Here is a 144,179-nt window from a genome sequence, read left to right as displayed (position 1 = left end):
ATACCCAATTTGTAGGCCTAATGCAGCGTAGTTTCCAACAACTACTAAACGAGAGCCGGAAGATCGAAGCTCAGGAAAGGCAACCTGGAGAACACTTTGGAGTGGAACACACCATCTCTCTACACCCCATACCCAATTTGTAGGCCCAATGCAGCGTAGTTTCCAACAACTACTAAACGAGAGCCGGAAGATCGAAGCAATGGAGAGGAAACCTGGGGAACACCTTGGAGTGTAACACACCATCTCTCTACACCCCATACCCAATTTGTAGGCCTAATGCAGCGTAGTTTCCAACAACTACTAAACGAGAGCCGGAAGATCGAAGCAATGGAGAGGAAACCTGGGGAACACCTTGGAGTGTAACACACCATCTCTCTACACCCCATACCCAATTTGTAGGCCTAATGCAACGTAGTTTCCAACAACTACTAAACGAGAGCCGGAAGATCGAAGCAATGGAGAGGAAACCTGGGGAACACCTTGGAGTGTAACACACCATCTCTCTACACCCCATACCCAATTTGTAGGCCTAATGCAGCGTAGTTTCCAACAACTACTAAACGAGAGCATGATGATAGAAGCATTGGCGAGGAAACCTGGGGAACACCTTGGAGTGTAACACACCATCTCTCTACACCCCATACCCAATTTGTAGGCCTAATGCAGCGTAGTTTCCAACAACTACTAAACGAGAGCATGATGATAGAAGCATTGGCGAGGAAACCTGGGGAACACCTTGGAGTGGAACACACCATCTCTCTACAGTGGAACACACCATCTCTCTACACCCCATACCCAATTTGTAGGCCTAATGCAGCGTAGTTTCCAACAACTACTAAACGAGAGCCGGAAGATCGAAGCTCAGGAAAGGCAACCTGGGGAACACCTTGGAGTGGAACACACCATCTCTCTACACCCCATACCCAATTTGTAGGCCTAATTGTCATGATCCCAATGGCAGGGGATCACTAAAGGACAAGCACAGATACAAACAAGCTCTAGGGCGATGGAACATGAGCTGACCGCGACCCTGAACCTAACACACAAATAAAAGTAGCCGGGGAACGTGCCTACGATGATCCTAGACGTCTCGCTCCAGCCGAAGATCTAACTACCCCTATTAGAAGAAACACAGACCTCTCTTGCCTCCAGAGAAATACCCCACAGAAATAGCAGCCCCCCACATAACACACCATCTCTCTACACCCCATACCCAATTTGTAGGCCTAATGCAGCGTAGTTTCCAACAACTACTAAACGAGAGCCGGAAGATCGAAGCAATGGAGAGGAAACCTGGGGAACACCTTGGAGTGTAACACACCATCTCTCTACACCCCATACCCAATTTGTAGGCCTAATGCAGCGTAGTTTCCAACAACTACTAAACGAGAGCCGGAAGATCGAAGCAATGGAGAGGAAACCTGGGGAACACCTTGGAGTGTAACACACCATCTCTCTACACCCCATACCCAATTTGTAGGCCTAATGCAGCGTAGTTTCCAACAACTACTAAACGAGAGCCGGAAGATCGAAGCAATGGAGAGGAAACCTGGGGAACACCTTGGAGTGTAACACACCATCTCTCTACACCCCATACCCAATTTGTAGGCCTAATTGTCATGATCCCAATGGCAGGGGATCACTAAAGGACAAGCACAGATACAAACAAGCTCTAGGGCGATGGAACCTGAGCTGACCGCGACCCTGAACCTAACACACAAATAAAAGTAGCCGGGGAACGTGCCTACGATGATCCTAGACGTCTCGCTCCAGCCGAAGATCTAACTACCCCTATTAGAAGAAACACAGACCTCTCTTGCCTCCAGAGAAATACCCCACAGAAATAGCAGCCCCCCACATATAATGACGGTGAAATGAGAGGAAAGCACATACGCAGTATGAAAACAGTTTCAGCAAAATGAGGCCCGCTAAAGCTAGATAGCAGAGGATACAAAAGTGAACTGCGCGGTCAGCGAAAAACCCTTCAAAAAACCATCCTGAAATTACTTGAACTCATGTGCCAACTCATGGTACATGAGGAGCAATTTCAGCCCACTAGAGCAACCAGCAGCAGAGAATCACATATCTGCAGGCTGGACTAAAAACCAAATAAAGCAAAACACCAAAACAGGAAAATCCAAACTTAGCTTGACCAGAAGGTTCTAGGAGCAGGGAGCAGAGGTAACAAGACACACTGGATACATTGATAACCGGCGAGGAAATGCCAGCAAAGCCAGGTTAAATAGGAAACTCCCATATCCTGATGGAACAGGTGGAACCCAGAGACCCAGGAAAGACAAGTCACCCAGTACCATCAGTAACCACCAGAGGGAGCCCAAAAACAGAACTCACAACAGTACCCCCCCTTGAGGAGGGGTCACCGAACCCTCACGAGAACCACCAGGGCGACCAGGATGAGCCCTATGAAAAGCGCGAACCAAATCATCAGCATGAACATCAGAGGCAACCACCCAAGAATTATCCTCCTGACCATAACCCTTCCACTTGACCAGATACTGGAGTTTCCGTCTGGAAACACGAGAATCCAAGATCTTCTCCACAACATACTCCAATTCTCCCTCCACCAGCACCGGAGCAGGAGGCTCAAGCGAAGGAACAACAGGTACCTCATACTTCCGCAACAACGACCGATGGAACACATTATGAATAGCAAACGATGCCGGGAGATCCAAACGAAACGACACAGGGTTAAGAATTTCCAAGATCCTATAGGGACCGATGAACCGAGGCTTGAACTTAGGAGAAGAGACCTTCATAGGAACAAAACGAGAAGACAACCACACCAAGTCCCCAACAAGAAGTCGAGGACCCACGCGGCGACAGCGATTAGCAAACTGCTGAGCCTTCTCCTGGGACAACTTCAAATTGTCCACCACATGACTCCAAATCCGATGCAACCTATCCACCACCATGTCCACTCCAGGACAATCAGAAGGTTCCACCTGACCAGAGGAAAAACGAGGATGAAACCCCGAATTACAAAAGAAAGGAGAAACCAAGGTAGCAGAACTAGCCCGATTATTAAGGGCAAACTCGGCCAGCGGCAAAAAGGTAACCCAGTCATCCTGATCAGCAGAAACAAAACACCTTAAATAAGTTTCCAAGGTCTGATTAGTTCGTTCAGTCTGGCCATTCGTCTGAGGATGGAATGCAGACGAAAAGGACAAATCAATGCCCATCTTAGCACCGAACGTCCGCCAAAATCTAGACACAAACTGGGATCCCCTGTCAGAAACGATGTTCTCAGGAATCCCATGCAAACGAACCACGTTCTGAAAAAACAGAGGGACCAACTCAGAGGAGGAAGGTAACTTAGGCAAGGGTACCAGATGAACCATCTTAGAAAAGCGATCACACACAACCCAGATGACGGACATTTTTTGAGAGACAGGGAGATCCGAAATTAAGTCCATGGAAATGTACGTCCAAGGCCTCTTCGGGATAGGCAAAGGTGACAACAATCCACTGGCCCGAGAACAGCAAGGCTTAGCCCGAGCACAAACCTCACAAGACTGCACAAAAGAACGCACATCCCTCGACAAGGAAGGCCACCAAAAAGACCTGGCCACCAAGTCTCTAGTACCAAATATTCCAGGATGACCTGCCAACGCAGAAGAATGGACCTCGGAGATGACTCTACTGGTCCAATTATCCGGAACAAACAGTCTCTCAGGCGGACAACGATCAGGTTTACCCGTCTGAAACTCCTGCAAAGCACGTCGCAAGTCTGGGGAGACAGCAGACAAAATCACCCCATCCCTAAGGATACCAGTGGGTTCAGAATTTCCAAGGGAGTCAGGCACAAAACTCCTAGAAAGAGCATCCGCTTTCACATTCTTTGAACCTGGCAGGTATGAAACCACAAAATTGAAACGAGAGAAAAACAGTGACCAACGAGCCTGTCTAGGATTCAGATGCCTGGCAGACTCAAGGTAAATCAAATTTTTGTGATCAGTCAAGACCACCACACGATGTCTAGCACCCTCTAGCCAATGACGCCACTCCTCAAATGCCCACTTCATGGCCAAAAGTTCCCGATTACCAACATCATAATTCCGCTCAGCCGGCGAAAACTTTCTAGAAAAAAACGCGCATGGCTTCATCACTGAGCAATCGGAGCTTCTCTGTGACAAAACCGCCCCCGCTCCAATCTCGGAAGCATCATCATCAACCTGAAAAGGGAGCGAAACATCTGGCTGACGCAACACAGGAGCAGAAGAAAACCGGCGCTTAAGTTCCTGAAAGGCCTCCACAGCCGCAGGAGACCAATCAGCAACATCAGCACCCTTCTTAGTCAAATCCGTCAAAGGCTTAACAACACTAGAAAAATTAGTTATAAAACGACGATAGAAATTAGCAAAGCCCAAGAACTTCTGCAGACTCTTAAGAGATGTAGGCTGCGTCCAGTCACAAATAGCCTGAACCTTGACGGGATCCATCTCAATAGTAGAAGGGGAAAAAATATACCCCAAGAAAGAAATCTTCTGGACTCCAAAGAGACACTTTGAGCCTTTTACAAACAAGGAATTGGCCCGCAGGACCTGAAACACCTTCCTGACCTGCTGAACATGAGACTCCCAGTCATCAGAAAAAACCAAAATATCATCCAAATACACAATCATAAATTTATCCAGATATTCACGGAAAATATCGTGCATAAAGGACTGGAAGACTGAAGGAGCATTAGAAAGTCCGAAAGGCATTACCAAATACTCAAAATGGCCCTCAGGCGTATTAAATGCGGTTTTCCACTCATCACCTTGCTTTATTCGTATAAGATTATACGCACCCCGAAGATCAATCTTAGTGAACCATTTAGCCCCCTTAATGCGAGCAAACAAATCAGTCAACAATGGCAAAGGATACTGATATTTTACGGTAATCTTATTCAAAAGACGATAATCTATACAAGGCCTCAAGGAACCATCTTTTTTGGCCACGAAAAAAAAACCTGCTCCCAAAGGGGACAAAGATGGACGGATATGTCCCTTTTCCAAGGACTCCTTAACATAATCCCGCATAGCAGTATGCTCTGGCACTGACAGATTGAACAAACGACCTTTAGGAAATTTACTGCCTGGAATTAAATTTATAGCACAATCGCAATCCCTGTGAGGAGGAAGCGAACTGAGCTTAGGCTCCTCAAAAACATCCCGATAATCAGACAAAAACACAGGAATCTCAGAAGGAGTAGATGAAGCGATAGAAATTGGAGGTGCATCATCATGAACCCCCTGACAACCCCAGCTTAACACAGACATTGATTTCCAGTCAAGGACTGGATTATGAGTTTGTAACCATGGCAGACCAAGCACTAGGACATCATGCAAATTATACAGTACCAGGAAGCGAATCACCTCCTGATGAACGGGAGTCATACGCATGGTCACTTGTGTCCAGTACTGAGGTTTATTCATAGCCAAAGGTGTAGAGTCAATTCCCTTCAAAGGAATAGGGACTTCCAGAGGCTCCAGACTAAACCCACAGCGATTGGCAAATGACCAATCCATAAGACTCAGGGCAGCGCCTGAATCCACATAGGCATCGACGGAAATGGATGATAATGAACAAATCAGAGTCACAGACAGAATGAACTTAGACTGTAAAGTACTAATGGCAACAGACTTATCAACCTTTTTTGTGCGTTTAGAGCATGCTGATATAACATGAGCTGAATCACCACAATAAAAGCACAACCCTTTTTTCCGCCTATACTTTTGCCGTTCACTTCTGGACTGAATTCTATCACATTGCATTATCTCAGGTGACGGTTCAGACGACACCGCCAAATGATGCACAGGTTTGCGCTCCCGTAAACGCCGATCAATCTGAATAGCCATAGTCATAGACTCATTCAGACCAGTAGGCGCAGGGAACCCCACCATAACATCTTTAATGGCCTCAGAAAGGCCATCTCTGAACTTTGCAGCCAGAGCGCACTCATTCCGCTGAGTAAGCACCGACCACTTCCGAAATTTTTGACAATAAATTTCTGCTTCATCTTGCCCCTGAGAGAGGGCCATCAAAGCTTTTTCAGCCTGAATCTCTTGGTTAGGTTCCTCATAGAGCAAACCCAATGCCAGAAAAAACGCATCTGCATTAAGCAACGCAGGGTCCCCTGGTGCCAATGCAAATGCCCAATCCTGAGGGTCACCCCGCAGGAAAGATATAATAATCTTGACTTGCTGAGCAGGGTCTCCCGAGGAGCGAGATTTCAAAGAAAGAAACAACTTGCAATTGTTCCTAAAATTCAGAAAACGAGATCTATCTCCAGAAAAAAACTCTGGGACAGGAATTCTAGGTTCAGACATAGGAGCATGTACAAAAAAATCCTGTATATTTTGAACCTTAGCGGCAAGATTATTCAGGCTGGAAGCCAAACTCTGGACGTCCATGATAAACAGCTGAGATCAGAGCCATTCAAAGATTAAGAGGAGGAGGAAGTAGCCAGGCTGCAATAAGGCTAGGCAGCAAACTCTGAGGGAAAGAGGGAAAAAAAAAAAAAAAAAATTCCTCAGACTACTTATCCTCCTACTTCAGCCAATACAATTAACACTTTGTGGGCCGGTTATACTGTCATGATCCCAATGGCAGGGGATCACTAAAGGACAAGCACAGATACAAACAAGCTCTAGGGCGATGGAACCTGAGCTGACCGCGACCCTGAACCTAACACACAAATAAAAGTAGCCAGGGAACGTGCCTACGATGATCCTAGACGTCTCGCTCCAGCCGAAGATCTAACTACCCCTATTAGAAGAAACACAGACCTCTCTTGCCTCCAGAGAAATACCCCACAGAAATAGCAGCCCCCCACATATAATGACGGTGAAATGAGAGGAAAGCACATACGCAGTATGAAAACAGTTTCAGCAAAATGAGGCCCGCTAAAGCTAGATAGCAGAGGATACAAAAGTGAACTGCGCGGTCAGCGAAAAACCCTTCAAAAAACCATCCTGAAATTACTTGAACTCATGTGCCAACTCATGGTACATGAGGAGCAATTTCAGCCCACTAGAGCAACCAGCAGCAGAGAATCACATATCTGCAGGCTGGACTAAAAACCAAATAAAGCAAAACACCAAAACAGGAAAATCCAAACTTAGCTTGACCAGAAGGTTCTAGGAGCAGGGAGCAGAGGTAACAAGACACACTGGATACATTGATAACCGGCGAGGAAATGCCAGCAAAGCCAGGTTAAATAGGAAACTCCCATATCCTGATGGAACAGGTGGAACCCAGAGACCCAGGAAAGACAAGTCACCCAGTACCATCAGTAACCACCAGAGGGAGCCCAAAAACAGAACTCACAACACCTAATGCAGCGTAGTTTCCAACAACTACTAAACGAGAGCCGGAAGATCGAAGCAATGGAGAGGAAACCTGGGGAACACCTTGGAGTGTAACACACCATCTCTCTACACCCCATACCCAATTTGTAGGCCTAATGCAGCGTAGTTTCCAACAACTACTAAACGAGAGCCGGAAGATCGAAGCAATGGAGAGGAAACCTGGGGAACACCTTGGAGTGTAACACACCATCTCTCTACACCCCATACCCAATTTGTAGGCCTAATGCAGCGTAGTTTCCAACAACTACTAAACGAGAGCCGGAAGATCGAAGCAATGGAGAGGAAACCTGGGGAACACCTTGGAGTGTAACACACCATCTCTCTACACCCCATACCCAATTTGTAGGCCTAATGCAGCGTAGTTTCCAACAACTACTAAACGAGAGCATGAAGATCGAAGCAATGGAGAGGAAACCTGGGGAACACCTTGGAGTGGAACACACCATCTCTCTACACCCCATACCCAATTTGTAGGCCTAATGCAGCGTAGTTTCCAACAACTACTAAACGAGAGCATGATGATCGAAGCATTGGCGAGGAAACCTGGGGAACACCTTGGAGTGGAACACACCATCTCTCTACAGTGGAACACACCATCTCTCTACACCCCATACCCAATTTGTAGGCCTAATGCAGCGTAGTTTCCAACAACTACTAAGCGAGAGCCGGAAGATCGAAGCTCAGGAAAGGCAACCTGGGGAACACCTTGGAGTGGAACACACCATCTCTCTACACCCCATACCCAATTTGTAGGCCTAATGCAGCGTAGTTTCCAACAACTACTAAACGAGAGCCGGAAGATCGAAGCAATGGAGAGGAAACCTAGGGAACACCTTGGAGTGTAACACACCATCTCTCTACACCCCATACCCAATTTGTAGGCCTAATGCAGCGTAGTTTCCAACAACTACTAAACGAGAGCCGGAAGATCGAAGCAATGGAGAGGAAACCTGGGGAACACCTTGGAGTGTAACACACCATCTCTCTACACCCCATACCCAATTTGTAGGCCTAATGCAGCGTAGTTTCCAACAACTACTAAACGAGAGCATGAAGATCGAAGCAATGGAGAGGAAACCTGGGGAACACCTTGGAGTGGAACACACCATCTCTCTACACCCCGTACCCAATTTGTAGGCCTAATGCAGCGTAGTTTCCAACAACTACTAAACGAGAGCATGATGATCGAAGCATTGGCGAGGAAACCTGGGGAACACCTTGGAGTGGAACACACCATCTCTCTACAGTGGAACACACCATCTCTCTACACCCCATACCCAATTTGTAGGCCTAATGCAGGGTAGTTTCCAACAACTACTAAACGAGAGCCGGAAGATCGAAGCTCAGGAAAGGCAACCTGGGGAACACCTTGGAGTGGAACACACCATCTCTCTACACCCCATACCCAATTTGTAGGCCTAATGCAGCGTAGTTTCCAACAACTACTAAACGAGAGCCGGAAGATCGAAGCAATGGAGAGGAAACCTGGGGAACACCTTGGAGTGTAACACACCATCTCTCTACACCCCATACCCAATTTGTAGGCCTAATGCAGCGTAGTTTCCAACAACTACTAAACGAGAGCATGAAGATCGAAGCAATGGAGAGGAAACCTGGGGAACACCTTGGAGTGGAACACACCATCTCTCTACACCCCATACCCAATTTGTAGGCCTAATGCAGCGTAGTTTCCAACAACTACTAAACGAGAGCATGATGATCGAAGCATTGGCGAGGAAACCTGGGGAACACCTTGGAGTGGAACACACCATCTCTCTACAGTGGAACACACCATCTCTCTACACCCCATACCCAATTTGTAGGCCTAATGCAGCGTAGTTTTCAACAACTACTAAACGAGAGCCGGAAGATCGAAGCTCAGGAAAGGCAACCTGGGGAACACCTTGGAGTGGAACACACCATCTCTCTACACCCCATACCCAATTTGTAGGCCTAATGCAGCGTAGTTTCCAACAACTACTAAACGAGAGCCGGAAGATCGAAGCAATGGAGAGGAAACCTGGGGAACACCTTGGAGTGTAACACACCATCTCTCTACACCCCATACCCAATTTGTAGGCCTAATGCAGCGTAGTTTCCAACAACTACTAAACGAGAGCCGGAAGATCGAAGCAATGGAGAGGAAACCTGGGGAACACCTTGGAGTGTAACACACCATCTCTCTACACCCCATACCCAATTTGTAGGCCTAATGCAGCGTAGTTTCCAACAACTACTAAACGAGAGCATGAAGATCGAAGCAATGGAGAGGAAACCTGGGGAACACCTTGGAGTGGAACACACCATCTCTCTACACCCCATACCCAATTTGTAGGCCTAATGCAGCGTAGTTTCCAACAACTACTAAACGAGAGCATGATGATCGAAGCATTGGCGAGGAAACCTGGGGAACACCTTGGAGTGGAACACACCATCTCTCTACAGTGGAACACACCATCTCTCTACACCCCATACCCAATTTGTAGGCCTAATGCAGCGTAGTTTCCAACAACTACTAAACGAGAGCCGGAAGATCGAAGCAATGGAGAGGAAACCTGGGGAACACCTTGGAGTGGAACACACCATCTCTCTACACCCCATACCCAATTTGTAGGCCTAATGCAGCGTAGTTTCCAACAACTACTAAACGAGAGCATGATGATCGAAGCATTGGCGAGGAAACCTGGGGAACACCTTGCAGTGGAACACACCATCTCTCTACAGTGGAACACACCATCTCTCTACACCCCATACCCAATTTGTAGGCCTAATGCAGCGTAGTTTCCAACAACTACTAAACGAGAGCCGGAAGATCGAAGCTCAGGAAAGGCAACCTGGGGAACACCTTGGAGTGGAACACACCATCTCTCTACACCCCATACCCAATTTGTAGGCCTAATGCAGCGTAGTTTCCAACAACTACTAAACGAGAGCCGGAAGATCGAAGCAATGGAGAGGAAACCTGGGGAACACCTTGGAGTGTAACACACCATCTCTCTACACCCCATACCCAATTTGTAGGCCTAATGCAGCGTAGTTTCCAACAACTACTAAACGAGAGCCGGAAGATCGAAGCAATGGAGAGGAAACCTGGGGAACACCTTGGAGTGTAACACACCATCTCTCTACACCCCATACCCAATTTGTAGGCCTAATGCAGCGTAGTTTCCAACAACTACTAAACGAGAGCCGGAAGATCGAAGCAATGGAGAGGAAACCTGGGGAACACCTTGGAGTGTAACACACCATCTCTCTACACCCCATACCCAATTTGTAGGCCTAATGCAGCGTAGTTTCCAACAACTACTAAATGAGAGCCGGAAGATCGAAGCAATGGAGAGGAAACCTGGGGAACACCTTGGAGTGTAACACACCATCTCTCTACACCCCATACCCAATTTGTAGGCCTAATGCAGCGTAGTTTCCAACAACTACTAAACGAGAGCCGGAAGATCGAAGCAATGGAGAGGAAACCTGGGGAACACCTTGGAGTGTAACACACCATCTCTCTACACCCCATACCCAATTTGTAGGCCTAATGCAGCGTAGTTTCCAACAACTACTAAACGAGAGCATGAAGATCGAAGCAATGGAGAGGAAACCTGGGGAACACCTTGGAGTGGAACACACCATCTCTCTACACCCCATACCCAATTTGTAGGCCTAATGCAGCGTAGTTTCCAACAACTACTAAACGAGAGCATGAAGATCGAAGCAATGGAGAGGAAACCTGGGGAACACCTTGGAGTGGAACACACCATCTCTCTACAGTGGAACACACCATCTCTCTACACCCCATACCCAATTTGTAGGCCTAATGCAGCGTAGTTTCCAACAACTACTAAACGAGAGCCGGAAGATCGAAGCTCAGGAAAGGCAACCTGGGGAACACCTTGGAGTGGAACACACCATCTCTCTACACCCCATACCCAATTTGTAGGCCTAATGCAGCGTAGTGTCCAACAACTACTAAACGACAGCTGGAAGATCGAAGCAATGGAGAGGAAACCTGGGGAACACCTTGGAGTGTAACACACCATCTCTCTACACCCCATACCCAATTTGTAGGCCTAATGCAGCGTAGTTTCCAACAACTACTAAACGAGAGCCGGAAGATCGAAGCAATGGAGAGGAAACCTGGGGAACACCTTGGAGTGTAACACACCATCTCTCTACACCCCATACCCAATTTGTAGGCCTAATGCAGCGTAGTTTCCAACAACTACTAAACGAGAGCCGGAAGATCGAAGCAATGGAGAGGAAACCTGGGGAACACCTTGGAGTGTAAGACACCATCTCTCTACACCCCATACCCAATTTGTAGGCCTAATGCAGCGTAGTTTCCAACAACTACTAAACGAGAGCATGAAGATCGAAGCAATGGAGAGGAAACCTGGGGAACACCTTGGAGTGGAACACACCATCTCTCTACACCCCATACCCAATTTGTAGGCCTAATGCAGCGTAGTTTCCAACAACTACTAAACGAGAGCATGATGATCGAAGCATTGGTGAGGAAACCTGGGGAACACCTTGGAGTGGAACACACCATCTCTCTACAGTGGAATACACCATCTCTCTACACCCCATACCCAATTTGTAGGCCTAATGCAGCGTAGTTTCCAACAACTACTAAACGAGAGCCGGAAGATCGAAGCTCAGGAAAGGCAACCTGGGGAACACCTTGGAGTGGAACACACCATCTCTCTACACCCCATACCCAATTTGTAGGCCTAATGCAGCGTAGTTTCCAACAACTACTAAACGAGAGCCGGAAGATCGAAGCAATGGAGAGGAAACCTGGGGAACACCTTGGAGTGTAACACACCATCTCTCTACACCCCATACCCAATTTGTAGGCCTAATGCAGCGTAGTTTCCAACAACTACTAAACGAGAGCCGGAAGATCGAAGCAATGGAGAGGAAACCTGGGGAACACCTTGGAGTGTAACACACCATCTCTCTACACCCCATACCCAATTTGTAGGCCTAATGCAGCGTAGTTTCCAACAACTACTAAACGAGAGCCGGAAGATCGAAGCAATGGAGAGGAAACCTGGGGAACACCTTGGAGTGTAATACACCATCTCTCTACACCCCATACCCAATTTGTAGGCCTAATGCAGCGTAGTTTCCAACAACTACTAAACGAGAGCATGAAGATCGAAGCAATGGAGAGGAAACCTGGGGAACACCTTGGAGTGGAACACACCATCTCTCTACACCCCATACCCAATTTGTAGGCCTAATGCAGCGTAGTTTCCAACAACTACTAAACGAGAGCATGAAAATCGAAGCAATGGAGAGGAAACCTGGGGAACACCTTGGAGTGGAACACACCATCTCTCTACAGTGGAACACACCATCTCTCTACACCCCATACCCAATTTGTAGGCCTAATGCAGCGTAGTTTCCAACAACTACTAAACGAGAGCCGGAAGATCGAAGCTCAGGAAAGGCAACCTGGGGAACACCTTGGAGTGGAACACACCATCTCTCTACACCCCATACCCAATTTGTAGGCCTAATGCAGCGTAGTTTCCAACAACTACTAAACGAGAGCCGGAAGATCGAAGCAATGGAGAGGAAACTGTTGTGAATTCTGTGGTCACAAGTGGTATTGCAGTCTCTGGGCGTCCTCCCTCAGGTGTTTTGGTGAGCTCGTTGGCTGCCTTGCTATTTAGCTCCACCTGAGTCTGTCTTCCTTGCTCCTTGTCAATGTTCCAGTGTTGGATCTGAGCTACTGCATCTTTCCTTGGGCCTGCTGCTCTGCTAGATAAGTGCTTCTAGTTTGTTTTCTGTTTTTTCTGTCCAGCTTGTTATTATCTTTTGCTGGAAGCTCTGAGAAGCAAAGGGGTGCACCGCCGTGCTGTTAGTTCGGCACGGTGGGTCTTTTTTGCCCCTTTGCGTGGTTTTCGTTTTAGGGTTTTTTGTAGACTGCATAGTTCTCTTTGCTATCCTCGCTCTGTCTAGAATATCGGGCCTCACTTTGCTGAATCTATTTCATTCCTACGTTTGTCTTTTCATCTTGCTAACAGTCATTATATGTGGGGGCTGCCTATTCCTTTGGGGTATTTCTCTGAGGTAAGTCAGGCTTGTATTTCTATCTTCAGGCTAGTCAGCTCCTCAGGCAGTGCCGAGTTGCATAGGTAGTGATAGGCGCAATCCACTGCTGCTTCCAGTTGTGTGAGGATAGATCAGGTACTGCAGTCTACAGAGATTCCACGTCTCAGAGCTCGTCCTATTGTTTTTGGTTATTGCCAGATCTCTGTATGTGCGCTTATTACTGCACGCTGTGTTGCCTGATTGCCAGCCATAACAGTACAAGGAGCCAATTCAATGATTTCCAATAGAGGGAAAACAGAAATCCTGACATCATTTTTTTTTCTTAGCTCTGTCTTCAGTCTTTTTTTTCCCCTAGACATTAGAGTGCTTCAGGACACAGCTGTGGACATGGATATTCAGGCTCTGTGCTCCTCAATGGATAATCTCGTTGTAAATGTACAAAAGATTCAAGATACTATTGATCAGAAATCGATGCTAGAACCAAGAATTCCGATTCCTGATTTGTTTTTTGGTGACAGAACTAAGTTCCTGAGCTTCAGAAATAATTGTAAGCTATTTTTGGCCTTGAAACCTCATTCTTCTGGTAATCCTATTCAACAGGTTTTGATTATTATTTCTTTTTTGCGCGGCGACCCACAGGACTGGGCGTTTTCTCTTGCACCAGGAGATTCTGCATTGAGTAATATTGATGCATTTTTCCAGGCGCTGGGATTGCTTTACGATGAGCCTAATTCAGTGGATCAAGCTGAGAAAAATCTGCTGGCTTTATGCCAGGGTCAGGATGATGTAGAACTATATTGTCAGAAATTTAGAAAATGGTCAGTACTCACTCTGTGGAATGAATCTGCACTAGCGGCTTTGTTCAGAAAGGGTCTCTCTGAAGCTCTTAAGGATGTAATGGTGGGATTTCCTATGCCTGCTGGTTTGAATGAGTCTATGTCCTTGGCCATTCAGATCGGTCGTCGCTTGCGCGAGCGTAAATCTGTGCACCATCAGGCGGTATTGTCTGAGAGTAAGCCTGAGACTATGCAGTGCAACAGGACTATGACTAAAGTAGAACGGCACGAACACAGACGTCTGAACAGACTGTGTTTCTATTGTGGTGATTCTACTCATGCTATTTCTAATTGTCCTAAACGCACTAGGCGGTTCGATAGCTCTGCCGTTATTGGTACTGTACAGTCCAAATTCCTTTTGTCCATTACCTTAATGTGCTCTTTGTCATCATATTCTGTCATGGCGTTTGTGGATTCAGGCGCTGCCCTGAATCTGATGGATTTGGATTATGCTAAACGTTGTGGATTTTTCTTGGAGCCTTTGCGGTGTCCTATTCCGTTGAGAGGAATTGATGCTACACCTCTGGCCAAGAATAAGCCTCAGTACTGGGCCCAGCTGACCATGTGCATGGCTCCTGCACATCAGGAAGTTATTCGCTTTTTGGTACTGCATAATTTGCATGATGTGGTCGTGTTGGGGTTGCCATGGCTACAAACCCATAATCCAGTATTGGATTGGAACTCTATGTCGGTAACCAGCTGGGGTTGTCAGGGAGTACATGGTGATGTTCCATTTTTGTCTATTTCGTCATCCATTCCTTCTGACATCCCAGAGTTCTTGTCGGACTTTCAGGATGTATTTGAAGAGTCCAAGTCTGATGCCCTTCCTCCGCATAGGAATTGTGATTGTGCTATCGATTTGATTCCTGGTAGTAAATTCCCTAAGGGTCGTTTATTTAATTTGTCCGTACCTGAACACACCGCTATGCGCAGTTATGTGAAGGAGTCCCTGGAGAAGGGACATATTCGCCCATCGTCGTCACCATTGGGAGCAGGGTTCTTTTTTGTAGCCAAGAAGGATGGTTCGCTAAGACCGTGTATTGATTACCGCCTTCTTAATAAGATCACTGTTAAGTTTCAGTATCCCTTGCCATTGATTTCTGACTTGTTTGCTCGGATTAAGGGGGCTAGTTGGTTTACTAAGATTGATCTTCGTGGTGCGTATAATCTGGTGAGAATCAGGCAGGGAGATGAATGGAAAACGGCATTTAATACGCCCGAGGGTCATTTTGAGTATCTGGTGATGCCGTTCGGACTTGCCAATGCTCCATCTGTTTTTCAGTCTTTTATGCATGACATTTTTCGTGAGTATCTGGATAAATTCTTGATTGTTTACTTGGATGACATTTTGATCTTCTCAGATGATTGGGAGTCTCATGTAAAGCAAGTCAGAATGGTTTTCCAGGTACTGCGTGCTAATTCCTTGTTTGTGAAGGGATCAAAGTGTCTCTTCGGTGTGCAGAAAGTTTCATTTTTGGGGTTCATCTTTTCCCCTTCTACTATCGAGATGGATCCGGTTAAGGTTCAGGCCATCCAGGATTGGACTCAGCCGACATCTCTAAAAAGTTTGCAGAAATTCCTGGGCTTTGCTAATTTTTATCGTCGCTTCATCTGTAATTTTTCTAGCATTGCCAGACCATTGACCGATTTGACCAAGAAGGGTGCTGATTTGGTTAATTGGTCTTCTGCTGCCGTGGAAGCTTTTCAGGAGTTGAAGCGTCGTTTTTGCTGTGCCCCTGTGTTGTGTCAACCTGATGTTTCTCTTCCGTTCCAGGTCGAGGTTGATGCTTCTGAGATTGGTGCAGGGGCGGTTTTGTCACAGAGAGGTTCTGGTTGCTCAGTGTTCAAACCATGTGCTTTCTTTTCCAGGAAATTTTCTGCTGCTGAGCGTAATTATGATGTGGGCAACCGAGAGTTGCTGGCCATGAAGTGGGCATTCGAGGAGTGGCGTCATTGGCTTGAGGGTGCTAAGCATCGCGTGGTGGTTTTGACTGATCATAAGAACCTTACTTATCTTGAGTCTGCCAAGCGCTTGAATCCTAGACAGGCCCGTTGGTCGTTATTTTTTGCTCGTTTTGATTTTGTGATTTCATACCTTCCGGGCTCTAAAAATGTGAAGGCGGATGCTCTGTCTAGGAGTTTTGTGCCCGACTCTCCGGGGTTATCTGAGCCGGCGAGTATCCTCAAGGAAGGAGTCATTGTGTCTGCCATCTCCCCTGATTTGCGGAGAGTGTTGCAGAAATTTCAGGCTAATAAACCTGATCGTTGTCCGGCCGAGAAACTGTTCGTCCCTGATAGGTGGACTAGTAAAGTTATCTCTGAACTTCATTGTTCGGTGCTGGCCGGTCATCCAGGAATCTTTGGTACCAGGGAGTTGGTTGCTAGATCCTTTTGGTGGCCGTCTCTGTCGCGGGATGTGCGTGCTTTTGTGCAGTCCTGTGGAATTTGTGCTAGGGCTAAGCCCTGCTGTTCACGTGCCAGTGGGTTGCTTTTGCCCTTGCCGGTCCCGAAGAGGCCTTGGACACATATTTCGATGGATTTCATTTCTGACCTTCCCGTTTCTCAAAAGATGTCTGTCATTTGGGTGGTCTGTGATCGCTTTTCTAAAATGGTCCATCTGGTGCCCTTGGTTAAATTGCCTTCCTCCTCTGATTTGGTGCCTTTGTTCTTCCAGCATGTGGTTCGTTTACATGGCATTCCTGAGAATATTGTTTCTGACAGAGGTTCCCAGTTTGTCTCAAGGTTCTGGCGAGCCTTTTGTGGTAGGATGGGCATTGACCTATCTTTTTCCTCGGCCTTCCATCCTCAGACTAATGGCCAGACCGAACGAACCAATCAGACCTTGGAAACATATCTGAGATGTTTTGTTTCCGCTGACCAGGATGATTGGGTGTCATTTTTGCCGTTGGCTGAGTTCGCCCTTAATAATCGGGCCAGCTCGGCTACCTTGGTCTCTCCATTTTTCTGCAATTCTGGGTTCCATCCTCGTTTCTCTTCAGGACAGGTTGAGTCTTCGGACTGTCCTGGTGTGGATTATGTGGTGGACAGGTTGCAGCAGATCTGGACTCAGGTAGTGGACAATTTGACCTTGTCCCAGGAGAAGGCTCAGCTTTTCGCTAATCGCAGACTTCGTGTGGGACCCCGACTTCGTGTTGGGGATCTGGTTTGGTTATCTTCTCGTCATATACCTATGAAGGTTTCCTCTCCTAAATTTAAACCTCGTTTTATTGGTCCGTATAGGATTTCTGAGATTCTCAATCCGGTGTCTTTTCGTCTGACCCTCCCAGACTCCTTTTCCATACATAATGTATTCCATAGGTCGTTGTTGAGGAGATACGTGGCACCTATGGTTCCATCTGTGGAGCCTCCTGCCCCTGTTTTGGTGGAGGGGGAATTGGAGTATATTGTGGAGAAGATTTTGGATTCTCGTGTCTCTAGACGGAAACTCCAGTATCTGGTCAAATGGAAGGGTTATGCTCAGGAAGATAATTCCTGGGTTTTTGCCTCTGATGTCCATGCCCCAGATCTTGTTCGTGCCTTTCATGTGGCTCATCCTGGTCGGCCTGGGGGTTCTGGTGAGGGTTCGGTGACCCCTCCTCAAGGGGGGGGTACTGTTGTGAATTCTGTGGTCACAAGTGGTATTGCAGTCTCTGGGCGTCCTCCCTCAGGTGTTTTGGTGAGCTCGTTGGCTGCCTTGCTATTTAGCTCCACCTGAGTCTGTCTTCCTTGCTCCTTGTCAATGTTCCAGTGTTGGATCTGAGCTACTGCATCTTTCCTTGGGCCTGCTGCTCTGCTAGATAAGTGCTTCTAGTTTGTTTTCTGTTTTTTCTGTCCAGCTTGTTATTATCTTTTGCTGGAAGCTCTGAGAAGCAAAGGGGTGCACCGCCGTGCTGTTAGTTCGGCACGGTGGGTCTTTTTTGCCCCTTTGCGTGGTTTTCGTTTTAGGGTTTTTTGTAGACTGCATAGTTCTCTTTGCTATCCTCGCTCTGTCTAGAATATCGGGCCTCACTTTGCTGAATCTATTTCATTCCTACGTTTGTCTTTTCATCTTGCTAACAGTCATTATATGTGGGGGCTGCCTATTCCTTTGGGGTATTTCTCTGAGGTAAGTCAGGCTTGTATTTCTATCTTCAGGCTAGTCAGCTCCTCAGGCAGTGCCGAGTTGCATAGGTAGTGATAGGCGCAATCCACTGCTGCTTCCAGTTGTGTGAGGATAGATCAGGTACTGCAGTCTACAGAGATTCCACGTCTCAGAGCTCGTCCTATTGTTTTTGGTTATTGCCAGATCTCTGTATGTGCGCTTATTACTGCACGCTGTGTTGCCTGATTGCCAGCCATAACAGGAAACCTGGGGAACACCTTGGAGTGTAACACACCATCTCTCTACACCCCATACCCAATTTGTAGGCCTAATGCAGCGTAGTTTCCAACAACTACTAAACGAGAGCCGGAAGATCGAAGCAATGGAGAGGAAACCTGGGGAACACCTTGGAGTGTAACACACCATCTCTCTACACCCCATACCCAATTTGTAGGCCTAATGCAGCGTAGTTTCCAACAACTACTAAACGAGAGCCGGAAGATCGAAGCAATGGAGAGGAAACCTGGGGAACACCTTGGAGTGTAAGACACCATCTCTCTACACCCCATACCCAATTTGTAGGCCTAATGCAGCGTAGTTTCCAACAACTACTAAACGAGAGCATGAAGATCGAAGCAATGGAGAGGAAACCTGGGGAACACCTTGGAGTGGAACACACCATCTCTCTACACCCCATACCCAATTTGTAGGCCTAATGCAGCGTAGTTTCCAACAACTACTAAACGAGAGCATGATGATCGAAGCATTGGTGAGGAAACCTGGGGAACACCTTGGAGTGGAACACACCATCTCTCTACAGTGGAACACACAATCTCTCTACACCCCATACCCAATTTGTAGGCCTAATGCAGCGTAGTTTCCAACAACTACTAAACGAGAGCCGGAAGATCGAAGCTCAGGAAAGGCAACCTGGGGAACACCTTGGAGTGGAACACACCATCTCTCTACAACCCATACCCAATTTGTAGGCCCAATGCAGCGTAGTTTCCAACAACTACTAAACGAGAGCCGGAAGATCGAAGCTTAGGAAAGGCAACCTGGGGAACACCTTGGAGTGTAACAAACCCTCTCTCTACACCACGGAAGGGCTGATTCTTAGGAAGGAAGGCTGTCGGAAAGAAGCAGAGCGCGTCCGAGGGTGATTATATTCTTATTAGGTATATACTCACCCTCGGACGCGCCCTGCTTCTTTATTTGTAATGAATGTTTATTTGCAATGTGGTTTTGACTTACTCTATTTTTTTGGTAAATAATGATTTTATTATTTTCATTGTTTTGCATCTTCTTGGCAATAATATAAAGAAGACGCGACAGGACAACACTCGGTGGATGCCATATCTGTGTTTAAAATTGAAAAAACCTTTCAGTTAACTACTTGCAGGAGAAAGTTATTGTAGCTGGTGGCCATTTTTAGTACTGTACCAGATTTTTGTTGTATGTGTTTGTTTTTAATGTTAAAATGTCTGCATTTGATATCTCTCCAGTATTTTCTTTTTTATAAGCAAAATACTTATTTTTATATTTTCTGATGTTGGTTCCAGGGGTACACGGGCAGCAGTGGTGTGGTCAGTGGAGGCCTAGTGGAAGGAGTGACCGCAGACAGGCATCGAAGGCCTAAAATAATAACACATGGCTGTAGGCAATTTTAAATTGGTTCCAGGGGTACACGGGCAGCAGTGGTGTGGTCAGTGGAGGCCTAGTGGAAGGAGTGACCGCAGACAGGCATCGAAGGCCTAAAATAATAACACATGACTGTAGGCAATTTTAAATTGGTTCCAGGGGTACACGGGCAGCAGTGGTGTGGTCAGTGGAGGCCTAGTGGAAGGAGTCACCGCAGACAGGCATCGAAGGCCTAAAATAATAACACATGGCTGTAGGCAATTTTAAATTGGTTACAGGGGTACACGGGCAGCAGTGGTGTGGTCAGTGGAGGCCTAGTGGAAGGAGTGACCGCAGACAGGCATCGAAGGCCTAAAATAATAACACATGGCTGTAGCCAATTTTAAATTGGTTACAGGGGTACACGGGCAGCAGTGGTGTGGTCAGTGGAGGCCTAGTGGAAGGAGTGACCACAGACAGGCATCGAAGGCCTAACATAACAAAAATGTCAATACAATGGTATTGTCAGTGGCAGGCATTGAAGGATGTCAGCGCATAGACTAAACATTGGTGGAGCTGTGAGATAATTTTGCAAGTGGTAGAGCACTGTTTGAGCTGGGGTGGGGGGAAACTGTCTTGTGGCCGGCGGTACAGGCCCAGGGCCCCTCATATTACAACGGTGTGTCTGACGTTGGGTGCGCACCACCACCGCCAGAGACACTTTATTGTACTAGGAGGAACCCAGTGGCAGTGCCGTCGACCAAAAGCGGGCTCACCCACCTCTTCAGACAAACTGCACTCTCACGGGTGCTGTCGCCAAGTGTCGATACCACGGCCCCGTGTGGGGAGTTTGGCCATTTAGTGAGGTGTAAACATGTCGTATGCTGGACAATCAGGTGCAGAAAATTACGAGATTGGAAAAGGCATTCAGAATAGTCCACAGGCAAGACCTTTTCATAGGAAAGCTAGGTGTCAGCCGGGCAAGGTGGGGCAAAAGATTTCGAAATCCAGTTGTGGTTCATTTTAATGAAGGTTAGATCATCTACATTTTGGGTAGCCAGACGAGTCCTTTTTTCTGTTAGTATTGAACCTGCAGCACTGAATACTCTTTCTGATAGGACACTAGCTGCCGGGCAAGCAAGCTCCTGCAATGCATATTCTGCCAATTCTGGCCAGGTGTCTAATTTTGATGCCCAGTAATCAAATGGGAATGACGGTTGAGGGAGAACATCGATAAGGGATGAAAAATAGTTTGTAACCATACTGGACAAATGTTGTCTCCTGTCACTTTGAATTGATGCTGCAGTACCTGTCCTGTCTGCGGTCATAGCAAAATCACTCCACAACCTGGTCAGAAAACCCCTCTGGCCAACGCCACTTCTGATTTCTGCCCCTCTAACTCCTCTGGTCTGCTGGCCCCTGCAGCTCGTGTGAGAACGATCACGGGCGCTGTGTGCAGGGAATGCCAGAAGCAAACGGTCAACAAGAGTTGATTGTTTGGTTGCTAATATTAGTTCCAAGTTCTCATGTGGCATTATATTTTGCAATTTGCCTTTATAGCGAGGATCAAGGAGGCAGGCGAACCAGTAATCGTCATCATTCATCATTTTAGTTATGCGTGTGTCCCTTTTGAGGATACGTAAGGCATAATCCGCCATGTGGGCCAAAGTTCCAGTTCTCAAATCTGCGGTTGTGCTTGGTTGAGGGGTAGTTTCAGGCAAATCCACGTCACTTGTGTCCCTCAAAAAACCAGAACCCGGCCTTGCCGCGCCACCAATTTCCAGTGGCCCCGGAAAAGCTTCCTCATTAAAAATATAATCATCCCCATCATCCTCCTCGTCCTCCTCCTCCTCTTCGCCCGCTACCTCGTCCTGTACACTGCCCTGGCCAGACAATGGCTGACTGTCATCAAGGCTTTCCTCTTCCTCAGCTGCAGACGCCTGATCCTTTATGTGCGTCAAACTTTGCATCAGCAGACGCATTAGGGGGATGCTCATGCTTATTATGGCGTTGTCTGCACTAACCAGCCGTGTGCATTCCTCAAAACACTGAAGGACTTGACACATGTCTTGAATCTTCGACCACTGCACACCTGACAACTCCATGTCTGCCATCCTACTGCCTGCCCGTGTATGTGTATCCTCCCACAAAAACATAACAGCCCGCCTCTGTTCACACAGTCTCTGAAGCATGTGCAGTGTTGAGTTCCACCTTGTTGCAACGTCTATGATTAGGCGATGCTGGGGAAGGTTCAAAGAACGCTGATAGGTCTGCATACGGCTGGAGTGTACGGGCGAACGGCGGATATGTGAGCAAAGTCCACGCACTTTGAGGAGCAGGTCGGATAACCCCGGATAACTTTTCAGGAAGCACTGCACCACCAGGTTTAAGGTGTGAGCCAGGCAAGGAATGTGTTTCAGTTGGGAAAGGGAGATGGCAGCCATGAAATTCCTTCCGTTATCACTCACTACCTTGCCTGCCTCAAGATCTACAGTGCCCAGCCACGACTGCGTTTCTTTCTGCAAGAACTCGGACAGAACTTCCGCGGTGTGTCTGTTTTCGCCCACACACTTCATAGCCAATACAGCCTGCTGACGTTTGCCAGTAGCTGCCCCATAATGGGAGACCTGGTGTGCAACAGTGGCAGCTGCGGATGGAGTGGTTGTGCGACTGCGGTCTGTGGACGAGCTCTCGCTTCTGCAGGAGGACGAAGAGGAGGAGGAGGGGGTGCGAACGGCTACAGCCAATTGTTTCCTAGACCGTGGGCTAGGCAGAACTGTCCCAAACTTACTGTCCCCTGTGGACCCTGCATCCACCACATTTACCCAGTGTGCCGTGATGGACACGTAACGTCCCTGGCCATGCCTACTGGTCCATGCATCTGTTGTCAGGTGCACCTTTGTGCTCACAGATTGCCTGAGTGCATGGACGATGCGCTCTTTAAAATGCTGGTGGAGGGCTGGGATGGCTTTTCTGGAAAAAAAGTGTCGACTGGGTAGCTCGTAGCGTGGTACAGCGTAGTCCATCAGGGCTTTGAAAGCTTCGCTTTCAACTAACCGGTAGGGCATCATCTCTAACGAGATTAGTCTAGCTATGTGTGCGTTCAAACCCTGTGTACGCGGATGCGAGGCTAAGTACTTCCTTTTTCTAACCATAGTCTCATGTAGGGTGAGCTGGACTGGAGAGCTGGAGATCGTGGAACTAGCGGGGGTGCCGGTGGACATGGCAGACTGAGAGACGGTGGGAGATGGTATTGTTGCCACCGGTGCCCTAGATGCAGTGTTTCCTACTACGAAACTGGTGATTCCTTGACCCTGACTGCTTTGGCCTGGCAAAGAAACCTGCACAGATACTGCAGGTGGTGCGGAAAATGGTGGCCCTACACTGCCGGAAGGGATGTTGCGTTGCTGACTAGCTTCATTGGCCGAGGGTGCTACAACCTTAAGGGACGTTTGGTAGTTAGTCCAGGCTTGCAAATGCATGGTGGTTAAATGTCTATGCATGCAACTTGTATTGAGACTTTTCAGATTCTGTCCTCTGCTTAAGGTAGTTGAACATTTTTGACAGATGACTTTGCGCTGATCAATTGGATGTTGTTTAAAAAAATGCCAGACTGCACTCTTTCTAGCATCGGATACCTTTTCAGGCATTGCAGACTGAGCTTTAACCGGATGGCCACGCAGTCCTCCAACAGGTTTTGGCTTTGCCACGCGTTTTGGGCAAGATACGGGCCCGGCAGATGGAACCTGTTGCGATGTTGATGCCTGCTGCGGCCCCTCCTCCTCCGCTTCAGAACTGCTGCCGCCTGCACCCTGTTCCCCCAATGGCTGCCAATCGGGGTCAAGAACTGGGTCATCTATTACCTCTTCTTGTAGCTCGTGTGCAACTTCGTCTGTGTCACCGTGTCGGTCGGTGGTATAGCGTTCGTGATGGGGCAACATAGTCTCATCAGGGTCTGATTCTTGATCATTACCCTGCGAGGGCAATGTTGTGGTCTGAGTCAAAGGACCAGCATAGTAGTCTGGCTGTGGCTGTGCATCAGTGCACTCCATGTCAGATTCAACTTGTAATGGGCATGGACTGTTAACTGCTTCACTTTCTAAGCCAGGGACGGTATGTGTAAAGAGCTCCATGGAGTAACCCGTTGTGTCGCCTGCTGCATTCTTCTCTGTTGTTGTTTTTGCTGAAGAGGACAAGGAAGCGACTTGTCCCTGACCGTGAACATCCACTAACGACGCGCTGCTTTGACATTTACCAGTTTCACGAGAGGAGGCAAAAGAGCTAGAGGCTGAGTCAGCAAGATAAGCCAAAACTTGCTCTTGCTGCTCCGACTTTAAAAGCGGTTTTCCTACTCCCAGAAAAGGGAGCGTTCGAGGCCTTGTGTAGCCAGACGACGAACCTGGCTCCACAGCTCCAGACTTAGGTGCAATATTTTTTTTCCCACGACCAGCTGATGCTCCACCACTACCACTACCCTCATTACTAGCTGACAATGAACGCCCCCGGCCACGACCTCTTCCACCATACTTTCTCATTGTTTTAAAAACGTAAACAAACTAACGGTATTTGTTGCTGTCACACAAATTACACGGTGAGCTATAACTTCAGTATGATTTAGCTACCCCTTTACAGGTGAGTGAGACCACAACGAAAATCAGGCACAATGTTACACACTCTGTTGTTGGTGGCAACAAATGAGAGAGATGCCACACACGCAGGACTGTCACTGAAGCACAAATGTAAATATTAATCTCCCACTGATTTGATTTTTTTTTTTTTTTAAGGGAGACTTTAGGAAAAAAAAATAATAGAATAAAATGATTTTTTCAGGAAGAATTTAGAAACCAAATAAAATAAAATGATTTTTTCAGGGAGAATTTAGAAAACAAATAAAACAAAAAAAGGCTTTCTATGGCCCACTGAGTGAGAGATGACGCACACAGGAGTCAGGAGTGGCACACAAGCCCAGAGGCCAATATTTATCTCCCACTGATTGATGTAGTGATTTTTTCAGGTAGATTTTGGAACCCAAATCAAGCTAAAAAAAATAATAGGCTTTCTATGGCCCACAATTGGAGAGAGAGAGAGAGATGGCACACCCAGGAGTCAAGACTGGCACACAAGCAGAAAGGGCAATATTAATCTCCCACGGATTTTTTTTTTTTTTTTTTTTTTCAGGGAGACTTTAGGAAAAAAAAAAATAGAATAAAATGATTTTTTCAGGAAGAATTTAGAAACCAAATAAAATAAAATGATTTTTTCAGGGAGAATTTAGAAAACAAATAAAACAAAAAAAGGCTTTCTATGGCCCACTGAGTGAGAGATGACGCACACAGGAGTCAGGAGTGGCACACAAGCCCAGAGGCCAATATTTATCTCCCACTGATTGATGTAGTGATTTTTTCAGGTAGATTTTGGAACCCAAATCAAGCTAAAAAAAATAATAGGCTTTCTATGGCCCACAATTGGAGAGAGAGAGAGAGATGGCACACCCAGGAGTCAAGACTGGCACACAAGCAGAAAGGGCAATATTAATCTCCCACTGATTTGTTTTTTTTGTTTTTTTTTTCAGGGAGACTTTAGGAAAAAAAAAATAGAATAAAATGATTTTTTCAGGAAGAATTTAGAAACCAAATAAAATAAAATGATTTTTTCAGGGAGAATTTAGAAAACAAATAAAACAAAAAAAGGCTTTCTATGGCCCACTGAGTGAGAGATGATGCACACAGGAGTCAGGAGTGGCACACAAGCCCAGAGGCCAATATTTATCTCCCACTGATTGATGTAGTGATTTTTTCAGGTAGATTTTGGAACCCAAATCAAGCTAAAAAAATAATAGGCTTTCTATGGCCCACAATTGGAGAGAGAGAGAGAGATGGCACACCCAGGAGTCAAGACTGGCACACAAGCAGAAAGGGCAATATTAATCTCCCACTGATTTTTTTTTGTTTGTTTTTTTTTCAGGGAGACTTTAGGAAAAAAAAATAGAATAAAATGATTTTTTCAGGAAGAATTTAGAAACCAAATAAAATAAAATGATTTTTTCAGGGAGAATTTAGAAAACAAATAAAACAAAAAAAGGCTTTCTATGGCCCACTGAGTGAGAGATGACGCACACAGGAGTCAGGAGTGGCACACAAGCCCAGAGGCCAATATTTATCTCCCACTGATTGATGTAGTGATGTTTTCAGGTAGATTTTGGAACCCAAATCAAGCTAAAAAAATAATAGGCTTTCTATGGCCCACAATTGGAGAGAGAGAGAGAGATGGCACACCCAGGAGTCAAGACTGGCACACAAGCAGAAAGGGCAATATTAATCTCCCACTGATTTGTTTTTTTTTTGTTTGTTTTTTCAGGGAGATTTTAGGAAAAAAAATAGAATAAAATGATTTTTTCAGGAAGAATTTAGAAACCAAAGAAAATAAAATGATTTTTTCAGGGAGAATTTAGAAAACAAATAAAACAAAAAAAGGCTTTCTATGGCCCACTGAGTGAGAGATGACGCACACAGGAGTCAGGAGTGGCACACAAGCCCAGAGGCCAATATTTATCTCCCACTTTTTTTTTTTGTTCCAGGGAAAATTTATAAACCCAATAAAAAAAATAATAAATAGGCTTTCTATGGCCCACTATCTGAGAGACAGAGAGAGATGGCACGCTTAGGACTGGCACACAAGCCCAAAGGCCAATATTAATCTCCCTTTTTTTTTTAAGGGAGAATTTATAAAACCAAAAAAAAATAAATAAATAGGCTTTCTATGGCCCACTATTTGTGAGAGAGATGGCACGCTCAGGACTGGCACACAAGCCCAGAGGCCAATATTAATCTCCCACTTTTTTTTTTTTTTTCCAGGGAAAATTTATAAACCCAATAAAAAAAATAAAAAATAAATAGGCTTTCTATGGCCCACTATCTGAGAGAGAGAGATGGCACGCTTAGGACTGGCACACAAGCCCAAAGGCCAATATTAATCTCCCACTGATTGATTTATTGATTTTTTCAGGTAGAATTTAGAACCCAAATAAAGAAAAAAAAAAAAATGGGCTTTCTATGGCCCACTGAGTGAGTGATGATGCACACAGGAGTCAGGAGTGGCACACAAGCCCTGAGGCCAATATTTTTCTCCCACTGATTGATGTAGTGATTTTTTCCGGTAGATTTTAGAACCAAAATCAAGCAATAAAATAAATAGGCTTTCTATGGCCCACTGAGTGAGAGATGGCACGCTCAGGACTGGCACACAAGCCCAGAGGCCAATATTAATCTCCCACTTTTTTTTTTTTTTCCAGGGAAAATTTATAAACCCAATAAAAAAAATAAAAAATAAATAGGCTTTCTATGGCCCACTATCTGAGAGAGAGAGATGGCACGCTTAGGACTGGCACACAAGCCCAAAGGCCAATATTAATCTCCCACTGATTGATTTATTGATTTTTTCAGGTAGAATTTAGAACCCAAATAAAGAAAAAAAAAAAAAATGGGCTTTCTATGGCCCACTGAGTGAGTGATGATGCACACAGGAGTCAGGAGTGGCACACAAGCCCTGAGGCCAATATTTTTCTCCCACTGATTGATGTAGTGATTTTTTCAGGTAGATTTTATAACCCAAATCAAGCAAAAAAATAAATAGGCTTTCTATGGCCCACTGAGTGCGAGATGACACAGACAGGGATGGCACTCTAGCAGAAATGTCAATCTTAATCTCCCACCAAAAAAAAAAAAAAAACAGGGAGTGTCCTTCAATTACTATCTCCCTGCAGTAATCTCAGCCAGGTATGGCAGGCAGCAATAAGGAGTGGACTGATGCACAAATTAAATAAAAAGTGTGTACAAACCAAAAAGATAGCTGTGCAGAAAGGAAGGAACAAGAGGATTTGTGCTTTGAAAAAAGCAGTTGGTTTGCACAGCGGCGTACACACAGCAATGCAGCTATCAGGGAGCCTTCTAGGGCAGCCCAATGAGCTACAGCGCTGAGGGGGAAAAAAAAAAAATGTAGCTTCCACTGTCCCTGCACACCGAAGGTGGTGTTGGGCAGTGGAAATCGCTACAGCACAAGCGGTTTGGGGGTTAATGGACCCTGCCTAACGCTATCCCTGCTTCTGACGAAGCGGCAGCAACCTCTCCCTAAGCTCAGATCAGCAGCAGTAACATGGCGGTCGGCGGGAACGCCCCTTTATAGCCCCTGTGACACCGCAGACAGCAAGCCAATCACTGCAATGCTCTTCTCTAAGATGGTGGGGACCAGGACCTATGTCATCACGCTGCCCACACTCTGCGTTTACCTTCATTGGCTGAGAAATGGCGCTTTTCGCGTCATTGAAACGCGACTTTGGCGCGAAAGTCGCGTACCGCATGGCCGACCCCGCACAGGGGTCGGTCGGATCGGGTTTCATGAAACCCGACTTTGCCAAAAGTCGGCGACTTTTGAAAATGAACGACCCGTTTCGCTCAACCCTATTCATCGGGATGCCATCAATCACAATTAGGAAGACCAGTCGTCCTCCGATGTACTTAGCTTGCCAGCTTTGTGGGCCTGGTCATCTTACTCCTGGGGGTTGGCCCTCTGCCCCAGGGGTTGCTCGTTTAAATTGCAGAATCTTGCGGTGTCCCTCATTGCTGCAGCTGCGACAAATGGGTCAACCGTTCTGGTCGTAGCGGTCTTTGTCTCTCCCTCTGGTCGGTGGGATCCTCTTCTGCCATCGCGACGGGTTGTCATCTAGATTGGAAGCTAGCTGGATCTTCTCCTTTGGGAACTCTTGTAGGGACTGCATGGTTTTGGCTAGTGCAGCTACACTTTTAGTCAGCTCCTGGACCTGGAGACGCAGTTCTGCAGAGGGGGTCATTATCCAGGGTCTGCGCGTCGGCTTCCACGAGGGTCTGTGTAAAGGATGCCGCTTCTTGGTGGTATGTAATTGCTCCGCGCCTAGGGGCCAAGATGCACAGCTGTGTCCTGTGGGTGCTGGACAGAAGTCCCTCAATAAATTTCTCCTTAACAATCTGTCCCCATCCTGCACGCTGTCAGGGTCAACCTGCTTAATGGCCCACAGTGCCTCCTGGAGATTAAGGGCATAGTCCCGTATACTGTCCTGCACCCTTTGTTTACATCCAAAGAATCTCATTTTTATTGCTGCTGCAGTGCGAGTGTCAAAAGTGTTCTTCAGCCCAGCCAAGATTTGTTTGACAGTCTCTTTATCAGTGTTTGGCCAGGACTTTACTTCCCTCTTGGCCGCACCAGTTAACTGACCAATGAGGATGTTGACCTTTTGTACCTCAGACAGGGGGTACACTTTAGACAAACTGCAGAGTCTCTCCTTAAAGTCACTCAGGGTGTGTGACTCCCCTGAATACTGTGGTAACCAGGCCGCTCCCGGTATGTACGGCATTGATAGTGGAATTATGGGGACTGCAGCAGCGGTTGCCAGATCTTGCTGCACTCTGGATGCTGCATCTGCTGCCGGGTTCTGCTGTACTATGGGGGTTGCGGCTGTGCTTGTCACGGTGTTCCTTCCGGTCCTCAAGCCCGGGGCCTCCTTCCTCTCATTCGTACACCGCAGCTCCCTTTCGCACTCTTTTCTAAGGCTCCACCAACGAAGACCCACCTCCTCTGTTTATCTGCACCACACGGCACAGCAATGGTGGCTAAAACTCAGTGTAACAAAGTCTATGGCACACAGCGACCGGCAACGCCGTGGATCATATCCTGTTCGTGACGCCAAGTTGGAGTGCCCGCTTGGACCGTGGGGTACCGGGCCGGTTTTGTTCTTAAAGGGGTGGTCATGGTGGCAGTGACCCAGTCAGTGGCCCTGGGCGTCCAGTAAAAAAGGGATTAACCACTTAACGACCGCCGATACGCCTTTTAACGGCGGCATTTAAGGGTACTTAAACCACAGCGCCGTTAATTAACGGCGCTGTGGAAAAAGTAAATAGTGCCCCCCAGAGTCAGATTTTCTCTGGGGTCTCAGTTGCCGGGGGTAGCCGAGACCCCAGAGAACATGATTCGGGTCGGTTTTTACTGACCTCGCTTTTGCGATCGCCGGTAATTAACCATTTACCGGCAATCGCAAAAAAACCCCGCGATATCCCTTTTAATTTCTTTGTCCTCCGATGTGATCGCACATCAGAGGACAGAGAAAAGGGGTCCCAGATAGCCCCCCGATACTCATTTGTCTCCCCCGGAGCTCCCCGTGGCTCCCGATGGGCGCCGCCATCTTTTTCCGGCAAAAAATGGCGGGCGCATGCGCAGTGTGCCCGCCGGCCGGCACTGGGAGGATCTTTGGGGTCTCGGCTGCTGGAGGTAGCCGAGACCCCAAAGAACATGATCGGGGTCAGTTTTACCGACCCCTGTTTTGCGATCGCTGGTAATTAACTGTTTACCGGCGACCGCAAAAAAAAAAAAAGTGATGTGTAATTCTCTGTCCTCTTATGTGATCGCACATCAGAGGACAGAGAAATAGAGGGATTCGGGGACCCTATTATACTCACCGGTGTCCCTGGGTCCTCCTGCGTCCTCTCCTGGCCGCCGGCGTCTTCTTTGAGAAACAAAATGGCGCGCGCATGCGCAGTGTGCCCGCCATTTGTCGCCATCTGCCGGCCGCCAGGAGAAGAACAGTTGGGGCTAAAATTAGGGTTAGGGTTGGGGCTAAATTTAGGGTTAGGGTTGGGGCTAAATTTAGGGTTAGGGTTAGGGTTGGGGCTAAATTTAGGGTTAGGGTTAGGGTTAGGTTTGGGGCTAAATTTAGGGTTAGGGTTGGGGCTAAATATAGGGTTAGGGTTGGGGCTAAATTTAGGGTTAGGCTTCTTTCACACTTACGTCGGTACGGGGCCGTCGCAATGCGTCGACCCGACATACCGACGCAAGTTGTGAAAATTATGCACAACGTGGGCAGCGGATGTAGTTTTTCAACGCATCCGCTGCCCAATCTATGTCCTGGGGAGTAGGGGGCGGAGTTATGGCCACGCATACACGATCGGAAATGGCGGACGCGACTTACAAAAAAACGTTACATTGAATGTTTTTTGTGCCGATGGTCCGCCAAAACACAACTGATCCAATGCACGACGGACGCGACGTGTGGCCATCCGTCGCGATCCATCAGCAATCAAGTCTATGGGCAAAAAATCGCATCCTGCGGGCACATTTGCAGGATCCGTTTTTTGTCCAAAACGACGGATTGCGACGGATGCCAAACGACGCAAGTGTGAAAGTAGCCTTAGGGCTAGGGTTAGGGTTGGGGCTAAAGTTAGGGTTAGGGCTAGGGTTGGGGCTAAAGTTAGGGCTAGGGTTGCGGCTAACATTAGGGTTAGAGTTGGGATTAGGGTTAAGGTTTGGATTAGGGTTGGTATTAGGGTTAGGGTTGGTATTAGGGTTAGGGTTGGTATTAGGGTTAGGTTTGGGATTAGGGTTAGGGTTTGGATTAGGGTTGGTATTAGGGTTAGGGTTGGCATTAGGGTTACGCTTGGGATTAGGGATAGGTTTGGGATTAGAGTTAAGGTTAGGGTTGGGATTAGGGGTGTATTGGGATTAGGGTTAGATTTGAGGTTAGGGTTGAGATTAGGATTAGGGGTGTGTTGGATTTAGGGTTTTGATTAGGGTTATGGTTAGGGTTGACATTAGGGTTGTTTTGGGGTAAAGGTTGTGATTATCGTTAGGGTTAGTGATTAGGATTATGGATCGGGTTGGGATTAGGGTTAGGGGTGTGTTGGGGTTAGGCTTGGAGCTAGAATTGGGGGGTTTCCACTGTTTAGGTACATCAGGGGGTCTCCAAACACGACAGCCAATTTTGCACTCAAAAAATCAAATGGTGCTCCCTCCCTTCTCAGCTCTGCCGTGCGCCCAAACAGTGGGTTACCCCCACATATGGGGCATCAGCATTACCCCCACATATGGGGCATCAGCGTACTCAGGATAAATTGGACAACAACTTTTGGGGTCCAATTTCTCCTGTTACCCTTGTGAAAATAAAAACTTGGGGGCTACAAAATCTTTTTTGTGGAAATAAAATTATTTTTTATTTTCACGACTCTGCATTCTAAACTTCTGTGAAGCACTTGGGCATTCAAAGTTCTCACCACACATCTAGATAAGTTCCTTGGGGGGTCTAGTTTCCAAAATGGGGTCACTTTTGGGGGGTTTCTACTGCTTAGGTACATGAAGGGCTCTGCAAACGCAACATAACGCCCACAGACCATTATATCTAAGTCTGCATTCCAAAACGGCGCTCCTTCCCTTCCGAGCTCTGCCGTTCGCCCAAACAGTGGTTTACCCCCACATATGGGGTACCAGCATACTCAGGACAAATTGGACAACAACTTTTGAGGTCCAATTTCTCTTGTTACCCTTGAGAAAATAAAAACTTGGGGGCTAAAATATCTTTTTTGTGGAAAAAAAATATTTTTTATTTTCACGACTTTGCATTATAAACTTCTGTAAAGCACTTGGGCATTCAAAGTTCTCACCACACATCTAGATAAGTTCCATGGGGGGTCTAGTTTCCAAAATGGGGTCACTTGTGGGGGATTTCTACTGTTTAGGCACATCAGGGGCTCTCCAAACGCGACATGGCGTCCGATCTCAATTCCAGCCAATTCTACATTGAAAAAGTAAAACGGCACTCTTTCTCTTCCAAGCTCTGCGGTGCGACCAAACAGTGGTTTACCCCCATATATGGGGTATCGACGTATTCAGGAGAATTTGCGCAACAACTTTTGTTGTTTAATTTCTCCTGTTACCCTTGTGAAAATAAGAATTTGTGGGCGAAAACATCATTTTTGTGTAAACAAATGCGATTTTTTTATTTTCACGGCTCTACGTTATAAACTTCTGTGAAGCACTTGGGGGTTCAAAGTGCTCACCACACATCTAGATAAGTTCCTTAAGGGGTCTAGTTTCCAAAATGGTGTCACTTGTTGGGGGTTTCCACTGTTTAGGCACATCAGGGGCTCTCTAAACGTGACATGGCGTCCGATCTCAATTCCAGCCAATTCTGCATTGAAAAAGTCAAACGGCGCTCCTTCACTTCCAAGTTCTGCGGTGCGCAAAAAAAGTGGTTTACCCCCACATATGGGGTATTGGCGTGCTCAGGAGAAATTGAATAACAAAATTTATGGTTACATTTCTGTTTTTACACATGTGAAAATAAAAAAAATGGTTCTGAATTAAAATGTTTGCAAAAAAAGTTAAATGTTCATTTTTTTCCTTCCACATTGTTTCAGTTCCTGAATGGTGTCACACTAGGTTATTTTCTATCATATAGACCCCTCAAAATGACTTCAAATGTGATGTGGTCCCTAAAAAATAATGGTGTTGTAAAAATGAGAAATTGCTGGTCAACTTTTAACCATTATAACTCCCTAACAAAAAAAAATTTGTTTCCAAAATTGTGCTGATGTAAAGTAGACATGTGGGAAATGTTATTTATTAACTATTTTTTGTGACATATCTCTCTGATTTAAGGGCATAAAAATACAAAACTTGAAAATTGCAAAATTTTTAAAATTTTCACCATATTTCCGTTTTTTTTCATAAATAATCGCAAGTAATATCGAAGAAATGTTACCACTAACATGAAGTACAACATGTCACGAAAAAACAATCTCAGAATCAGCGGGATCCATTGAAGCGTTCCAGAGTTATAACCTCATAAAGTGACAGTGGTCAGAATTGCAAAAATTGGCTCGGTCATTAAGTACCAAATTGGCTCTGTCACTAAGGGGTTAATGCAAACAGAAATAAAGTATAATGTAGTATATTCGTGACGCCAGCTGTCTTATTCGGCCAGAGGTGGTCAACACTGCTTAAAGGGGTCCTATGGGGCTAATGGTTTGGCAGCTTAGATGGTATAGCTCCCCACAGGTAGAGCTTGGTCCCCTAGGGCTCCCGGTGTAGTTGGTAAGAGGGATGATTAACGGTGGGGTGCAGGACTGAGGATGCAGGAATTAATTGCAGGACACAAGGATAGCAGTTTCCTTTAACTTTAATCTCAGGTTGAAGGTGCAGTCAAGGGTACAGGTAACAGTTGATGGTGGGGTCCGGGCAGCCTGGAAACAGCTTGGGAACCACTTAGCCAGGTGGGTTCGGAGGATTTCCCTCTGCGCTGTATATCTGACCCTTGCTGACTGAAGCTCTGCATGAGTCCTCTCAGTGTCCGTATTCTCAACCTGTATGGCTGACAGCTTAAACCTTTCATGGGCACTGTCCTTTCTCTGGCAGCCCCAGGCTCCTCACCAGGTTACATTGGCTGAGTCTGCAATTCCAACACCACCACAGATCCCGGTGTCCGGTCTCTTGGCGCTTTCCCTTGGGGTGAGCCCACTTGCAGCTCCAGACCCCAGACTCTGTCCTTTGCCTCCTCTCCTCTCATTGTCCCTCACACAGACTCACTAACAGACTGTCTAAGCTCTCCCCCAGACCAGAATTTATAGGGAAGTTCCCCTGAAAACCGGGTTTAGAGCTCCCCCTTCTGGTTTGGAGTCAGGACTGTGTTACATGTCAGTATTACCTGATTAAGGGATCCCTCCTTATCTCCAGGCATGACATCATCTCCCCGTGAGGAATGCAATACCATTGTGGCATCCAGACTCCTGGGGTGCCACAAACACCAGGTAGCCACATAGGTACGACCCTTCTTGGGCAGGCCCAACAGTACTCAGCCTCCAGATGAATCCTGCTCTCAGCTCAGCGCTCTGTCTGCAGATACCGCTCCTGCTCTGCACACTGTCCACAGTGTTCTAATAATCCAGTTAGGCTATGGTCACACGTTGCGTTTTTGCAGCATTTTTTTTCTACACGCAAAACCTGCTCTCTTAGCAGTAAACAAAAGCTGCTTACAAAAAGCAAGTTTTGCTGCCTTTTTCAAGATCCCAAAGTTCAGCTTTTCTTCCACTGTAGGAGCATGAACACAGGTCACAAGTGCAAGACATCTGTGAAGCCATAAAACCATTTTTGGAAAAAGGGCAATACGATCAAATAATTTAATGGAGAAAAAAATTATGCCTGAAAAAATAGTGACTATTCTGAACAAAAAAGTTCACATGAGTTCATGAAAAAATACACAATTACAAATGTAATAGTGGTCAGGAATAGTTTATTTAAGACATGGATAGAGCATTGAGTTTGTAGGATGCTGTTACTTTCACACTTTGGTCGGCCACAGGCATTGTTCAATTTCACACCTTGGTCAGCCAATGTTGAATTTTTTTACACATCACTAATTTAATTGTGCACTAATGCCACCTGCCATGCTAATGTGAGGAGATCAAGACATTATGATTTAAACTTGGGAAAATTACAAAAATAAATGGATTTCAAGCTTTTTTCACTAAAAATGCAGCAAAACTTGATACCTGCAATTTAACTGCATTTTTATTGTGTTTTTGCACTTACTCATTGCTTTCAATGGGTAAAAAAACACCACAAAAACACTGAAAAAACCCTGAAAGAAGTGACATGCTGCAGTTTAAAAAAAACCTGCAATGTGTGTGCATAAGATATTTGAAATCTCATAGATATTGCTGGTACTGTAAAACACAGCTTAAAATTTGCATAAAAATTGCTGCAAAAACGCAACATGTGAACAAAGCCTTATACAGTTGCCATGTATTATTTATTACTATACAAAAGTAAACAAGTACTGCCACATCGACTACACATTACTACCTCATACACCACCATACTGTTACCAAATAATAGGCTAGCACCACATTTGACCATTTTAGAGTGACTGATTAGTACCACCAACCATACTGTTACAGACCACCAGACCAGTATCGCATACTACCACTATATAGCGACTAAATAATACTATCATACAATTGCTGAATAATAACTCCACATTAGGGTCACACATTACCAATGTGTAGTGAGTAAATAATGCCACCATATTGTTACTGAATAGTATTGCCACAGCAGGATCTTATAATACCACCGTATAATCACTACAGTGGATTGCAAATGTATTAACCCCCTTTAGCTTTTTACCTATTTTGTTACATTACAACCTATGTTTAAATATTTTTTGCAATCTGTTTGTGTGATGTGTGATGCCCCAGGGCCTTGGCCGTCACAGTGGTATTGCTTTCTCCACGGGGAGAGTGATGTCACGCTTGGAGGCGATGAAGGATAACTTTCACCAGGTAAATCTTACATACATGTTCATACTCCAGGCCAGAAGGGGGAGCTCTGTACCCGGATTCAGGGTGAACTCCCCTGGATATATTCTGGCTGGAGGGGAGTTAGTGAGCAGTTGGTCCAGAGAGTCCAAGGGAGAAGAGAGTGCCTGACAGCAGACTGGAGCAGTCTGAGGAATAGGGACGTGTCTGGAGCCGTGCTGCCGGAGGTACTGCAGCTCTAGCATTCAAAGGATCAAGAAAGATGAACGGATTGTGGAAAAGATTGCAGGAGGGAGAAGCACAGGAGAATAGCACCAGTGGCACAGAGCTGAGAAGTTGGTACCTCCCTGGCTAGTGCAGATTCCGGGAGCCGGAAGACCGTGGTCGTGCTGAACTCTATAGTGGCATAGCAGAAACCGTCAGGACAGCTGGATTGTACATCACCTGTCCGCATCAATACCCAAGAGACAGAGTGATATCTATAGGGCCTGGGACGTGATAGATGCCCTGTAAAAAGGCCCAGTTCACCTGTCATACGGGTTGTGTCCTAACCTTTATGGGGGACACAGAGGAACTGTGAGGACCTTATTTGAAGCCTTAGGCAGTAAGGGACCACATCACCACCACACTTTGAGGAAGGCTTTGATCTCCACCTGGTGAGAGGACTCTGGAGTCGCCTCCAAGCTGGCCGGACCCTGCCTGTACCTGTTGTCTGGTGCAGCATCAATCTTGTACTCTTGTACTCTGTGAAAATGGTCCGAGTCGATGGGAAGATGGACGGTACAAAATACAAGGATATTCTTAAGCAAAACCTGTTTCAGCCTGCCAGTGATTTGAGACTGGGACAGAGCTTCACACTCCAACAACGACCGAAATCATACTAGTAAAGCAACACTCAAGTGGTTTAAGGGAAAAAGTATAAATGTTTAGGAGTGGCCTAGTCAAAGCCCAGACCTTAATCCAATGGAGAATCTGTGGTCAGACTTGAAGAGGAACCATCTAACTTGAAAGAGCTGGAACAGTTTTGCCTTGAGGAATGGGCAAAAAATCCTCTAGGCATGATGTGGAAAGCTCATAGAGACTTATCCAAAGCACCTTGCATCCGTAATTGCTGCAAAAGGAGAAACCACATAATACTGAGTTTAAGGGGTGAATAGTTATGCACAGTGAAGTTTTCAGTTACTTTGTCCTATTTGATGTTTGCTTCACAAACGTTCACGGTTGTAGGCATGTTCTTTACGTGAAACCCTTGAAAAAACAGTGAAATTCCAGGTTGGATGAGCTAGCAAAACATGAAAAATGCCCTAGGGGGAGGGAAGGGAGGAGGAAATAATTTCGCAAGACACTGTAGAATATGCCTCTACACCAGCTTTACATGATTTCACTGTATACTGACTAAATAATTCTACCGTCTTATTGAATAATACCCTTATAATAGGATCCCATATTACCACCATATAGTGACCGAATAATTAATCTATACTTTTTTTAAAATGTAAAAAACAATACACACAGCTTAACATTACCGCCACAAGGTGGCCATATAGGGGAAGATACTGTACAAGGTCTACGCAGGCGCCGCGCAGGTCATAGTCCTGACTCCTGAATAAAGTACAGGTCTAAGCAGTGTCTCACAGGCTACACCTTATTTAATTGGAGTCCTTTACATTCTCTTTTCTTCTTCTGTGAACACCGACTGCCATGACGGCATGAACCAGCCGCAGTTTGTCTCTGTAGAGTTTACTCTCTAGATATCTTTGCTTACCAGCTTTTTCAGCACCCTCTCCCCCCATTTATTCAGCACAGTAAGTACAACATTTTCATCTTGCTACCTTTTTAACAGTACCATTTTGCCACTTCCCTCAATAGTGTTACTGCCCTAAGTGCCCTTATGATTATTAACCCCCAAAATGCAATAATAAAAACAATAATATAAAATAAATAATGCAAATTAAGTAATAAAATAAATAAATAAAATGTATAATAAAAGCAATAATAACACCAAAAGCAATAGTGCTCCCATCAATACAGTAATAGTGTACCCTAATACTCCCACATGTGTATGTACCCCTTTAATTAATACATCACAATCACAGGGGCTCCCCCACTGCCCCTACATAGTGATAATGCCCTTGGCACAATTAATTTTAATATTTCCACACTGTAACAGTGCCCTGAAAAAAAAAAGAATACTCGAGTAGCCCCATTTTCTCATCAAGATGAGTAGCTCACACTCCATGCCTCCTGCCAGAGGCACTATGTAAGTGCAATAGATTAAGTTACTGTATCCTGGTGGTCTACACAGAGTTTTTTAGCTCCTCATGGGAGCTTTTAATAGTTTAACACCTTCATTCATGCCCCCCGTGTGCTGTCGTACCTAAGCCTGTGATGTGCAATTTTGATTCTGCTGAGGCAAGCTATTTTAAAGGGAATCAGTCAATAGGCTCAACCCTCCTAAACCGTCTATATGGACACGTAGGTCATAAAATGATACCTTGATATTTGCCATCCGATGTCTTATTCCAGAGAAGTCCACTTTTTTCTTAATAAGTAAATGAGCTGCTAAGATCTATGGGCGGGGCATAGATCTCCCTGAGAGTCTGCCTCCAGAGCTTATTTTGAATGAAAGCTGCTTGAGACGTGCAATGACTGACAGTCGGCTCTCCTGATCTACATGTCTCACACTGGTAACACCCACGTTCATTTAACCCCTTTACCCCCAAGGGTGGTTTGCACGTCAATGACCAGGCCAATTTTTACAATTCTGACCACTGTCCCTTTATGAGGTTATAACTCTGGAACGCTTCAACGGATCCTGGTGATTCTGACATTGTTTTCTCGTGATATATGGTACTTCATGATAGTGGTAAAATTTATTTGATAGTACCTGCGTTTATTTGTGAAAAAAACGGAAATTTGGCAAAAATTATGAAAATTTTGCAATTTTCAAACTTTGAATTTATATGCAATTAAATCACAGAGATATATCACACAAAATACTTAATAAGTAACATTTCCCACATGTCTACTTTACATCAGCATAATTTTGGAACCAAATTTTTTTTTTGTTAGGGAGTTATAAGGGTTAAAAGTTGACCAGCAATTTCTCATTTTTACAACACCATTTATTTTTTAGGGACCACATCTCATTTGAAGTCATTTTGAGGGGTCTAAATGATAGAAAATACCCAAGTGTGACACCATTCTAAAAACTGCACCCCTCAAGGTGCTCAAAACCACATTCAAGAAGTTTATTAACCCTTCAGGTGTTTAATAGGATTTTTTGGAATGTTTAAATAAAAATGAACATTTAACTTTTTTTCACAAAAAATTTACTTCAGCTCCAATTTGTTTTATTTTACCAAGGGTAACAGGAGAAAATGGACCCCAAAAGTTGTTGTACAATTTGTCCTGAGTACGCTGATACCCCATATGTGACAGTAAACCACTGTTTGGGCGCATGGGAGAGCTCGGAAGGGAAGGAGCGCCGTTTGACTTTTCAATGCAAAATTGACAGGAATTGAGATGGGACGCCATGTTGCGTTTGGAGAGCCACTGATGTGCCTAAACATTGAAACCCCCCACAAGTGACACCATTTTGGAAAGTAGACCCCCTAAGGAACTTATCTAGAGGTGTGGTGAGCACTTTGACCCACCAAGTGCTTCACAGAAGTTTATAATGCAGAACCGTAAAAATAAAAAATCATATTTTTTCACAAAAATTATATTTTTGCCCCCAATTTTTAATTTTTCCAAGGGTTAGAGAAGAAATTGGACTTCAAAACTTGTTGTACAATTTGTCCTGAGTACGCTGATACCCCATATGTGGGGGTAAACCACTGTTTGGGCACATGGTAGAGCTCGGAAGGGAAGGAGCACCGTTTGACTTTTCATGCCAAAATTGACAGGAATTGAGATGGGACGCCATGTTGCATTTGGAGAGCCACTGATGTGCCTAAACATTGAAACCCCCCCACAAGTGACAACATTTTGGAAAGTAGACCCCCTAAGGAACTTATCTGGATGTGTGGTGAGCACTTTGACCCACCAAGGGCTTCACAGAAGTTTATAATGCAGAGCCATAAAAATAAAACAAAAGTTTTTTCCCACAAAAATTATTTTTTAGCCCCCAGTTTTGTATTTTCCCTAGGGTAACAGGAGAAATTGGACCCCAAAAGTTGTTGTCCAATTTGTCCTGAGTACGCTGATACCCCATATGTGGCGGGTAGTGTTGAGCATTCCGATACCGCAAGTATCGGGTATCGGCCGATATTTGCGGTATCGGAATTCCGATACTGAATTCCGATACTTCCAGCGTATCGGATACCGGAATCGGAAGTTCCCAGAATTCAAACTGAACGCAGCAGCCAATGAGGAATGATTGGAAGTGTGGGCACATCCTGTTTAGCATGGTGGGCATGTAAGTACTGGCAAGGCTGTGATTGGCTGCTGAAATGATGTCACTCTGCACTATAAAAAACGCTGCCGCCATTTTGCGCTCACTCTGCTGTGATTTCAGTTAGGGACAGGACGCTGTGTTCTAACTGAGGGCCAGTTGAGCTAGCTAATTGCTTTATTTTCCTTTCCAAAGGCTAATTTAGCAAAACGCTGTGTGTTCTTCACTGTTCACCTTGCTCTTGCCTTGCAGCGCTGTTTTAACAGCGTTCTGCAAGGTCTCTGTGTGTGTGTGTGTATGTGTGCAGCTCACTCTGTAGTCTGTGTGCAGCCATATACCCGGTTGTATTCAGCTCAGGGGGGGTTCACACTGCCTCACACAGTTGTCCTTTTTTGCTCATAGTGCAGCCTGCTGCACATTTTTTCTCAAATTTCCTATAAGTGTTTTTCCACCCGTCTCCAGCTAAATTGTGGAAAAACACTACATAGGATAACCTAGAGGGGGGTTTTTGGGCCTTGCAGCGCCGTTTACGGCTGTCTGCACGGTCTCTGTGTGAGCGCAGCTCGCCCTGTATTCTGTGTGCAGCCATAGCCGGTTGGATTCAGCTTAGGGTGCGTTACTGCCTCATACCTTGAAAAAATGTTTCCTTTTTTTCAAATAGTGCAGCCTGTTTAAACTTTAAAAAAAAAAATTCCTATTAGTGTTTTTCCACCCGTCTCCAGCTAAATTGTGGAAAAACACTACATAGGCTAACCTAGAGGGGTTTTTTGGGCCTTGCAGCGCCGTTTACGGCTGTCTGCACGGTCTCTGTGTGAGCGCAGCTCGCCCTGTAGTCTGTGTGCAGCCATAGCCGGTTGGATTCAGCTCAGGGTGCGTTACTGCCTCATACCTTGAAAAAAAAATTCATTTTTTTCAAATAGTGCAGCCAGTTTAAAATTTTTAAAAAAAATTTCCTATTAGTGTTTTTCCACCCGTCTCCAGCTAAATTGTGGAAAAACACTACATAGGATAACCTAGAGGGTGTTTATTGGGCCTTGCAGCGCCGTTTACGGCTGTCTGCACGGTCTCTGTGTGAGCGCAGCTCGCCCTGTAGTCTGTGTGCAGCCATAGCCGGTTGGATTCAGCTCAGGGTGCGTTACTGCCTCATACCTTGAAAAAAAATTTCCTTTTTTTCAAATAGTGCAGCCTGTTTAAAATTTAAAAAAAAAAATCCCTATTAGTGTCTTTCCACCCGTCTCCAGCTAAATAGTGGAAAAACACTATATAGGATAACCTAGAGGAGGTTTTTTGGGCCTTGCAGCGCCGTTTACGGCTGTCTGCACGGTCTCCGTGTGATTTAAACTAGCTCTGTAGCCCGATCTGCAAAAAAAAAAAAAGTAAAGTTCACCAAACACAACTTAACACTTGTGTAGGCCACATTTCAAAAATAATAAAGTTTAGTCCACACTTTACAACATTAGTGTTTCTTACACCTGTTAGGAGGAGCATTTCAGGAATAAGCACACTAAGGCCTCAGTACTTTTCTGCTTATCTTTATCTGTCAACCAAGATGAAGAGGGCAGGGAGTAAGGCACGTGGGCGTGGGCGCGGAGCAGAGAGAGGAGCAGGGAGAGGACGTGGTGATTCTGTGCCTGCTGCGGGCGCCGGTGACTCGTCGTCACTCAGTTTCAGCAGGGAACAGTCCTTCATGCGCAGCTTTGTCGGAGAGCGCCGTGCACCGCTGCTGCGTGAAGACCAAATTGAAGCCGTTGTCGGGTGGATGGCAGCTAACGCCTCGGCATCGACTTCAGTTAGTGCCACATCCTCTCAGGCACAGACCACTGGAGAGCAGCCATCTGTCTCTTCACCACCTGCCAAATTGGCCAGGCAGTCAGAGAGCCCAGGACAGGAGCCGTCTCTACTTCTGTTCTCTGAATCTCTTGGCTTGGAAACAGGGGGCCAGCCAAGCAGCATTGGAGAAATGGAAGAAGCAGTGTGCAGTGATGCCCAACAGCTTTGTCTCTCTGACTCTGAAGAGGCGGGTGGGCCAGTGGCTCCGGTGACCACAGCGCAGTACGCATCTGATGATGAAACTCAGGTGCCGCTATCTGGTGCGTACTGTGCTGCCGAGACTACCCAGGAGGAGCAGTTGGTAGCAGAGGGTAGTGGAGATGATGAGGTCCTTGACCCATCGTGGCGTGAGGAACAGGAAGGTGGTGGGAGCAGCTCTGAGGAAGAGATTCCCCTTACGGGCCAAAGAGGGAGAGGGAGGGGGAAGACTGCGGAGCCTGTAGCCTCCACTTTGGCACCCGTTAGGAGCCTGTCTCTTTCCAAAGCCAAAAAGGGCGCTCCCAAGACTTGCAGTGCCTGGTCCTTTTTTGACACAGTTGCAGATGACATTTGTTTTGTCAAATGCAAGCTGTGTCATCAGAAAGTAAAAAGAGGGAAAAATGTCAGCAACCTCAATACCACAAATATGTGGAAACATGTGCGGACCAGGCACGCGGTGGAGTTACAGAAACAGACTGAAGATGTAGGCCAACCAACAGCGGCAGCTACCACCTCTTCAGCTCGTGTTGCCTCTTCCTCCAGCTCACGCACAGCTTCCTCCCAGGATCGCCATGGAAGAACCTCTGGCACTGTTGTCCAGAGACCTAGTGTAATTCCACCCACAGCACCACCTTCCCAGTCATCCTCACACTCCCAGTCTACTCTACAGCCATCGGTAGTACAGGCATGGGAGAAAAGGCGGGCATTCTCGGCCAACCACCCCCGAGCACAGGCTCTGAATGCAGGCATTGCCAAACTGTTGTCCCTGGAAATGCTCTCGTTCAGGCTGGTGGAGACTGACAGCTTCCGTGACTTGATGGCATTGGCAGTCCCACAGTACAAGGTGCCCAGCCGCTTTTACTTCAGCAGGCAAGCTGTCCCTGCCATGCACAGGCATGTTGAGGGAAACATAAAACATGCGCTACTGAACGCCGTCAGTAGCAAGGTCCACCTCACCACCGATGCGTGGACCAGTCAGCATGGACAGGGGCGATACGTTTCCCTCACTGCCCATTGGGTTAATGTTGTTGAGCCAGGTACAGATCGTGCGAGTGGCGCAGGACGTGTCCTGGCCACTCCAAGGATTGCAGGAATCCAGTCTGTACGCATTGACTCCTCCTCTTACACAAGTTCCTCAGAATCAACTCTGCAGGAGCCGTCACAGTCCACCTCCACATGGACCCGTGAACGTTTACCTATGACCGACATGAGCACAGCCGTGGCCAAACGTCAGCAGGCCGTCTTGAAACTTGTTTCATTGGGGAATCGAAGCCACACAGCGCAGGAACTCTGGAATGCCATCAAGCAGGAGAGCGATGTGTGGTTACTGCCAGCGAATCTCCAGCCAGGCATGGTAGTGTGTGACAATGGCCGAAATCTGGTGGCAGCTTTGGCCCTTGGCAACCTCACTCACATCCCATGTCTGGCACATGTGCTCAATTTGGTTGTGCAGAGTTTTCTGAGGGACTATCCGGATCTTGATGCCCTGCTGCACAAGGTCCGCCTAGAGTGTGCTCACTTGCGGCGTTCCAGCTTGGCCAGATCCCACATTGCTGCTCTGCAGCGCCGATTCCGCCTTCAGGAACACCGCATCATATGTGACCTACCTACCCGGTGGAATTCCACGTTACATATGTTGGAGCGGTTGTGTGAGCAGCAGCAAGCAGTTATGGAGTACCAGCTGCATCAGGCGCAAAGAAGTCGCAGTCAGCGCCGATCAGACTTCACAACCACAGAGTGGGCCACTATGAAGGACGTCTGCCAGGTTTTGCGTCCTTTTGATCATTCCACGCGGATGGCAAGTGCAGATGATGCACTAGTCAGCATGACTGTCCCCGTTATCTGCCTGCTTCAGCAAACTTTGCAAGGGTTAAGGGATGATGTTGTGGAAGAGGTGGAGGATGAGGAGTCACCTTTTCCATCAGCTTCTGGAGAGTCAGCGCCACGTGGTTCCTCACAAAGGGGTACGCAGGGGCCAATTTGTGAGGAGGATGAGGAGGAGTCAATGGAGGAGGAAGAGCTCCGTCCAGAGGAGGGAGCGACACAATTGTCCAGTGGTCAGTGTGTACAGCGAGGGTGGGGTGATGACGAGCGGGCAGAGATCATGTCTCAAGCAGGGGACAGCGTTTCTGCGCCAGTTGGCAGTCTGCAGCACATGGTGGATTTCATGCTGCAGTGCCTGAGAAACGACCGCCGCATCGACCACATTCTCAACATGCCTGATTATTGGGTGTTCACCCTCCTCGATCCTCGCTACTGGGACAACGTCCAAAACCTCATCCCAGCGTTGACCCGGGAGCGTAAATTGCGGGAGTACCACGACACACTGGTGAATTCCATCATCTTCTCCTGTCCGACTGAGAGGAGTGCTGCTAGTGCTTTACAAAGCAGCTCAGTGCGTCGAGGCAGTGGGGGAGGCTCTGCCCAAAGAGGGAGCAGAAGCAGTGCCTCTGCCCAAGGCAAGCCCAGTATGGCACAACTCTGGCACACTTTTGTGTGCCCGCCCCAAATGTCTACACCATCACCGGCGGCTCCAGTCAGCAGGAGGCAACGGTTCCGTCAGATGGTGACAGACTACATGGCTTGCCCTCTTACTGTACTCCCAGACGGCTCTTCCCCGTTCAAGTTTTGGGTCTCTAAGCTGGATACATGGCCAGAGCTAAGCCAGTATGCATTGGAGGTGCTGGCTTGCCCTGCGGCTAGTGTCTTATCGGAACGTGTCTTTAGTGCCGCAGGTGGTGTACTAACAGACCGTCGCATGCGACTGTCCTCCGATAACGTTGACCGGCTTACTTTCCTGAAAATGAACCAGGCCTGGATCTCGCAGGAATTTGCCACTCCTCTGCCTGATTAAGTAATTGGGTGTCATCCAGGTCTCCTGCTGTGTTCATCTTTCTACCACCTGAACTGCTATTCCTGGGCTCCAACACCGCCAGTTGCGGCTCAGAAGTGCAGGCTGCACAGTAAAAACATACGACCCAGTGTTATTGGGTTTCAGTAACGTCAGCTGATCCCCAGCTGTGTATCCGGCAACGTGTCATGCGACCGCCACGCTGGCACAACTAAAATGTAAGGGGACCTGTCCCCCCCCCCCCTAGGCTTTTGTTACTGAAAGAGCCACCATGTGCAGCACTAATACTGCACAAGGGAAGGGTCGCTCTGGAAATTATGCTCCTTGCAAACGCTGAACTACACACTCATGTAATGTGTCCCCTCACACCGTCCAACCGTCCAGGAGGTGGGACTTACCTTTGTAATGTGACGCAGCACAGCCGTCATTGCTACCCCCTTGCCACCGTGCGCTGGCTCCTTAGCGTTGTTTGATTCCGTCATGGACCCTGCGCTGTTATGTTATCCCTTGGCCATGCACAGTTTGCGCTGCCCGTCCTCTGAAATCATTTGTTGTCGTCCTGGCTGCGCCTGTGCGTACACGCTGCCCGAAATCCCACCTCGCAGTGTCGTCTAATGTGATCCCACAGTGGGCCTGGTATCCATGGCCATGCGCAGTGCATATACTAGCCTCTCACTCCCCATTCTTCACGCTTCTTCAGACTAGGCGGCGTCAGCTGATCCCTAATAGCAAGCCACCGCCGTGACGCCGCACAGTCTGAAGAAGCAGGAAGGAGGTGAATGAGAGGCGATGATATGCACTGCGCATGCCCATGGATCCCTGGCCCGCAGTGGGACTACATTAGATGACACTGCAAGGATGGATCTCGGGCAGCTTGGACGCACAGGCACTGCCAGCCTGACACCTACATGATGTCAGAAGACGGGCACCGCTAACTGTGCTTGGCCAAGGGATAACATTACAGCGCGGGCTCCGTGACAGAACCAAACAACGTTGAGGAGGTGGCGCACGGCACCAAGGGGGTTGGAATGACGGCTTTGCTGTGTCACATTACAAAGGAAAGTCCCACTTCCGGGACGGTTTGACAGTGTGAGGGGACACATTATATGAGTGTGTACTTCAGCGTTTGCAAGGAGCATAATTTTCGGAGCCACCATTTTCCATGTGCAGTATTACTGCTGTACAAGATGGCTCTTTCAGCAACAAATGCCTGGGGGGGGGGGGGAGTTAAAGGTTCCCTTTCAACTTGCTCCACTGCAGGCTTCGGCCTACACTCTGCTCCTCTTTGATTCCCTGGGTTTCAACACTGTCAGTTGCCACCTGGAAGTGTTGTCTACACAGAAAAAACACTAGGTGATGTGTCAGTGGGGTTCAGCACCGCCAGCTGTTCCCCTGCTGTGTAGTCGGCAACGTGTCCAGCACAAGCCACGCTGGCACAACAGAACAAAAGCTGCCACCAGTGCAGGCTTCGGCCTACACTCTGCTCCTCTCCTCCTCCTGCTGACCCTGGGCTTAAACACCGCTAGTTTTTGCCCGGAAGTGCTAGCTGCACAGAGAAAAACACCAGCCAATGTGTTAGTGGGGTTCAGCACCGCCAGCTGTTCCCCTGCTGTGTAGCCGGCAACGTGACCTGCAAATGCCACGCAGGCACATGAACTGAAATTAAAGGGAACCTGGCCCCACCCCCCCAGGTGTTTCTATGTATAACAGCCACCTAGTACTGCAGTACTGCTGCATTTGTACAAGGTGGCTGATTTTTTATCCTTGCCCACGTACAATTAAACACGTAAAATATGTGTCTCATTACAGACCATTACAATGTCCCTGAGGTGTGACTTTCCTTTTTAATGACATGCACCACCCCCCTTGGTAGCGCTGCCCGTCTTCTGACATCATTGGTTGGCTGCCTGTGCCTGTGCGTCCGCCCTGCCCGACACAACCCCCCTCGTTTCATATATTTTGCCTGCGATGGTGTGATTAATGGGCATGTGCAGTGCATATGTTCGCCTGTTTAACTCATCTCCTTCCGCCTTCTTCAGACTGTGCGGCCTCCTGGCCGTGGTAGGCGATAAGGGATCAGCTGAGGCCGCCCAGTCTGAAGCAGGTGTAAGGACATGTGTGAGCGGCAAACATATTTACTGCACAAGGCCACGAATCCCAGCCACGCAGTGTGATTTTTTGAAAACACACTGCGCTCCTGGGATTCATATCCATTGCTAACCGCAACGGCCAACATGAAATGAGGTGAGAAGACAGGCAGCGCTCACAGCGCATGGCCAAGGGATCACAATAGCGCAGACTCCTGTACAGCTAATAACAACGCTCAGGAATCTGCGCCCAGCACCTAGGTGTAAATTTTGACACCTGTGCTGCGTCTCCTTAAAAAGACAAGTCACGCCTCCACTACTGTTAGACAGTATAATGGGCTAAATAGTGTACGTGTTTTATTCAGCGTGTGCAAGGAGAAAAATTAAGAGAGCAACCTTTTACTTGTGCAGCATTAATGCTGCACAAGGTGTGGCTCTTGTACCTTGCAACACCTGAGGGGGGGTTAAAGGTTACCTTTGAAATTGGTTCAACTAGGCTTCGGCCTACACTCTGCTCCTCTCCTCCTCCTGCTGACCCTGGGCTCTAACACCGCTAGTTTTTGCCCGGAAATGCGAGCTTCACAGAGAAAAACAACAGCCAATGTGTTAGTGGGGTTCAGCACCGCCAGCTGTTCCCCTGCTGTGTAGCCGGCATCGTGTCCAGCACAAGCCACGCTGGCACAACAGAACAAAAGCTGCCACCAGTGCAGGCTTCGGCCTACACTTTGCTCCTCTCCGTCTCCTGCTGACCCTGGGCTCTAACACCGCCAGTTTTTGCCCGGACATGCGAGCTGCACAGAGAAAAACACCAGTCAATGTGTCAGTGGGGTTCAGCAACGCCAGCTGTTCCCCTGCTGTGTAGCTGGCAACGTGTCCTGCAAACGCCACGCAGGCACATGAACTGAAATTGAAGGAAGCCTGCCCCCCACCCCCAGGTGTTTCTATGTATAACAGCCACCTTGTACAGCAGTACTACTGCATTTGTACAAGGTGACTGACTTTTTCTCCTTGCCCACGTTTAATTAAACACGTACTAAATGTGTCTCATTGAGACCATTCCACTGTCCCTGAGGTGTGACTTTCCTTTCTAATGATACGCAGCACCACCCTTGGTAGCGCTGCCCGTCTTCTGACATCATTGGTTAGCTGGCTGCGCTTGTGCGTCTGCTCTGCTCGAAACAACGCCCCTCGGTGTCTTATTTTTTTGGACAGCGAGGGTGTGATTGATGGGCATGTGCAGTGCATATGTTTGCCTGTGTTCACTCATCTCCTTCCGCCTTCTTCAGACTGGGTGGCCTCATGGCCGCGGCATGCGATAAGGGATCAGATGAGGCCGCCCAGTCTGAAGCAGGTGTAAGGACATGTGTGAGCGGCAAACATATTTACTGCACAAGGCCACGAATCCCAGCCACGCAGTGTGATTTTTTTGAAAACACACTGTGGGTCTGGGATTCATGTCCATCGCTAACCGCAACGGCCGACATGAAATGAGGTCAGAAGACAGGAAGCGCTCACAGCGCATGGCCAAGGGATAACAAGAGCGCAGACTCCTGTACAGCAAATAACAACGCTCAGGAAGCTGCGCCCATGCACCAAGGTGTTATTTTCGACACCTGGGCTGCTTTTCTTTAAAAAGACAAGTCACGCCTCCACTACTGTTTTACAGTAGAATGGGCTAAATAGTGTACGTGTTTTATTCAGCGTGTGCAAGGAGAAAAATTAAGAGAGCAACCTTTTACTTGTGCAGCATTAATGCTGCACAAGGTGTGGCTCTTGTACCTTGCAACACCTGAGGGGGGGTTAAAGGTTACCTTTGAAATTGGTTCAACTAGGCTTCGGCCTACACTCTGCTCCTCTCCTCCTCCTGCTGACCCAGGGCTATAACACCGCCAGTTGTAGCCTGGAAGTGCTAGGTGCACAGAGAAAAACACCCGCCAATGTGTTAGTGGGGTTCAGCACCGCCAGCTGTTCCCCTGCTGTGTAGCCGGCATCGTGTCCAGCACAAGCCACGCTGGCACAACTGACCAAAAGCTGCCACCAGTGCAGGCTTCGGCCTACACTCTGCTCCTCTCCTCCTCCTGCTGCCCCTGGGCTCAAACACCGCTAGTTTTTGCCCGGATATGCGAGCTGCACAGAGAAAAAAAACAGCCAATGTGTTTGTGGGGTTCAGCACCGCCAGCTGTTCCCCTGCTGTGTAGCCTGCATCGTGTCCAGCACAAGCCACGCTGGCACAACTGACCAAAAGCTGCCACCAGTGCAGGCTTCGGCCTACACTCTGCTCCTCTCCTCCTCCTGCTGCCCCTGGGCTCAAACACCGCTAGTTTTTGCCCGGATATGCGAGCTGCACAGAGAAAAACAACAGCCAATGTGTTTGTGGGGTTCAGCACCGCCAGCTGTTCCCCTGCTGTGTAGCCGGCAACGTGACCTGCAAACGCCACGCAGGCACATGAACTGAAATTGAAGTGAGCCTGCCCCCCACCCCCAGGTGTTTCTATGTATAACAGCCACCTTGTACAGCAGTAATGCTGCATTTGTACAAGGTGGCTGACTTTTTCTCCTTGCCCACGTGGAACTCAACACGTACAAAATGTGTTTCATTAGAGACCATTACAATGTCCCTGAGGTGTGACTTTCCTTTTTAATGACACGCAGCACCCCCATTGTTAGCGCTGCCCGTCTTCAGACATCATTGGTTGGCTGGCTGTGCCTGTGCGTCCGCCCTGCCCGACACAACGTCCCTCGTTGTCTCATATATTTTGACTGCGAGGGTGTGATTGATGGGCACGAGCAGTGCATATGTTCGCCTGTCTTCACTCCCCTCCTTCCGCCTTCTTCAGACTGTGCGGCCTCATGGCCGTGGCAGGCAATAAGGGATCAGCTGAGGCCGCCCAGTCTGAAGCAGGTGTAAGGACATGTGTGAGCGGTGAACATATTTACTGCACAAGGCCACGAATCCCAGCACCGCAGTGTGACTTTATGGAAAGGCACTGTGGGTCTGGGATTTATGGCCATCGTTAACCGCACCGGCCAACATGAAATGAGGTCATAAGACGGCCTGCACTAACAGGGTATTGCCAAGGGATAACACAAGAGCGCACTCTCCTGTACTGCAAATAACAACGGTAAGGAGTCTGCGCCCAACACCTAGGTGTAAATTTTGACACCTGTGCTGCGTCTTCTTCAAAAGACAAGTCACGCCTCCACTACTGTTTTACAGTAGAATGGGCTAAATAGTGTACGTGTTTTATTCAGCGTGTGCAAGGAGAAAAATTAAGAGAGCAACCTTTTACTTGTGCAGCATTAATGCTGCACAAGGTGTGGCTCTTGTACCTTGCAACAACTGAGGGGGGTTAAAGGTTACCTTTGAAATTGGTTCAACGAGGCTTCGGCCTACACTCTGCTCCTCTCCTCCTCCTGCTGACCCAGGGCTATAACACCGCCAGTTGTAGCCTGGAAGTGCTAGGTGCACAGAGAAAAACACCCGCCAATGTGTTAGTGGGGTTCAGCACCGCCAGCTGTTCCCCAGCTGTGTAGCCGGCATCGTGTCCAGCACAAGCCACGCTGGCACAACTGACCAAAAGCTGCCACCAGTGCAGGCTTCGGCCTACACTCTGCTCCTCTCCTCCTCCTGCTGACCCTGGGCTCTAACACCGCTAGTTTTTGCCCGGAATTGCTAGCTGCACAGAGAAAAACACCAGCCAATGTGTTAGTGGGGTTCAGTACCGCCAGCTGTTCCCCTGCTGTGTAGCCGGCAACGTGACCTGCAAACGCCACGCAGGCACATGAACTGAAATTGAAGTGAGCCTGCCCCCCACCCCCAGGTGTTTCTATGTATAACAGCCACCTTGTACAGCAGTAGTGCTCCATTTGTACAAGGTGGCTGACTTTTTCTCCTTGCCCACGTGGAACTCAACACGTACAAAATGTGTCTCATTACAGACCATTACAATGTCCCTGAGGTGTGACTTTCCTTTTTAATGACACGCAGCACCCCCATTGTTAGCGCTGCCCGTCTTCAGACATCATTGGTTGGCTGGCTGTGCCTGTGCGTCCGCCCTGCCCGACACAACGCCCCTCGTTGTCTCATATATTTTGACTGCGAGGGTGTGATTGATGGGCACGAGCAGTGCATATGTTCGCCTGTCTTCACTCCCCTCCTTCCGCCTTCTTCAGACTGTGCGGCCTCATGGCCGTGGCAGGCAATAAGGGATCAGCTGGGGCCGCCCAGTCTGAAGCAGGTGTAAGGACATGTGTGAGCGGCGAACATATTTACTGCACAAGGCCACGAATCCCAGCACCGCAGTGTGACTTTATGGAAAGGCACTGTGGGTCTGGGATTTATGGCCATCGTTAACCGCAGCGGCCAACATGAAATGAGGTCATAAGACGGGCAGCGCTAACAGGGCATTGCCAAGGGATAACACAAGAGCGCAGACTCCTGTACAGCAAAAAACAACGCTCAGGAAGCTGCGCCAAGCACAAAGGCGTTATTTGGTACACCTATGCTGCGTCTCCTTAAAAATACAAGTCACGCCTCAACTACAGTTTGACTGTAGAATGGGCTAAATTGTGTACGTGTTGCATTCAGCGTGTGCAAGTAGAAAAATTAATAGAGCAACCTTTTACTTGTGCAGCATTAATGCTGCACAAGGTGTGGCTCTTGTACTTTGTAACACCTGAGGGGGGGTTAAAGGTTACCTTTGAAATTGGTTCAACTAGGCTTCGGCCTACACTCTGCTCCTCTCCTCCTCCTGCTGACCCTGGGCTTAAACACCGCTAGTTTTTGCCCGGAAGTGCTAGCTGCACAGAGAAAAACACCAGCCAATGTGTTAGTGGGGTTCAGCACCGCCTGCTGTTCCCCCACTGTGTAGCCGGCAAAGTGTCCTGCAAACGCAACGCAGACACAAAGCTGACTCCAGTGCAGGCTTCGGCCTACACTCTGCTCCCCCTGCTTACCCTTTGCTCCAACACCGCTAGTTGGGGCTGTAGGAAGACAATCTTTGATAGGCAACGCGGGCACCTACAGCTTAGTAACCGGGTTCCAGCACCGTCAGCTGGTCCTCGGTCGTGCCATTGGCTCTTGCACACTGGAGCAACGCATCTGAGTTCCAGCACCGCCAGCTGGTTCTCGGCAGTGTTTTTGTCAAGGGTACTCCCTCGTGCCCAGCCTGGTTCCAGCACCGTCAGCTGTTTCCGGGTACTGTCAAACTCACTGAGACACCTATGCGTTGCCCCGTCGTGTTGCGGTCGAGTTAGCCAACTCCAGGGTGCCTCCAGTTTTGGAGCTTCCTATGTGGGCTGCATGAATTGGTAGTCAAGGCTGGTTCTGTAGTGCCAGTAGGCCCAGCTCCCCCTGTAGGACTGTTGGGGTTCGGTAACTGCGGCTGCCTCGCGGCCTAGCTGTTCTCTCCTCTCCTGTGGGCCTTGGGGTCCACCACCTGGTTCCAGCACCGTCAGCTGGTTCCGGGCCGAGCCTTTGGCTTAGGTGCCTCCTCCTGGGTATCCGAGTTCCGCCAACGCCAGGCGGTCCTTGGTAGTGCTTTTAAGCGCGGGCACCTACAGCTTAGTAACCGGGTTCCAGCACCGTCAGCTGGTCCTCGGTCGTGCCATTGGCTCTTGCACACTGGGGCAACGCATCTGGGTTCCAGCACCGCCAGCTGGTTCTCGGCAGTGTTTTTGTCACAGGTACTCCCTCGTGCCAAACCTGGTTTCAGCACCGTCAGCTGTTTCCGGGTTGTGTCAAGCTCACTGAGACGCCTATGCTTGCCCCGTCGTGGTGCGGTCGGGTTAGCCAACTCCAGGGTGCCTCCAGTTTAGGAGCTTCCTATGTGGGCTGCGTGAACTGGTAGTCAAGGCTGGTTCTGTAGTGCCAGTAGGCCCAGCTCCCCCTGTAGGACTGTTGGGGTTCGGTAACTGCGGCTGCCTCGCGGCCTAGCTGTTCTCTCCTCTCCTGTGGGCCTTGGGGTCCACCACCTGGTTCCAGCACCGTCAGCTGGTTCCGGGCCGAGCCTTTGGCTTAGGTGCCATCTCCTGGGTATCCGAGTTCCGCCAACGTCAGGCGGTCCTTGGTAGTGCTTTTAAGCGTGGGCACCTACAGCTTAGTAACCGGGTTCCAGCACCGTCAGCTGGTCCTCGGTCGTGCCATTGGCTCTTGCACACTGGGGCAACGCATCTGGGTTCCAGCACCGCCAGCTGGTTCTCGGCAGTGTTTTTGTCACAGGTACTCCCTCGTGCCAAACCTGGTTTCAGCACCGTCAGCTGTTTCCGGGTTGTGTCAAGCTCACTGAGACGCCTATGCTTGCCCCGTCGTGGTGCGGTCGGGTTAGCCAACTCCAGGGTGCCTCCAGTTTAGGAGCTTCCTATGTGGGCTGCGTGAACTGGTAGTCAAGGCTGGTTCTGTAGTGCCAGTAGGCCCAGCTCCCCCTGTAGGACTGTTGGGGTTCGGTAACTGTGGCTGCCTTGCGGCCTAGCTGTTCTCTCCTCTCCTGTGGGCCTTGGGGTCCACCACCTGGTTCCAGCACCGTCAGCTGGTTCTCGGCAGTGTCTTTTGCTATTGTACCTTCTGCTCCCCATCCTGGTTCCAGTACCGTCAGCTGGTTCCGGGCAGAGCCTTTGGCTTAGGTGCCTCCTTCTGGGTATCCAAGTTCCACCAACGTCAGGTGGTCCTTGGTAGTGCTTTCAGGCACGGGTACCTCCTGCTTAGTAACCGGGTTCCAGTAACGTCAGCTGGTCCTCGGTAGTTCCATTGGCTCTTGGACCTTCGGCTACCCATCCGGGTTCCAGTACCGTCAGCTGGTTCTCGGCAGTGTCTTTTGCTCTTGTACCTTCTGCTCCCCATCCTGGTTCCAGTACCGTCAGCTGGTTCCGGGCAGAGCCTTTGGCTTAGGTGCCTCCTTCTGGGTATCCGAGTTCCGCCAACGTCAGGCGGTCCTTGGTAGTGCTTTTTAGCACGGGTACCTCCTGCTTAGTAACCGGGTTCCAGTAACGTCAGCTGGTCCTCGGTAGTTCCATAGGCTCTTGAACCTTCGGGTAGCCATCCGAGTTCCAGTTCCATCATCTGGTTCTTGGCATTTTCTCAGCCTTCTTGTACCTTCTGCTACATTTCCAAGTTGAAGACCCTAAAGTCGACGACCCGGAAGACCACCCCGATGACGACGACGACAACCCGGAAGACCACCCCGATGACGACGACGACGACGGCGGAGACGACGACGGCGGAGACGACGACGGCAGAGACGACGACGGCGGAGATGACGACACTGGAGACGACGACATGGAAGACCGAGAAGCAGAAGAACAAGAGGCTGCAGAACAAAGAGCAGAAGAACATTAAGCATAACACTTAATATCAGAGCAAAAGATATTATCTCAATTATATGCAGAAGAAGACTAAGCAGTGTATGGGGGTGAGTCCGTTCCTCCTCGTGGTGCCCCTGGATAAAGCCTGATGCTGCAGACCAAACTGAACGTGGACAAATGTAACTTTTGTGACTGGCAGAACGGAAGGTGTAATCTTCCAACTTTTATAGATAACAACTACGGGAATGCCTGTCACAAATGAGAATATGATGAAGAAGTAGAATAGGAAGAATAATAACAGTTGAATAAAATGAATATGTAGAATAGGAAGAATAATAATAGTTGAATAAAATGAATATGAAGAATGTAATAAAAAAAAAAAAAAGGTAAAGGATGAAGAAGAAGATGAATAAGGTGAAGAAGAAGTTGATGTCAAAGATGCTGATGATGATGAAGATGAAAGTGTGGGAAAAGTTAAAAAAAAAAGAAGGGGAAGGTCGTGGAATAGTGAAACATCAATATCTGACAAAATAAAAAAAAAATTTACATAGTCAATATCTTTGTCACTCCGAACGTCTTTAAAAAAACAAAAAAAACATGCTATTCTATTTGATTGGGCTAAACCTCTATGACTTTAATGTCTCCGCCACCTCCCCAAATACATCCTGCATTATTCTTAGTTGTTTTCCTTCATGTAGAATGAACCTACAAGGAAAGAAAGGGATAATTTTAATTCCGATATTTTGGTCCCATTGACTTGCATTGGGATCGGGTATCGGTATCGGCGATATCCGATATTTTTTGAATATCGGCCGATCCTATCCGATACCGATACTTTCCGATATCGGAAGGTATCGCTCAACACTAGTGGCGGGGGAACCACCATTTGGGCGCATGGGAGGGCTCGGAAGGGAAGGAGCGCCATTTGGAATGCAGACTTAGATGGAATGGTCTGCAGACGTCACATTGCGTTTGCGGAGCCCCTAATGTACCTAAACAGTAGAAAGCCCCCACAAGTGACACCATTTTGGAAAGTAGACCCCCTAAGGAACTCGTCTAGATGTGTTGTAAGAGCTTTGAACCCACAAGTATTTCACTACAGTTTATAACGCAGAGCCGTGCAAATAAAAAATATTTTTTTTTCCACAAAAATTATATTTTAGCCCCCAGTTTTGTATTTTTCCAAGGGTAGCAGGAGAAATTGGACCGTAAATGTTGTTGTCCAATTTGTCCTGAGTATGCTGATACCCGATATGTGGGGAGGAACCACCGTTTGGGCGCATGGGAGGGCTCGGAAGGGAAGGAGCATCATTTGGAATGCAGACTTAGATGGATTGGTCTGCAGGCGTCACATTGCGTTTGCAGAGCCCCTAATGTACCTAAACAGTAGAAACCCCCCCCAAGTGACCCCATATTGGAAACTAGACCCCTCAATGAACTTATCTAGATGTGTTGTGAGAACTTTGAACCCACAAGTATTTCACTACAGTTTATAACGCAGAGCCGTGCAAATAAAAAATATTTTTTTTTCCACAAAAATTATATTTTAGCCCCCAGTTTTGTATTTTTCCAAGGTTAGCAGGAGAAATTGGACCCTAAATGTTGTTGTCCAATTTGTCCTGAGTACGCTGATACCCGATATGTGGGGAGGAACCACCGTTTGGGCGCATGGGAGGGCTCGGAAGGGAAGGAGCATCATTTGGAATGCAGACTTAGATGGATTGGTCTGCAGGCGTCACATTGCGTTTGCAGAGCCCCTAATGTACCTAAACAGTAGAAACCCCCCACAAGTGACCCCATATTGGAAACTAGACCCCTCAATGAACTTATCTAGATGTGTTGTGAGAACTTTGAACCCCCAAGTGTTTCACTACAGTTTATAACGCAGAGCCGTGAAAATAAAAAATCTTTTTGTTTTCCCACAAAAATTATTTTTTAGCCCCCAGTTTTGTATTTTCCCAAGGGTAACAGGAGAAATTGGACCACAAAAGTTGTTGTCCTATTTGTCCTGAGTACGCTGATACCGCATATGTTGGGGTAAACCCCTGTTTGGGCACACGGGAGAGCTCGGAAGGGAAGGAGCACTGTTTTACTTTTTCAACGCAGAATTGGCTGGAATTGAGATCGGACGCCATGTCATGTTTGGAGAGCCCCTGATGTGCCTAAATAGTGGAAACCCCCCAATTATAACTGAAACCCTAATCCAAACACACCCCTAACCCTAATTCCAACGGTAACCCTAACCACACCTCTAACCCTAACACACCCCTAACCCTAATCCCAACCCTATTCCCAACTGTAAATGTAATTTAAACCCTAACCCTAACTTTAGCCGCAACCCTAACTGTAGCCCCAACCCTAACCCTAACCCTAGCCCTAACCCTAGCCCTAACCCTAGCCCTAACCCTAGCCCTAACCATAACCCTAGCCCTAACCCTAACCCTAGCCCTAACCCTAGCCCTAACCCTAGCCCTAGCCCTATTCCCAACTGTAAATGTAATCTAAATCCTAACCCTAACTTTAGCCCCAACCCTAACTGTAGCCCCAACCCTAACTGTAGCCCCAACCCTAACCCTAGCCCTAACCCTAGCCCTAACCCTAACCCTAGCCCTAACCCTAGCCCTAACCCTAATCCTAGCCCTAACTCTAGCCCTAACCCTAACCCTAGCCCTAACCCTAGCCCTAACCCTAATCCTAACCCTAGCCCTAACCCTAGCCCTAACCTTAGCCCTAATGGGAAAATGGAAATAAATACATTTTTTTTATTTTTCCATAACTAAGTGTTAGGACTGGCGGAACGCACCAAGACAGATGATAAAGGTGCGTTCGCAGTCCGGGGTCCACCGTGCAGGTGAGAACCTGCTGCTAGCAATTAGCAGACAATATGGCGGAATACACGCGTGGGTTAAACCTCACCCAGCGTGAAGAAAGCGATCCTGTTAATTCACAGGACCGCAGTACCGCACTAGTGCGCGAGCAAGTGGTCAGCGGACTTAACCCCAGAAGGGATTGGAGCCCGATTAGACCCTTGCTGGCGTAACACCGCAACTGGGTGTGTAGAGAACCTTAAGCAATCTATGTGCACAAGAGTGCGAGCGATGCCGCACTAACGGACGCCACTAACCACCCAGACTCGGGTATGGAAAGCGCAAGGCAGGCGCACGGCGCCGTACTGGCAGGCACAGCTACAGGACGCTGTGATGTGTGTTAGTGCTGTAGGCTAAGTCGGGCGCTAGGTAGCAGCCATACACCTTCCGCGAACAGACATTCAATAGGGTAGGGGTTTCCAAGGACGACTTGCACTCACAACATACACACATAAGCAATTGTAAGAAAATACTAGCGCATGGCCGTGCGGTCATGCGCAGTTAATATAGCAGCAGCACAGGAAGTGGCCACAGCACTTTTGCCCTTCTAGGACCTGCCAAGAGGACCAATGGAATGTGCTGCAGAGACTGAGCACATGACCCTCGATCTCCAACGGGAGACCTTACGCTGGGCATGCTCAGTACATGCAGACAAGGACTTAGTCCCAGAGAAGTCCGCTCGCTGCTGACCAGCACTGACTTTAAAGGCAGAGACTGGAGAAGCAGCACTAACTCTCAGAACAGAGTGAGAATGAGCAAGACGCTGGGACCGACGTCCTTGCTGAGCAGGCTCCACTGCGGCTGGACAAGAATGGGAGACCGCAGCGGAAGTGGCTCGAGATTCCCCCTGTGCAGAAGCGGGAACTCGACCCCTAACATTACCCCCCCTCCTAGGGCCCCCCCCTCCTTGGGCCTCGCTACGTTCGAAGGCAGCAATGAGCTGCGGAGCCCGAATGTGCTCAACAGGCTCCCAGGACCTGTCCTCGGGACCATAACCCTTCCAGTCCACCAAATAAAATTTTTTACCACGCATCACCTTGCACCCCAAAATAGCGTTCACCTCATAATCGTCCGTAGACGAACCTGATGTCCCAGCAGATGACTCGGAAAAGCGGGACATATACACGGGTTTCAAGAGGGACACATGAAAGGTGTCGGTGATACCCAGGCGTGGCGGAAGGGCCAAACGATAGACCACAGGATTAACCTGTTCGAGGACCTTGAATGGACCCAAGTAGCGAGGAGCAAATTTAGTGGACTCAACTCGCAGCCTGATGTTACGGGCGGAGAGCCACACCAAGTCGCCAGGAGCAAAGGTCGGGGCGGGACGCCGATGAGCATCAGCGGAGGACCTCATTCTCTCCTTAGAGGCCCGAATGGCATCCTGAGTGCGGTCCCAAATATCCCGTGCCTCCACAGCCCAGTCTGCCACCCTGGAGTCGGCGGAAGACACGGGCATAGGCACAGGTACCCGTGGATGCTGACCATAGTTGAGGAGGAATGGGGTTTGTCCAGTGGAGTCGGCAACGGCGTTGTTCAGTGCAAACTCTGCCCATGATAGCAAGGATGCCCAGTCATCCTGCCTGGCTGAAACAAAATGCCGCAGGTATGTGACCAAGGTCTGGTTGGCCCTCTCTACCAACCCATTCGTCTCGGGATGATAAGCGGAAGAGAGATTCAACTCAATACTGAGAAGACGACAGAGCTCTCTCCAGAACCGAGACGCAAACTGGGGACCCCGGTCACTGACAATTTTGTCTGGCATACCATGTAGGCGGAAGATATGTTTGATGAACAACGCTGCCAAGGCCCGTGCAGAAGGTAACCGCGGCAGCGGCACCAAATGCACCATTTTTGAGAAATGATCGGTGATGACCCAAATGATGGTACAGCCGCGAGACTTGGGCAAACCCACAACAAAGTCCATCCCGACCATCTCCCAGGGCCTATCTGCCACCGGCAAGGGATAGAGCAAACCAGCTGGCCTTTGACGCGGAGATTTATTTTTGGCGCAGGAGACACACGCCAGAACATAATCCCTGACATCCCGGACCATATGCGGCCACCAGTACGTCCTCGCCAGTAGCTCAGATGTCCTCTTTGTCCCAAAGTGTCCACCCACCCTGGACGAATGAGCCCAAGAGAGAACCTCCGGTCGCAAATTAATGGGCACAAAAGTCTTGCCCGGAGGCACAGACTCTAGCGAAACCGGCGCCACGGTTCTCAGGCTCTCGGAAGGGACAATAAGCCGAGGCTCCTCTTCCTCCTCCTCAGTTGACATAAGGGAGCGAGAGAGAGCGTCAGCACGGATATTCTTCTCCCCGGCGAGATAATGAAGGGAAAAGTGGAACCGGGAGAAGAACAGGGACCATCTGGCCTGGCGAGAATTTAGCCGCTGGGCTGTCTGCAAATAGACCAAATTTTTGTGGTCCGTGTAAACTTGGAAGGGAAACCGCGCACCTTCCAGAAGATGTCTCCACTCCGAAAAGGCCAACTTCATTGCTAGCAACTCCCTGTCCCCGATGGAGTAGTTCCTCTCCGCTGGCGTGAAGGTCTTGGAGAAGAAGAAGCATGGATGCTTCCGACCTTGAGCATCCTTTTGGTAGAGGACTGCTCCAGCACCAACGGACGAGGCATCCACCTCCAGTAGGAATGGCTTATCCACATCGGGACGATGTAAGATGGGAGCGCTAGCAAAGTGGGACTTAATAGAAGTGAAGGCCTTGGAGACCTCTTCCGACCACAATTTGGGATTCGCTCCCTTCTTGGTGAGGGCTACCAAGGGAGCCACCAGAGTTGAGAAGTGGGGAATGAACTGGCGGTAATAGTTTATGAACCCCATAAAGCGCTGCACCGCTTTAAGAGAATGGGGCTCTTGCCAGTCCATCACAGCCTGTAGTTTGGCAGGATCCATAGCCAATCCCTGGGCGGAGATGATATAGCCCAGGAAAGGTAAGGACTCCTGCTCAAACACACACTTCTCCAACTTTGCGTAAAGAGAGTTTGCCCGTAGGAGGTCGAAGACTCTGCCAACATCTCTCCGGTGGGAGTCAATATCTGGAGAAAAGATGAGAATATCATCCAGATAGACTACAACCGAGGTGGAAAGCATATCCCGGAAGATGTCATTGACAAAGTCTTGAAAAACGGCAGGTGCATTACAGAGCCCGAAGGGCATCACCAGATACTCATAGTGCCCATCTCTGGTGTTAAATGCCGTTTTCCACTCGTCCCCCTCACGGATGCGAATCAGATTGTAAGCACCCCGCAGATCTAGTTTCGTAAACACTCTAGCTCCCCGAAGCCTATCGAAAAGCTCAGAAATCAACGGCAAAGGGTACTTGTTCTTCACTGTGATAGCATTAAGACCCCTGTAGTCTATGCATGGACGTAGTTCTCCATTCTTCTTCTGCACGAAGAAGAACCCTGCCCCAGCAGGTGACACTGACTTCCTAATGAACCCTCTTGCCAGATTCTCTTGTATGTACTGAGACATTGCCTCCGTTTCCGGGAGAGATAATGGATAGACTCGACCCCGGGGAGGCTCAGCACCAGGCAAGAGATCGATAGGACAGTCATAGGGGCGATGGGGCGGAAGGGTCTCCGCCGCCTTCTTGGAGAATCCATCTGCATAAGACCAATATTGCTTGGGGAGAGAGGATAGATCTGCGGGTACCTCAGTAGTAGCAACCTGAACGCACTCTCGGTGACACCTACCCCCACATGATTCACCCCATCCCAGAATTCTGCCTGAGGACCACTCGATGTGAGGAGAGTGGTACCGTAGCCAAGGTATCCCCAACAGGACCTCATCAATACCCTCAGGAATGACGAGCAGAGAAATAATCTCCTGATGGGATGGCGACAGGGACAGAGTAATAGGGATGGTCTGATGTGTTATCTGTGCGGGGAGTGTCGACCCATTCACCACTCGTACCGTTACTGGTTGGGATAGCATAACCAGGGGTATTGCGTGACGTTGGGCGAAGGCAGAAGACATAAAATTGCCCTCCGCCCCAGAATCCACGCAGAGGTCTACCGAGTGGGAGGATGAGCCAAAGGTAATTGTCCCCTTAAAGGACAATTTGGAGGCAAACGTCGCAGTGTCTAGTGCACCTCCACCTACTACCACTAGACGCTGACGTTTCCTCGACCGCTGATGACATCTGGTGGCAAGATGTCCTGACTGTTGGCAAACCTGGCAACCCTGGGGTGCACGAGCAGTCTGGGACTTAGATCCCGCTCGTGACACCACCTTAGGTTCCTGGAACTCAGGAGCCTGAACTGGAGATTCCAAAGGTTTGGCGAAGGTGGGAGCCAGCCGAAACCTCTGCCTACACTGGGCTCGCTCTAACCTCCGCTCGTGAAAACGGAGGTCAATGCGAGTAGATACTGCTATTAACTCCTCCAGTGTGGCGGGAATCTCCCTAGTGGCCAGAGCGTCCTTAACGTGGTCAGCCAGCCCCCTCCAAAATATAGGGATAAGGGCTTTATCCATCCACTCCAGCTCAGATGCCAGAGTGCGGAAATGGACGGCAAAAAGGCTGACCAAGGACGAGCCCTGAGTCAGTGCCAACAGTTGGAGCGCCGTATCATGGGTGACACGAGGTCCTAGAAAGACCTGTTTCAGAGTGCTCAGGAATAACGGAGCACTCTGCACCACATGATCGCCACGCTCCCACAGCGGCGTAGCCCACTGCAATGCCCTGTCCGACAATAAGGAAATTATAAAGCCCACCTTAGCCCGCTCTGTAGGGAAACGAGAGGCCAGAAGCTCGAGATGTATTGAGCACTGACTCACGAAACCCCTACAGGACTTACTGTCACCAGAAAATTTCTCTGGTAGCGGGAGGCGAGATAGCGTCGGTACAGGAGCGGCAGTGGACAAGGTAGCTGCAGCCACACTTGCAGCCTGAACAGCGACAGCAGTAACATCCACAGCTGAGGTTGAACGCTCAAGAGCCGCCAACCTTCCCTCCAGCTGCTGGATGTACCGCTGTAAACGCTGATCGTCCGCCATTTTACTAGCCAGACCCTGGCGCTAGTATTATGTTAGGACTGGCGGAACGCACCAAGACAGATGATAAAGGTGCGTTCGCAGTCCGGGGTCCACCGTGCAGGTGAGAACCTGCTGCTAGCAATTAGCAGACAATATCGCGGTATACACGCGTGGGTTAAACCTCACCCAGCGTGAAGAAAGCGATCCTGTTAATTCACAGGACCGCAGTACCGCACTAGTGCGCGAGCAAGTGGTCAGCGGACTTAACCCCAGAAGGGATTGGAGCCCGATTAGACCCTTGCTGGCGTAACACCGCAACTGGGTGTGTAGAGAACCTTAAGCAATCTATGTGCACAAGAGTGCGAGCGATGCCGCACTAACGGACGCCACTAACCACCCAGACTCGGGTATGGAAAGCGCAAGGCAGGCGCACGGCGCCGTACTGGCAGGCACAGCTACAGGACGCTGTGATGTGTGTTAGTGCTGTAGGCTAAGTCGGGCGCTAGGTAGCAGCCATACACCTTCCGCGAACAGACATTCAATAGGGTAGGGGTTTCCAAGGACGACTTGCACTCACAACATACACACATAAGCAATTGTAAGAAAATACTAGCGCATGGCCGTGCGGTCATGCGCAGTTAATATAGCAGCAGCACAGGAAGTGGCCACAGCACTTTTGCCCTTCTAGGACCTGCCAAGAGGACCAATGGAATGTGCTGCAGAGACTGAGCACATGACCCTCGATCTCCAACGGGAGACCTTACGCTGGGCATGCTCAGTACATGCAGACAAGGACTTAGTCCCAGAGAAGTCCGCTCGCTGCTGACCAGCACTGACTTTAAAGGCAGAGACTGGAGAAGCAGCACTAACTCTCAGAACAGAGTGAGAATGAGCAAGACGCTGGGACCGACGTCCTTGCTGAGCAGGCTCCACTGCGGCTGGACAAGAATGGGAGACCGCAGCGGAAGTGGCTCGAGATTCCCCCTGTGCAGAAGCGGGAACTCGACCCCTAACACTAAGGGGGTGATGAAGGGGGTTTGATTTACTTTTATAACGAGTTTTTTAGCGGATTTTTATGATTGGCAGCCGTCACACACTGAAAGACGCTTTTTATTGCAAAAAATATTTTTTGCGTTACCACATTTTGAGAGCTATAATTTTTCCATATTTTGGTCCACAGAGTCATGTGAAGTCTTGTTTTTTGCGGGACGAGTTGACGTTTTTATTGGTAACATTTTCAGGCACGTGACATTTTTTGATCGCTTTTTATTCCGATTTTTGTGAGGAAGAATGACCAAAAACCAGCTATTCATGAATTTCTTTTGGGGGAGGCGTTTATACCGTTCCGCGTTTGGTAAAATTGATAAAGCAATTTTATTCTTCGGGTCAGTACGATTACAGCGACACCTCATTTATATCATTTTTTTATGTTTTGGCGCTTTTATACGATAAAAACTATTTTACAGAAAAAATAATTATTTTTGCATCGCTTTATTCTGAGGACTATAACTTTTTTATTTTTTTGCTGATGATGCTGTATGGTGGCTCGTTTTTTGTGGGACAAGATGACGTTTTCAGCGGTACCATGGTTAGTTATATCTGTCTTTTTGATCGCGTGTTATTCCACTTTTTGTTCGGCGGTATGATAATAAAGCGTTGTTTTTTGCCTCGTTTTTTTTTTTTTTTCTTACGGTGTTTACTGAAGGGGTTAACTAGTGGGCCAGTTTTATAGGTCGGGTTGTTACGGACGCGGCGATACTAAATATGTGCACTTTTATTGTTTTTTTTTTTATTTAGATGAAGAAATGTATTTATGTGAATAATATTTTTTTTTTTCATTATTTAGGAATATTTTTTTTTATTTTTTTTTACACATTTGGAAATTTTTTTTTAAGTTTTTTACTTTGTCCCGGGGGGGACATCACAGATCAGTGATCTGACAGTTTGCACAGCACTCTGTCAGATCACTGATCTGACATGCAGCACTGCAGGCTTCACAGTGCCTGCTCTGAGCAGGCTCTGTGAAGCCACCTCCTTCCCTGCAGGACCTGGATCCGTGGCCATCTTGGATCCGGGCCTGGAGCAGGGAGGGAAGGAGATAAGACCCTTGCAGCAACGCGATCACATCGCGTTGCTGCGGGGGGCTCAGGGAAGCACGCAGGGAGCCCCCTCCCTGCGCGGTGCTTCCCTGTACCGCCGGCACATTGCGATCATCTTTGATCGCGGTGTGCCGGGGGTTAATGTGCCGGGGGCAGTCCGTGACCGCTCCTGGCACATAGTGCCGGATGTCAGCTGCGATAAGCAGCTGACACCCGGCCGCGATCAGCGGCGTTCCCCCCGTGAGCGCTGCCGATCGCTATGACGTACTATCCCGTCCAGGGTCAGATAAGCCCAGGGCACCTCGACGGGATAGTACGTCTAAGGTCACAGAGGGGTTAAAATAAGCTCTGGAGGCAGATTCTCATGGAGATCTATGTCCGGCCCATAGATCTTTACATATTTAGAAAATATGGATTTTTCAGGAATAAGACATCGGATTCCGGATATCAAGGTATCATTTTATTCAACTTTCTGTGAACCACATGCGCATATAGACAGCTTAGCAGGTTTAGGAGGGTTGATCCTACTAACAAATTCATTTTAACACATTGCTGTTACTTGCCATAGAGTGCATATATACTGTAGTGCTATATAGTGGAACAATCACAGTGCCATACAGGGCATCATTTATGTTACTAGTTCAGACAACAATAGTTCAGTGGATGAACTCTATAAGTATAAGAATATGCACTCTATAAAGTGAGAAGGTCTTTGAATTTTGAGCAACAAAGAACAGAATATGGTAACTTTTTGGTTAATTTTAGTAAAATAATAAGCAGACGAGCAGCAAAATGTCATACGTTTCAAAAGAAGAATGTATTATTGAGTTCAATGGGGACTGTAAACATTTGTAGACAGTGATCTCCCCCTAGTGGTGGGAACAGGCAACCAGAATGTTATTATTTAACTTTTACAGTGGAGTGAGGTAGTCTTGTCCAAAGTCTGTAAAAGGCTGGTTTCACATTTGCGGTTTTTTTTTTGCGTTTTTGCGGTAAAAAACGCAAAAAACCGCATGCTTTTTTTCCCTATACTTAACATTAAAAACGCATGCGTTTTTTGCATGCGTTTTGCTGCATTTTGCCACCGCATGCGTCTTTTTTATGCATGCGTTGTGTTGCAGAAATGCAACATGTAGTAATTTTTGCGGCGTTTTGGGTGGTTTCACACTTGCGTTTTTGTCTGCAGCGTTTTTTGCACAAAAAAAGCATGCGTTTTTTTTCCCTATATTTAACATTGAAAAAGCATGCGTTTTTTGTTGTACGCGTTTGGTCGCGTTTTGAAACGCATGCGTTTTTTTGCTGCATGCGTTCTTTTTCAGAAATGCAACTTGTAGTATTTTTGAGAGGCTTTTTTTGACACATAAAAACGCATGCGTTTTCATGCTTTTTTTGTGTGTAAAAAAATACATTGGAGTCAATGGAAACGCATGCGTTTTTAAGCACATGCATTTGTTTGCGTTAAAAACGCATGCGCTTTTATTTAAAAAAAAAACAGAAAACACACTGATATGCCACCCCCCACCATAAATGTGATAAAGGGATCCTAACCCTAACCCTAAAGGGATCATAACCCTATCCCTAACCCTATCCCTAACCCTAACCCTACCCCTAACCGGATCCTAACCCTAACCCTATCCCTAACCCTACCCCTAACCCTAACCCTACCCCTAACCCTAACCCTAAAGGGATCCTAACCCTACCCCTAACCCTAACCCTAACCCTAAAGGGATCCTAACCCTACCCCTAACCATAACCCTAATCCCTTTAGGGTTAGGGTTAGGGTTAGGATCCCTTTAGGCTTAGGGTTATGGGTAGGGTTAGGGTTAGGATCCCTTTAGGGTTAAGGGTAGGGGTAGGGTTAGGGTTAGGATCCCTTTAGGGTTAGGGTTATGGTTATGATCCCTACCCCTAACCCTACCCCTAACCCTAACTATTTCTGTTTATAGTGGGTTTTTTATTTTATTTTGATGATTGGCAGCTGTCACACATTTCTCAGCATGCGTTTAAAAAACACAAACGCATGAAAAAACGCATGTAAACGCGTCAAAACGCTGCATTTTTTCACCACATGCAAAAACGCATGCGTCAAAAAAACACAGCGTTTGCATGCGTTTACATGCGTTTTTTCACCATGCGTTTTTTTTTTAAAACGCATGCGTTTTGAAACGCAAGTGTGAAACCAGCCTTAAAGCATTGTCTGGTCAGGGGTCTGCAATTATTTGGGGGCCCGAGGTCTGCAGTTATTTATGGGATTTGTGCCTGTAATTTCATATCTTTATTTGGGGAGGGACTAAGTTTTATATTAGTTTAATGGTCTATAATCTGGGATCTTCATTCATTTTTTTTGGGTACAATATACAGTTGTGCTCAAAAGTTTACATACCCCGGCAGAATTTTTGCTTTCTTGGCGTTTTTCCAGAGAATTTTAATGATACCACCAAAACTTTTTCTCCACTCATGGTTAGTGGTTGGGTGAAGCCTTTTATTGTCAAACTACTGTGTTTTCTCGTCATTTCTTCATATTGACAACACAAAACATTCAAATGACCCTGATCAAAAGTTCACATACCCTGGTGATTTGGGCCTGATAACATGCACAGAAGTTGACACAAATGGGTTTGAATGGCTACTACCAGTAACATCCTAACATCCTCACCTCTGACCTGTTTGCTTGTAATCAGTGTGTGCAAAAAAGCTGAGTGAGTTTCTGGGATCACGACAGACTCTTGCATCTATCATCCAGCCACTGACATTTCTGGATTGTGAGTCATGGGGAAAGCAAAAGAATTGTCAACGGATCTGCAGGAAAAGGTAGTTGAACTGTATAAAACAGAAAAGGGATACAAAAAGATATCCAAGGAATTGATAATGCCAGTCAGCAGTGTTCACACTGTGATTAACAAATGGAAAATCAGGAGCGCTGTAAAAACAAAACCAGGGTCAGGTAGACCAACAAAATTTTGTACACAACTGCCAGGAATATTGTTCTGGATGCAAAGAAAAACCCACAAATAACATTAGCTGAAATACAGGACTGTCTGAAAACTAGCAGTGTGGCTGTTTCAAGATGCACATAAGGAGGTACTTGAGGAAAAATGGGCTGCATGGTCGAGTCGCCAGAAGAAAGCAATTACTGCGCAAATGCCACAAAGTATCTCACCTACAATATGCAAAACAGCACAGAGACAAGCCTCAAAAAACTTCTGTAACAAGGTAATTTGGAGTGATGAGACCAAAATTGAACTTTCTGGCCACAACCATAACAAGACCTATGTGTTGTGAGTTCTGTTCTGGAGCTCCCTCCTGTGGTTGCTAATGGTATTTTTGCGGGTTCTGCCCTTGGGCTCCCTCTGGTGGTTTCAAGTGGAACTGCTGCTCCGTTGGGTGGCTGTAGCAGCTGCCTTCACTAATCGCCTTGCCTGGGTTTGTTATTTAAACCTGCTCTGGGCTTTAGTCCATGCCTGCTGTCAATGTTCTTGGTTGGATTTGATTCTTCCCTTGGATTTCTCATATGGCCAGTCCTTGTCTGCAAAAGATAAGTTTTGCTAGTTTTGTTTGTCCATTTGTTTGGACTCTATTGCTTTGCATTTTGTCTCTTTTGTCCAGCTTGTCACTATGTCTTATTCAGGCTAGCTGGAAAATCTCTGGGAAAGCAGATTTGCCCCTCCACACCGTGAGTTGGTGTGGAGTTCATTTTTGTAAACTCTGCGTGGATTTTGTAGTTTTTAATACTGACCGCACAGTATCCTTTGCTCTCTGTCTATCTAGTTTAGTTTTGGCCTCCCTTTGCTGAAATCTAATTTCATTTCAGTATTCGTCATTTCCCTCTCCTTTCACAGTCAATATTTGTGGGGGGCTATCTTTCCTTTTGGGGGTTTCTCTGAGGCAAGATAGCTTTCTATTTCCTTCTTTAGGGGTAGTTATATCTTAGTCTGTGACAAAGTGTCTAGGGAGTGTCAGAAACATCCCACGGCTAGTTCTAGTTGTGTTGTTAGGATTAGGGACTGCGGTCAGTAGAGATACCACCTTCTCAGAGCTCGTTCCATGTTGCGTTTTAGCCACCAGGTCATTTCAGTGTGGCCTCTTAACCACCAGGTCATAACACTATGATGAAAGGAACACCATTCCTACTGTAAAGCATGGAGGTGGATCGCTGATGTTTTGGGGATGTGGGAGCTACAAAGGCACAGGAAACTTGGTCAAAGTTGATGGAAAGATGAATGCAGCACGTTATATGCAAATATTGGATGCAAATTTGCAATCATCAGTCCGGAAGCTACGCATGGGACGTACTTGGATGTCCCAACATGACAACGGTCCAAAACACAAGGCCAAGTCGACCTGTCATTGGCTACAGCAGAACAAAGTTTAGGTTCTGGAGTGGTCATCTCCTGACCTCAATATCATTGAGCCACTTTGGGGAGATCTCAAGCGCACAGTTCATACTAGACAGCCCAGGAATTTACAGGAACTGGAGGCTTTTTGCTAAAAAGAGTGGCACCTTTACCATCTGAGAAAATAAAGAACCTCATCTACAACTACCGCAAAAGACTTCAAGCTGCCATTGATGTTAGAGGGGGCAATACACGGGATTAAGAAATGGGGTATGTGAACTTTTGATCAGGGTCATTTGGATGTTTTGTGTTGTCATTACGATTTAAAAAGAGAAAACACAGTAGTTTGACAATAAATGGCTTCACCCAACCACTAACCAAGTGTGGAAAAAAGTTTTGGTGTTATCATTCATATTCTCTGAAAAATGGCCAAGAAAGCAAAAATTCTGCCGGGATATGTAAACTTTTGAGCACAACTGTATATTTTTATACATTATTAGCGATTTTAATATTGTAGGTTGACTTATACATGTATGGAGACAGCCAGCTTCTTTTTTTGCCACTGTTTGTAAAGTCTCAGAGCAACGCAATATAAATCAAACATTGTTTGCTCATAATATAAGAAGATTTAATTGTTCTAGGTAAAAGCAGCTTGGGAGTAGAGTAATTGTTGAGCTGAACTAGACAGACTGGTTAATGATTGACAGTACATAGCTTCTAGTGGATTGTAAACCCCCGCATCCTCATCCCCAACATTCTCATATTTAGAGATCATTTCTAAAAAGATTTTTGAAGAAAATAATGTGTAAAAAAAAAAAGGAATAAACCAGTAATCTAATACAAAAGTACAGTCTATTGACAGCACAGCGCAGGCTGGACAATATTTAAGTCACACCCCAAGGAACACCAAGAAAAGATTATTGAATAGTCCTAGCAAAATTGGAACTGTTGGCAAGAATGCGCCAGTACATTTTTCAAGGCATTCAGCAGAGCACTGGCTAAAGAGCTGCAAGAGTGTTTTTATAGTAAATCACCAGTATCTTAAAGTCTGGAAAACCCCTCTCGCAGGGAGCAGTTTGAAAAGAAAAAAAATCAACTTTGCTCGACCTCCTTGATTCTGGCGCTAAGTCTCCGCCACTCCTCCTAGGGCCTGTTATTGTCTCCAGTGCGGAAATTGTCACAAAAAGTGAGCTCAGCGGCTCTGATCTGCTCATGAAATCAACTTGGGCAGACCAGCTGAGCTCAATCATCGGCTGCAGCGCTGCAGACATTAACAGAAAACAGGAGCAAAAGCGAAGACTCTGAACTGGGGAGGGTAAGTAAAGCTCAATTGTTTTTATTTAGAAATGAACTGTGCCAAGAGAGAGGGTTTTCTGACACTGGAAACCCCTTTTAATTAAATACATGTTGTATGTCATTGTGCCATAATGGGTTAAACTGAATTTCCACCTTTTAATAATGTGCTGTGTTTAGGTCCAAGATTTTGCACTGATACATGTCATAATATTAGTAGTAATGAAACTCGTCACTTGAAAGGGACATGTTGAAAAACAGGGTGAATTTACAGTATATACAGTCCGTGGATCATCAGCTAGTGGACAACGTTTCGGTCTATATGGACCTTCATCAGATAAATGATGTGTTGTTGGAATGGAAGATGAGTAGTCAATACTCATAGGGGATGACACTTTAAATGGACTGAAGGTGGTAAGAAGTATGTATGCACTAGGGTAGGGTGGCTGAAAGCCCATCCATGATTGACTACTCATCTTCCACTTCAATAACACAGCATTTATCTGATGAAGGTCCATACTGACCGAAACGTTGTCCACTAGCTGATGATCCACGGACTGTACATAAATTCACCTTGTTTTGCAACATGTCCCTTTTGAGTGCCGAGTTTCATTGCTACTACTGAGTGAACGCTGGCTGCATGCAAAACGCGCGTCGGGATACTGCTGGCAGAGCCCCACCAAGTCTCCTCTTCACTAAGGATAAGCATTACAACCTATATATCGGTGTCTTGTATTCTTGTATTATCCTATGTAAATTGGATCTTTATTAGATATGGTGACTGGGTGTACAGGTTTAGTATAAATCATATACTGCTTGGCATTTTGGATTGGTCTGCTGGATCTCTGTCTGCTAATCCTCCTTATTCTGACATTTTGTTACACTGTTTGATAATTATTTTGAATGATTTTTTTTCTAATAAATATTCTTGTTTTAATTTCAGTATTTGTTTATAGCTTCTCCAGTTTTTTTCTTTGCTACTGTACGTGTTTGTTATTCGGAGAACTCCACCGCTTGATGTTGCTGTATTATCTTATGGGGGGTCACAAGACTCTAGTCCCTTACTCTGTGATGAATATGTGTTTTTGGGATGTTTTCTTATTATTACTACCGATATGGATTAAAACCCTACTCCGTCACCTCATCTATCCCCTCTGGAGGGCCATTTATGATTTTTCTACATTTCGTGATATATTGCTATATCATTGAGCCTCTGTTTGAAGACTTCCATTGAAGGAGAACTCACCATCTCTCGTGGCAGCCTGTCTTAGTTGTAATGTGAGGAAAAAAATGGATCAAAGAAAAAGAGAAGTTAAAGTGAGGAAGCGCTGTTTTTTTTATTTGCTATTATTTGCTTTTGGTATTTTGTTTAAATACTTTGTTTTTTAAAGTTCTGCCTGTGAAGAAGCATTCATTTTAGGGGAAAATAGATGCACCATATGGCAACGCATGTTTCCCAAAATATACTCCAATAAGGATTACCTGTGCAGCCGTCCAAAAGCCAAACAAGTGGAAATGCCATTAATCTGAAGCTAGGAATTGTTAAATTGATCTTTGTCATATTTGTTTATTTTTTGGAGATTGCTCGTTTGCTCTTTACGTTTATATTTTCTCAATTGGGTCTTTTGCCTTTGTTGGGTTCAGGCCAATCTTTCTTAGACGCTCATAATGCCTACCTGCTCAACATTTGGTGCAAATGGAAGGCAGATTACTCTGACATCAGAATAGGAAATATAGAAGAAATAAACAGTCTCTGGATGGAACTCGAATCGATATTATTTTACACATTTATCATTTTCAAGATTAAAAGTCATCATCTCTTTTGCTTAGTTATAATTCCGAGATATAATTTTTCATGGAAAGAAAATGGAAAAATGTAAATATTCATTTTTTGTATCCCAATGTTCTAAACTTTTGTGATATAATTGTAGTGTAAGCAGAATGACCAGCCTGGGGGTACCTTTCTTGTGCCAGGTCGGGAACTGTCGGGGCTGTCTCCTCAGTTGTCCAGGGGAAAGCTTATAGTATCGGACCAACCGTTTCACTTTTCAGCAGGAGGTGTGTCTCAGGCAGAAAAGCAAAAGCATGCGTGGAAGCACTCAGATTTGGCGGGAACGGACAGCGCGCGGCAGGGGGTGGTGAGTGCTCCGTCCCTCGAGCACCGTAGCAGCGCAGGCCCGCGCTCCAGCATCCCCGCTGCTGCCCATAGAGACTGTGAACAGAGACCTGCAGTGTAACCACTGGCCCCCGCTAAGAAAGCTGCCAAACGCTCTTGGCCCAAGAGTACCGCACGTGCTGCCTGAGAAGGACCTTGTGTCTGACCGTGAACTGAACTCTTACCCCATCCCCATCCCAATGCTTGTTTGTCGGGCCAAATTGGGCTCCGACATTGCTGTGGTCTGTGCCTTACCCTCCACAGCACCTGCTGAACTCCGGGACCCTCAGGAGGCAACAGAGACTCATCGCTGCCGGAAGGACTTAGCACAACGTTGTCCTCAGGGCTACACCGGATTAACCCCGCGCTGACCGTTGTTAGCACCAACTTTTGTTTCGTGGAGTCTGCAGTCTGGAAGTCGTCGGATTGGATAAGTCACACTCTAAGGCTGGAGTCACACTAGTGAGTTTTACGGACGTATGAGTGCAGAAAATACGTCCGTAAAACATGCCTAACAAACGTCCCAATGATTCTCTATGCCCCTGCTCCTATCTGCCGTATTTTACTGATCAGTATTATACGGCTTTCTACAGCCGTAGAAAATCGCAGCATGCTGCGTTTGTCACCGTATTGCGCAAAAAAAACGCCAATGAAAGTCTATGGAAGCCAGAAAAATACGGATTACACACGGATCAGCAGTGTGACTTGCGAGAAATACGCAGCGGTGTTAGAGAGAAAAGCCAGCAATTCAGTGCGGTGTACAGTAAAATCACACTGACAGCTTACAGTAGAATAGGTAGAATAAATGTGTACACATAGAATAGGTATATATATATATATATATATATATATATATATATATGTCAGTAGACACATATATGTATATATATTATTATTTCATACAGCGCGAGATAGCTTTAAAGCCGGTAATTCAATTGCCGGCTTTTGCTATTTCCTTCCTAAACCCGACATGATATGAGACATGGTTTACATACAGTAAACCATCTCATATCACCTTTTTTTTTTGCATATTCCACACTACTAATGTTAGTAGTGTGTATATGCAAAATTTGGCCGTTCTAGCTATTAAATTAAAGGGTTAAATGGAAGAAAAAATTGGCGTGGGCTCCCGCGGAATTTTCTCCGCCAGAGTAGTAAAGCCAGTGACTGAGGGCAGATATTAATAGCCTGGAGAGGGTCCATGGTTATTGCCCCCCCCCGGCTAAAAACACCTGCCCCCAGCCACCCCAGAAAATGCACATCTGGAAGATGCGCCTATTCTGGCACTTGACCACTCTCTTCCCATTCCCGTGTAGCGGTGGGATATGGGGTAATGAAGGGTTAATGCCACCTTGCTATTGTAAGGTGACATTAAGCCAGATTACTAATGGAGAGGCGTCAATTATGACACCTATCCATTATTAATCCAATACTAGCAAAGGGTTAAAAAAAACACAACCACATTATTAAAAATTATTTTAATGAAATAAAAACAAAGGTTGTTGTAATATTTTATTCTACGCTCAATCCAATCACTGAAGACCCTCGATCTGTAACAAAAAAAATAATAAACCAACAATATCCATACCTTCCGCAGATCTGTAACGTCCAACGATGTAAATCCATCTGAAGGGGTTAAAATATTTTGCAGACACGAACTCTGCTAATGCAGCGTTGTTCCTGGCTGCAAAACCCCGGGGAATGAAGGTAAAGTAGGTCAATGACCTATATTTACATTCATTTGCGGTGAGGTGCCCTCTGCTGGTTGTCCCTAGATCGTGGGAACTTTCCTAGAAAGCTCCCAGGCTCGAGGTCATATGAGGACAACCAGCAGAGGGCGCCTCACCGCAAATGAAGGTAAATATAGGTCATTGACCTACTTTACCTTCATTCTCCGGGGTTTGGCAGCAAGGAGCAGCGCTGCATTAGCAGAGCTCCTTGCTGCAAAATATTTTAACCCCTTCAGATGGATTTACATCGTGGAACTTTACAGATCTTCGGAAGGTATGTGTATTGTTGGTTTTCTTTTTTTTTTTTGTTACAGATCGAGGGTCTTCTGTGAGTGGATTGAGCGTAGAATAAAATATTACAACAACCTTTGTGATTTTTTCATTAAAATACTTTTTAATAATGTGTTTGTGTATTTTTTAACCCTTTACTACTATTGGATTAATAATGGATAGGTGTCATAATTGACGCCTCTCCATTATTAATTTGGCTTAATGTCACCTTACAATAGCAAGGTGGCATTAACCCTTCATTATCCCATATCCCACCGCTACACGGGAATGGGAAGAGAGTGGCCAAGTGCCAGAATAGGCGCATCTTCCAGATGTGCCTTTTCTGGGGTGGCTGGGGGCAGATGTTTTTAGCCAGGGGGGCCAATAACCATGGACCCTCTCCAGGCTATTAATATCTGCCCTCAGTCACTGGTTTTACTACTCTGGCGGAGAAAATTGCGCGGGAGCCCACGCCAGTTTTTTCCGCCATTTAACCCTTTAATTTAATAGCTAGAACGACTAAATTTTGCATATACACACTACTAACATTAGTAGTGTGGAATATGCAAAACAAAAAATGGTGATATGAGATGGTTTACTGTATGTAAACCATGTCTCATATCATGTCGGGTTTTAGGAAGGAGATAGCAAAAGCCGGCAATTGAATTACCGGCTTTAAAGCTATCTAGCGCTGTATGAAGTAATAATATATATACATATATGTGTCTACTGACATATATACAGTATATATATATATAGACAGTATATATGTTTTTTTTTTTTTACACATGGATCCCTTGCATTGCCTTTATCGGTTTTGCAAGCCTGCGAGAAAAACACGCAGTACGGATGCCATACGGATTACTTACGGAGGATGCCATGCGCAAAATACGTTGACACACCCTGCCTACGGAGGAGCTACGGACCACTATTTTGGGGACTTTTCAGCGTATTACGGCCGTAATATATGGACCGTATTGTCTTACGCTGAGTGTGACTCCAGCCTAAGAACTGTTACCGTTGTTGTCTCCTGTATTCTCCTATACCACATACCCTTGTTACCTACTACCTGCATCATCCCTGTTTAACTCTTTATCTCCCTGCTTGGAGTATTCCCCTGTTAAGTAAACTTGTTAACCCTTGCTCTGCCTCCTGTCCGTCACTGCATCCTGCTCACAGTAGTACCAAAATGGTCATTACGCTCCTAAATAAACTCCTTGAGAAGTGTAGTTTCTTTATTGGGGTCATTTGTGCAGGTTTCCTCCTGCTTTCGCACCTCAAGGACTGTGCATTGTATCTGCAATCTATTCCAGCAAAAATTGCACTCCAAAAGTCAAAAAGTATTCCTTCCCTTCTGAGCCCTTCAGCATTGTACGGAGAAACCTCACAAAAAATTGTGGCGTCCGTTTTCTCCTTTTACCCCTGTGTTAATTAAAAATGTGGAGTTAAATTTGACATTTTCAAGGAAAAAATAATAATTTTTCATTTTTTCATTCCAAAAAATGGTGTTAATTTATGTGAAGCATCTGAAGGATCAACAAACGTTATGAATATGGAGCGCCCCCAGACACAGGGCCACGAGTTCTCGGTACCGGGCCTCTCTGGTTCGGTTCTGAGGCTGTCACGGTGGCTAGACCCGGTCCGTGACCCTGCTAAGGGGCGTCCAGTAAAGGGATTTGTACAGTCTGTCAATGGTTCGTGACGCCACCTGTGGTGTTCAGGCAGGGTGACCGACGCTGCTGTGGGGTCCACTGGGGTGATGGAATAGCAGCTGGATGGTATAACTTCCCACAGGTGAAGTATATCCCCAGGGTTTCCCAGTAAGGTGGATGGTGATGGTTTGAGGCGCAGTCAACAACGTTCTCCTTTGTGCTGATCTCGTTTACACTGTTCCACAATATTCTTCCCTTCTTGTCTCTCTCTTAGGATACCGCCGCAAGGTGTGCTGGCGCGGCTCCGTAACGTTCTCTTCTGTTAGCTAGGCACCTGCCAGGTTCCCACGCCTGACAGGGACCCCCCTGTGTCTTCTCCCTGCAACACCCCCTGCCACGGGATGTTGCCTGGTTCCAACCCAGTCAGCTTCTGACTAACTTCCTCCCCAGCCCCTAGTTTTACCAGTGTGAGGAGTGGCCCAATAAATAAAGCCTTTTGCTCCCCCTAGTGGCCGGAGTGTGAAGTGTAATGTGTTCTGGTGATACCTGGTCAGGAGAACTCTTTAGTGCCATCGGACGTACCGCTACTCGCCTTGGGGCCATACTGCAACGACCAGGTCTCTGGGGCGCTGCACTCCCCCCCCCCCCCCCCCCCCCCCGGTAAAATCCAGTACTCCTGGACTGGGAAGAAGAACAACAATATAATGCAGTAAAAGACATGCAAAATTTTGAATGCTAAGAACAAGTAAATAGAAAAGGTGCTTCCCTTTATGGGAGGTAAGGACACTTGAACATTACAAACAAAACTAACAGTTAAATATTTTTAAATAACATTTAGACTATAAATAACTCTGTACCCAGCCGGGTATTCTACTAAGTGCAAAATTTTTGAACATTAAACTAACTCTTCCTTTAAGGGCGTATAAGCTGAACCCACTAAAGGCCTACTATCAAGTACTACAACAACTCAGCTTTCTTTTCCGTTCTCACTTCACCAATGCAGGACTGCCTAGCTCCTTGGCTGAGCCTACTGCCATTGTGCCGACCATCTTTCTACATCTCTCAGGAGGACTCTCTCTCTAACCCCTACGGGTTCACTTTAAGCTTTCCTGTCCTCAATCTTTATTAACATTATTAAACTATCTAAATTCTTCAACATTATTAATGTTTCAACCTTTATCAAAGTAGTCATCAAACATTCCCTTTAAGAGGGACCCAAGTCTCTGGTGCAGATTCTCTTTCAGCAAGCAAGTCCTTCTGCATCTTGTCTTCGCAAAGTCTTCCTTGGCTTATTAAACCAGTATGCAAACTATTTACAAGGCAGTTCTGAATCATTCACCGTCCATGATCCGGCAGTCTCTAAACAATGATGAACTTGTGCAAAGGTAGAAAAAGGAGTGGAAGACAATAGGGATCCCGGGTAAACAAAGGGATCCCTAGGAGCTAACCCTGGACGGGTTTAAAGCAACAGTATCAGGAAACAGTTAACTATTTACATTGTTCAGGTTTTCGAGGTTTCTTTCTATAATAGGCTGCAAGGCATCCATCGGTCGAGGACTCTTCCCGACCGCGGAGGTTCCGGTTTCGTGTTCTCGCCTGTTGCAGCGTCATTGTCATGGGTTCGTCGTTCGGGTGCGGCCAAGTCACCCGGTGTCTGGATCCAAATGTCAGCTTTGGTTGCAAGTTCTGTAGCAGCAATGATGCACACAGTAGTGACAGGGGTGGAATTCGTCAAGTCCGGGTTAGTCGCAGTCAGGACAGCAGGTGGCGCCACTACCGGCTCGCATCGGTAAACATTCCGGGCGCACCACCCTTGCGCACTCCGATGGCGGGTATATGTCACCTGATCCCCTGGATACAGCAGTTGATTATCCCATTTATCACGGTGTGGGGTCTTCACGTTGTAGCTAGTAAAGAAGATTTCCGTCGGTAGCCCCGGTTCCTGTATATAGCCCCAACCTCGCTTCGGGTAAAAGGCTACCACAGTTCCCCGCTTTACCGGACTTCCTTTACGGTGTCCTGTCTTTGGTTCTGGTACTTTCGGTGAGTCGCTTTGTTCTGTCTCTTTTCGGTCTTTCCAGTGTAAAATCAGGCATTGTTTATATTGTTCCGAAGTGAGCGCAGCGATGCTGAGGCCCTCTTGTCTGGTCCCGTCTGGCTCTATCCTCGGGTTATCCCATTGGAAGATCACCCCCTCGGAGCTTACGCACAGTGGTGTGCCCATAGTTGTCGGTAGCGGAGGCACCAGCTTCTCTATGGTGCCAGGGGCTATAACCACCAGTTCAGGGGCAGGGAATCGGTCACAGTCAGGACGGGGAGCGGTTGCGGGAGCCGGATCGGTCAGGAGGGCAGGGGCGCTTCCCATACCTCCTTCTGATGTGGTTCCACCGATGCCGATCGGTTCCGTTGATGAGGACACTGGAGTCACCTGCGGCTCGAACTGCGGTTCTCCCGACACGGCTCTCAGTGGTGGTTCCGATCTCCATAGCTTCGCATCGACTGGCTCCACACTCGGGATAGGCTGACTCGGCTCCTCCGCCTGCGACCCCAAGAAGTCCGAGTCCTCCAGCCGCGGCAGATTCGAGTCAGGGGCAGGCTTTGTTTAATTTTGCACCTGTTCCTCAGCCTGTCTCACTCTTCATCTGTGGCTCTGGATGGGCAGTGTGGAGGTTGGATCCGAAATGTCTGTCTGGACCTGGTCAACCTTTATCCTCGCTTGCCTACTCTGGCGCCATGGGGGTGACTCAGTAATGCTCCAGGTACAGCATGCTTTTAATGTGGTCTTGCTTTTAGTTCATTTAGGAGGCCTTTATGGCACAGTGAATATAAAAAACGTAGTGTAGGACTGCCCCAATATGAGATTGCCGTGAAGAGGTGGGGTGGCTCAAAGAATTGATCAATTGTTTGCTAAATGTCTCATTTTGATAATACAGTTAGAAATTAATATGTGCATTTGCACTTTATGTATTGCGTCTTAACCTTAGGCTGCGCTGGCTTCTCCCCTTTTTTGCTCGGTGATGGTGTAAGGCGCAGTCAACAACAAGGACACAAGGTTGCAGTCTCTTTACCTCTTTACTGAAGGCTTCAGGATCCTCAGTCCAGAGCACGTTCAACCAGGCTATCAGAGACTGGCCGGTCCGATGGGCACATCCAGAGTTTCCCTCGCAGATGGAAATCATTGCCTACCACTAGCGCCTGTGTGTTGTAGTCCTACCCTGCTGAGCATTCGGAATAGTCCTCACAACTGCTGTTCTCGTTCGTTCGTTCTCTACAGCTTTCTCTCTGTCTCGTTCTTTGGTTCCAGATGTTGCTAGTTTCTAACGTCCCCCAGATATGTTATGGCTAGGACGCCACCCGTTTGACATTAAGGCTTGGAGGTCTTCCGGGACCCTAGAGACGCCCCGCTCCCAATGTTGCCCCCTATGTCTTCGTAGGTGTAGAAGGTAGACAGCCAACCTATGATTAACTGTCCAGCGGAATTTGAAGTAAGGCCTGAAGTCAGTTACTCCTACTGTGATCCGGCCACCGACTACGCGCCTCAGTAAGATGTTGCCTTCCTCTCTCGGCACGACTTTTACTGGCTCTCCTTTGTGCTGATCTCGTTTACACTGTTCCACAATATTCTTCCCTTCTTGTCTCTCTCTTAGGATACCGCCGCAAGGTGTGCTGGCGCGGCTCCGTAACGTTCTCTTCTGTTAGCTAGGCACCTGCCAGGTTCCCACGCCTGACAGGGACCCCCCTGTGCCTTCTCCCTGCAACACCCCCTGCCACGGGATGTTGCCTGGTTCCAACCCAGTCAGCTTCTGACTAACTTCCTCCCCAACCCCTAGTTTTACCAGTGTGAGGAGTGGCCCAATAAATAAAGCCTTTTACTCCCCCTAGTGGCCGGAGTGTGAAGTGTAATGTGTTCTGGTGATACCTGGTCAGGAGAACTCTTTAGTGCCATCGGACGTACCGCTACTCGCCTTGGGGCCATACTGCAACGACCAGGTCTCTGGGGCGCTGCAAATACATTGAAGGGTGAAGTTTTAAAGCAAGGTCTTCGGTGGGGATTTTGTGACACATCATCCTGTAAAAGACATAACCCATAAAAATATGGCTTGTAAATTTTGTAGAAAAAAAATGCTGCTACACTTTGACCTTCTAACATCCTAGCAAAAAACAAATAAATGAATCAACGGAAAAATGATTATGACAAAATACAGACATTCAGTAAATGTTACTTATTAACTATTTTGGGCAGTGGGATGATGTGTTTTAAGGACATAGAAGTTCAAAGATTAAAAATAAATCAAACTTTTCAAAAATTTTGTCAAATAATATTTTTTTAAATGAATGCAAATCACACTGATCTAAATTTTACCACTAACATAAAGTATAATGTGTCACGGAAAAAATAATCTCAGAATCACCGGAAGATGTAGCAGCTCAAGGGTTATTACCACATAAAGTGTCACATGTCCTACTTAAAAAATCGGGCTCTGTGAGGAAGATAAAAACAGGCTTTTGCAAGAAGGGGTTAAGTGGTGCTGTATTAATCCCTTCACCCCCAGGCCATTTTCTTCCCAAAGCCATAACTTTTTTATTTTTCCATCAAGATGGCCATGCGAGGGCTTGTTTTTTGCAAGATGAGTTGTACTTCTAAACAACACCGTTCATTTTACCATATAATATACTGAAAAACAGGAAGAAAATATCAAACAGAAAAAAAGTGCAATTTCACTATTTTTTTTTAAACTATGTTCACCAAAAGCTAACGCTGACCGGCCATTATGATTCTCCAAGTTCATTGCGAGTTCGCAGATACCAAACATGTCTAGGTTCCTTTTTATTTTAGTGGTGAAAAAAAATTCAAAGTTTGTTTAAAAAAAAATGGCCCCATCTTCCGAGACCCGTAGCATCTTTATTTTTCGTGATCTGCTGCTAAGTGAGGGCTTATTTTTGGCACGCTGAGCTGATATTTTTATTGATACCATTTAGGGATAGATATGATGTTTTGATTGCCTGTTATTGCACTTTATTGCAATGTTACGGGGACCAAAAATTCCGACATTTTGATTTTTTTTCTCGTTACGCCGCTTATCGAAGCAGTTTAAATCATTAAATGTTATTTTATGTGTAATTGATATGTGTAATAGAATAGTGACTTGGCTATACATGCTATGTATGGGGAGGGCTACTTGTCTATATAATGTATGCTGTATGTGGGGGATTGTTACTTAGCTATATATGCTATGTATGGGGGAGGGGGGCTTGGCTATACACTGTATGTTATATGTGGGGGAGGGTTACTTTGCTATATATGCTATGTAAGGCCGAGGTCACACTACCGTAGAATATGGACGAGTGCTATGCGAGAAAACATTGCATAGCACTCGGACCAGTGTTAATCTATGGGGCAGCTCCCATCACCGTTTATTTTCTCGGGCGTATTCAGCATGCATGTACAATCGCAGCATGCAATTAGTGCAGTGTGTGTGCAGCTTACTGTACATGTATTTAATTAATAAAAGATTATTTTTCTAAAAAAAAATGGCTTGAGATCCCACGCAATTTTCGCAACCAGCAGAGGGAAAGCCGATGACTGGGGGCCGATGTTTATAGTCTGGGAAGGGGGTAATACCCACGGAGCTATCCAGGCTATTAGTATCAACTCACAGTTGTATACTTAGCCTTTACTGGCTATTAAAATGGGGGACCCCACAAAGAAATGAAGGGGGTCCCCCTATAATTAATAACCAGCAAAGGCTATGCAGACAGCAGATATTAATAGCCTAGGAAGGGGCCAGGGATACTGCTCCCCAGGCTAAAAACACCAGCTCTCCGCCACCCCAGCAAAGGCGAATCTCTAAGATGTGCCAATTCTGGCACTTATTCTTGCTCTTCCCACTTGCACTGGTGGCAAGCGGGGTGATAGTTGGGGGGGTTGATGTCACCATCAAGTGACATCAAGCCCCGAGGTTAGTAATGGAGAGGCAGCAATAAGACAACCCATTACTAACCCCACAGTAACATTGTAACAAAGACACCCATAAAAAAGTCCTTTAATATTCTTAATTAAACCATACTTACAACCTCGCCTACTCCCCCGATGCCCTCGCAATCTGCAAAAGAGGTAAAAAAAAAAAAACAGCAGTATTCCTCACCTTTCGGCAGAGATGCTTTTCAATCCATTTGTCTCGCAACGGATCCAGCTCTGCTACATCTAGATGGCAGGCTGCAAGATGCAACCATACAGCCTGTCATCCAGCAGAGAAGCTGAGCACCGTGTGCTCAGTGTCTCTCTGTGATCTTCTATTCCCTGTCTGAGGGCACCGCAAGTGTCAGAAGGTTCTCCTGCTCGCGATGCCGTCAGACAGAGAATAGAAGTTCAAGGCCAATTAACTTAAACACAAAAGAAAAAAGACTCGACCAATAATGGTATGCACACCCATAAAATATGTGAAAACATCAAAAAATGTTTAATTACACCTCAAAGAACATGACAAACATATAAAACTATTTAAAAAGGTCTGAATACAGAACCATAAGTCACCACCCCTGAGCACAAATATCATGAAATAACAACACTGCATGGATAAAGTGCTATATATATATACAAGATGTGTCCTGTCTAAACATGTAACGGTCCAATATGACATACATGAATATATAAAGGCCGAAACAAATGCATACGTAAACCTGTAGTCGTACACTGACAGATAATCTAGCAATAAAATTACTGCAATTCAGTGTTTGGTATATAACAATATAAAGTGTTATATCAGCATGCTGTTTAGCCAAGATGATGGTAGTACCAGGATAGGTATATAAATGCGGGCTACAAGCATGTGCCAGAAAGCCTCAAATAGGCATACACTGGTGCTCCCCTTAATTCACATTTCTGACTTCAGTGCGAGCGCCGTGGGAAAATGTCACCTTTCTGACATCTGCAGAGCTGTTGTGTATAATGTCACCAGTGAGCAATGTATTACCTGTAAACTTACATTATGCACTATACCAGGAGTGGGAAATTAATTTATGCACCACATGAGAGACCGTGACTGTTGTCGAGGGCTGAACTATAAGCTGAAATTAATTCTACTCAATATTAATATCAATATATATATAATTATATTATTGATAGTTATATTATTAATTGTATCACTTAATATTGAGCAGAATTAAGTACGCCGACATCCTCCTAAATATTGTTTGAACACAAGTACAGCCCCTTCTGTATATTGTATGAGCCCTCCCTTATCTACTGTAAGAGGCCCCACACAGCCTCCCTATATAGATCATGAGCCCCACACAGCCTCCCTATATAGATCATGAGCCCCACACAGCCTCCCTATATAGATCATGAGCCCCACACAGCCTCCCTATATAGATCATGAGCCCCACACAGCCTCCCTATATAGATCATGAGCCCCACACAGCCTCCCTATATAGATCATGAGCCCCACACAGCCTCCCTAAATACAGTGGGGCGGAAAAAGTCAGCCACCAATTGTGCAAGTTCTCCCACTTAAAAAGATGCGAGAGGCCTGTAATTGGCATCATAGGTAGACCACAACTATGAGAGTCAAAATGAGAAAAAAAAATCCAGAAAATCACATTGTCTGATTTGGCAAGATTTATTTATCAAATTATGGTGGAAAATAATTATTTGGTCATTAACAAAAGTTCATCTCAATAGTTTATTATATATATTTTGTTGGCGATGACAGAGGTCAAACATTTTCTGTAAGTCTTCACAAGGTTGCCACACACTGTTGTTGGTATGTTGGCCCATTCCTCCATGCAGATCTCCTCTAGCGCAGTGATGTTTTGGGCCTGTCGCTGGGCAACACGGACTTTCAACTCCCTCCAAAGGTTTTCTATAGGGTTGAGATCTGGAGACTGGCTAGGCCACTCCAGGACCTTCATATGCTTCTTACAAAGCCACTCCTTCGTTGCCCTGGCGGTGTGCTTTGGATCATTATCATGCCGAAAGACCCATCCACGTTTTATCTTCAATGCCCTTGCTGATGGAAGGAGGTTTGCAAACAAAATCTCATGATACATGGCCCCATTCATTCTTTTATGTACATGGATCAGTCGTCCTGGTCCCTTTGCAGAGAAACAGCCCCAAAGCATGATGTTGCCACCCCCATTCTTCACAGTAGGTATGGTGTTCTTTGGATGCAACTCACCATTCTGTCTCCTCCAAACACGATGAATTTTGTTTCTATCAAACAGTTCTACTTTGGTTTCATCAGACCACATGACATTCTACCACCACTCTTCTGTATAATCCAAATGTTCTCTTACAAACTTCAGACGGGCCTGGACATGTACTGGCTTAAAGGGAACCTGTCACCCCCAAAATCAAAGATGAGCTAAGCCCACCGTCATCAGGGGCTTACCTACAGCATTCTGTAATGCTGTAGATAAGCCCCCGATGTATCCTGAAAGATGAGAAAAAGAGGTTAGATTATACTCACCCAGGGGAGGTCCTGTCCGATGTGCGTCGCGGTGTCGGTGCAGCGGCTCCGATCTTCATAGGATGATGTCCTCTTCATGTCTTCACGCTGCGGCTCCAGCGCAGGCGTAATTTGTCTGCCCGGTTGAGGGCAGAGCAAAGTACTGCAGTGCACAGGCGCTGGGCCTCTCTGACCTTTCCCGGCGCCTGCGCACTGCAGTACTTTTCTCTGCCCTCAACAGGGCAGACAAAGTACGCCTGCGCCTGAGCCGCAACGTGAAGATAAGAAGAGGACGTCATCCTATGAAGATGGGAGGCCCCGGACCGGACCGCCACGCCCATTGGATCGGACTGCCCCCTCCCCCCCCAGGTGAGTATAATCTAACCTCTTTTTCTCATCTTTCAGGATACATTGGTGGCTTATCTACAGCATTCCAGAATGCTGTAGATAAGCCCCTGATTCCCTGATGCCGGTGGGCTTACCTTATATACCATTTTGGGGGTGACAGGTTCCCTTTAAGCAAAGGGACACGTCAGGCACTTTAGGATCTGAGTCCCTGGCGGCGTAGTGTGTTACTGATGGTAGACTTTGTTACGGTGGTCCCAGCTCTATCCCAGTCATTCACTAGGTCGCCCCATGTGGTTCTGGGATTTTTGCTCACAGTTCTTGTGATCATTTTGTCCCCATGGGGTGAGATCTTGAGTGGAACCTCAGATTGAGGGATATTATCAGTGGTCTTGTATGTCTTCCATTTTCTAATTATTGCTCCCACAGTTCATTTCATCACACCAAACTGCTTGCCTATTGCAGATTCAGTCTTCCCAGCCTGGTGCAGGGCTACAATTTTTTTTTCTGGTGTCCTTCAACAGCTTTTTGGTCTTCACCATAGTGGAGTTTGGAGTGTGACTGTTTGAGCTTGTGGACAGGTGTCTTTTATACTGATAACAAGTTCAAACAGGAGCCATTACTACAGGTAATGAATGGAGGACAGAGGAGCCTCTTAAATAAAAAGTTACAGGTCTGTGAGAGCCAGAAATCCTGCATGGTTTTAGGTGACCAAATACTTATTTTCCTCCATAATTTGCAAAATAAATCTTGCTAAATCAGACAAGGTGATTGTTTGGAATTGTTTTCTCAATTTTGTCTCTCATGGTTGTGGTTTACGTATGATGTCAATTACAGGCCTCTCTCATCTTTTTAAGTGGGAGAACTTGCACAATTGGTGGCTGACTAAATACCGTACTTTTTTCCTCACTGTATACTGCATGAGCCCTACACAGCCTCCCTATATACAGCATGAGCCCCACACAGCCTCCCTACATACGGCATGAGCCCCGCACAGCCTCCCTATATACTGCATGAGCCCCGCACAGCCTCCCCATATACATTGTGAGCCCCACACAGCCTCCCCATATATACAGCATGAGCCCGACACAGCCTCGCCATATACTGCACAAGCCCTATACAGCCTCCCAATGTGCTGCACAAGGCCTCCATAGCATCCCCTTGTGCAGAACAATGCCCCCATAGCCTACCATTGTGCAGCACAACACCCCCATAGCCTCCCCGTGCAGCACAACACCCCGATAGCCTCTCCTTTTGCAGCAGAACACCCCCATAGCCTCCCCTTCTGCAGCACTAAAACTCTATAGCCCGCCTTGTGCAGCACAACATCCCCATAGCCTCCCCTTGTACAGCATGACAGCCCCATAGACTCCCCATGCCCACCCAAACATCCTATACACATGAAAAAAATGAACACCACATACTCACCTCGGTCCCGTTCCCCGACGCTCTGCTTCTCTATCTGCCTCCGGTACGCTGACTCTCCACAATACACAGCTGACGCGATAAAATGACGTAATCACGTCAGCTGTTTCACACGCTGATTGGTGGAGGAAGTGGCCCACGAGCCACATTTTGCTCAGGTCTGCACTATGCTATCTACAGAGCTATTATGTATAATTTAATCTGCAGTTCACCAGTGATCACGTTCTTACCTCTTCACTTACACTATATACAATGTTCTATCTACAGAGCTACTGTGTATAATTTTCCCTGGTGATCACTGTATTACCTGAACGCTTACAGTGTGCACTATCTACAGAGCTCTTATGTATAATGTCCCCTCTGAGCAAAGTATTGCCTTTAAACGGACATACTATATACTATCTACAGAGCTCATGCGTATTTTGTCACCGGTGATCACTGTATTACCTCTTTGCTTACACTATATAATGTATAAAAACCCACCCAGAAAATGATAGGGCAAACCAAAATGGGAAAATGGAAAACACCTGGAAAGGAGCAAACCAGTAAGGGAGAATAATAATAATAATAATAATAATAATTTTTATTTATATAGCGCCAACATATTCCGCAGCGCTTTACAAATTATAGAGGGGACTTGCACAGACAATAGACATTACAGCATAATAGACAATACAGAATACAGACAATATGAACAATCAGCAATTTGACAGGGGAGGAAAAGAGCAACAGGTCACCGGACCGAATCCCCAAATCGTGTCTCCTATGTCTTCCCCAGGTGGTAATGTTAGTTTTTCTTAGTGATCAGTGTGGTGGTATTATTGGGTCATCATTGTATATGCTGGTAATATGTGGTCATGGTGTTTTTTGGTAATATTTGTGCCATGTTTGTGATATTATTGGTATATTAGTCTTGATATAGTGAGTTTTATTTAGTTGGAGGATGAAGGTTATATTTAGACACCATGTGGCAGCATTATTTTGTTGTTCTATAGTGATATTGGTTGTCATATTGTGAACCCTGATCATTAACAGAATATTGTATGACTATTTCTTATAACTAATATTAAGAGATTTTAACTACATACAGTATATATATATATATATATATATATATATATATATATAGATATATATATATCTATATATACAGTGGGGCAAAAAAGTATTTAGTCAGTCAGCAATAGTGCAAGTTCCACCACTTAAAAAGATGAGAGGCGTCTGTAATTTACATCATAGGTAGACCTCAACTATGGGAGACAAACTGAGAAAAAAAAATCCAGAAAATCACATTGTCTGTTTTTTTTAACAATTTATTTGCATATTATGGTGGAAAATAAGTATTTGGTCAGAAACAAAATTTCATCTCAATACTTTGTAATATATCCTTTGTTGGCAATGACAGAGGTCAAACGTTTTCTGTAAGTCTTCACAAGGTTGCCACACACTGTTGTTGGTATGTTGGCCCATTCCTCCATGCAGATCTCCTCTAGAGCAGTGATGTTTTTGGCTTTTCGCTTGGCAACACGGACTTTCAACTCCCTCCAAAGGTTTTCTATAGGGTTGAGATCTGGAGACTAGCTAGGCCACTCCACGACCTTGAAATGCTTCTTACGAAGCCACTCCTTCGTTGCCCTGGCGGTGTGCTTTGGATCATTGTCATGTTGAAAGACACAGCCACATTTCATCTTCAATGCCCTTGCTGATGGAAGGAGGTTTGCACTCAAAATCTCACGATACATGGCCCCATTCATTCTTTCATGTACCCGGATCAGTCGTCCTGGCCCCTTTGCAGAGAAACAGCCCCAAAGCATGATGTTTCCACCACCATGCTTTACAGTAAGTATGGTGTTTGATGGATGCAACTCAGTATTCTTTTTCCTCCAAACACGACAAGTTGTGTTTCTACCAAACAGTTCCAGTTTGGTTTCATCAGACCATAGGACATTCTCCCAAAACTCCTCTGGATCATCCAAATGCTCTCTAGCAAACTTCAGACGGGCCCGGACATGCACTGGCTTAAGCAGTGGGACACGTCTGGCACTGCAGGATCTGAGTCCATGGTGGCGTAGTGTGATACTTATGGTAGGCCTTGTTACATTGGTCCCAGCTCTCTGCAGTTCATTCACTAGGTCCCCCCGCGTGGTTCTGGGATTTTTGCTCACCGTTCTTGTGATCATTCTGACCCCACGGGGTGGGATTTTGCGTGGAGCCCCAGATCGAGGGAGATTATCAGTGGTCTTGTATGTCTTCCATTTTCTAATTATTGCTCCCACTGTTGATTTCTTCACTCCAAGCTGGTTGGCTATTGCAGATTCAGTCTTCCCAGCCTGTTGCAGGGCTACAATTTTGTTTCTAGTGTCCTTTGACAGCTCTTTGGTCTTCACCATAGTGGAGTTTGGAGTCAGACTGTTTGAGGGTGTGCACAGGTGTCTTTTTATACTGATAACAAGTTTAAACAGGTGCCATTACTACAGGTAATGAGTGGAGGAAAGAGGAGACTCTTAAAGAAGAAGTTACAGGTCTGTGAGAGCCAGAAATCTTGATTGTTTGTTTCTGACCAAATACTTATTTTCCACCATAATATGCAAATAAATTGTTAAAAAAAACAGACAATGTGATTTTCTGGATTTTTTTTTCTCAGTTTGTCTCCCATAGTTGAGGTCTACCTATGATGTAAATTACAGACGCCTCTCATCTTTTTAAGTGGTGGAACTTGCACTATTGCTGACTGACTAAATACTTTTTTGCCCCACTGTATATATATATATATACATATATATATATTAAGATTGCTCTCACTAAGTGTATTGGGGGACACTCGCTTGGCACGGGATTAACGTAGTCAGGCACGATTTTTCGCTTAAACACAGTCTATACGGTTTATTAAAGTATCATAAACCGGGTTGTGCACAGTTCACATTATACACTTCATCAAACACAATAGGCACCAACTGGTGATATTAACTTGCAGCTTTGTCTTAAACACTTCATTTACGGCTTTGTTTCACGGACACTAAACATGCTGGACCTCTCACTTCGCCCAGTTACCATGGGTGTCCGTACGCCGTACACTTCACCAATGCCCCAAGTCACATACAGCGCATATGACACTGGGTCATGGCCCCTAAACACGCTGAACCTCACTTCGTTCAGTCACCGTGGAAGACCACACAGTTCATAGAACATCACAAGCACCAACAGTCTGTATAGGTACCTGACGGGAGCTCCTGCTCCACCTGCTGACTCCTTGTCAGTCCACTCCTCCGGGAAAGCTGCCTCACAGGGATCACCAACTTGCCTGGGTGGCATATCTTAGTCAGTCCAGACCCACCGGAGGACGGTAGCTTCCCCAACATAGACCACCCAGAACCACAGTCACTGTGCGCTATTCAGGGATCAGGTCCTACTCCCAGAACCTCCCAACACCCCAGCATGTGCTCTACAGGAAGCCTCCTCCCAGGTCTTCAGGAAGCCTCCTCCCAGGTCTTCCAACACAGGTTGCCCAGTGTGCTATTCAGGATTCCTACTCCCAGGAAATCCAACACACTGGCATCTCCTCCTCACATGAACCGCACATGTGACCTGTCCAGGTGCTATTCGGTACCTCGTCCAACACCCCAGGCATATGACCTGTCCAGGTACTATTCAGGACGTCAGTCCAATATCCCAGGCATATGACCTGTCCAGGTGCTATTAAGGACGTCAGTCCAACACCCCAGGCCACTAGCAAGTCCAAAACCCCACCATGTGCTCTTCAGGACTCCTACTCCCAGGAAATCCAAGACAGGTTGTTCAGTGTGCTATTCAGGACTCCTACTCCCAGGAAATCCAACACACCAGCATGTGACCTGTCCAGGTGCTATTCAGGACCTCTGTCCAACACCCCAGGCCACCAGGTCCAAAGCCCCACCACGTGCTCTTCATGACCCCTACTCCCAGGAAATCCAACACAGGTTGTTCAGTGTGCTATTCAGGGATCCGGTCCTACTCCCAGGACCTCCCAACACACAGGCTCTCCAGGACCTTCCACTGGAAGCACACAGGAACATGTGACCCACACCCGGGTCACATTATATACCCTTAACCACTCCCCTGGGTAGGAGTGTGGATGTGTGGCTAGTTTGTCCCACCCATCTCACACAACTAGCCTAGTAAGTCTCCCTTACAACTACACCAAACATATACACACTCTTGAGGGACTACAGGTCCCAGAACAACAACATTGCATCAGACTTACCACGCAGACTCCCTCTGCAACACATATGGGCCACTCACAATTCTGCCAATCACTGTTTCACCACCAATATAACAACAGATATGCCTCCATGCACATCCCAAGGAGCACACACAGCGCCCCCTAGCTGCCACAGGGGTCACTGCATCACTATATATATATATATATCTCATTGGGCCCTTGCAGCTTCAAGTCACTCTTTTGTCTTTGTCCCTGGCATACATAACATTGGTTGTGAGAAATTTTACAGATTTTGCATTCAGGTACAGGAACCTCAAATTATGCCCCTGGACACTGCTCATCATGATGTACATGTTAGAGTGATAAATAATGTAGACTGGTTAAATTTACTGTCAACGTTTTTTGATAATTTCTTTGATTTTTAACATTTTCTCTCATTTTTACAGAAGTCTTCACAACATTTTGATCTTCGGAGGACAACATGAATGGCCAACTCTGCTCCTTGAAATTTCTTATCTTATTATTAGTGATTCTTATATTCATTTACGGGTACATATTCGACTACAAAAACAAAAGAATGATTAACAAATGGATTGAAGATTCAGTAAAATTACAGGAGAGCAAAAACTCTGTGAATAATTTCACTTACCAGGCGTTCAAGCACCCCCTGGCTCCTCCGTACCCATTTCCATACAAGTTCCTCATTAACCAGCCGGACAAGTGCAAGAACCGGAAGCCTTTCCTTGTTATAATGGTGCTTGTACCGTGCCAAGATTTGATGTCTAGACATATAATCCGAGAAACATGGGGAAATGAAAGTATTTATGATGTTGAGGTGGTCAGGATTTTTCTGGTGGGTCTACCTCAGGTTGCTACTGACCGAAACCAGTATTTGTTAAAAGAGGAAAGTGTGAACTTTGGGGACATCGTACAACAAGACTTCATGGACACCTACTATAACTTGACATTAAAAACCTTAATGGGAATGGAGTGGGTGACCAAATTCTGTCCTTCTGCCAGCTATGTCATGAAGATAGACAGTGACATGTTTCTTAATGCAGACTACCTGATTCATAACATTCTTTATCCAGATTTACCCATTCAAACAAATTACTTCACTGGAGCCCTATTTAAGAACTCTGGACCTTATAGGACAACATCTTCTAAGTGGTATGTACCTAAGGAAGTCTATCCAATTAATGCCTACCCACCCTATTGCTCTGGTACTGGATATGTATTTTCAGCTGACCTGGCAAGAAAAATTTACGATGTGGCCCAAGTACTTAGGGTCATCTCCATGGAAGATGCTTTTGTGGGAATATGTTTATTTAGGCTGCACATTTCACCTAGAACATCCTCAAGAGGTGTATTTAACATAAACAAGTTAGATTATGACCACTGCAAATTTAGGAAAGTTGTCACAGTGCACCATTATGGTGGAGAAGAGCTCCAGAAAATATGGACAGACTTTTGGGCTAAGAAATCGCAGAAGTGCTAATAAAATAGAAAATAAAAATAAACTGGAAAAAAGAATCATATTTGTGGAGAACTGTGCATGGTGAAGAGACTCTTTTGGGAAATCTAAAACATCAAATATATATCTATCAGTTCTACAGGATTTATATAAAACTTTATACACTTTTACACTGTATATTTTTATTTATTTAAAAGCTATGGACATTTTTTCACTGATTATTGATATTTTAATTATCTAAATGTAAAGCTAAGCAACTTCGAAAAAATGTATGGTATTAAAAAATATCTACCATTTTGGTGCTGAATATGCTCAATATATAGATTTGGGAGCTCCAGGTCATGTAAGCTCTCTTTGCTCTCACCCTTTCTTTTCTCAGTGTTTGAGATAGCAGAAGGAGAAGGTTGAAGATATAAAAATCAAGTGTGAAGAGTGAAATAGCATTAACCCTGTAAAGGAGGACAGATCACACAGAATGTATATTACAGCTGAGCTGCTGAGGTTAATTCAGAAAACCGCAGGTCAGGGTGTATACGTGGACCAAGCACGCTGGCAACACAAGCTGAAAGGCATATGGAACAGTAAGACTTTGACAAAAGGGTATGCAGGACTGTAGACAAACAAGTGAGGCAGGACTTACTGGAAGCCACAGAAGCAGGAGGGCAGATTAACACGAAAATGGAAGTCTATAGCAGCATACAGATGGAGTTAGCCAAATCCACAGTAGATAGTAGCATAAGGTGAACCAACTCCTATAACAGTTTGTAATGCTTACAGTAAATGATGAGTTAACCAGCAGGTCACAAAAGCAGCAGTAGGCAAAACAACACAGTATATACAATTACATAAAATAAAAAGGATAATCATAAATATATTAAACCTTTCATCAGGTTTGGCCGATATAAGATACCTGTAGATAAGCCCCCTGATCCAAACTGAAAGATAAGAAAAATAAGTTTTATTATACTCACTCGGGAGGCGGTCAGATCCAATGGGTGTCGCAGGTCCAGTGCCTCTCATCTTCTTATGATCGCCGCCATCCTGCTTGATTCATGGCTCTCCGGAATTGTGCTCCTGTGCAGGCATACTTATGTGTTGTGAGTTCTGTTTTTGGGCTCCCTCTGGTGGTTACTGATGGTACTGGGTGATTTGTGTTCTGCTGTCTCTGGTGTCCACCTGTTCTATTAGGATTTGGGAGTTTCCTATTTAACCGGGCTTTCTTGTCATTTCCCCGCCGGCTATCAAGGTTATCAGAGTGTTTTGTTACCTCAGCTTCTGGCTTCAGTAATCTTCAGGACAAGCTAAGTTTTGATTTTCTTGTTCCACGTTTTGCTTTATTTTTGTCTTGTCCAGCTTGCATATAATTGTCTCTTTGCTGCTGGTTGCTTTAGTGGGCTGTAATTGCTCCTCATGTTCCATGAGTTGGAACATGAGTTCAAGTAATTACAGGATGGTTTTTTGAAGGGTTTTTTGCTGACCGCGCAGTTTACTTTTGTATCCTCTGCTATCTAGTTTTAGCGGGCCTCATTTTGCTGAATCTGTTTTCATACTGTGTATGTGCCTTCCTCTCATTTCACCGTCATTATATGTGGGGGGCTGCTATTTCTGTGGGGTATTTCTCTGGAGGCAAGAGAGGTCTGTGTTTCTTCTAATAGGGGAAGTTAGATCTTCGGCTGGTGCGAGACGTCTAGGATTAACGTAGGCACGTTCCCCGGCTATTGTTATTTGTGTGTTCAGGTTTAGGGTCGCGGTCAGCTCAGGTTCCATCACCCTAGAGCTCGTTGGTGCTTGTCCTTTTGTGATTCCCTGCCATTGGAATCAAAACACTTATGTGCCCTGTTGAGGGCAGAGCAAAGTAGTGCAGTGCGTAGGCGCTGGGAAAGGTCAGAGAGGCCCAGCGCAGGAGGGAAGATAAGTACGCCTACACAAGAGCGTGATGCCGGGGAGACTGTGAAGCAAGCAGGAGGGCGGCATTGCAAGAAGATGGGAAGCTCACTTTAATCCTGATGTTGCAGGGTTGGCTCTGGCTTTTATGAAGGGGAAGTTTTTTGGGAAGCAATGGGCAAAATTGTAGTAAACTGCATTTCCCAGGTCTGACAGAGATTATAATGTGGCATTTGCCTTTATTAAAACAAGTTATGCTCACATATCTCCGTATTCGTGATTCATAACAGGGCTGGTCGCTTCCTATAACCATCAACAAGCTTCTTACACTTCTCACCTGGAATTTTGGACCACTCTTCTTTTGAAAACTGATTCAGGTCACTCATATTTGAAGATCCCTTCTCCCAACAGCAATTTTAAGATCTTTCCACAGGCGATCAATGGGATATAGATCCGGACTCATTACTGGCCATTCGACGGCGACGGTTGACAGTGTCTCGGTGGACAAGGATGTTCTATTGGTCACTGCAGATATCCAGACCCTCTATACACGTATTGATCATACCCATCATCTGGATGAGGTCCGCTTCTTCTTGGGGACCTCCGACCTGGACAGCTCTCTCTGTGAACTGATCCTTGAGCTGCTGTGCTTTGTCCTCACCCATAATTTCTTTGTGTTTAAAGATATGTTCTATCTACAGAAGCGTGGCACAGCCATGGGTGCGGCCTGTGCGCCCTCGTATGCTAATCTCTTCCTAGGACAATAGGAAAGATTCCTTTTTGGTGACGAGGGTGCGAAGGCCGCTGACCATGTGCTGTGCTGGCTGAGATATATCGATGATATTTTTTTCAAGTGGAGTGGGACGGCACGGCAGCTTGAGGAATTCATGTTTAAACTTAACTCTAATTCCTATAATATCAGGCTGACTTATCAATACCATCCTACTAGGGTGGACTTTTTGGAAGTCACTCTGGAGCTCGACGACAGTCGATGCGTCCAGACAGACATCTATAGAAAGCCCACCTCCATGAATGCTCTAATTTGCACTGATTCCGCCCATAATCCTTCTACTATTAGAGCTGTCCCGGTCGGACAGTTCCTAAGAATGAGATGGATCTGCTCATCGGATCAAAAGTTTTACACCCAGGCGGCTGACTTACAATCCCGGTGGTTTGAATCACGTGGATACAGCCACAGGAGCATCAGACATGGGTTTGATAGGGCTAGGAGGGTCCAACGCAGTGGCCTATTACATGGAACAAATACTCGTACTAAAAAGGGTAATAACGATACTGTTAGATTTATTAGTACCTATTACCATGAGTGGCAGAACATTGGCCCATACTGAAAACGGAGCCCGCCCTGGGGCCAGCCCTGGGTGATTTTTCAGCTATGACTTCCAGGAGAGCACCCAATATTGGGAACCTTTTGGTGAGGAGTCACTACCTACCTCCGATTAGGAATGTATTTAACACCCGGGGTCCTCTCCTAGGTTGTTTCCAGTGCGGCCGCTGTCTGGCATGTGCAAATGTCCAGCGTAGTTCTATATTTGAGTCATCTGATGACCTTAAACAATTTGAGATCCGACAGCATATTACTTGTGGCACGAGTAATGTTATTTATTATGCCACATGTACTTGCCCTTTGGTATATATAGGCCTTACCTCTAGGGAACTTAGAGTTAGGGTACGTGAACACATTCGTGACATTTGCGCTGCCAGAACCGTGGTCGATTTCTCTGAGTTGAAGACGATCCCACGCCTCTTTCGGATACACCATAATTGTGACGCGAGGTCGCCCAGAATTAAGGGTATAGAAAGTTTACATATGGGGGTAAGGGGAGGGAACAACAAGAAATTGTTGGCACAAAAAGAGGCTAAGTGGATAGTGCAGTTAGAGCCTATGGTACCCAAAGGTACCCAAAGGGTTAAATGAAGCATTAAGCTTCGCACCCTTTTTATAAATGAGTAATTATATTCTATACCTCCCTCCCCCTTGTTCCTTTTCTCTCATCGGGTGTTATGCCCTCCTGTTTACCAGCCTTTTGCGCCTCCTTGATCATGTTTGAATCCATTTTTTAACTGTTCCTTTTTTTATTATATTAGCTATTCTAATTTGGTTTATTGTCACAATCACAGTTTTAATCTCTCCGTGCTTGAACCTTCTTATGTCCATTTGCATACGTCTCCAGCTGTGCCACTTGACCCATTGGAAGAATTTAATATGCCATTGAATTTGGATCCAACCCTTTGCATCAATCGGAAGATTTTGCACTTGCATCTACTTTTGTATTCATTATCATATGCTGTATTTTTACGCAAATAGTGTTGTCTGATATTATGGTATGATTAATTTAATTATTTATTTATATGGGGCTGTCCTGCGGTAACTTCTGAGGGGAGTATTTGGTGGCGCGCATGTGCCCTGTCTATCCAGCGGCTCCTCGTCTGCCGCGGCATCTTCCCAGCCTCTCACACATGCTTTTAACATGCGTGATTGTGCCTGATGCCGGCGGCCGCTGTAGGACCTGCGGAGTGCAGGGCACATGAGCCAAGATACCAATACTATTGGCCGAGACTCATGTGATCGGCATTTGATGAGTCACCAATGGGATAAAAAGGTCCTTGTGTGCAGTAAGAGTTATCCCCTTGAGAAAGCAACAAACAAACAAGCGAAACGTACGTTGGGGGCTCTGTTGGATTCCTCTGGTGCCCTCCACCCCATTCTGGTGATAGCTGCTGGTAAGCACCATTTACAGCTACTTGCTTTGATGATTATATTCTTATTGTAAATTTTCACAATAAAATACTCTTTCTAACCTAAGTACTCCCTTTTCCTCCTAATTTTTCTAGATAGTATATGGAGTTGGTTTCCTTTGCTCTTTTTTGAGGATTTGTTTTGCATAATTTTATGCAAGATATTTAGACAATGTGGGTATCTGGTATCTGTGTCTCATTACTGGCCATTTCAGAACACTCCAGTGCAGTGTTTCCCAAACTCCAGTCCTCACGGACCCCACGGGTCATGTTTTCAGGATTTCCTTAGTATTGCGCAAGTAGTGGAAGTATCATCAAGGCATCAGGAATTGTCTCACCTGTGCAACACTATGGAAATCCTGAAAACATGGCCCGTGGGGTCCGTGGGGACTGGAGTTTGGGAAACACTGCTCCAGTGCTTTGTTTTCAACCATTTCTGGGGGCTTCTTAAAGTATATTTGGGGTCATTGGCCTGCTGGAAGACCCATCATCTAGTACACAAACCCAGCTTTCTGACACTGGGCACTACATTGTGACCCGAAATCTGTTGGTAATCTTTAGAGTTCATGATGCCTTGCACACAGTCAATACAGTACCGGAATACGGCGCTCCTATGGATGGTGCTCAAGTAGGATCGTATCCCATACATATATGTAGATAACTTGACACTCAGATAGTAAATACAGTAATCAGTTTTTATTTAGTGCAGACAATCCAAATCAATCAATGTGTTGGTCATATTGAGTTTCATCAGTAACAGTGTACAACTGAAAAAACAGAGAACAAAAAATACACATCAGATATATATCAAAAATCATAATAAGCACCATGTAACACCCATTGCCATTCTCGCTCCATGCAGGGACACTGATATACTCACAGTCCTAGTTGTGGCAGCGTCCTCATGCTCCTGTGACTCCTTCTGTTATGCATGCTGCCCAGGCTTCCACCGGTGCATCAACTGAGTGCATGCTTCCCTGTTCTTAAAGGGGCAGCGCACTCCTTCAGAGATGCCCCTAGCCAATAGTTGGGATGCATCTTATATAAAAGGCACCCTCCCCAATAGGGAGGTGCCTGAGCAACCCATATAGTTTCATGAATGGTGGTGTGTGTGCAACTGTATGTTGCCAGGTCCTCCACCATTAGTCTATTATAGTTAATTCATTATCAAGTATCGGCCTTGTAGTCTTGTGTAGTTTACTTGTGTACCTGAAGCCCGCTCTGGGAGTACCTGAAAGCTGAAGCCATGTAGGTGGTACCTGAACCGTTTCCAGAGAACTGTGTGTCTGAACAAGAACCAATTCCCAAATTCCACGTTGTCTGGACGGTCTACCAAGTTTCCAAATCCTTCCTGCCAGTGACTTTGCTCCCATGTCCCCAGTGGCGTATCCAGGGGGGAAGCAGCCGGGGCATGTGACCCGGTCGCAGCCGACAGGGGGGCGCCAGCGGGCCACCTGATGATGCGGCGGTCCAAGGAGGCTCCCCATCTGCGGCATTCTGCTGCCCCCACAGTCTGAAATAATCCCGTTCTCTGAGCCGGCTGTCAATTTGACAGCCGGCTCAGAGAAAGTGCTGGGCGCCGTAGTCAAATCCCAAGGTGTACAGCGACGCCGTGGCTGTGCCGCCGCTGCCGCTAGTACCCTTGGCTTGCCTGGCTGTTGTGAATGTGTGATCCCTTCTGACGACCGCTGAGGTGCCGCTGACCGCTGCTGACACTTCCGCATCAGTGAAGCGCCAGCAACGATGACATCACTCTCTCTTCACACACAGGCACAGCAGGGCAGGCGAAGCACAGGCTGCTGCGTTGCGGTGTTGCTGGACGGTGGCAAGTGTGCTCCAGCTCCAGACCGCGGGGACCGACAGGGTAATGGAGCTGAAGACACCTACCGAACTTAGATTAGAATCTGATAATGTTTGATATTTAAGGGGGCTGGTTGGGTTGGGGGGTCGGTCGGCTATATGGAGCCTGCAGCCAGGATAGGTAGGGAGCAGGGGCCAGGGGCAATGGTCGGTAGTAAATTGTGTGTGTATATATAGAGGTGAGAGGTGCTGTGTGTGTGTTGTGCGTGTGTTTATATAGATGAGAGGTGCTGTGTGTGTGTTGTGTGTGCGTGCATGCGTAGCGCTGTGGGTGAATGTGCAGAGATGTAAATGGTTTTGTGTGTGCGTACGGGGAGAAGAGGTGAGGGCAATGATGGGACTGATGGGGAGAGGGCAATAATTGGGATGGAGGGGGAGGAGGAGATGATTGATGTGGTGGAATGGGCAATGATGGAGGTGGCAATGATGGAGGTGGAATGGGCAATGATGGGGGTGGGGGAGGAAATGATGGAGGTGGTGGAATGGGCAATGATGGGGAGAGGCAATGGAGGGGAAGATTGGAATGGGCAAAGATGGTGGTGGGGGAGGAGGAAATCATGGAGGTGGTGGAAAGGGCAATAATGAGGGGGGAAGAAATGATGAAGGTGGTAGAATGGACAAGGATGGTGGTGGTGGAAAGCACACTGATGATATTGGAGGGGGAGAAAATGATGGAGGTGGTCGAATGGTCAAGTATGGTGATGTGGTGATGGCGGCGGAAAGGACAATGATGATGGTGGTGGAAAGGGCCAAGATGGGGATGGTGGGGGAAGAGAAAATGATGGGTATGGTGGAAAAGGCAAAGGAGGAAATGATGGAGGTGGTGGAATGGGCAATGATGGGAGTGCTGGGGAAGGAGGAAATGATGGAGGTTGTGGAAGGGGAGGGGAAGGAATGGGAGGTTGTGGAATGAGAAGGGAGGGGAATAGTGTGATGAGACAGTATGGAGGAGAAAAATGAGTGAGCACAGAATAGAAACTGAGCAGTGGGGGCGTAGCATGAGGGGACAGTGTAAGGGCACAGCCAGGAGCGGACAGTATACCAAGAAGGGGGAGTGTGATGAGAGAGTACAGTATAAATACTGGGCCCTATAGGGGGACACAGTATAAGAGGACAGTGTGAAGAGGGGGCCGGTATGGAAAGGAGAGGTCAGTGTGAAGAGCATGTACCATAAGAGGGACAGTGTGGGGGTCATATTTTGTGCAGACAATATAGTGAGGGGCAATGTTTTATACAGGAGCATTATAATGACACTTGTATCTTTACGGGCATCATGTGGAGATTTTCTGCAAAAGAACGGAGAAGATGGAAGTCTGCAGAGACGGCTGTGGATGAGAAGACTCATCATGGGGTCTTGACAAGATGAAGAAAGGAAGGAGAAGGACTCCAGAGACGACGTCATCTATAAGGTACCTGGATGTAAATGTTATTTGTGATACTGACTAACTCTCATGTTTTTATTTGTTAGGAGCATTAAAGGGGATGTCCAGGTTTGTGATGAGTCTGCAGTCATTCTTTGTGACTACAGACTTCTAAGTTCTCACAGTGCGCACTGCACGCTGTCAGGATTCTCTCGTGCTGGCGATTTACATTCATGCGGTCACGTGCTGACTAAACATGTGTGGCTTCACTCAATGAAAATGAACTGAGCAAGGCCGGGCACGTCTAGTCGGAATGTGGTCGGAAGTATACAAATCACATGCTTGTGCTGACATGACCGTCCACCGGCAAGGGAGAATCCTAAAAGTGTGCGGTGCATGCGTTGTGAGAAATCAGAAGCTGCGATGTCAGGATTCAGCTCTGCAGGTTCCAGTAGTCCCCAGTGTAAACTAGATAAAAATACCTTTATTAATTCATCTTAAAACCTATCAAAAATAATAATAAGTGCACTTAACGTAAACCGTCACCATGACAACAACATATAATAGAAAAGACCAGGGTGATGCCTAGCCCTATACTGCACTACCTGCACCCTACCTACCAGCGGAGGTTGGCACCCTATAATCCTGCGCAGTTGGCGCCCCCGCTCACCGTCGACTCTCCCTCCTACCCCTATTGGGCCCTAATAGGATGGGATGGGAACACATAAACAATCATACAGAAATGCCATAGTATATATGATAGAGAGAAAGGGGGAGTCTATATTACTACCTGCTCTACCCCTACCTATCAGCGGAGGTTGGCACCCTATTATAGTACGACAGTGGCGCCCCCGCTCAACGACGACTGTCCACTAGCCTGTCCCTTATTAGATGTTTAGGGAAATAAGATATTATATTTATAATAAAGTGCTGTAGTGCTTGTAAACCATGTCTAAACACTCCCAAGGGTTAAACATACATGTATGGATCCTCTTAGTGTAACACACATTCATAAACCAGGTACTCCAGACAAAATGTAGTTTGATATACGAAAGATATGAATATCTGGTCTAATGTTCATCCAGATCAGTCTGATGCACTGATTGGACACCAAGATACATAATACAAGAACACTGCCATATAATGTGGGTGTAGGTAGTAAAAGCCTAAATTGAGATTTAAACAGTATATATGTAGTACCAAGGTATTATTGCTATAAATAGATCAGTAGTTTTTGATTTTTCCAGATCTGGTTACAAGAACACTATCATCGGGTGTTATTATCATGTATGGATATGTTGCATATTTAGATTAATATCTTATTCCTATATACATTTGTAAGAATCTTTCCAGTGGAAATAAAGGTGCAACAGTACTTGTGTTTATTTTTGTGGGTAGCTACAGCGTAGGTGCAATGGTATAACCATATCTGTACCATCATCTATGTCCGGAGTATTAATAACGCATGGGAGATGAGATATACAGTGGGGCAAAAAAGTATTTAGTCAGTCAGCAATAGTGCAAGTTCCACCACTTAAAAAGATGAGAGGCGTCTGTAATTTACATCATAGGTAGACCTCAACTATGGGAGACAAACTGAGAAAAAAAAATCCAGAAAATCACATTGTCTGTTTTTTTAACAATTTATTTGCATATTATGGTGGAAAATAAGTATTTGGTCAGAAACAAACAATCAAGATTTCTGGCTCTCACAGACCTGTAACTTCTTCTTTAAGAGGCTCCTCTTTCCTCCACTCATTACCTGTAGTAATGGCACCTGTTTAAACTTGTTATCAGTATAAAAAGACACCTGTGCACACCCTCAAACAGTCTGACTCCAAACTCCACTATGGTGAAGACCAAAGAGCTGTCAAAGGACACCAGAAACAAAATTGTAGCCCTGCACCAGGCTGGGAAGACTGAATCTGCAATAGCCAACCAGCTTGGAGTGAAGAAATCAACAGTGGGAGCAATAATTAGAAAATGGAAGACATACAAGACCACTGATAATCTCCCTCGATCTGGGGCTCCACGCAAAATCCCACCCCGTGGGGTCAGAATGATCACAAGAACGGTGAGCAAAAATCCCAGAACCACGCGGGGGGACCTAGTGAATGAACTGCAGAGAGCTGGGACCAATGTAACAAGGCCTACCATAAGTAACACTCTACGCCACCATGGACTCAGATCCTGCAGTGCCAGACGTGTCCCACTGCTTAAGCCAGAACATGTCCGGGCCCGTCTGAAGTTTGCTAGAGAGCATTTGGATGATCCAGAGGAGTTTTGGGAGAATGTCCTATGGTCTGATGAAACCAAACTGGAACTGTTTGGTAGAAACACAACTTGTCGTGTTTGGAGGAAAAAGAATACTGAGTTGCATCCATCAAACACCATACCTACTGTAAAGCATGGTGGTGGAAACATCATGCTTTGGGGCTGTTTCTCTGCAAAGGGGCCAGGACGACTGATCCGGGTACATGAAAGAATGAATGGGGCCATGTATCGTGAGATTTTGAGTGCAAACCTCCTTCCATCAGCAAGGGCATTGAAGATGAAACGTGGCTGGGTCTTTCAACATGACAATGATCCAAAGCACACCGCCAGGGCAACGAAGGAGTGGCTTCGTAAGAAGCATTTCAAGGTCCTGGAGTGGTCTAGCCAGTCTCCAGATCTCAACCCTATAGAAAACCTTTGGAGGGAGTTGAAAGTCCGTGTTGCCAAGCGAAAAGCCAAAAACATCACTGCTCTAGAGGAGATCTGCATGGAGGAATGGGCCAACATACCAACAACAGTGTGTGGCAACCTTGTGAAGACTTACAGAAAACGTTTGACCTCTGTCATTGCCAACAAAGGATATATTACAAAGTATTGAGATGAAATTTTGTTTCTGACCAAAAACTTATTTTCCACCATAATATGCAAATAAATTGTTAAAAAAACAGATAATGTGATTTTCTGGATTTTTTTTTCTCAGTTTGTCTCCCATAGTTGAGGTCTACCTATGATGTAAATTACAGACGCCTCTCATCTTTTTAAGTGGTGGAACTTGCACTATTGCTGACTGACTAAATACTTTTTTGCCCCACTGTATGCTACTATGTACAGTATGTGCATCAATTTGAACGGTACCTTCTACATTTGTAACAGCTGTGGTACCTGAGCTCTTGGTCCGTAACGCTGTGCGAGCGCTTCCCATATATATAGGGGTTGCGCGGGCACAGTACTTTTAATACATCTATTGATCACTGGGGCTTCTGCGTTTCCCATACTGATGGGGACGCATGCGCAGTCGTTGTAACGCATCTGTATAGCGCTGGGATATCTGCGCTTGCGCGTTACCACGCAGGAGCAGTAGTTGGAACGCATCTGTGGAACGCTGGGGCGTCAGCGCGTGCGCAGGATTTCTTCACATGCGCACATCACACTGTAGGCTCCTGTGTCATGTGAGCGATATGATGATTCACATCCGGAGTGCTGAGAGCTTACCGGAAGTTTATGCCGACATGCACGCTGAGCTACAAGGTGGGAGTGACAATTTAGAAGTAAGGTATAAAGCGCATGCACTCTAGCACTTTCTCCGAGGCACCATATCGAGAGGGGATTTGCCCTGGGATGCTGTACCATGTATCGGTTTCGGTTTTGACATTTGACATAAGCTAAGTAACCCCTTATTATCATGTATTGCTCCTGATGAACCTCATGTAACAGTGAGGGGAAACGCGTCGAATCTACAAGGGAGGCTTTTGCAAATATATAAATTGCGTTTATAGATACACTATTAAGATACTTTGTTGGCCCAAATGGTTTTTGTACGGATTCTCAATAACAAAGGTACCGACTGACTGTGGTCTTTTTCTTGGGGTCTGACTGGGTATTGCGCTCAGTGTTCTTGTATTATGTATCTTGGTGTCCAATCAGTGCATCAGACTGATCTGGATGAACATTAGACCAGATATTCATATCTTTCGTATATCAAACTACATTTTGTCTGGAGTACCTGGTTTATGAATGTGTGTTACACTAAGAGGATCCATACATGTATGTTTAACCCTTGGGAGTGTTTAGACATGGTTTACAAGCACTACAGCACTTTATTATAAATATAATATCTTATTTCCCTAAACATCTAATAAGGGACAGGCTAGTGGACAGTCGTCGTTGAGCGGGGGCGCCACTGTCGTACTATCATAGGGTGCCAACCTCCGCTGACAGGTAGGGGTAGAGCAGGTAGTAATATAGACTCCCCCTTTCTCTCTATCATATATACTATATCATTTCTGTATGATTGTTTATGTGTTCCCATCCCATCCTATTAGGGCCCAATAGGGGTAGGAGGGAGAGTCGACGGTGAGCGGGGGCGCCAACTGCGCAGGATTATAGGGTGCCAACCTCCGCTGGTAGGTAGGGTGCAGGTAGTGCAGTATAGGGCTAGGCATCACCCTGGTCTTTTCTATTATATGTTGTTGTCATGGTGACGGTTTACGTTAAGTGCACTTATTATTATTTTTGATAGGTTTTAAGATGAATTAATAAAGGTATTTTTATCTAGTTTACACTGGGGATTTTTTTCTGTGAATTTTTTAAGGATAGAGGTCCCCATAGATATATTTTTTCTTCTCTGTGAATAGGTTCCAGTAGTCGTCACATGGACACTTCACTCATATGTGACTTTCACACTTACGGTCTGGTGACAACGAGCTTCTCTTCCTGCTTCTCTGTTTTACACTGAATATTGAGAGCATTAGGAAGAGAGGCTCGTCGGTACATGACTAAGTGTGCAAATCGCCTATGTCCTGGGGGGGGAGGGCGCCAAAATGAATTCTTGCCCCGGGTGCCAGAAACCCTAGATACGCCTCTGCGTGCCCCCATCCAGCAAACTCATCTCCTGGTATCGGCAGCTGCAGTACTGAGAACTACATAAGAGTGGTACCTGGCGGCTACCTGAAACTCAAACCTGAGTCCACCATAAGGAGCTCCAGTAAACACCAAGTAGCTGCTTAGCTACTCCCCTTCTAGGCAAGCCCGTCCCCTTGACACAATGTGTCCACGAACCACGTGTGCCACCTACAACTGTGACACACCATATTTCATAGTGAGAAAAATTTGTAACAAAAATTGGGTGGGAAGCTTCCATGATAGACATATAACCTGGAAAAAAGAAAGGTGTTACCAAAGTTCATTACAAGAAAGCTCAATGAGGAAATAGAGGAATGTGGAATAATAGTACAGGCAAGTATCCATACAGAGATATGACAAGAGTAGCATTCAAAAATATAATGAGAGCGACAAACCCAGAGCCTTTGGAAAGCAGCAATGTGGTGTATTTACAATGCCTACAAGTAGTATTCAACCCCCTGCAGATTTAGCAGGTTTAATAAGATGCAAATAAGTTAGAGCCTTCAAACTTCAAACAAGAGCAGGATTTATTAACAGATGCATAAATCTTACAAACCAAAAAGTTTTGTTGCTCAGTTAAATTTTTATAAATTTTAAACATAAAAGTGTGGGTCAATTATTATTCAACCCCTAGGTTTAATATTTTGTGGAATAACCTTTGTTTGCAATTACAGCTAATAATCGTCTTTTATAAGACCTGATCAGGCCGGCACAGGTCTCTGGAGTTATCTTGGCCCACTCCTCCATGCAGATCTTCTCCAAGTTATCTAGGTTCTTTGGGTGTCTCATGTGGACTTTAATCTTGAGCTCCTTCCACAAGTTTTCAATTGGGTTAAGGTCAGGAGACTGACTAGGCCACTGCAACACCTTGATTTTTTGCCTCTTGAACCAGGCCTTGGTTTTCTTGGCTGTGTGCTTTGGGTCGTTGTCTTGTTGGAAGATGAAATGACGACCCATCTTAAGATCCTTGATGGAGGAGCGGAGGTTCTTGGCCAAAATCTCCAGGTAGGCCGTGCTATCCATCTTCCCATGGATGCGGACCAGATGGCCAGGCCCCTTGGCTGAGAAACAGCCCCACAGCATGATGCTGCCACCACCATGCTTGACTGTAGGGATGGTATTCTTGGGGTCGTATGCAGTGCCATCCAGTCTCCAAAAGTCACGTGTGTGGTTGGCACCAAAGATCTCGATCTTGGTCTCATCAGACCAGAGAACCTTGAACCAGTCAGTCTCAGAGTCCTCCAAGTGATCATGAGCAAACTGTAGATGAGCCTTGACATGACGCTTTGAAAGTAAAGGTACCTTACGGGCTCGTCTGGAACGGAGACCATTGCGGTGGAGTACGTTACTTATGGTATTGACTGAAACCAATCTCCCCACTGCCATGAGATCTTCCCGGAGCTCCTTCCTTGTTGTCCTTGGGTTAGCCTTGACTCTTCGGACAAGCCTGGCCTCGGCACGGGAGGAAACTTTCAAAGGCTGTCCAGGCCGTGGAAGGCTAACAGTAGTTCTATAAGCCTTCCACTTCCGGATGATGCTCCCAACAGTGGAGACAGGTAGGCCCAACTCCTTGGAAAGGGTTTTGTACCCCTTGCCAGCCTTGTGACCCTCCATGATCTTGTCTCTGATGGCCTTGGAATGCTCCTTTGTCTTTCCCATGTTGACCATGTTTGAGCGCTGTTCACAAGTTTGGGGAGGGTCTTAAATAGTCAGAAAAGGCTGGAAAAAAGAGATAATTAATCCAAACATGTGAAGCTCATTGTTCTTTGTGCCTGAACTACTTCTTAATACTTTAGGGGAACCAAACAGAATTCTGGTGGGTTGAGGGGTTGAATAATAAGTGACCCTCTGAAAAAACTTTTCCCAATTTAAAAAAAAATAAACCAAGAAATAACATTCTTTTTTGCTTCAGTGCATTTCACACTTCCAGGCTGATCTACAGTCCAAATGTCACAATGCCAAGTTAATTCCAAATGTGTAAACCTGCTAAATCTGCAGGGGGTTGAATACTACTTGTAGGCACTGTATTGTTCTTTGTTTTTTTTTTTTAATTTGTAATACCAGTGAAAACAAAGGCATGAGAATGCTAGCTAAAATAATAAAAACAAAAATTATAAATTGTGGATTCAAATAAAATAGCCAATAAATTAAATTAGAGCTCCCAAAAACATAGGACAATATAAAACAAGTTGCGGACAATCAGAAATTGCCAAACAAGATAAGAGAAAAGAAAAAAACGACCAAAAAGTCCAAAGAATATATTTTTATTACTACCAATAAAGTTAAACTCAGGAAAAACAATGTGACAAAGTGCACAAGTACAATACCAGATTACATAAATAGTATAAAAAGTAATAAAGAAATACAAGGACACACATCTAAATATAAAAAAGTATATACAAAGCCCATATAGCAATTGCTAAAACTAGTGAGCCAAAAAAAAAAAAGTAATAAATAAATGCAAAATGTATGATAGTGAAAGAAAGTGGGGTAATATAATAGAAGCAAACCATGCCAAGTATATACTGTAAATATATGCAATACTAGATGGTGGCCTGATTCTAACGCATCGGGTATTCTAGAATATGCATGTCCACGTAGTATATTGCACATCCCATGTAGTATATTGGCCAGCCACGTAGTATATTGCCCAACCACATAGTATATTGCCCAGCCACGTAGTATATTGCCCAGTCACATAGTATATTGCCCAGTAACGTAGTATATTGCCCAGCTAGGTAGTATATTGGCCAGTCACGTAGTATATTGCCCAGTCACGTAGTATATTGGCCAGCCACGTAGTATATTGCCCAACCACATAGTATATTGCCCAGCCACGTAGTATATTGCCTAGTCACATAGTATATTGCCCAGTAACGTAGTATATTGCCCAGCTAGGTAGTATATTGGCCAGTCACGTAGTATATTGCCCAGTCACGTAGTATATTGCCCAGCCACGTAGTATATTGCCCAGCTACGTAGTATATTGCCCAGCCACGTGGTATATTGCCCAGTCACGTAGTATATTGCCCAGCCACGTAGGATATTGCCCAGCCATGTAGTATATTGCCCAGCCACGTAGTATATTGCCCAGTCACGTAGTATATTGTCCAGTCACATAGTATATTGCCCAGTAACGTAGTATATTGCCCAGCTAGGTAGTATATTGGCCAGTCACGTAGTATATTGCCCAGTCACGTAGTATATTGGCCAGCCACGTAGTATATTGCCCAACCACATAGTATATTGCCCAGCCACGTAGTATATTGCCTAGTCACATAGTATATTGCCCAGTAACGTAGTATATTGCCCAGCTAGGTAGTATATTGGCCAGTCACGTAGTATATTGCCCAGTCACGTAGTATATTGCCCAGCGACGTAGTATATTGCCCAGTCACGTAGTATATTGCCCAGCCACGTGGTATATTGCCCATTCACGTAGTATATTGCCCAGCCACGTAGGATATTGCCCAGCCATGTAGTATATTGCCCAGCCACGTAGTATATTGCCCAGTCATGTAGTATATTGCCCAGCGACGTAGTATACAGCACAGAGCATATTGCCCAGATACGTAGTATATTGCCCAGTCACGTAGTATATTGCCCAACTACATAGTATATTGCCCAGTTATGTAGTATATTGCCCAGTTACGTAGTATATTGCCCAGCTACGTAGTATATTGCACAGCGACGTAGTATATTGCCCAGTGACGTAGTATATTGCCCAGCCACATAGTATATTGCCCAGCGACATAGTATATTGCCCAGCCATGTAGTATATTGCCCAGCAACATAGTATACAGCACAGAGCATATTGCCCAGTTACGTAGTATATTGCCCAGTCACGTAGTATATTGCCCAGTCACGTAGTATATTAAAAAAAAACATATACTCACCTTCCGAGGGCCAGTTGTAGTTCAATCACATGACCGTGACGTCATGGCAGGTCCTTGTCATGCAGGACCTGTGATGACGTCGCGGTCACATGACCGTGACGTCATGGTAGGTCATTCTCGTGCAGGGCCTGTGATGACGTCATGGTCACATAACCGTGACGTCATGGTAGGTCCTTCTTGCGCAGGCGCGCAGGGCCTGTGATGATGTCGCGGTCACATGACCGTGACGTCATGGCAGGTCCTTCTCCCATACCACCGGAACCTGCCGCTTGCATGGAGCGGTCACCAGACCGTAGCCAGGAGCGGGAAAGGGGTAGGAAGGTGAGTATATAATGATTTTTTATTTTTTTTATTAATTTTAACATTAGTTGTTTTTACTATAGGCAGCATCAATAGTAAAAACTTGGTCACACAGGGTTAATAACGGCGGTAATGGAGTGAGTTACCCGCGGCATAACGCGGTCCGTTACCGCTGGCATTAACCCTGTGTGAGCGGTGACTGCGGTAAGTATGGAGTGGGTGCCGGGCGCTAAATGCAGGGGAGGGACTAATCGGACTGTGGCCGTCGCTGATTGGTCGCGGCAGCCATGACAGGCAGCTGGCGAGACCAATCAGCGACTTGGATTCCATGACAGACAGAGGCTGCGACCAATGAATATACGTGACAGACAGAAGGACAGACAGGACAGAAAGACGGAAGTGACCCTAAGACAATTATATAGTAGATGTAAAGTGCAGATGCAAAAGCAATGCGATTTAGAGCAGATGGAGGGACCAAACTCAGTAGGAATAAATACATAAATACAAAAGAATACTGTATAAACTGTTATGGAAATTTGGTTTGGATAAATCTATCCCTGTGTGTGCTGCAGCCGTTCCCAAGACTGAGTATTTTGAGCGCTCATCAAGAATGAGACTGTACACCATGGTGACAGAATAACATTCCACCAATACTGACGGTTTATTGTACATACATGGTTTTATAATTGCATGGAGAAAGGGGTGGTTAGGGGAGGTTAGTTAATTACCATATTGTTGGGCTTCAATGTTATTGGTTGCCTGAATACATGAAAGATTTTGGTTAAGGCATAGCAACAAGCTGGTTTAGCACCCCATAAGTAGCTGCCGTCTTTTTCCTGATATTCAGCAAAAATCTAGACATCATCTAAGATATCTGGTGTTGGTTCCTGTTTTGGTGTCTGGAAATGCCAAGGAACTGTCTGGTCTGAGCTGGTCTGGCTCATGGAGTTAAGTTAAGCAACTGATCATAGTGTATATATTATCTGTGAGTATATATGAGTTCATATGCAAGTGAGATCTATATGAAATATATCTATTTCCATCACAATACTATGGCCAATATATAAACACAAGCCTCAGATCAGAAACCATATTAATATAATTCAATTATATCCTCAGTATTCTAAATAAAAAAAAATTATTTCATCATCCCCAAACATCGTTTCAAAAAGTGTCCAAAATATCAACATAAACTTGTGCATTTTTTGAAGATGTAATGACAGCCATCTCCCCAGTGCCTTTACCTGACATGCAGCCCCATATCATCAATGACTGTGGAACTTTGCATGTTCTCTTCAGGCAGTCATCTTTATAAATCTCATTGGAACGGCATCTAACATAAGTTCCAGCATCATCATCTAGCCCAATGCAGATTCGCGATTCATCACTGAATATGACTTTCATCCAGTCATCCACAGTCCACAATTGCTTTTCCTTAGTCCATTATAGCCCTGTTTGTTTCTGTTTAGGTGTTAATGATGGCTTTTCTTTAGCTTTTCTGTATGTAAATCCCATTTCCTTTACACGGTTTCTTACAGTTCGGTCACAGATGTTGACTTCAGTTTCCACACATTCGTTCTTCACTTGTTTTATTGTGCATTTCCTGTTTTGTAGACATATTGCTTTAAGTTTCCAGTCTTGACACTTTGATGGCTTCCTTTGTCTACCAGTATGTTTGCCTTTAACAACCTTCCCATGTTGTTTGTATTTTGTCCAGATTTTAGACCCAGCAGACTGTAAACAACCAACATCTTTTGCAACATTACATGATGATTTACCCTCTTTTAAGAGTTTGATCATCCTCTGCTTTGCTTTGTTTTGTTTTCTCGTGTTGGAGCCATGATTCATATCAGTCCACTTGGTGCAACAGCTCTCCAAGGTGTGATCACTACTTTTTAGATGCAGACTAATGAGCAGATTTAATTTGATGCAGGTGTTATTTTTGGGTATGAAAATTTACAGGGTGATTCCATATTTTTTTCCTCAGAATTGAGTAATTTCAGAATTTTTCCCCTATGCTTGGTTAAAAAAAGTAACCATTACTGACTACCACATTTTTTGTTCTTGATTTGTTTTAGTGTTTCTTAAAGCCAGAAAGTTGCCATTTGAAATTACTTTAGTTTTGTGCCATGTCTGTGATCTGCTTTTTACTACAAAATTGTTATGATCTGGTGGCCTTGGAGCAGCATGAGACGTACTCTGGAGAAGGTGGCCCCTGTACTGACCGCAAACCCTGAACCTAGCAGCGCAACTAGAAGTAGCCGTGGGGGGTACCTAACACTCCCTAGACCCCTCGACACAGCCTAAGATCTAACTACCCCTAAAGACAGAAACAGGAAACCTATCTTGCCTCAGAGAAAATCCCCAAAGGACAGATAGCCCCCCACAAATATTGACTGTGAGAGGAGAGGGAAAAAACATACGCAGACATGAAATCAGGATTTAGCATAGGAGGCCATACTAGATAAATAGAAAGAATAGAACAGAGTACTATGCGGTCAGTATTAAAATACTAGAAAATATCCACCACAGAAAATACAAAACACCACATCTGACTAAAGACATGGAGGATATATCTGCATCTCCAGAGACACAGCAAGGCTGCAAAAAATACTTCACAGACAAAGCTGGACAAGACAAAACATGAAAATGCACAGAACTATAAGGTCCACAGCAGGTGGACAGCAAAAACAAAGCCAGGACTTATCTTTGAAGAAAAGCAGAGGGAACAGGAGAGACCAGAAGGGATGTGAATCCTCCAAAAACAATGGACAACTGGCAGGGACTAAAGAGTCCTGCAAAGCTATATACCCCAGTCAGTTTTGCAATTAGTAGATACACCTGTCCAATCCTGCAGTCCAGGCACAACTGCATTACCCTCTACAACCACCGGAGGGAGCCCAAAAGCTGAATTCACAACACAAAATTAAACCGCTGAATGAACATCCTCCAAGGCCGGTGATTCCATAATTATTGCTAGGGGTTGTACAATAATTTTTTGGGAGAAATACTTCATTTTCTGGAACAATTTCAAGGGAGCCAACTCTTTTGGACATGACTGTATATTAGTTGTGCAAAAAAATCATAACTTTGTAAATCAGTCATTATGTGTTGCCATACCAGGATCAAAAGCTCACAAAACCAGCTGATACACCACAGGAGCCAGCGAGCTCCTTCTTCCAGGCTTCGTCACTGTAGATTGCTCTATCACCGAGAGTCAGCTGATGCATCAGTTGACCATTTAAAGGATGGTGGGAGTGGTCACCTTCCACATCAGCTGACCTAGCCACACTGCAGTTACAGCTCATTGCCAGCGGAAAGGGGGGAACTGATATTAACCCCCGCTGGACCTAAAAGGAAAAAAATATAATTTAAAACAGTGAAACCAGAGCTGCCACAAATCCAAACATGGATCGTGACAGTACCCCCATTCAATGAGGGGCCTCTGGACCCTCAACACCAGACCTCACCACAAACGACATACGGTGAGGATTCCTCAATCCACCAGAGTCCACCTCTGCAGTCACCTGGTCCTCAGGTTTCCGCAAATGCATCCTAATGGAGATGGTAATAACGTACACTCTGGAGGTGCCACAAATCTCCAGAGCGCCGACCTGGGGAACATGTTGTGCACGTGCATTACTGGGGTAACTCCAGCTGGAAAATACCCGGGCTGAGAATGGCCAACACCCGATATGGCCTGATCATCCTAGAACTCTAGGTCCCAGAAGCATGCTTCCACCTGATAATTTTGGTGGACACCCCCAGGTCTGGACCTGAGTGATTATTTCCAGGCATGTGTTTGCCACAAGATGATGAACTCCTTGAGGAACCGACAACAGGTGTCCCCCTGTGTCACCAAACTCATAACCCCAGTACACACAGAGGAACGACTTACACTCATCAACACACACACGATTACAAATGTACACTAGCGCATGGCCGTGTGGTCATGCGAACCTTTTATAGCTGCAGCATGTACAGGACCTTCCCAGAAGGACCAATGGGAGGCTGCCACAGAGGTTGAGCACCTTTAGGACCTTCCTGGAGGACCAATGGAATCTGCTGCAGGAAGAAAGTACTACGAGTACTTACAGGACAGGTACCGGATCCCCACTTGCTTTGTATCTAGTGCACTAACCAGAGTCATAGATACATATCAGTGACTCTCTTTCTGATGTCAGGCTATGCACTCCTTGGGGTGTTAGTTCACTAGCCCTCCGTTTTTATAGTTCTTTATTGGGGATTTATCATATAGGCACTTACCAGTCCTGCATAGTTCATTTCATTTTATTCATTTTATTGCTTTTATTGGCACCATTCCATTTCTAGAGGCTTAGCATTTGTGATCTTATTTATACTCTTTTATATTGTTATTTACTGGTGTACCGCTTACCATTCCAGTCCCTTCACACAAGCCTCTCCCGATTTGCCACATACGCCTATAGACGGACTCACTACTACCCGTCCACCAATAAGGTAACCACCCACTGTGTATGTATACTAGAATATTCTGTTAGGATAAGCGCAGGTACATATATTGCAAAATATATTCCTTGTTATCTATAGCTTTCTTTTCTCCTCTGTGTGGTGAGGAGCAGTACCCGCAGCTATCCCCATCTATCTCACGAGCGCCGCTTATTTATATATTAGCGTATTTTAGTCCCAAAAGCGTCTGCTTGCCGCTGCCCAGCACTGGCTTCAATGGCAGAAGCTGGAACAGCAGCAGTAACCCTTTGCACAGAGTGAGACTGAGCAAGATGCTGGGACCGATGTCTCCGCTGAGCATTTTCCACTGCTGCAGAAGAAGAATGGGAGACCACAGCGGAGATGGCCCGAGATTCCCCCTGTGCAGAGGCGGGAACTCGACCCCTAACATTCATAGTTTTGATGCCTTCAGTGTGAATTTACAATTTTCATAGTCATGAAAATACAGAAAAATCTTTAAATGAGAAGGTGTGTCCAAACTTTTGGTCTGTACTGTATATATAAACCTCCGATCTATCACTGCCAGGATATCCCAATAACACGGGCAGCACGGTGGCGCAGTGGTTAGCACTACAGCCTTGCAGCGCTGGGGTCCTGGGTTCTAATCCCACCCAGGACAACATCTGCAAAGAGTTTGTATGTTCTCTCCGTGTTTGCGTGGGTTTCCTCCGGGCACTCTGGTTTCCTCCCACATTCCAAAGACATACTGATAGGAATTCTAGATTGTGAGCCCAATCGGGGACAGTGTGCAAACTGTAAAGCGCTGCGGAATATGTTAGCGCTATATAAAAATAAAGATTATTATTATTATTATTATTAACACCAGAACGGTATGCTGCCACCAATTCCTCATTAGATATAAGTCCGGTACATTAAAAGGCTTATATCTGGCCAGAAAGCAACCCCAGGTAGCGTATAAGTACTAGCCGGACTCACAGACGAAGGAGATCTAAAAATGGCAGTTTGGAGAAGGCACCCTTCAAATATCAGGGACCTGGAGCAGTTTGCCAAAGAAGAATGGTCTAAAATTCCAGCAGAGCATTGTAAGAAACTCATTGATGGTTACCGGAAGCGGTTGGTCGCAGTTATTTTGGCTAAAGGTTGTGCAACCAAGTATTAGGCTGAGGGTGCCAATACTTTTGTCTGGCCCATCTTTGGAGTTTTGTGTGAAATGATCAATGTTTTGCTTTTTGCTTCATTCTCTTTTATGTTTTTTCATTTAACCCCTTAGTGACAGAGCCAATTTGGTACTTAATGACCGAGCCAATTTTTGCAATTCTGACCACTGTCACTTTATGAGGTTATAACTCTGGAACACTTCAACGGATCCCGCTGATTCTGAGATTGTTTTTTCGTGACATATTGTACTTCATGTTAGTGGTAACATTTCTTCGATATTACTTGCGATTATTTATGAAAAAAACGGAAATATGGCGAAAATTTTTAAAATTTTGCAATTTTCAAACTTTGTATTTTTATGCCCTTAAATCAGAGAGATATGTCATGAAAAATAGTTAATAAATAACATTTCCCACATGTCTACTTTACATCAGCACAATTTTGGAAACAAAATTTTTTTTTGTTAGGGAGTTATAAGGGTTAAAAGTTGACCAGCAATTTCTCATTTTTACAACACCATTTTTTTTTAGGGACCACATCACATTTGAAGTCATTTTGAGGGGTCTATATGATAGAAAATAATGAAGTGTGACACCATTCTAAAAACTACACCCCTCAAGGTTCTCAAAACCACATTCAAGAAGTTTATTAACCCTTTACGTGCTTCACAGGAACTGAAACAATGTGGAAGGAAAAAATGAACATTTAACTTTTTTTTGCAAACATCTTAATTCAGGACCATTTTTTTTATTTTCACAAGTGTAAAAACAGAAATGTAACCATAAATTTTGTTATGCAATTTCTCCTGAATACGCCAATACCCCATATGTGGGGGTAAACCACTGTTAGGGCGCACCGCAGAACTTAGAAGTGAAGGAGCGCCGTTTGACTTTTTCAATGCAGAATTGGCTGGAATTGAGATCGGACGCCATGTCACGTTTAGAGAGCCCCTGATGTGCCTAAACAGTGGAAACTCCCCACAAGTGACACAATTTTGGAAACTAGACCCCTTAAGGAACTTATCTAGATGTGTGGTGAGCACTTTGAACCCCCAAGTGCTTCACAGAAGTTTATAACGTAGAGCCGTGAAAAAAAAAATTTGCATTTTTTCTACAAAAATGATCTTTTTGCCCACAAATTTTTATTTTCACAAGGGTAACAGGAGAAATTAGACTACTAAAGTTGTTGTTCGATTTCTCCTGAGTACGTCGATACCCAATATGTGGGGGTAAACCACTGTTTGGGTGCACCGCAGAGCTTGGAAGAGAAAGAGTGCCGTTTTACTTTTTCAATGTAGAATTGGCTGGAATTGAGATCGGACGCCATGTCGCGTTTGGAGAGCCCCTGATGTGCCTAAACAGTAGAAATCCCCCACAAGTGACCCCATTTTGGAAACTAGACCCCCCATGGAACTTATCTAGATGTGTGGTGAGAACCTTGAATGCCCAAGTGCTTCACAGAAGTTTATAATGCAGAGCCGTGAAAATAAAAAATATTTTTTTTTTCCACAATAAAGATTTTTTAGCCCCCAAGTTTTTATTTTCACAAGGGTAACAAGAGAAATTGGACCCCAAAAGTTGTTGTCCAATTTGTCCTGAGTATGCTGGTACCCCATATGTGGGGGTAAACCACTGTTTGGGCACACGGCAGAGCTCGGAAGGAAGGAGCGCCGTTTTGGAATGCAGACTTTGATAGAATGGTCTGCGGGTATTATGTTGCGTTTGCAGAGCCCCTGATGTACCTAACCAGTAGAAACCCTCCACAAGTGACCCCATTTTGGAAACTAGACCCCCCAAGGAACTTATCTAGATGTGTGGTGAGAACTTTGAATTCCCAAGTGCTTCACAGAAGTTTAGAATGCAGAGTCGTGAAAATAAAAAATATTTTTTTTTCCACAAAAAAGATATTGTAGCCCCCAAGTTTTTATTTTCACAAGGGTAACAGGAGAAATTGGACTGCAATAGTTGTTGTCCAATTTATCCCGAGTACGTTGATGCGCCATATGTGGGGGTAAACCACTGTTTGGGCGCACGGCAGAGCTCTGAAGGGAAGGAGCGCCTTTTTGGAATGCAGACTTTGATAGAATGGTCTGTGGGCATTATGTTGCGATTGCAGAGCCCCTGATATACCTAAACTGTAGTAACCCCCCACAAGTGACCCCATTTTGGAAACTATACCCCCCAAGGAACTTATATAGATGTGTGGTGAGAACTTTGAATGCCCAAGTGCTTCACAGAAGTTTAGAATGCAGAGTCGTGAAAATAAAAAATATTTTTTTTTTTACAAAAAAGATTTTGTAGCCCCCAAGTTTTTATTTTCACAAGGGTAACAAGAGAAATTGGACCCCAGAAGTTGTTGTCCAATTTATCCCGAGTACGCTGATGCCCCATATGTGGGGGTAACCCACTGTTTGGGCGCACGGCAGAGCTCAGAAGGGAGGGAGCACCATTTGACTTTTTGAGCGCAAAATTGGCTGTCGTGTTTGGAGACCCCCTGATGTACCTAAACAGTGGAAACCCCCCAATTCTAGCTCCAACCCTAACCCCAACACACCCCTAACCCTAATCCCAACCTGATCCATAATCCTAATCACTAACCATAAACATAATCACAACCCTTACCCCAAAACAACCCTAATGTCAACCCTAACCATAACCCTAATCAAAACCCTAAATCCAACACACCCCTAATCCTAATCTCAACCCTAGCCTCAAACCTAACCCTAATCCCAATACACCCCTAATCACAACCCTAACCTTAACCCTAATCCCAAGCGTAACCCTAATGCCAACCCTAACCCTAATACCAACCCTAATCCAAACCCTAACCCTAATCCCAGCTCTAACCCTAACTTTAGCCCCAACCCTAGCCCTAACTTTAGCCCCAACCCTAACCCTAACCCTAAGGCTACTTTCACACTTGCGTCGTTTGGCATTCCGTCGCAATCCGTCGTTTTGGACAAGAAACGGATCCTGCAAATGTGCCCACAGGATGCGTTTTTTGCCCATAGACTTGTATTGCCGACGGATCGTGACGGATGGCCACACGTCGCGTCCGTCATGCACTGGATCAGTTGTGTTTTGGCGGAGCGTCGGCACAAAAAAAGTTCAATGAAACGTTTTTTTGTACGTCGCATCCGCCATTTCTGACCGCGCATGCATGGCCGTAACTCCGCCCCCTCCTCCCCAGGACATAGATTGGGCAGCGGATGCGTTGAAAAACTACAGCTGCTGCCCACGTTGTGCACAATTTTCACAACGTGCGTCGGTATGTCGGGCCGACGCATTGCGACGGCCCCGTACCGACGTAAGTGTGAAAGAAGCCTAACCCTAAATTTAGCCCCAACCCTAACCCTAAATTTAGCCCCAACCCTAGCCCTAACCCTACCCCTAGCCCTACCCCTAACCCTACCCCTAACCCTACCCCTAACCCTACCCCTACCCCTAACCCTAACCCTACCCCTAACCCTACCCCTAACCCTACCCTAACCCTAACCCTACCCCTACCCCTAACCCTACCCCTACCCCTAACCCTAACCCTACCCCTAACCCTAACCCTAATTTTAGCCCCAACTGCTGTTCTCCTGCCGGCCGGCAGATGGAGACAGATGGCGGGCGCACTGGGCATGCGTCCGCCATGTTCTTCTGCCGGCGGCCAGGAGGAGCAGCAAGAGGATCCAGGGACCTAGGTGAGTATGCTAGGGTCCCCGAATCCCCCTATTTCTCTGTCCTCTGATGTGCGATCACATCAGAGGACAGAGAATTACACTTTACTTTTTTTTTTTTTGCGGTCGCCGGTAAACAGTTAATTACCGGCGATCGCAAAACAGGGGTTGGTAATACCGACCCCGATCATGCTCTTTGGGGTCTCGGCTACCCCCGGCAGCCGAGACCCCAAAGATTCTCCCGGTGCCGGCCGGCGGGCGCACTGCGCATGCGCCCGCCATTTTGAAGATGGCGGCGCCCACCGGGAGACACGAGGAGCATCGGGGGAGCTAGGTGAGTATTGGGGGGCCACCTGGGACCCCTTTTCTCTGTCCTCCAATGTGCGATCACATCGGAGGACAGAGAAATTAAAAAGAGATCGCTTTTTTTTTTTTTTTTTGCGATCGGCGGTAAACGGTTAATTACCGGCGATTGCAAATGCGGGGTGGGTTAAAAACCCCCCGAATCATGTTCTCTGGGGTCTCGGCTACCCTCGGCAGCCGAGACTCCGGAGAAAATCGGCCTCTGGGGGGGGCGCTATGGACTTTTTCCACAGCGCCGTTAATTAACGGCGCTGTGGTTTAAGTACCCTTAGCGGCCGCCGTTAAAAGGCGTATCGGCGGTCGCTAAGGGGTTAAGACAAATTAAATGAAGATAATAATACCAAAGAATTTGTGATTGCAATCATTTTCAGGAAGAAACTGAGTATTATCTGACAGAATTGCAGGGGTGTTAATACTTTTGGCCATGACTGTAATACAAATATACACAGAGTAATATGCAGATATTACAGCCAGAAGCACATATAAAGGTAAGGTACATGTATGGGATTACAGTGAGCTGTATGTGTCAAGTTATCGGTTATTGTAGCATGTGGATCCAGGGAAGCACTTGTATCCACAGGTACTTTCTTAGTTTCTGGTCCATCTGCACGCGTGACGTAGAAAGAAATTGGCGCTCACTCGGTATTCTACGGGAGCGACGTGCCGGTGTAATGGACTGCACAAGTCCTAAATTATGTTCATTTTAGCGATCATATGATTAAGACTCGGGAAGAGTCGAAACGTCAGTTTAACCTTTGGTCGCTTTATGCGTATGGAATCTTATGTTTAATGTCCTTAATACATTTTCACTATTATCGCATCATATATAGAGAGAGTGCGGTGTATTATATTCTCCACGCGTGACATGGCGCGGCTTCTGTGGCAGAACAATAACAGTGGCTACATGTGTGTAGCCACTTAATTTCTCCAACTTCTCCATTCTCTGTGCCCCGGTAATCGGACTGCACAGGGATGACATCCAAGTGCAGTTTGATGTTTCGCATGCACCCATGGAATTGTATTGGTGCACGTGATACGATTATCAGATACACTCGCAGGTTGCAGCTATTGGTTTCCCATGCCAAATCGGCATCAGAAAGAAATCACAAATCTGCACTGTTCCACCGCATAACATTGAGTAAGAGGCGATGAAAGCATCATATCTATCCTTAAATTGTATAATTAAAAATATCTGCTCGGAGTACAAAAAACAAGCCCTCATACAGCCCCATATCCAGAAAATGTAAAACATGGTAACACAAGCAAAAATTTATTTTTCTTACCTATTTCCAATTTTTTGCTACCACTTAACCCCTTCACGAACTTGGGTTTTTCTGTTTTTGCGTTTCCCGTTTTTTGCTCCCTGTCTTCATAAAGCCAAAATGTATTTTTATTTTTCCTTCAATATGGCCATTTAAGGCTATGTGCACACGTTGCGGATTAGGCTTAGAAATTTCTGGTGCGGATTCTGCCTCTCCTGGCAGAAAACGCACCTGCGGATTTGTCGCGTTTTTTGTACGGTTCCGCAGCGTTTTTTGTGCGTTTTTGCTGCGGTTTTCTTGCGGATTTGCTGCGTTTTTTACCCCTGCGGTTTTCTATAATGGAACGGGTACAAAAACGCTGCAGATTCACAAAAAAGAAGTGACATGCTACTTCTTTTAAACCGCAGCGTTTCCGCAGCGGATTTTCCGCAAAGTGTGCACAGCATTTTTTTTTTCTCATTGATTTACATTGTACTGTAAATCAATTGCGCATCTGCGGCGTTTCTGCACCTCAAAAAAACGCTGCGGATCCGCAGAGAATCCGCAACGTGTGCACTTACCCTTAGGGTTTGTTTTTTGCGGGACGAGTTGTTACTTTTGAAGGACACCATTTGGTTTTACCATGTATTTTACTGGAAAGCGTGAAAAAATTCAAAGTGCGGTGAAATTGCAAAACAGTGTAATTTCACAATTTTTGTTTGTTTCTTTTGTTTTTACCATGTTCACTAAATGCTAAAACTTACCTGACATTACGATTCTCGTACGACTACGTCAGTGGAAGAATAAAAAAGTTATGAAGCTTGGAAAAAGGGACAAAAGTGCAAAAGTTAAAAATTGGAAGTTGTAGGAAGGGTTTAAAAAAATTTTTTATTTTTTTTTTATTAATGACCTCACAAGTATTTGCAATAGGTGCATGTTTTATTGATCAGTTGTGACTCAGTATTCTGTTTCCTGATGAATCTAGAAAGACAAAATTACTCCGGCTCGATTCATACATTTTTTTTAATGTTCTGCAATCATAGATATGCAACGTGATGAACTTTAATCTTGGAAGTTTTGCAATAAAGGTGGAGATGGATTATTATTTTTTAATCAGGTGCCAACCTTAGCCTGTGTTATCGCTTCTGTATTTATTCTTCCGTCCTCACCACCATCCACCTCTCATTGGACCCAAGTGTTGAGCAGATCTGCATTACTAAGGAAAACTGGACTGAAAGGAAAATCCACAGTTTGACAGCAGCAGAGGAGAGAGAGCATCTTTAAGAAGCACATCGACGCAGAAGGACAACCTCTGAAGTCAGGAAGCTCTACTGATGAACATCATGGAGGGGCGAGAAATATGAAACTGACCACCTCCTGGACTTTATCACTGGGTGAATAGATTCTTTATTACTGTCCGTATATTCTTATTAGCTCCAAATTACTCCATATCCGATCTTATTGATTTATATTCCTGAATTTGGGTAGTTCTTGATTTGAGTTGTTGTATTTGTACATCGCTATTGTTTATTGCTTTATTATTTCTTTGATACTTAAGGCAATTGGCTCTGACCAACGGAGATCTATTTTATCAGTCTAAAGTCTAGTTATCATTGGTGCATTGTGATATTGCAATATATTACAAGGATAAAAACTTTGATGGGAGAGCTTCTTAATAATATTTATTTTATTTATATAGCGCCAACATAATCCGCAGCGATTTACAAATTATCAAGGGTATCTCTTAACCCCTTTATCCCGAGGGTGCGTTGCACGTTAATGACCGGGTCAATATTTGCAATTCTGACCTCTGTCCCTTTATGAAATTATAACTCTGGGACGCTTCAACAGATCCCGGTGATTCTGAGAATGTTTTTTCATGAGATGTTGTACTTTATGATAGTGGTAAAATTTATTTCGGTATGACTTGCGTTTATTTGTGACAAAAGAGACATTTGGCGAAAATTTGGAAAATTTCGCAATTTTTAACCCCTTTCTGACATAGGACGTACTATTTCATCATATGTGGGGTGGGCCCTAATTCCCAAGGACGGAATAGTACGTCATACGCGATCGCTGCGCTCACGGGGGGAGCGCTGCCGATCGCGGCTGGGTGTCAGCTGACTATCGCAGCTGACATCCGGCACTATGTATTCACAAACGATTGCTCTATGTAATACTACAGAAATCCCTCCCATAAGAAGGGTATATGTACCAACCAACACTTTATCTCTCACATTTAGTGTGACCAATGAAATAAAATGATCTCCACTATGGTACTCATGTAAAAATCACAATTTTATTTAGACTCAATGATATAAAACATGTAAAAATATGAGTTACTACATGCAAAGAAAGGTGCAAAATCCACAAAAAGGGACTATTCTACCATAGGTAGTCTCATAAAACCAGGCTAGACACTTGCAAATATGTTCACAAATTGACCACAAATGAAGAAACCTGTATATATATGGAAGTAAGTATAAGATTTTGGCCTCAAAGTCTATATGGTGGTAAATATAATGATCCTAATATCTCTGAATAGGGAAAGCATATAACCATACTGCTCTAATCAGCAATAAACTACAAATATATACAGCATACATATAGTGGATAGTATATAAGAAGGGTATAATATCTTGCTGTCAGCCGTGTGAGAGTACCTCGGCGTCCCTCTGCCCCGACGCGCGTTTCGCATTTGCTTCTTCTGGAGGCAATGTGAGAGATCCGGCATTATGTGCCAGGAGCAGTCACGGACCGCCCCCGGCACATTAACCCCCGGCACACCGTGATCAAACATGAACGCGGTGTGCCGGTGGTATAGGGAAGCATCGCGCAGGGAGGGGGCTCCCTGCGGGCTTCGCTGAGACCCCCTGAGCAACGCGATGTGATCGCGTTGCTGCGAGGGTCTCTTACCTCCTCCTTCCTGCAGCAGGCCCAGATCCAAGATGGCCACGGCAGGGAGGTGGCTTCACTGCGCCTGCTCAGAGCAGGCGCTGGGAAGCCTGGAGAAGTGCACGTCAGATCGCTGATCTGACACAGTGCACAGCAAAGTGTCAGATCAGCGATCTTACACTATAACATGATGCTCCCCCCCCCCAGGGCAATGTTATAGTGTAAAAAAAAAATATTCACATGTGTAAAGAAAGATAAAAAAATATATATATTCTTCCGATAAATACATTTCTTTATCTAAATAATAAAAGAAAACAATAAAAGTACAAATATTTAGTATCGCCGCGTCCGTAACGACCCCACCTATAAAACTGTATCACTAGTTAACCCTTTCAGTGAACACCGTAAAAAAAATGTTTTAAAAAACGAGGCAAAAAACAACGCTTTATTCTCATACCGCCAAACAAAAAGTGGAATAACACGCGATCAAAAAGACAGATATAAATAACCATGGTACCGCTGAAAACGTCATCTTGTCCCGCAAAAAAACCAGCTGCCATACAGCATCATCAGCGAACAAATGAAAAAGTTATAGTCCTCAGAATAAAGCGATGCAAAAATAATTATTTTTTCTATAAAATATTTTTTATCGTATAAAAGCGCCAAAACATAAAAAAAAAATAAGTGAGGTATTGCTGTAATCGTACTGACCCGAAGAATAAAACTGCCTTATCAATTTTACCAAATGCGGAACGGTATAAACGCCTCCCCCAAAAGAAATTTATGAATAGCTGGTTTATGGTCATGCTGCCTCACAAAAATCAGAATAAAAAGCGATCAAAAAATGTCACATGCCTGAAATGTTACCAAAAAAAAATGTCAACTCGTCCCGCAAAAAACAAGACCTCACATGACTCTGTGGACCCAAATATGGAAAAATTATAGCTCTCAAAATGTGGTAACGCAAAAAATATTTTTTGCAATAAAAAGCGTCTTTCAGTGTGTGACGGCTGCCAATCATAAAAATCCGCTAAATAACCCGCTATAAAAGTAAATTAGTTAGGGAAAAATTAAAAAATTTATTTATTTCCATTTTCCCATTAGGGTTAGGTCTAGGGTTAGGGTTAGGGCTAGGGTTAGGGTTAGGGCTAGGGTTAGGGTTAGGGCTAGGGCTAGGGTTAGGGTTGGGGCTAGGGTTAAGGCTACAGTTAGGGTTGGGGCTAAAGTTAGGGTTAGGGTTGGGGCTACATTTACGGTTGGGAATAGGGTTGGGTGTTATGATCAGGTGATTCAGAACCACAATGGACCTAGTGGTTAAGAGCACACAAAGTGACCTGATAGTTACTAACATAGGACGAGCTCTGAGACGTGGGAACTCTGCTGGCCGCAATCCCTAATCCTATCATACCACACTAGAGGTAGCCGTGGATTGCGCCTAACGCTCCCTATGCAACTCGGCACAGCCTGAGAAACTAGCTAGCCCTGAAGATAGAAAAATAAGCCTACCTTGCCTCAGAGAAATTTCCCAAAGGAAAAGGCAGCCCCCCACATATAATGACTGTGAGTTAAGATGAAAATACAAACACAGAGATGAAATAGATTTTAGCAAAGTGAGGCCCGACTTACTGAATAGACCGAGGATAGGAAAGATAGCTTTGCGGTCAGCACAAAAACCTACAAACAACCACGCAGAGGGGGCAAAAAGACCCTCCGCACCGACTAACGGTACGGAGGTGCTCCCTCAGCAAGCAAGAAAAACCAATATAGCAAGCTGGACAGAAAATATAGCGAACAAAAGTAACACAAGCAAAACTTAGCTTATGCAGGGCAGACAGGCCACAAGAACGATCCAGGAGAAAGCAAGACCAATACTGGAACATTGACTGGAGGCCAGGAACAAAGAACTAGGTGGAGTTAAATAGAGCAGCACCTAACGACTTAACCTCGTCACCTGAGGAAGGAAACTCAGAAGCCGCAGCCCCACTCACATCCACCAGAGGAAGCTCATAGACAGAACCAGCCGAAGTACCACTCATGACCACAGGAGGGAGCTTGACCACAGAATTCACAACAGTTGGGATTAGGGTTGTGTCAGGAGCGGTTAGGGTTACCGTTGGGATTAGGGTTAGGGGTGTGTTTGGATTAGGGTTTCAGTTATAATTGGGGGGTTTCCACTGTTTAGGCACATCAGGGGCTCTCCAAACGCGACATGGCATCCGATCTCAATTCAAGCCAATTCTGCGTTGAAAAAGTAAAACAGTGCTCCTTCCCTTCCGAGCTCTCCCGTGTGCCCAAACAGGGGTTTACCCCAACATATGGGGTATCAGCGTACTCAGGACAAATTGGACAACAACTTTTGTGGGTCCAATTTCTCCTGTTACCCTTGGGAAAATACAAAACTGGGGGCTAAAAAATAATTTTTGTGGGAAAAAAAAATTATTTTCACGACTCTGCGTTATAAACTGTAGTGAAACACTTGGGGTTCAAAGTTCTCACAACACAGCTAGATATGTTCCTTGGGGGGTCTAGTTTCCAATATGGGGTCACTTGTGGGGGGTTTCTACTGTTTAGGTACATTAGGGGCTCTGCAAGCGCAATGTTACGCCTGCAGACCAATCCATTTAAGTCTGCATTCCAAATGATGCTCCTTCCCTTCCGAGCTCTGCCATGCGCTCAAACAGTGGTTCCCCCCCCACATATGGGGTATCAGCATACTCAGGACAAATTGGACAACAACTTTTGGGGTCCAATTTCTCCTGTTACCCATGGGAAAATACAAAACTGGGGGCTAAAAATATTTTTTGTGGGAAAATTTTTATTTTTTTATTTTTACTGGTCTGCATTACAAACTTCTGTGAAGCCCTAGGTGGGTCAAAGTGCTCACCACACGTCTAGATAAGTTCCTTAGGGGGTCTACTTTCCAAAATGGTGTCACTTGTGGGGGGTTTCAATGTTTAGGCACATAAGTGGCTCTCCAAATGCAACATGGCGTCCCATCTCAATTCCTGTCAATTTTTGACCCCTAAAAATGACTTCAAATGAGATGTGGTCCCTAAAAAAAATGGTGTTGAAAAAATGAGAAATTGCTGGTCAACTTTTAACCCTTATAACTCCCTAACAAAAAAAAATTTTGGTTCCAAAATTGTGCTGATGTAAAGTAGACATGTGGGAAATGTTACTTATTAAGTATTTTGTGCGACATATCTCTGTGATTTAATTGCATAAAATATCAAAGTTGGAAAATTGCAAAATTTTCAAAATTTTTGCAAAATTTCCATTTTTTCACAAATAAACGCAGGTAATATCAAAGAAATTTTACCACTATCATGAAGTACAATATGTCACAAGAAAACAATGTCAGAATCACCAGGATCCGTTGAAGCGTTCCAGAGTTATAACCTCATAAAGGGACAGTGGTCAGAATTGTAAAAATTGGCCCGGTCATTAACATGCAAACCACCCTTGGGGGTAAAGGGGTTAAACTTTAAATTTTCATGCCCTTAAATCACAGAGTTATGTCACACAAAATAGTTAATAAATAACATTTGCCACATGTCTACTTTACATCAGCACAATTTTGGAACCAAAATTTTTTTTCGGGTTAGGAAGTTATAAGGATTAAAAGTTGACCAGTGAGTTTTCATTTTTCCAACAAAACTTACAAAACCATTTTTTTAGGGACCACCTCACATTTGAAGTCACTTTGAGAGATCTATATGAAGCAAGATACCCAAAAGTGACACCATTCTAAAAACCGCACGCCTCAAGGTGCTCAAAACCAGATTCAGTAGACCCCTCAGGGAACTGCTCTAGATGTGTGGTGAGCACTTTGAGCCCTCTGGTGCTTCACATAAGTTTAAAACGTTGAGCCGTAAAAATAAAAAAAATCTAATTTTCCCAACAAATATGTTCTCAGCACAAAATATTGCATTTTTATAAGGGTAACAGGAAAAATTGCACCAAACAATTTGTTGTGCAATTTCTCCTGAGTGTGTTGTTACCCCACATGAGGGAGAAAACCACTGTTTAGGCACACGGAAGGTTTCGGAAAGGAAGGAGCATCATTTGACTTTTTGAATGTAAAATTTCCTGGAATCATTAGTGGATGTTATGTCCCATTTGCAGAGCTGCTGAGGTGCCTAAACAGTGGAAACACCCACAAGTGAACTCATTTTGGAAACTAGATGCCTCAAGAAATGTATTTAGATGTGTGGTGAGTACCTTGAACCCCAGGTGCTTCACACAAGTTTGTAACGTTGAGCCGTGAAAATAATAAAATCACATTTTCCTCACAAAAATGTTGTTTTAGCCCCAAGTTTTTAATTTTTCTAAGAGCTAATAGGATTTTTTTTACAACATACTGAGGTCCATTTTTTCATGAGTGTGCCAATACCCTACATGTAATCGGGAAATATTTTTCAGGCACAGTTCAAAGCTCAGAAGGGAAGGAGGGCCAGATTTTACTGTTATGGTTTGCAGTTGCCATGACCCACTTAGAGAGCCCATGAGGTGCCAGAACAGCAGAACCCCCCATAAGTGACCCTATTTTACAAACTACACCTCTCAATTAATTAATCTAGGGGTGCAGTGATCATATTGCCACCATGGGTGTGTCACAGAATCTTATAGCATTTCGTTTTATCCCAATATTTTAAGTTTTTACACAAGAAGTGGGTAAAAATGGTACCAAAAATTGACCCACAATTTCTAATGAATGTGGCAATACCCCATATGTGGCTATACAGTACTACTTAGCCATACAGAGAGGCTCGGGAGGAACTAAGTGCTATTTGCCTTCTGTGTCATTATAATGAGGCAGCAGAGTTACTCTGGACTCCGTCTAGCCTCTGTTCAGCGGTGTCCTTTTCAGAAGTGCACAAAACTGTGGCCGACAGCACCAACATCGGATCACAGGTCAGATGGCGTCAACAGTGCCTCCACCTGCCTCAATACAGGGAATCTTCCGAAAGAGGTTCCATCTGAATCACGCATTTCAGAGATTTCCATGGAAACCCTGGTATAAGTGGAGGGCCCGATAGGACCCTGGGGTACTTGGTACCGGGTCCGGTGGTCATTAAAGGGGTAGTCATGTTGAAGAGAGGAACCTGCAGGCAAAGGCCCGAACTTGTAAAATCCCTTGGGCAGAAAGGGGACCATTACATCAGGGAGTAGTAGTTGTCTTCAATCAGAAGAGAGGCTGGGGATTCATCAAAGAAAAAGCAATGATAAATGGTCACCTGATGCATCAGCTGACTGTCGGTGACAGAGCAATCTACAGTGACGAAGCCTGGAGGAAGGAGCTCGCTGGCTACTGTGGTGTATCAGCTGGTTTTGTGAGCTTTTGATCCTGGTGCCTTTATTCTTCTGTGCGATGTGCTGCAGCAGGGGAAGTTGAAGCTAAGTTGTGTTTTTACCACTTTCCTTTCGTGTTTTTCACTGTCCCTTGTGTGGTATTATCTGCAGTGGTGAGGCTAGCTCCCCTTGCCAGCCAGTGCACTAGCCAGAGCAGTATTAGGTGACAGCGAGAGATGAGAGTCCTGATGGGGTTGGGGGAAGGACCCACTTATGGTGTTAGGTGAGTGCAGGGACAAGCTTAGGTTTTAGCTCAGGTGGTGACCATTCCCCATTTCCCTATCAGTAGGGCCATCCTATCCCCATTTCCATCCTGTTGTTAGTGTGTCGCAAAGTCCGCCGACCGAACCCCTATTGGGTCGTGTCACATCATGACACACTGCTCATCACCTGCCCAATACAATCCCAACAGTGAAACATGATGGTGGCAGCATCATGCTATGGGGTGTGTTAGGACTGGCGGAACGCACCAAAACAGATGGTATAGATGCGTTCACAGTCCGGGGTCCACCGTGCAGGTGAAAACCTGCTGCTAGCAATTAGCAGACTATATGGCGGTACACTAAAGTATACACGCGTGGGTTAACCTCACCCAGCGTGAAGAAAGCGATCCTGTTAAGTCACAGGACCGCGGTACCGCACATAGAGCGCGAGCAAGCAGTCAGCGAACTTAACCCCAAAAGGGATTGTAGTCCGATTAGACCCTTGCTGGCACAACACCGCAACTGGGTGTGCAAAGAACCTTATCTGCAATATAAGAGCACAAGAGTGCGTGCGATGCCGCACTGACGGACGCCACTAACCACCCAGGCTTGGGTATGGAAAGCGCAAGGCAAGCGCACGGCGCCGTACTGGCGGTCACAGCAACTGGACGCTATAATGTGTGACTAGTGCTGTAGGATAAGTCGGGCGCTAGGTAGCAGCCATACACCTTCCGCGAACAGTCATTCAATAGGGTAGGGGTATCCAAGGACGACTTGCACTCACAACATACACACATTAGCAATTGTATGACAATACTAGCGCATGGCCGTGCGGTTATGCGCAGTTTATATAGCTGCAGCACAGGAAGTGGCCACAGCACCTTTGCCCTTCCAAGACCTGCCAAGAGGACCAATGGAATGTGCTGCAGAGCCTGAGCACATGACCCTCGATCTCCAACGGGAGATCTTACCCTGGGCATGCTCAGTACGTGCAGACAAGGACTTAGTCCCAGAGAAGTCCGCTCGCTGCTGACCAGCACTGACTTTAATGTTAGAGACTGGAGAAGCACCAGTAACTCTCAGAACAGAGTGAGAATGAGCAAGACGCTGGGACCGACGTCTTTGCTGAGCAGACTCCACTGCGGCTGGACAAGAATGGGAGACCGCAGCGAAGGTGGCTCGAGATTCCCCCTGTGCAGAAGCGGGAACTCGACCCCTAACATGCCCCCACCCTCCTTGGGCCTCGCTACGTTCGAAGGCAGCAATGAGCTGCGGAGCCCAAATGTGCTCAGCAGGCTCCCAGGACCTATCCCCAGGGCCGTAACCCTTTCAGTCCACCAAAAAAATATTTTTGCCACGCACCACCTTGCACCCCAAGATAGCGTTCACCTCGAAATCGTCCGTAGACGAACCCGATGTCCCGGCAGATGACTCAGAAAACCGGGACATGTATACGGGCCTAATGGAGGGACACATGAAAGGTTTCGGTGATACCAAGGCATGGAGGAAGGGCCAGACGGTAGACCACAGGATTAACCTGTTCGAGGACCTTGAAGGGACCCAAGTAGCGAGGAGCAAATTTAGTGGACTCAACTCGCAGCCTGATGTTACGGGCGGAGAGCCACACCAAGTCGCCAGGAGCAAAGGTCGGAGCGGGGCGCCGATGAGCATCGGCGGAGGACCTCATTCTCTCCTTAGAGGCCCAAATGGCATCCTGAGTGCGGTCCCAAATATCCCGTGCCTCCACAGCCCAGTCTGCCACCCTGGAGTCTGCGGAAGACACGGGCATAGGCACAGGTACCCGTGGATGCTGACCATAGTTGAGGAGGAATGGGGTTTGTCCAGTGGAGTCGGCTACGGCGTTGTTCAGCGCAAACTCTGCCCATGATAGCAAGGATGCCCAGTCATCCTGCCTGGCTGAAACAAAATGTCGCAGGTATGTGACCAAGGTCTGGTTGGCCCTCTCTACCAACCCATTCGTCTCGGGATGATAAGCAGAAGAGAGATTCAACTCAATACTGAGAAGATGACACAGCTCTCTCCAGAACCGAGACGCAAACTGGGGACCCCGGTCACTGACAATTTTGTCACGCATACCATGTAGCGGAAAGATGTGCTTAATGAACAACGCAGCCAAGGCCCGTGCAGAAGGTAACCGTGGTAGCGGCACCAAATGCACCATTTTCGAGAAATGATCGGTGACGACCCAAATGATGGTACAGCCGCGAGACTTGGGCAAACCCACGACAACGTCCATCCCGACCATCTCCCAGGGCCTATCTGCCACCGGCAAGGGATAGAGCAACCCAGCTGGCCTTTGACGCGGAGATTTATTTTTGGCGCAGGAGACACACGCCAGAATATAATCCCTGACATCCCGGACCATATGCGGCCACCAGTACGTCCTCGCCAGTAGCTCAGATGTCCTCTTTGTCCCAAAGTGTCCACCCACTCTGGACGAATGAGCCCAAGAGAGAACCTCCGGTCGCAAATTAATGGGCACAAAAGTCTTGCCCGGAGGCACAGACTCAAGCGAAACCGGCGCTACGGTTCTCAGGCTCTCAGAAGGAACAATAAGCCGAGGCTCCTCTTCCTCCTCTACAGTTGACATAAGGGAGCGAGAGAGAGCATCAGCACGAATATTCTTCTCCCCGGCGAGAAAATGAAGAGAAAAGTGGAACCGGGAAAAGAACAAGGACCATCTGGCTTGGCGAGAATTTAGCCGCTGGGCTGTTTGTAAGTAGACCAAATTTTTGTGGTCAGTGTAAACCTGGAAGGGAAACCGCGCACCTTCCAGAAGATGTCTCCACTCTGAAAAGGCCAACTTCATTGCTAGCAGCTCCCTATCCCCGATGGAGTAGTTTCTCTCCGCTGGCGAGAAGGTCTTAGAGAAGAAGAAGCATGGATGCTTCCGACCTTGAGCATCCTTCTGATAGAGGACTGCTCCAGCACCAACGGATGAGGCATCCACCTCCATTAGGAATGGCTTATCCACATCGGGACGATGTAAGATGGGAGCGCTAGCAAAGTGGGACTTAATAGAAGTGAAGGCCTTGGAGACCTCTTCCGACCACAATTTAGGATTCGCTCCCTTCTTGGTGAGGGCTACCAAAGGAGCTACCAGAGTTGAGAAGTGGGGAATGAACTGGCGGTAATAGTTAATGAACCCCATAAAGCGCTGCACCGCTTTAAGAGAATGGGGCTCTTGCCAGTCCATCACAGCCTGTAGTTTGGCAGGATCCATAGCCAATCCCTGGGCGGAGATGATATAGCCCAGGAACGGCAAAGACTCCTGCTCAAACATACACTTCTCCAACTTAGCGTAAAGAGAGTTTGCCCGTAGGAGGTCGAAGACTCTGCCAACATCTCTCCGGTGGGAGTCAATATCTGGAGAATAGATGAGAATATCATCCAGATAGACTACAACTGAGGTGGAAAGCATATCCCGGAAGATGTCGTTGACAAAGTCTTGAAAAACGGCTGGGGCATTACAGAGCCCGAAGGGCATCACCAGATACTCATAGTGCCCATCTCTGGTGTTAAACGCCGTTTTCCATTCGTCCCCCTCACGGATGCGAATCAGGTTGTAAGCACCCCGCAGATCTAATTTAGTAAACACTCTAGCTCCCCGAAGCCTATCGAAGAGCTCGGATATCAAGGGCAAAGGATACTTGTTCTTAACGGTGATAGCGTTAAGACCCCTGTAGTCTATGCATGGACGTAGTTCCCCATTTTTCTTCTTCACGAAGAAGAACCCTGCCCCAGCAGGTGACACTGAGTTCCTGATAAACCCTCTTGCCAGATTCTCTTGAATGTACTGAGACATGGCCTCCGTCTCCGGGAGAGATAATGGATAAACTCGACCCCGGGGAGGCTCCGCACCAGGCAAGAGATCGATAGGACAGTCATAGGGGCGATGGGGCGGAAGGGTCTCCGCCGCCTTTTTGGAGAACACGTCTGCATAAGACCAATATTGCTTGGGGAGAGAGGATAGATCTGCGGGTACCTCAGTAGTAGCAACCTGAACGCACTCTCGGTGACACCTACCCCCACAAGATTCACCCCATCCCAGAATTCTGCCTGAGGACCACTCGATGTGAGGAGAGTGGTACCGTAGCCAAGGTATCCCCAACAGGACCTCATCAATACCCTCAGGAATGATGTGCAGAGAAATAATCTCCTGATGGGATGGCGACATGGACAGAGTAACAGGGATGGTCTGATGTGTTATCTGTGCGGGGAGTGTCGACCCATTCACCACTCGTACCGTTACTGGTTGAGATAGCATAACCAGGGGTATTGCGTGACGTTGGGCGAAGGCAGAAGACATAAAATTGCCCTCCGCCCCAGAATCCACGCAGAGGTCTACCGAGTGGGAGGATGAGCCAAAGGTAATTGTCCCCTTAAAGGACAATTTGGAGGCAAACGTCGCAGTGTCTAGTGCACCTCCACATACTACCACTAGACGCTGACGTTTCCTCGACCGCTGATGACATCTGGTGGCAAGATGTCCTGACTGTTGGCATACATGGCAACCCTGGAGTGCACGAGCGGTCTGGGACTTAGATCCCGCTCGTGACACCACCTTAGGTTCCTGGAACTCAGGAGCCTGGACTGGAGATTCCAAAGGTTTGGCGAAGGTGGGAGCCAGCCGAAACCTCTGCCTACACTGGGCTCGCTCTAACCTCCGCTCGTGAAAACGGAGGTCAATGCGAGTAGCTACTGTTATTAACTCTTCCAGTGTGGCGGGAATCTCCCTAGTGGCCAGAGCATCCTTAACGTGGTCAGCCAGCCCCCTCCAAAATATAGGGATAAGGGCTTTATCCGACCACTCCAGCTCAGATGCTAGAGTGCGGAAATGGACGGCAAAAAGGCTGACCAAGGACGAGCCCTGAGTCAGTGCCAACAGTTGGAGCGCCGTGTCATGGGTGACACGAGGTCCTAGAAAGACCTGTTTCAGAGTGCTCAGGAATAACGGAGCACTCTGCACCACATGATCGCCACGCTCCCACAGCGGCGTACCCACTGCAACGCCCTGTCCGACAATAAGGAAATTATAAAGCCCACCTTAGCCCGCTCTGTAGGGAAACGAGAGGCCAGAAGCTCGAGATGTATTGAGCACTGACTCACGAAACCCCTACAGGACTTACTGTCACCAGAAAATTTCTCTGGTAGCGGGAGGCGAGATAGCGTCGGTACAGGGGCGGCAGTGGACAAGGTAGCTGCAGCCACACTTGCAGCCTGAACAGCGACAGCAGTAACATCCACTGCTGAGGTTGAACGCTCAAGAGCCGCCAACCTTCCCTCCAGCTGCTGGATGTACCGCTGTAAACGCTGGTCGTCCGCCATTTTACTAGCCAGACCCTGGCGCTAGAATTCTGATAGGACTGGCGGAACGCACCAAAACAGATGGTATAGATGCGTTCGCAGTCCGGGGTCCACCGTGCAGGTGAAAACCTGCTGCTAGCAATTAGCAGACTATATGGCGGTACACTAGAGTATACACGCGTGGGTTAACCTCACCCAGCGTGAAGAAAGCGATCCTGTTAAGTCACAGGACCGCGGTACCGCACATAGAGCGCGAGCAAGCAGTCAGCGAACTTAACCCCAAAAGGGATTGTAGTCCGATTAGACCCTTGCTGGCACAACACCGCAACTGGGTGTGCAAAGAACCTTATCTGCAATATAAGAGCACAAGAGTGCGTGCGATGCCGCACTGACGGACGCCACTAACCACCCAGGCTTGGGTATGGAAAGCGCAAGGCAAGCGCACGGCGCCGTACTGGCGGTCACAGCAACTGGACGCTATAATGTGTGACTAGTGCTGTAGGATAAGTCGGGCGCTAGGTAGCAGCCATACACCTTCCGCGAACAGTCATTCAATAGGGTAGGGGTATCCAAGGACGACTTGCACTCACAACATACACACATTAGCAATTGTAAGACAATACTAGCGCATGGCCGTGCGGTCATGCGCAGTTTATATAGCTGCAGCACAGGAAGTGGCCACAGCACCTTTGCCCTTCCAAGACCTGCCAAGAGGACCAATGGAATGTGCTGCAGAGCCTGAGCACATGACCCTCGATCTCCAACGGGAGATCTTACCCTGGGCATGCTCAGTACGTGCAGACAAGGACTTAGTCCCAGAGAAGTCCGCTCGCTGCTGACCAGCACTGACTTTAATGGCAGAGACTGGAGAAGCAGCAGTAACTCTCAGAACAGAGTGAGACTGAGCGAGACGCTGGGATCGACGTCTTTGCTGAGCAGACTCCACTGCGGCTGGACAAGAATGGGAGACTGCAGCGAAGGTGGCTCGAGATTCCCCCTGTGCAGAAGTGGGAACTCGACCCCTAACAGGGTGTTTTTTAGCTGCATGGACAAGACGACTGGTTGCCGTTGAAGGAAACATGAACGCAGCCAAGTGCAGAGATACCCTGGATGAAAACCTCTTCCAGAGTGCTCTGGACCTCAGACTTGGCCTAAGGTTCACCTTCCAACAAAACAATGACCCTAAGCACACAGCTAAAATAACAAAGGAATTTATGTTTTTTACATATCTCCAATTTTTTGTTACCACTTAACCCCTTCACGAACTTGGGTTTTTCTGTTTTTGCGTTTCTGTTTTTTGCTCCCTGTCTTCATAAATCCAAAACTTTTTTAGTTTTCAGTCAATATGGACATTTGAGGGCTTGTTTATTGCGGGATGAGTTGCTACTTTTGAACGACACCATTGGTTTTACCAATTGCAAAACAGTGTAATTTCACAATTTTTGTTTGTTTTTTTGTTTTTACCATGTTCACTAAATGCTAAAACTTACCTGACATTATGATTCTCGTACGACTATGTCAGTGGAAGAATAAAAAAGTTATGAAGCTTGGAAAAAGGGATAAGAGTGCAAAAATAAAAAATTGGAAGTTGTAGGAAGGGTTTAAAAATATTTATATATTTTTTTTATTAATGACCTCACAAGTATTTGCAATAGGTGCATGTTTTATTGATCAGTTGTGACTCAGTATTCTGTTTCCTGATGAACCTAGAAAGACAAAATTACTCCGGCTCGATTCATACATTTTTTAATGTTCTGCAATCATAGATATGCAACGTGATGAACTTTAATCTTGGAAGTTTTGCAATAAAGGTGGAGATGGATTATTATTTTTTAATCAGGTGCCAACCTTAGCCTGTGTTATCGCTTCTGTATTTATTCTTCCGTCCTCACCACCATCCACCTCTCATTGGACCCAAGTGTTGAGCAGATCTGCATTACTAAGGAAAACTGGACTGAAAGGAAAATCCACAATTTGACAGCAGCAGAGGAGAGAGAGCATCTTTAAGAAGCACATCGACGCAGAAGGACAACCTCTGAAGTCAGGAAGCTCTACTGATGAACATCATGGAGTGTCGAGAAATATGAAACTGACCACCTCCTGGACTTTATCACTGGGTGAATAGATTCTTTATCACTGTTCGCATATTCTTATTAGCTCCAAATTATTCCATATCCGATCTTATTGATTTATATTCCTGAATTTGGGTAGTTCTTGATTTGAGTTGTTGTATTTGCACATCGCTATTGTTTATTGCTTTATTATTTCTATGATACTTAAGGCAATTGGCTCTGACCAACGGAGATCTATTTTATCAGTCTAAAGTCTAGTTATCATTGGTGCATTGTGATATTGCAATATATTACAAGGATAAAAACTTTGATGGGAGAGCTTCTTAATAATATTTATTTTATTTATATAGCGCCAACATAATCCGCAGTGCTTTACAAATTATAAACGGGATTTCTTAACCCCTTTACCCCGAGGGTGCGTTGCACGTTAATGACCGGGCCAATATTTGCAATTCTGACCACTGTCCCTTTATGAAATTATAACTTTTGGACGCTTCAACAGATACCGGTGATTCTGAGAATGTTTTTTCATGAGATGTTGTACTTTATGATAGTGGTAAAATTTATTTCGGTATGACTTGCGTTTATTTGTGAAAAAAGAGACATTTGGCGAAAATTTGGAAAATTTCGCAATTTTAAACCCCTTTCTGACATATGAACTGCTATTTCATCCATGTGGGGTGGGCCCTAATTCCCAAGGACGGAATAATACGTCATACGCGATCGCCGAGCTCAAGGGGGGAGCGCTGCCGATCGCAGCTGGGTATCAGCTGACTATCGCAGCTGACATCCGGCACTATGTATTCACAAACGATTGCTCTATGTAATACTACAGAAATCCCTCCCATACGAAGGGTATATGTACCAACCAACACTTTATCTCTCACATTTAGTGTGACCAATGAAATAAAATGATCTCCACTATGGTACTCATGTAAAAATCACAATTTTATTTAGACTCAATGATATAAAACATGTAAAAATATGAGTTACTACATGCAAAGAAAGGTGCAAAATCCACAAAAAGGGACTATTCTACCATAGGTAGTCTCATAAAACCAGGCTAGACACTTGCAAATATGTTCACAAATTGACCACAAATGAAGAAACCTGTATATATATGGAAGTAAGTATAAGATTTTGGCCTCAAAGTCTATATGGTGGTAAATATAATGATCCTAATATCTCTGAATAGGGAAAGCATATAACCATACTGCTCTAATCAGCAATAAACTACAAATATATACAGCATACATATAGTGGATAGTATATAAGAAGGGTATAATATCTTGCTGTCAGCCGTGTGAGAGTACCTCGGCGTCCCTCTGCCCCGACGCGCGTTTCGCATTTGCTTCTTCTGGAGGCAATGTGAGAGATCCGGCATTATGTGCCAGGAGCGGTCACGGACCGCCCCCGGCACATTACCCCCCGGCACACCGTGATCAAACATGAACGCGGTGTGCCGGTGGTATAGGGAAGCATCGCGCAGGGAGGGGGCTCCCTGCAGGCTTCGCTGAGACCCCCGGAGCAACGCGATGTGATCGCGTTGCTGCGAGGGTCTCTTACCTCCTCCTCCCTGCAGCAGGCCCAGATCCAAGATGGCCACGGCAGGGAGGTGGCTTCACTGCGCCTGCTCAGAGCAGGCACTGGGAAGCCTGGAGAAATGCACGTCAGATCGCTGATCTGACACAGTGCACAGCAAAGTGTCAGATCAGCGATCTTACACTATAACATGATGCTCCCCCTCCCCCCCCCCCCCCCCCCCAGGGCAATGTTATAGTGTAAAAAAAAAATATTCACATGTGTAAAGAAAGATAAAAAAATATATATATTCTTCCGATAAATACATTTCTTTATCTAAATAATAAAAGAAAACAATAAAACTACACATATTTAGTATCGCCGCGTCCGTAACGACCCCACCTATAAAACTATATCACTAGTTAACCCCTTCAGTGAACACCGTAAAAAAAATGTTTTAAAAACAAGGCAAAAAACAACGCTTTATTCTCATACCACCAAACAAAAAGTGGAATAACACGCGATCAAAAAGACAGATATAAATAACCATGGTACCGCTGAAAACGTCATCTTGTCCCGCAAAAAAACCAGCTGCCATACAGCATCACTAGCGAACAAATGAAAAAGTTATAGTCCTCAGAATAAAGCTATGCAAAAATAATTATTTTTTCTATAAAATAGTTTTTATCGTATAAAAGCGCCAAAACATAAAAAAAATAAATGAGGTATCGCTGTAATCGTACTGACCCGAAGAATAAAACTGCTTTATCAATTTTACCAAATGCGGAATGGAATAAACGCCTCCCCCAAAAGAAATTCATGAATAGCTGGTTTATGGTCATTCTGCCTCACAAAAATCGGAATAAAAAGCGATCAAAAAATGTCACGTGCCCGAAGATGTTACCAATAAAAACGTCAACTCGTCCCGCAAAAAACAAGACCTCACATGACTCTGTGGACCAAAATATGGAAAAATTATAGCTCTCAAAATGTGGTAACGCAAAAAATATTTTTTGCAATAAAAAGCGTCTTTTAGTGTGTGACAGCTGCCAATCATAAAAATCCGCTAAATTACCCGCTATAAAAGTAAATCAAACCCCCCTTCATCACCCCCTTAGTTAGGGAAAAATTAAAAAATGTATTTATTTCCATTTTCCCATTAGGGTTAGGTCTAGGGTTAGGGTTAGGGCTAGGGTTAAGGCTACAGTTAGGGTTGGGGCTAAAGTTAGGGTTAGGGTTGGGGCTACATTTACGGTTGGGAATAGGGTTGGGATTAGGGTTGTGTCAGGTGCAGTTAGGGTTACCGTTGGGATTAGGGTTAGGGGTGTGTTTGGATTAAGGTTTCAGTTATAATTGGGGGGTTTCCATTGTTTGGGCACATCAGTGCTCCTTCCCTTCCGAGCTCTCCCGTGTGCCCAAACAGGGGTTTACTCCAACATATCGGGTATCAGCGTACTCAGGACAAATTGGACAACAACTTTTGTGGGTCCAATTTCTCCTGTTACCCTTGGGAAAATACAAAACTGGGGGCTAAAAAATAATTTTTGTGGGGAAAAAAATTTATTTTCACGGCTCTGCGTTATAAACTGTAGTGAAACACTTGGGGTTCAAAGTTCTCACAACACATCTAGATAAGTTCCGTAGGGGGTCTAGTTTCCAATATGGGGTCACTTGTGGGGGGTTTCTACTGTTTAGGTACATTAGGGGCTCTGCAAGCCCAATGTGACGCCTGCAGACCAATCCATTTAAGTCTGCATTCCAAATTATGCTCCTTCCCTTCCGAGCTCTGCCATGTGCTCAAACGGTGTTTCCCCCCCACATATGGGGTATCAGCGTACTCAGGACAAATTGGACAACAACTTTTGGGGTCCAATTTCTCCTGTTACCCTTGGGAAAATACAAACTTGGGGGCTAAAAAATATTTTTTGTGGGAAAATTTTTATTTTTTTATTTTTACTGCTCTGCATTATAAACTTCTGTGAAGCCCTAGGTGGGTCAAAGTGCTCACCACACGTCTAGATAAGTTCCTTAGGGTGTCTACTTTCCAAAATGGTGTCACTTGTGGGGGGTTTCAATGTTTAGGCACATAAGTGGCTCTCCAAATGCAACATGGCGTCCCATCTCAATTCCAGTCAATTTTTGACCCCTAAAAATGACTTCAAATGAGATGTGGTCCCTAAAAAAAAATGGTGTTGAAAAAATGAGAAATTGCTGGTCAACTTTTAACCCTTATAACTCCCTAACAAAAAAAAATTTTGGTTCCAAAATTGTGCTGATGTAAAGTAGACATGTGGGAAATGTTACTTATTAAGTATTTTGTGCGACATATCTCTGTGATTTAATTGCATAAAAATTCAAAGTTGGAAAATTGCGAAATTTTCAAAATTTTCGCAAAATGTCCTTTTTTTCACAAATAAACGCAGGTAATATCAAAGAATTGTTACCACTATCATGAAGTACAATATGTCACAAGAAAACAATGTCAGAATCACCAGGATCTGTTGAAGCGTTCCAGAGTTATAACCTCATAAAGGGACAGTGGTCAGAATTGTAAAAATTGGCCCGGTCATTAACATGCAAACCACCCTTGGGGGTAAAGGGGTTAAACTTTAAATTTTCATGCCCTTAAATCACAGAGTTATGTCACACAAAATAGTTAATAAATAACATTTGCCACATGTCTACTTTATATCAGCACAATTTTGGAACCAACATTTTTTGGGGGTTAGGAAGTTATAAGGATTAAAAGTTGACCAGTAGTGTTGAGCAATACCTTCCGATATTTGAAAGTATTGGTATCGGATTGTATTGGCCGATATCCAAAAAATATCGGATATCGCCGATATCCGATACCAATACAAATCAATGGGACACAAATATCGGAATGTATCCTGTAATGGTTCCCAGGGTCTGAAGGAGAGGAAACTCTCCTTCAGGCCCTGGGATCCATATTCATGTGTAAAATAAAGAATACAAATAAAAAATATTGATATACTCACGCTCGGACGTGCCCTGGTTGTAACCGATGCAACCGCCATGCTTCCCTTCCGAGAATGAGCGCATGAAGGGCCTTCGATGACGTCGCGGCTTGTGATTGATCGCGTGACCGCTCATGTGACCGCTCACGCGACCAATCGCAAGCCGCGATGTCATCGCAGGTCCTTCTCGTGCTCATTCTTAGGAAGGGAAGCATGGCGGTTGCAGCGGTTACAACCAGGGTGCGTCTGAGGGTGAGTATATCAATATTTTTTATTTTTATTCTTTATTTTACACATGATTCTTCTTCCCGATACCGATTCCCGATATCGCAAAAATATCGGAACTCAGTGTCGGAATTCTGATACCGCAAATATCGTCCGATACCCGATACTTGCGGTATCGGAATGCTCAACACTATTGACCAGTGATTTTTCATTTTTCCAACAAAACTTACAAAACCATTTTTTTAGGGACCACCTCACATTTGAAGTCACTTTGAGGGATCTATATGAAGGAAGATACCCAAAAGTGACACCATTCTAAAAACCGCACGCCTCAAGGTGCTCAAAACCAAATTCAGTAGACCCCCCAGGGAACTGCTCTAGATGTGTGGTGAGCACTTTGAGCCCTCTGGTGCTTCACATAAGTTTAAAACGTTGAGCCGTAAAAATAAAAAAAAATTTAATTTTCCCAACAAATATGTTCTCAGCACAAAGTATTGCATTTTTATAAGGGTAACAGGAAAAATTGCACCAAACAATTTGTTGTGCAATTTCTCCTGAGTACGTCGTTACCCCACATGAGGGAGAAAACCACTGTTTAGGCACACGGAAGGTTTCGGAAAGGAAGGAGCATCATTTGACTTTTTGAATGTAAAATTTCCTGGAATCATTAGTGGATGTTATGTCCCATTTGCAGAACTGCTGAGGTGCCTAAACAGTGGAAACACCCACAAGTGAACTCATTTTGGAAACTAGATGCCTCAAGAAATGTATTTAGATGTGTGGTGAGTACCTTGAACCCCAGGTGCTTCACACAAGTTTGTAACGTTGAGCCGTGAAAATAATAAAATCACATTTTCCTCACAAAAATGTTGTTTTAGCCCCAAGTTTTTAATTTTTCTAAGAGCTAATAGGATTTTTTTACAACATACTGAGGTCCATTTTTTCATGAGTGTGCCAATACCCTACATGTAATCGGGAAATATTTTTCAGGCACAGTTCAAAGCTCAGAAGGGAAGGAGGGCCAGATTTTACTGTTATGGTTTGCAGTTGCCATGACTCACTTAGAGAGCCCATGAGGTGCCAGAACAGCAGAACCCCCCATAAGTGACTCTATTTTACAAACTACACCTCTCAATTAATTAATCTAGGGGTGCAGTGATCATATTGGCAGCATGGGTGTGTCACAAAATTTTATAGCATTTCATTTTAGCCCAATATTTTAAATTTTTACAGAAGAAGTGGGTAAAAATGGCTCCAAAATTTGTCCCACAATTTCTAATGAATGTGGCAATACCCCATATGTGGCTGTACAGTACTACTTAGCCATACAGAGAGGCTCGGGAGGAACGGAGCGCTATTTGCCTCCTGTGTGATTATAATGAGGCAGCAGAGTTACGCTGGACTCCGTCTAGCCTCTGTTCAGCGGCGTCCTTCTTTTCAGAAGTGCACAAAACTGTGGCCGACAGCACCACCATCGGATCACAGGTCAGATGGCGTCAACAGTGCCTCCACCTGCCTCAATAGAGGGAATCTTCCGAAAGATGTTCCATCTGAATCACGTATTTCAGAGATTTCCATGGACATCCTAGTATAAGTGGAGGGCCCGCTAGGACCGTGGGATACTCGGTACCGGGTCCGGTGGTCAATAAAGGGGTAGTCATGTTGAAGAGAGGAACCTGCAGGCAAAGGCCCGAACTCGTAAAATCCCTCAGGCAGAAAGGGGACCATTACATCAGGGAGTAGTAGTTGTCTTCAATCAGAAGAGAGGCTGGGGATTCATCAAAGAAAAAGGAATGATAAATGGTCACCTGATGCATCAGCTGACTGTCGGTGACAGAGTAATCTACAGTGACGAAGCCTGGAGGAAGGAGCTTGCTGGCTACTGTGGTGTATCAGCTGGTTTTGTGAGCTTTTGATCCTGGTGCCTTTATTCTTCTGTGCGATGTGCTGCAGCAGAGGAAGTTGAAGCTAAGTTGTGTTTTTACCACTTCCCTTTTGTGTTTTTCACTGTCCCTTGTGTGGTATTATCTGCAGTGGTGAGGCTAGCTCCCCTTGCCAGCCAGTGCACTAGCCAGAGCAGTATTAGGTGACAGCGAGAGATGAGAGTCCTGATGGGGTTGGGGGAAGGACCCACTTATGGCGTTAGGTGAGTGCAGGGACAAGCTTAGGTTTTAGCTCAGGTGGTGACCATTCCCCATTTCCCTATCAGTAGGGCCATCCTATCCCCATTTCCATCCTGTTGTTAGTGTGTTGCAAAGTCCGCTGACCGAACCTCTGTTGGGTGGTGTCACATCATGACACACTGCTCATCACCTGCCCAATACAATCCCAACAGTGAAACATGGTGGTGGCAGCATCATGCTATGCGGTGTTTTTCAGCTGCATGGACAAGACGACTGGTTGCCATTGAAGGAAACATGAACGCAGCCAAGTGCAGAGATACCCTGGATGAAAACCTCTTCCAGAGTGCTCTGGACCTCAGACTTGGCCTAAGGTTCACCTTCCAACAAAACAATGACCCTAAGCACACAGCTAAAATAACAAAGGAGTTTATGTTTTTTACATATCTCCAATTTTTTGTTACCACTTAACCCCTTCACGAACTTGGGTTTTTCTGTTTTTGCGTTTCTGTTTTTTGCTCCCTGTCTTCATAAATCCAAAACTTTTTTAGATTTTCAGTCAATATGGCCATTTGAGGGCTTGTTTTTTGCGGGACGAGTTGTTACTTTTGAATGACACCATTGGTTTTACCATGTTTGTACTGGAAAGCGTGAAAAAATTCAAAGTGCAGTGACATTGCAAAACAGTGTAATTTCACAATTTTTGTTTGTTTTTTTTGTTTTTACCATGTTCACTAAATGCTAAAACTTAAATGACATTGCGATTCTCGTACGACTATGTCAGTGGAAGAATAAAAAAGTTCTGAAGCTTGGAAAAAGGGGTAAAAGTGCAAAAATAAAAAATTGGAAGTTGTAGGAAGGGTTTAAAAATATTTATATTTTTTTTTATTAATGACCTCACAAGTATTTGCAATAGGTGCATGTTTTATTGATCAGTTGTGACTCAGTATTCTGTTTCCTGATGAATCTAGAAAGACAAAATTACTCCGGCTCGATTCATACATTTTTTAATGTTGTGCAATTATAGATATGCAACGTGATGAATTTTAATCTTGGAAGTTTTGCAAATAAAGGTGGAGATGGATTATTATTTTTTAATCAGGTGCCAACCTTAGCCTGTGTTATCGCTTCTGTATTTATTCTTCCGTCCTCACCACCATCCACCTCTCATTGGACCTAAGTGTTGAGCAGATCTGCATTACTAAGGAAAACTCCACTGAAAGGAAAATCCACAGTTTGACAGCAGCAGAGGAGAGAGAGCATCTTTAAGAAGCACATCGACGCAGAAGGACAACCTCTGCAGTCAGGAAGCTCTACTGATGAACATCATGGAGGGGCGAGAAATATGAAACTGACCACCTCCTGGACTTTATCACTGGGTGAATAGATTCTTTATTACTGTTCGCATATTCTTATTAGCTCCAAATTATTCCATATCAGATCTTATTGATTTTTCATTTTTCCAACAAAACTTACAAAACCATTTTTTTAGGGACCACCTCACATTTGAAGTCACTTTGAGGGATCTATATGAAGGAAGATACCCAAAAGTGACACCATTCTAAAAACCACATGCCTCAAGGTGATCAAAACCAGATTCAGTAGACCCCCCAGGGAACTGC

The 144,179-nt window shown here is 45.8% G+C and overlaps 2 protein-coding genes across 2 annotated transcripts in view; both read left to right on the top strand.

The window, feature by feature from the left end:
- Window positions 1-37,757: 37,757 nt before the first annotated feature.
- LOC138677186 (beta-1,3-galactosyltransferase 2-like) lies at window positions 37,758-92,330 on the top strand. Its single transcript, XM_069767114.1, has 2 exons — window positions 37,758-37,890; window positions 91,007-92,330. The coding sequence occupies exon 2, from the start codon at window positions 91,042-91,044 to the stop codon at window positions 92,056-92,058; it is 1,017 nt and encodes a 338-aa protein (XP_069623215.1). The 5' UTR covers window positions 37,758-37,890; window positions 91,007-91,041; the 3' UTR covers window positions 92,059-92,330.
- Window positions 92,331-135,579: 43,249 nt separating this feature from the next.
- Window positions 135,580-144,179, top strand: part of LOC138674336 (beta-1,3-galactosyltransferase 2-like) — a 24,361-nt gene continuing 15,761 nt past the window's right edge. The window contains exon 1 of the mRNA XM_069762194.1: window positions 135,580-135,758. The gene's annotated coding sequence lies outside the window, so the exon portion shown is untranslated. The remainder of the gene's footprint in view (window positions 135,759-144,179) is intronic.

This window comes from Ranitomeya imitator, chromosome 4 (assembly GCF_032444005.1).
Source record: "Ranitomeya imitator isolate aRanImi1 chromosome 4, aRanImi1.pri, whole genome shotgun sequence".
Taxonomy (NCBI): domain Eukaryota; kingdom Metazoa; phylum Chordata; class Amphibia; order Anura; family Dendrobatidae; genus Ranitomeya; species Ranitomeya imitator.
This window is presented reverse-complemented; position numbering and strand designations above follow the sequence as displayed.

Excerpts from the sequence above, each read along its gene's own strand:
- LOC138677186 (XM_069767114.1), top strand. The coding sequence starts at position 91,042 with ATGAATGGCCAACTCTGCTCCTTGAAATTTCTTATCTTATTATTAGTG.